General features: G+C 45.3%; 1 protein-coding gene across 1 annotated transcript; it reads left to right on the top strand.

The window, feature by feature from the left end:
• Window positions 1-70,567: 70,567 nt before the first annotated feature.
• LOC142074781 (polycomb group RING finger protein 3-like) lies at window positions 70,568-128,954 on the top strand. The gene is made up of 8 exons (XM_075135652.1): window positions 70,568-70,679; window positions 91,008-91,104; window positions 93,762-93,817; window positions 94,835-94,945; window positions 95,719-95,807; window positions 104,370-104,507; window positions 109,138-109,218; window positions 128,667-128,954. The coding sequence occupies exons 1-8, from the start codon at window positions 70,571-70,573 to the stop codon at window positions 128,712-128,714; spliced, it is 729 nt and encodes a 242-aa protein (XP_074991753.1). The 5' UTR covers window positions 70,568-70,570; the 3' UTR covers window positions 128,715-128,954.
• The last annotated feature ends 15,225 nt before the right edge of the window (window positions 128,955-144,179 follow it).

Below are 144,179 nucleotides of genomic sequence, written 5' to 3'. Positions count from 1 at the left end.
GTCCTTGGACTAGGAGGGCACTTAGCAACACCTGAAAACATCAGCGTGTTATCAACATTCTCCTCATACTAAATCCAAAACACAGCACTAGGAAGAAATTTAACCCTCTCCCAGCCGAAACCAGGACACCAGCCAACATTATTCCACTTTACAAGAAGGGCGTGAGGGAAGACCCAGGGAACTACAGACCTGTTAGTCTAACCTCGGTTCCTGGAACAGTTATGGAGAAGACCATACTGGGTGCTATTGAAAGGCATTTAAAGAACAATGCAATCATCAGGCACAGTCAACATGGGTTCACAAAGGGAAAGTCCTGTTTAACTAATTTAATATCCTTCTATAATAAGGTCACCCACCTAGTGGATGAAGGGAAGGCGGTGGATGTAGTTTTTCTGGATTTTAGTAAGGCTATCTCGAACCCTTCGAGCCCCACGTTGGGCGCCAAAAAGGACTTTCGTGGTTTAACCCCAGCCGGCAACTAAGCACCACACAGCTGCTCGCTCACTCCCCCTCCAGTAGGATGGGGGAGAGAATCGGAAGAGTAAAAATGAGAAAACTGGTGGGTTGAGATGAAGACAGTTCAATAGGTAAAGCAAAATCCGCGTGCGCAAGCAAAGCAAAATAAGGAATTCATTCGCTACTTGCCATTGGCAGGCAGGTGTTCAGCCGTCTCCAGGAAAGCAGGGCTCCATCATGCGTAACGGTTACTTAGGAAGACAAACGCCATCACTCTGAATATCCCCCCCTTCCTTCTTCTTCCCCCAGCCTTATATGCTGAGCATGATGTCATATGGTATGGAATATCCCTTTGGCCAGTTTGGGTCAGCTGTCCTGGATGAGCTCACTCACAGCTGCTTGTGCGCCTGGCAGAGCATGGGAAGCTGAACAGTCCTTGACTAGAGTAAGCACTGCTCAGCAACAACTAAACCATCAGTGTGTTATCAACATTATTCTCATCCTAAATCCAAAACACAGCACTATACCAGCTACTAGGAAGAAAATTAACTCTATCCCAGCTGAAACCGGGACAGTATCCACCCCTTATTCTATACCATCTACATCAGGCCCAGGTCCTACACTTTCCAATACATTCCAATTAATCACCACCATTTATCCTGTCTTTTGATATAATACACAGATATCATTCCCTTAGTCTATGGACTATCCCTCTAAGATGTCCATTGAGTTCATTTAGTCCATGACTTTGGGCTCCATCTGTCATAACAGTCCTTCAGGGCAGGAGAGATGGTGTGTGGTATTGCATTATTGCATGCTGAAGCCAGTATTGGTTCCATCACCGCTGTGGTTTGCTCGGTTTCATCAAAGTTCATTCTTCATTAATCTGGGTGATTCTTACTGTAGTACCGTTGATATTGAATATGGCAACCATAGAAGTGATGACATACAGTATTACATAGCAATTAACATCATAAAATTCAGTTCATTGGCTATTTTCACCCAAAATCAAATCCCCTTGAGGTACACACCGGACTTGCCCATCCTTTCGCATCACCCACCAAGTGCACCCAGGTCCTTGAGCAAAAGCAATCCCACGGATGGGTTTTCCCTTGCCAGAGGCAGGAGTAACCCAGACTGTCTTCCCCAGCATATTTCTTATGTGCACGACAGGAACTTTATCCCCCTCTACAGTACGTAAGGGTTTGGATTGGGCAGGGCCAGCTCGAGTGACAGATCCCCTAGTGTTGACTAACCAGGTGGCCTTTGCTAAATGTGTGTCCCAATGCTTGAATGTCCCACCACTCATTGCTCTCAGCGTAGTCTTTAGCAGTACATTGTATCGTTCGATTTTCCCAGAGGCTGGTGCATGGTAGGGGATGTGATAGACCCACTCAATGCCATGCTCTTTGGCCCAGGTGTCTATGAGGGTGTTTCGGAAATGAGTCCTGTTGTCTGACTCAATTCTTTCTGGGGTGCCATGTCGCCATAGGACTTGCGTTTCAAGGCCCAGGATAGTGTTCCGGGCGGTGGCATGGGGCACGGGATATGTTTCCAGCCATCCGGTGGTTGCTTCCACCATGGTGAGCACATAGCGCTTGCCTTGGTGGGTTTGTGGCAGTGTGATATAATCAATCTGCCAGGCCTCCCCATATTTATATTTCAACCATCGTCCTCCATACCAAAGAGGCCTTACTCGCTTGGCTGGCTTGATGGCAGCGCATGTTTCACATTCATGGATAACCTGTGCAATAACGTCCATGGTCAAGTCCACCCCTCGATCACAAGCCCATCTATATGTTGCATCTCTTCCTTGATGGCCTGAGGCATCATGGGCCCACCAAGCTATAAAAAATTCACCCTTACGTTGCCAATCCAGATCCACCTGAGCCACGTCGATCTTCGCATCCTGATCCACCTGCTGGTTGTTTTGGTGTTCCTCAGTGGACCGACTCTTGGGTACGTGAGCACCTACATGATGTATTTTTAAAACCAGGTTCTCTACCCGGGCAGCGATATCTTGCCACAATGCGGCAGCCCAGATGGGTTTGACTCTGCGCTGCCAGTTGTTCTGCTTCCACTGCTGCAACCACCCCCACAGGGCATTTGCCACCATCCATGAGTCAGTATAGAGATAAAGTACTGGCCATTTTTCTCGTTCAGCAATGTCCAAGGCCAGCTGGACGGCTTTCACCTCTGCAAACTGGCTCGATTCACCTTCTCCTTCAGCAGTTTCTGCGTCTTGTCATATAGGACTCCATACAGCAGCTTTCCACCTCTGATGCTTTTCCACAAGGCGACAGGACCCATCAGTGAACAGGGCATATTGCTTCTCATTTTCTGGTAGTTTCTTATACAGTGGGGCCTCTTCAGCACGTGTCACCTCCTCCTCTGGGGATATTCCAAAATCTTTGCCTTCTGGCCAGTTCGTGATCACTTCCAAGATTCCTGGGCGACTGGGGTTTCCTATTCGGGCCCGTTGTGTGATCAGTGTGACCCACTTACTCCACGTAGCATCGGTTGCATGATGTGTAGAGGGGACCCTCCCTTTGAACATCCAGCCCAGCACCGGCAGTCGGGGTGCCAGGAGGAGCTGTGCTTCAGTACCAACCACTTCCAAAGCAGCTGGAACCCCTTCATATGCTGCCAATATCTCCTTCTCATTTGGAGTATAGCGGGCCTCGGATCCTCTGTATCCCCAACTCCAGAACCCTAAGGGTCGACCTCGAGTCTCCCCTGGTGCTTTCTGCCAGAGGCTCCAGGTAGGGCCATTCTCCCCGGCTGCGGTGTAGAGCACATTCCTTACATCTTGTCCTGCCCGGACTGGCCCAAGGGCTACTGCCTGAACTATCTCCTGTTTAATTTGTTCAAAGGCTTGTTGTTGCTCAGGGCCCCATTTGAAGTCGTTCTTCTTCCGAGTCACCTGATAGAGAGGGCTTACAACCAGGCTGTAATTTGGTATATGCATTCTCCAAAAACCCACCACGCCTAAGAAAGCTTGTGTTTCCCTTTTGCTAGTTGGTGGGGACATGGCTGTTATTTTGTTGATCACATCCATTGGGATCTGACGACGTCCATCTTGCCATTTTATTCCTAAAAACTGGATCTCCTGTGCAGGACCCTTGACCTTACTTTGTTTTATGGCAAAGCTGGCCTTCAGAAGGATTTGGACTATTCTCTCCCCTTTCTCAAAAGCTTCTTCTGCTGTGCTGCCCCATACAATGATGTCATCAATGTATTGCAGGTGTTCTGGAGCCTCACCCTGTTCCAGTGCGGTGTGGATCAGTCAATGGCAAATGGTAGGGCTGTGTTTCCACCCCTGGGGCAGTCGGTTCCAGGTGTACTGGACGCCCCTCCAAGTGAAAGGAAACTGTGGCCTGCACTCTGCTGCCAAAGGGATTGAGAAGAACGGATTAGCAATGTCAATTGTGGCATACCACTTGGCTGCCTTTGACTCCAGTTCGTATTGGAGTTCTAGCATGTCCGGCACGGCAGCACTCAGTGGCGGCGTGACTTCGTTCAGGCCACGGTAGTCTACTGTTAGTCTCCACTCTCCCTTGGACTTTTGCACTGGCCATATGGGACTGTTAAAGGGTGAGCGAGTCTTGCTGATCACTCCTTGGCTCTCCAGTCGACGAATCAGCTTATGGATGGGAATCAGGGAATCTCGATTGGTGCGATATTGCCTCTGGTGCACTGTTGTGGTAGCGATTGGTACCTGTTGTTCTTCAACCCTCATCAGCCCCACAACAGAAGGGTCCTCCAAGAGACCAGGCAAGGTGGACAGCTGTTTAATTTCCTTCTTCTCCAAGGCAGCAATACCAAAAGCCCACCGGTACCCTTTTGGGTCCTTGAAATACCCTCTCCTGAGGTAGTCTATGCCAAGGATGCACGGAGCCTCTGGGCCAGTCACAATGGGGTGCTTCTGCCACTCATTCCCGGTCAGGCTCACTTCGGCCTCCAATACAGTTAACTCTTGGGATCCCCCTGTCACTCCAGAAATGCAGATGTGTTCTGCCCCTTTATAGCTTGATGGCATCAGGGTACACTGTGCACCGGTGTCTACGAGAGCCTTATACTCCTGTGGGTCTGATGTGCCAGGCCATCGAATCCACACAGTCCAGTAAACCCGGTTGTCCCTTTCCTCCACCTGGCCGGAGGCAGGGCCCCTCTAGTCCTGATCTTAGTACTCGTTACTCACTTCTTGTGGATGCGAATCAGAAGTCCCTTCATTAAGGTCGGAAGTAAAGTCAGCCCTTCTACTCTCTGTGGGGAACTGCTCACTGGAGACTGGTGCATCAGTTTTCCTGGCAGAACCCCCTTGTGTGATGGTTTTTCCTTGCAACTCATGTACCTGTGCCTCTAGGGTCAAGGTAGGTTTTCCATCCCACTGCCTCATGTCCTCTCCGTGGTCACGCAGGTAAAACCATAGGGTGCCCCGTGGTGCGTATCCACTATATCTCCTCTCTTGAGAAGAGGAACGCTTGCTCCTGATGGCTGAGATACTGGTCTGTACAGGTGGGGAGTAGGATATATCGTCTTTGAATGGCTGGAACTCCCGGGACAGTTTCTCGGCTAGCATGTCCGGCAGTTTCTCCACAGCTGAGACGCAGGCCCATAGGGAGGAAGAGAGACTTGCTTCGTATTGCCGGAGTTGGCTCGCCAATTCATCCACCGTTTGTCCCTCTCCTTCTTTCCAGGTCATTACTGCCAAGGAGTTGGCATACGATGATTGTGCACTCTGTACGAACTTCCGCCACATGGGTTGGGTGCACTTGACTTCATCTGGGTCTTTGGATAACTGCTCGTTGTTCAGGTCATCATAAATCACCTCCAGCACTGCTAATTCCGTCAGGTACTGGATACCTCTCACCATGGTGGTCCACTTGCCTGGGTGACATATAACATCTTCCTTGAAGGGATACCTTTCCTTCACGCCTGACAGCAGTCGCCTCCAGAGGCTGAGGACTTGTGCCCCTTGTCCAATCGCTTTGTCAGTGCTCCCTTCCCTAGAAAGGGATCCCAGCCGCTTGGCTTCCCTACCCTCTAATCCAGGCTACTGGCCCCGTTATCCCAACATCGGAGCAGCGTGGTCGACGACTGAAATCTTTTCGCATATCTCGCAGCTCACTCAGGGATAGGGATCGGGTGGTTACCATCTCATTTATGGGTTCTGCCTCTTCCTCCTCCTGTTGTCGTGATGGCCCTGGTTCGTCTTCATCCTTTACTAAACGTGCTGATTTTCTTGTGTATTTCTTCTTGTGTATAGGGGCGACTGATACCGGCACGGGTTGGTTCTCTGTTGTGGGGGTTGGAGTAGCCGCAGTGCCTGTCGTGAGGGTTGCAGTAGCTGCAATGCCTGTCTCCAGGGTTGGAGTAACCGCAGTGCCTGTCGCAGGGGCTGGAGTAACCGCAGTGCCTGTCATTTTGTCATCAGATCCAGAGACCTTCTCTTCCCCTTGCATGTTCTGAATAGTGTTGAACAGGGCTCGGTAGGCATAGGCCAGGCCCCAGCACATTGCAGTGATTTGTGTCTCTCTCGAGTTGCCAGGGTGACAGAATACTTTTTCCGAATACTTTTTCCAAATACTTTACTTGTTTTTCTGGATTCTGCACTTGTTCAGGGGTGAAGCTCCAAAACACTGGAGGTTCTCACTGTCCTAGGTACTTGCCCATACTATCCTACATACCTTGCCACTCATAACTATCCAGCCTTGGGGCAGATTTCTGGATGATATTCTTAAATTGCTTATTAACCTTAGACAATTCTGAAACAATATTCCCAAGAAATAACAACAGAAGTATCTTAACTACCCAAGGATGTTCAAGATGATACTGAAAAGTTATTGTAATGAAGGAGGAAACATCATAGAAGAAGGTAGCGAAGGTGCCATTCTGTATTTCCTCCAAAAAAAACCTCTCAGAGGAAGAGGTATAATTGCTAATTGTCTCCATGAGGTGGTACCCGAAGTAAAGTAACGGCTTCAGTACAAAACTTAAATACCAGATTACGCTCAAGGCCAGTGTTTTAATAAACAAATTTTATTTTATTTAATAAACAAATAAAATAAGCTATGACTTAGTTGCCATCATGGAAACATGGTGGGATGAGTCTCACGATTGGAGTGCTGCAATGGATGGCTATAAGCTCTTCAGAAGGGACAGGCGAGGAAGGAGAGGCGGTGGGGTGGCTCTGTATGTTAGGGAGTGCTTTGACTGTCTAGGGCTTAATGGTAGTGATGGTGAGGTCGAGTGCTTGTGGGTAAGGATGAGGGGGAAGGCCAACAAGGCAGATATCCTGCTGGGAGTCTGTTATAGACCACCTAGCCAGGATGAGGAGGCAGACGAAGTATTCTACCAGAGGCTGGCAGAAGTCTCACAGTCGCTAGCCCTTGTTCTTGTGGGGGACTTCAACTTTCTGGATGTCTGCTGGAAATACCACACGGCAGAGAGGAAACAGTCGAGGAGGTTCCTGGAGTGTGTGGAAGAGAACTTCCTGGCACAGCTGGTAAGCGAGCCTACCAGGGGAGGTGCCTCGCTTGACCTGCTGTTCACGAATAGAGAAGGACTGGTGGGAGATGTGGTGGTCGGAGGCCGGCTTGGGCTTAGCGACCATGAAATGGTAGAATTCTCGATGCTTGGTGAAGTAAGGAGGGGGGCCAGCAAAACCGCTACCATGGACTTCCGGAGGGCGGACTTTGGCCTGCTCAGGACACTGGTCGAGGGGGTCCCTTGGGAGACAGTCCTGAAGGGCAAAGGGGTCCAGGAAGGTTGGACGTTCTTCAAGAGGGAAGTCTTAAAGGCGCAGGAGCGGGCTGTCCCTATGTGCCCTACGAAGCATGGGCGGGGAAGACGACCGGCCTGGCTGAACGGGGAGCTCTGGCTGGGACTCAGGGAAAAAAGGAGAGTTTACCACCTTTGGAAGAAGGGGCAGGCAACTCAAGAAGAGTACAGGGATCTCGTTAGGTCGTGCAGAGTGGAAATTAGAAAGGCAAAAGCCCAGCTAGAACTCAACCTGGCCACTGTCATAAGAGACAACAAAAAATGTTTTTACAAGTATATTAATGACAAAAGGAGAGCCAAGGAGAATCTCCATCCTTTATTGGATGCAGGGGGGGAATGTTGCCACCAAGGACGAGGATAAGGCTGAGGTACTTAATGCCTTCTTTGCCTCAGTCTTTAGTAGTCAGAGCGGTTATCCTCAGGGTACTCAGCCCCCTGAGCTGGAAGACAAGGACGACGAGCAGGATAAACCCCCCATAATTCAAGAGGAAGAAGTTAATGACCTGCTACGCCACCTGGACGTTCACAAGTCTATGGGGCCGGATGGGATCCACCCGAGGGTACTGAGGGAGCTGGCGGAGGAGCTTGCCAAGCCACTCTCCATCATTTACCAGCAGTCCTGGTTAACGGGGGAGGTCCCGGACGACTGGAGGCTTGCCAATGTGACGCCCATCTACAAGAAGGGCCGGAGGGAGGATCCAGGGAACTACAGGCCGGTCAGCCTGACCTCGGTTCTGGGGAAGATTATGGAGTAGATCACCTTGAGTGCCATCATAAGCCATGTGCGGGACAACCAGGGGATCAGGCCCAGCCAGCACGGGTTCATGGAAGGCAGGTCCTGCTTGACCAACCTGTTCTCCTTCTATGACCAGCTGACCCGCCTAGTGGATGAGGGAAAGGCTGTGGATGTGGTCTACCTGGACTTCAGTAAAGCCTTTGATACGGTCTCCCACAGCATTCTCCTAGAGCTGGCGGCTCACGGCTTAGACAGGTGCACTCTTCGCTGGGTGAAAAACTGGCTGGACGGCCGAGCCCAGAGAGTTGTAGTGATCGGAGTTAAATCCAGTTGGTGGCCGGTCACGAGCGGTGTTCCCCAGGGCTCAGTTTTGGGGCCAGTCCTGTTCAATATCTTTATCAATGATCTGGATGAGGGGATCGAGTGCTCCCTCAGTAAGTTTGCAGATGACACCAAGTTGGGCTGGAGTATTGATCTGCTTGAGCGTAGGAAGGCTCTGCAGAGGGACCTGGTCAGGCTGGATCGATGGGCCGAGGCCAACTGTATGAGGTTCAACAAGGCCAAGTGCCGGGTCCTGCACTTTGGCCACCACAACCCCAATGCAACGTTACAGGCTTGGGGAAGAGTGCCTGGAAAGCTGCCTGGAGGAAAAGGACCTGGGGGTGCTGATTGACAGCCGGCTGAACATGAGCTGGCAGTGTGCCCAGGTGGCCAAGAAGGCCAATGGCATCCTGGCCTGTATCAGGAATAGTGTGGCCAGCAGGAGTAAGGAGGTGATCGTGCCCCTGTACTCGGCACCGGTGAGGCCGCACCTCGAATCCTGTGTTCCGTTTTGGGCCCCTCACTACAAGAAGGACATTGAGGTGCTGGAGTGTGTCCAGAGGAGGGCAACGAAGCTGGTGAAGGGCCTGGAGCACAAGTCTTATGAGGAGTGGCTGAGGGAACTGGGACTGTTTAGCCTGGAGAAGAGGAGGCTGAGGGGAGACCTCATTGCGCTCTACAACTACCTGAAAGGAGGTTGTAGTGAGGTGGGTGTTGGTCTCTTCTCCCAAGTAACTAGCGATAGGACGAGAGAAAATGGCCTCAAGTTGCGCCAGGGGAGGTTTAGATTGGACATTAGGAGAAATTTCTTCACTGAAAGAGTGGTCAGGCCTTGGAACAGGCTGCCCAGGGAAGTGGTTGAGTCACCATCCCTGGAAGTATTTAAAAGACGTGTAGATGAAGCGCTTAGGGACATGGTTTAGTGGGCATGGTAGTATTGGGTTGACGGTTGGACTTGATGATCTTAGAGGTCTTTTCCAACCTTAATGATTCTATGATTCTATGATTCTATATGGTATAGAATACCTCTTTGGCCAGTTTGGGTCAGCTGTCCTGTCTATACTCCCTCCCAGCTTCCTGTGCGCCTGGCAGAGCATGGGAAGCCGAAAAATCCTTGGCTTAGTGTAAACACTACTTAGCAACAACTGAAAACATCAGTGTGTTATAAACTCATCCTAACTCATCAGTGTGTTATAAACTTATCCTAAATCCAAAACGCAGCACTATACCAGCTACTAGGAAGAAAATTATCTCTATCCCAGCTGAAACCAGGACACCCAGCTGTATCCCCTCCCAACTCCTTGTGCACCCCCAGCCTACTCGCTGGTGGAGTGGTGTGAGAAGCAGAAAAGGCCTTGATGCTCTGTAAGCACTGCTTAGCAAAAACGAAAACATCCCTGTGTTATCAACACTGTTTTCATCAGAAATCGAAAACATAGCCCCATACTAGCTACTATGAAGAAAATTAAATCTATCCCAGCCAAACCCAGCATATTCTCCACCCCTTATTCCATACCATTTACGTCATGCTCAGGTCCCATGCTATCCAGTACAACCTCATTAACCACCACCTCCCTTCCCATCCTTTGATATAATACACAGATATTGTTCCCTTAGTCTATGGACCACCCCTGTAAAATGTCCATAAAATGTCCACAAAATGTCCATTGAGTTCATTTAGTCCATGACTTTGGGCTCCACCTGTTATGGTGGTCACTCAGGACAGGAGAGGTGGTGTGTTGCGTGGAGTTATTGGGCACCAAAGCCAGCTCAGGTCGGGTCGCTGCTGCACTTGCACTGCTTCTTGTAAGGCTTGTCCTCCATTGGTTCAGGTGGTTCCTGCTCTAGTAATTCCCATGACATGCAACTCAAATCATGGATTACAACAACTCAAAGGTATTTCCATTACAATCTCCACCCCTGGTCCCTTTGGACCAGACCATCAGGTTTAACATTGCAATGAACTCCTCCCCTTGCCCCTGCTCCGGCTTGGGCTTATCTACAGACTGCACTCCCTTAGGGTTGTACCTGCTCCAAGTGGAGCCTTATCTATGAGCCACAGTCTCTCCTGGGGTATACCCAATACAGGTGGTCTGTAGCAGACACCCACCATCATGTTATCTGTGTTGAGAGCTTCTGAGTAAGGATTGGCAAACAGGCCAACTGGCTCATCACCTGCTCCAAGGCAAAGCTCCATGAATTCAAGCCATGTGTTTGCGTAGAGCGCAACCCCTATTCTTCACCTTTTTGGCCTTACCTTCCTAAAGAACCTTTATCCATCCGTTGCAACACTCCGGTCCCTATGCAATCCCTGAACACTTCCATCAAGAAATTGTCTTCAGCACTGTCCAGAAGTCTCCTGGCTTGTTTGTGCCCAGACATATTTCCATTCCAGCAGATATCAGGGTTGTTGAAGTCTCCTATGAGTACTAAGGCCTGTGATCGAGAGGCTTGTTTCAGCTATTTAAAGAGCTGTCTTCCTCTTCTTGGTTAGGGAGTCTCTAGTAGATGCCTTCCACAACATCAGCCATGTTGGTCTATCCTCTGATTATTAACCATAAGATCTTCAGTCAAGGACGATCCAGGGAACTATAAACAGGTCAGCCTCGCTTTGGTTCTTGGGAAAATCATGGAGCAAGTATTCTTGGAATACAATTCTGGATTTACTAAAGATATCCAAGTTACAATGTTATGGTCAGGATGGATGAACAACTTGATGGATAAAAATCTGGTTGGATGGTCAGATTCAAAGGGTAGCGGTACTCTATCTGGAGGCTGGTAACAAGTGGAATACCACAGGGGTCTATCCTGGGACCTGCCCTGGTTAACATCGTTATCAATGATCTAGAAGAAGTGACAGAGTGTACTCTCATCAAGTTTGGAGATGACATGAAATTGAGGGGCGTGGGGGTAGTTGATATGCTTGAGGGCAGGGCTGCCATTCAGAGGATCTAAGCAGGCTGGAGGAATGGGCCAACAGGAACCTGATGAAATCAACAAGGACAAATGCCAAGTCCTGCATCTGGTGCATTATAGATCTGTTCATAGCACATTCCACCCTTCCAGCCTTTACATTCGTGATGCTTTTCTACAATCGGTTTGTTCTTTAATAGCCAGGGCCTTGTGCTTCTCTAAACATTCCCCGGACCTGCACAGCAGTCTGCATCTAAGGCACCTTTTTCTCATACCCATGCTAAATGCACAGTCGTGCAACTAGCAGAGCCGGCAATAATATTTACAGCTATGGATGTGATTATACAGCATATGACAAAGCTCACAAAAGTTTCTCACCCACTCCGGATACCTTCCTGATGTCCCTAACACCATAATAATGTTCATCACATAAAAGAAGGAAAGAGGTCTTGGGATATTCAAGCCCATCATTTGACTTTAAAAATCCCCCAGCCTTTTTTACACTCAGATAGGAGGGATGACATGTATATTAACATGTAGCAAGTTGTCAAACAAGGTGATCTCACTCAGCATAACCTTCCTGTGCAGAGACCACCCCAGTTTGTCATGTAGCTCTTTTTTTCTGCATCTGCCAGATCCCTCGCTGCTGTAAGCACTGTGAACTCCCAGAAAAACGGAGATTATTGTCATCGTTATTTAGATAGATAATTAAATAGGGCCGCTTTTTGTCTATAATTTTGGAATGGGGGATAGACTGCAGGGTTCTGCGTACCCCAACCCCCAACGGCTTTTACAATAATGATAGCCAGGTGGAAAGTCTGATCAAAACACAGCTCGCTCTTACTTTGCAGGAGAGTACTGACCCAGTCTAAAAATTTCACAGCATTCATATTGCTTAAATTGACAGTAGGAAAGTATAGAGAGTCATGCATGCGGACAGCTTCAAGACAGAGCTGAGCATAATCACCAGGTTCAAACAGGTGTCCTAAGTGGTCAAAATTTTGCTCTACCTCCCAAACAAATGTTTCATAAGCTTCATGAAATCATACCTGGTCTAAATTAACAAATTTGCATTCTTCTACGCATCGCCTAGCCCTGAACCTCTGGATCACGCTTGATGGTGTCATAAGCCCTTGCCAACAAGACGCTTGTAGTAACGCAAAAGTCATTTAGCTTTTCTAATTAGCAGTCTTTGTTGTAACAGTTTTTTCTGTTTTGCTAGCCTGTGAGCCAATACCCCAGAATTAACAGCACCACCAGCCCCTTTATGCCTTCCTTCTTGGCTGCTACTCCTCTGTACCTGATAATAATCATAGTCTTTCAGCTTTGCAACACCCCCATTGCTCTTTCTGCTCCCCTTGCTCTTTTTGCAGTAGCTTTGGTCCGTAGGTTTGCCAGACTGTGTACTCAAAGCCTGAGTCTTGTTGCTTCCAAAGTATTCATGGTCTAAAACCACAGGAACTTGAACAGTTCCTGGCACGTCTCTGTCTTCTCCCTCCTCAGTCAGTCAGCTGGAGCTGTTTAAAATGTTCTATAAGGTCTTCATTGACTGAAGAATAAGAAAATACATGTAGCACAAGCCTGCACCCCATAATAGTCTTACAGGTATCTGTAAGCTCTCTCACAGCTGTGGGCAAAGGGAGCTCCCACCACCACCTGCCCTCTCTGTGTGACACTTACCTCAAAACATAGTTTCCCATTCATGGGCCCATCGGCTAGTTCTTCTGGTTCACATGGTCTTTTGGGGGGAATCCCTTGGGGGCTTTTCCTTATTGTCCCCATGCACACATTCTTCTGAAGTTGGTGTTTTGTCCTGGTTTTCCACTTTAGCAGACAGTGTTGCCTGCGTCTTGAAGCACAGTGCAAAGCCCAAAGGCTGCCCCAATAATACTGCATGGTCATCCTGTTGGGCTGGGGCCGGATGCGGGGGGGCCTCTCAGTCCGGCTCACAGGATCGATCTCTTCTTTGCATGGGGTGGGGGTTGCACAGGGGCCCCTTGGTGGGCCTCCTAGGAGGGGTCTGTAGTCCTCAGGCATGTTCCAACTTGTTTGTGCCCCCCACCCCAAACATGTTAGGGCTTGTTAAGCACACTTGTAATGTGGGCGGGGGGGATGATGACCCCATCTTTTTACTTTTATTTAATTACTCTCTATTCACATTTATAAATATCTATCTATAAATGAGCAGCACATATATTTATACATCGTTTACACTCCTTTATATATCTATCTATATAGGGTTTTTTATACATGGTCCAAAGGAAATGGGCAGCCTATCAGAGGGTGTTCTGAGATCACATGGGTATGATGGTGTCAAAAAATGGCAACCAGCCAATCACAGAGCACAAAAATGGTGGCCTCACAAAAATGGTGGCTTCCGTGTATGTAGTGGGAGGGAGCTTCCTGTTCTGATGTACTTCTAGGTAAACTGGAAGGGGCATCTTTTCTTGCCAGCCAATCACAGGGCAGTATGAAAACACATGGGGCATGTTGTTGTCAAAAATGGCAGCTACCTGCTGTAAAATGGCAGCTGAAAGAACATGGCAGCCCCTGTGTATTTAGTGGGAAGGGACTTCCTGCTGTTGTGCAATTTGGTATACTACTTATATAGAACTTGTTTAGCATAACTTGCTTAGCATTAGTAGAGAAATTTGCTGAAGCCTTAGGCCGCAAGCTGTGAACTTTCACCTAGATATGTTGAACTTTTACCTAGTCAAGTAAAAGAAGGCCCCAGAGCCGGTTCAAGCCAGAAGATAAGGAAGCTACATTCATTAACAGAAGCTGCAACCTTAGAGATAAGAAAAGAAACGGCCCTCCTAGAGACAATGAAGGGACCCAATGAAGAACGGGAAGACCCCAGACCCTAATATTACTACTGGTCCGAACTGTCGCATGAGGGGTGGGGAATTGTAAGGGTATATCTGCCCAGGGATTTCTTTGTTTGAGGTCCCTCTTTGGAGGCATCCAGCTTGAGCTGTAGTGCTATTAATAAAAAGGACTTTATAGAAGAATCTCTTTTCGGCTTATTGATTCAGCGGAAACCTAGAGTTGAACCCTGTCATGGTGGCTGGCATGCGTAATTTCCATAACAGTTTGGCGACCCAGATGGGACTCTAGGCAACCACCGTTGGACCCTCTCGTCTCCAAACGTCCAACTGCCAGCATCGGGTGAGTTCATCTGGGAACTTTGGGGACAGGAGGCACCGACCGGTGAGTGTTAAAATTCTGCTACTAAATTCTAGGTATTCTGGGTTCGAGTGGGTTTGAGTCCCACCTTGGAAGTCCGAGTGGGTTTGAGTCCCACCTCGGAAGGACGCTCTAAGTATTTTGGGTCCGAATGGGTTCGAGTCCATCTCGGAAGCGCGCTAGAAGTGTGTGCGGCCTGATCAGCGTGAGGCGCACGAATTTGGCATACAGATATGGGGAACGCACCCGGCATAGAGAAGGGGACGCCCTCAGCCAAGGTACTAGAAAATTGGAGGAAAACAGATGTCACTGCAGGTCTATCGAAAAAACGAGCAATAGCATTGTGTAAGGAAGACTGGCCAGCACTTAGAGGAGCGGGGGTATGGCCCCGCAAAGGTTCCTTCGAATTTAAAAAAGTGGCTACGCTCCAGAAAATTTTGGAAGATGAAAAACCTCAGCAAATGGGTTATTGGTATGTATGGGATAATTGGGCATATGACCACCATAAAGAGGATGGTCGAAAATGGGTATAAAAACCTCGAGGAAGAACTTTAGCTGCAGCAATTGTGAGTAATTTAACTGAGGCACCTGCAGAGCCGGTCTCCGCACCACCCTATACTCCTCCCTCTGTATCGCTTGTTAATTCCTCCCCAATCGCCTCTGCTGTCCCCACTGCTTCTGCTGGGCTTTGCCCTGTGGTTTCTAATGTTATCCCTAATCCTCTTACAACGCAGCCAGTGGTGGTGGGGTGTGTGTATGTGTGTGTGAAATGTTCCTCCCCCACCTCCAGTGTTACATGTATACACCCATCACCCCTGGAACCCCGGGGATTTGGTTATGTGGGGAAATCAAATGCCTAGGTTAAGGGAAGATGCAGGTCGATGTGCATCATTATTTTCCATTATTTGTTTGGGATATGATCCATCCTGGGCCAATGTTGACCTGTTGTTGAGGGAGTTGTTCTGTCTGGATGAGCAGGATAAGATAGTTGAAAAGAATGTGGAATTGACCCTACAGTCAGGGGGAAGTTGGACTGCCTGGCCTCAGGTTGATCCTGGTTGGGATTGTAATAATCAAACAGAGAGAGATAATTGCCCAACAGTGGTTGGAGATCTGATAAATGTGATTAGAGCTTGCAAGGAGATAAGAGTAAATTGAACTAAAGTACAGGAATGTAGACAGAGGCCAGAAGAACACCCCAGCAACTACTAGGGAAGATTGCAACAGGCTTTGTTGACGTACAGGGGAATGACTCTCCAGAATTTTAATAATGAATTGGCAGCAAGTGTGTTTGTGGACCAAGCCGCCTCTGACATCTGCAACTATTTTAAGGATCACATGCCGGGGTGGCAAGGAGAAAATTTGAGAAATATTATATTACCTGGAGGTTCTAGACTTGTACAATATGTAAATGATTTGTTACTTGCCAACAAGACATATGAAGATTGCTTGAAAGATACTATTTGTCTTTGTACTGCTTTAGCAGAAAAAAGGTCACTGTGCATCTCTTTCTAAGCTTCAGCTGTGTTGCCAGGAAGTAAAATATTTAAGATTTATATTAACAGAAGGACAAAGATTAGTAGACCCAGAACGGGTCCAGGCTATGGTAGAAATACGTCGACCAGTAACAAAGAAACAACTGCGAGGATTTTTAGGCGCAGTAGGATACTGCAGACCCTGCATACCAGGGCTAGGGGAGTTAAGTAAACCATTGACAGAAGCTACCAAGGCAGAGGAAGTGGAGCCTATAGGTTGGGGTCCAGAGAAAGAAAAGACTTTCCAAGCTATAAAAGGAGCTTTAGCTTCTGCTCCGGCACTGGGATTGCCAGATTACTCCAAGACCTTTGAACTATTTGTGCATGAGAACAAAGGAGTAGCCAGCGGAGTCCTTACTCAAAAGCTAAGTCCACATCGCTGCCCTGTGGCTTATTACTCAACTCAACTGGATCCTGTAGCGGCAGGGAATAATTCCTGTGTTAAAGCGATAGCAGCAACAGTAACTATCATAAAAAGGAGCAGACCATTGGTTCTGGGTCACCCAACAACCGTGTGTGTCCCGCATGAAGTAGAACTGATTCTTAAACAACATGCTACACAAGCATTGTCCCCACAAAGAGCACATCGTTATGAATTAACGATTTTAAATGTGGATAATATTACTTTAAAAAGATGTAATGTTTTGAATCCAGCAACTTTACTGCCTGTTCCCTCTGACGGTGAGCCGCATCATGATTGTGCTAAGGTGGTGTTTCACTCCAGCCGACTATGGGAAGATCTGCGAGATCAACCTCTAGAGAACTCCGATCTAACCCTTTTCACCAATGGATCTTCATACTATGTGAATGGAAAATGACACACGGGCTATGCAGTGGTGAGAAACTTAGAGGTACTTGAAACAGAACCTCTACAACCCTCAGTGAGTGCCCAAGGGGCTGAATTAACTGAATTAGCAAGAGCAGCCTGGTGGGGATGTAATCAGCGAGTAACTATTTATAGTGATTCTAAATACGCTTTTGGAGTGTGTCATGCAATGGCTATGCTATGGAAAGAACGAGAGTTCCTTACCTCGATGGAAAAGAATATTTCTAATGGAACTGAAATCCGGATGCTGTTGGAAGCTATTAAGCTTCCAAGGGAAATCGCTGTAGTACACTGTCCAGCTCATACCAAAGGCTCCAACGAAATTGAAAGAAATAATAAAATTACTCAAACGTGTAGTCAGACAGATTTAAAATGGCCTGAAGTTTTAGGAATAGTACTATGGGATATTGGGATATTGGAAATACCCCTCACCAACCTCTAGGGTTGTCATCAACAGGAATAGTGTTTGGCAGACACTTTCTTATTATACCCGGGACCTTTGTCCCCACTAGGACCAGCCTCTTAGATGGAGATGAACGGGTTACCAAATTTATATTGGGAATACAAAAACATCTACAAGAAAATAGGGCACAAGCCCAATGGTTTCAACCAGTACCAGCAGGAATGCAAGTACATGATATCCAGTCTGGGGATACAGTAATGATAAAAGTCCACTCTCGCAAAACGAAGTTGGACCATAAATGGGAGAGTCCATATACTGTGCTATTAACTTCCTATTTTGTTGTAAAAGTTACAGGGAAAGAGAATTGGATTCATCACGCACATGTTAAATGAATTTCTAAGGAATTTCAGTTAAATGAATAACTGCCACCCATGCAGAACCCCACCAATCCTGCAGCACAGTTGGCTTCGGTTATCCTGTAACAATTGTGGTCCATGTCATCCTAGAAGGTGTACTAATAATTGTTTTAAAGGTCATTGGGAATATTGTCGATAGAGTTGGAGTCAGGGAAGTATAACTAGGGAAGGTGCCTCTGGACACATAAACTGGTGCTGTGTGTGCAGACTACACCAGCCACTAAAAGTTAGAAGAGCTTTGCAACAATACAGGGTATTGATAATTTGGGAATAACATCCAGATGAATTACACACATCCGTAGTGCTCAGCCTGTTTAGCTCTAATCGTATAGCCTTTATATTGATTATATGTGGGAACTTGGGATATTGATACTCTTGATGCTCCTTGGATCCATTTTAGTAATACTTTGTATATCCAGAATGGGTGGCGACCCTAATAGACCAACCCCAGGAACCGTATACTCCCTGGGCTTCTTCCATTGTTTAACACTTTTTATTAATAGTACAGCAGCTAACTTCAGTCTGGCTATTGCCTGCATACAAACAATAGCAGACCAACTAAAATGGTGTTTCAAAACCGAATGGCATTAGATTTATTGTTAGCCAGTCAAGGGGGTGTTTGTGCAGCTATTAATCAATCTTGCTGTTTCTATGTCAATAACACGGGCAAAGAGATAACAAATGCTAACTCTATTCAATCGTTAGTTTCCTGTGGAGGGATTTTTATTACATAACGGTCATCCTATGAACATTCCAAGCACTGAGGATTTGTTAGTAATAGTATAAGGCTGCTAAAGAGCAATTGTAGTTTTAGAGTCTCTGAAGTGATAGTAGAGTAGGAAAAACAGGCTGAGGAATGTAAACATCAGTAGATTATGTAACGGAATGCAGGCGCAGGAAGCGTTCGCGTGGACACCTGCTTTTGACCAATCTGTGTATGTTAAGATTCGTGTGCTTGCTGACTGTAAACCAATAGAGGATTCGGAGGTGCGCGTGTTACTGTGGCTAGCTTATAAAAGTAGCACAATATCTTGAAATAAAGGAGAATGACCATACCCACATTGGGACTCCTCATTACTCCGGGAACGCGCTCCTATTCCGACCCATGGTCACTCCAACATCTGGTAGCAGAGGATGCGGAAACATGCTGGGCTCATAACCCAGAGGTCTGGTAGCAGAGACTACAATTCTTCGAGACTGCGGTAAGCGCAGCGAGAGAAGGGGAGTGGGAAACCAGCGACTGGGAGTTGTACTATTCTATTGCTCAAACAGATAGAATAGATATCGGTGCAGAGTGGCCAACTGCCTCCCAGAGTGTGCGCTGCTATTATGGAGAATGAGGCAGCAGCTGCGTTGCTCGTAGGACTACTCTCTAAGAGAGGGATCGAGACAACGGTGAAACAGCTTATCAAGCTAATTAAGTTAGGACAACGTTTGGGACATTTTAAAGACACTCACACGTCGTTTTCTGTGCTTGAATGGCGGGAGCTGGGAGAACTAATGTGGCAGAAGCTTACTGAAGGTGATAAAAAATTGGAGAAGGAGCTTGAGTCTGTGTCAGACTTGTGGGGAGACGTACTAGACACTTTAAAAGCTATGAAAGCTGAACGGGAGGTGGCGTGTGCGGCTGCTCAGATGCTGGCTCCGGACCCCATGCCGGAACAGTCTAAGAGCATGGAATCCAAGGCGGGACCTTTCGCGCGATTTTTTGGGCTGCCTGCTGTGAAGGGTATGACGGGGTCCACCTGTAAGACTGTTGCCGAATTGCGCGATAAAGTTGAGCAGGACTTAAAAACGCCCGACAGTCTATGTTCGCCATCTTGCCCGACAATATCATCTGCGCCACAGCAGCCGGAAGTTGCCGGGGCTAAAGCGGAGCAGCAGTGTGAGGCGAAAGCGGAAGAGCAACCGCTGGGCATGAAGGGGGAGGAGTGGCCAGCTCCACCCACCCCCCCGATTCCAGGCGGGGAAACGTGCCGCCCTCCTCCCACCGCCCCTCCTCTCTACCCCCCCTTGCCACTCTCCGATGATTCCTCCGGTGCTGCCACACCGCCATCTAGCGGAAAAGAGAAAAATTCAACAGACAGTATTAATCAGCTGTTAAGAGGTTGTGCAACAACTAAAGGACTTGACTACACAGACTCAGCAAAAAGGAGAACCTTGGTCAACCGCCGGTTTGAGAGACAACTTGCCACCTTGTTTCTCCGAACCTACCGCGGCTACCCATCCTGGCCGATGGAGTGCAGTTGTTCGGGATGCTATTTTGGATGGACAGTGGGGAGTTGTATCCAACATTGGCCCCATGGCTTTTCCGGTGGTACAGCAAAACGGTCAAGGAAAATGGGAACCGCATGATTGGAAGATTCTACAACAAGCCAAAAATACTATATCGCAGTATGGTGTTAAATCGGAAGCCTCGCGACAAATTGTTATTTGGATTTTTTTCTGCTGATTTGATGTGTCCTCATGATTGTCAAAGTCTGATGAGACTTCTGTTGACACCTACGCAGTTTTTGTTATGGGGATCGTCATGGTCTCAGAGGGCAGTGAATGCTGCTGCTCAACATCAGCAGCCAGGGGATCCATTATATGGGATTACAGCAGAAATGCTCATTGGTGGGGGACGTTATGCGGATATAAATGTCCAACTGACTTTTCCTGTCAATATGTTACAGTTATCTTCTAAGCTTGCTTTAGATGCGTTTCTTTCCTTACCAGGATCGGAAGGCCCTTCTTTCAGCTCGGTGACGCAAGGTGCAACTGAGAAGTATAGCAACTTTATTGATAGGCTTTGGGATGCAGTAATGAACCACCCAGATTTGGGAGAGAACAATAAACAACAAATGTTTAGAATTTTGGCCTTTGATAACGCCAATAACACTACCAAGGCCATTCTAGCCAGTCTGCCCAAAGGGGCAGGAGTGGAAGAAATGCTTTCTCGGGTGGAAAGAGCAGGAGTTCAACAACAAAATGAGTCGATGGCAGCTGTGCTGCAAAGTGCTGTCAAAGAAGTAGTACAACCATTGGCAGCTGTTGTTAGGCGAAAACACTCTCCAGGAATAGTTCAGCCCTTTAAAGGCATCTGCTATCGTTGCGGGGAACAGGGGCATAGCAAGCGAAATTGTCGTGCTCCCGTATGGTGTGATCGGTGTCAAAAAAATACCCATGCTACTAAGGCCTGTTCAGGAAACTTCAAATTGAGCGCGAGGAGAGGCCGCGTGCAGAAACAAATGCCCCCTCAGAACAACAGCAGCAATCAGGGTTTTTACTAAAACACTCGGCTGCCACCAAAGGAAGTTTGGGAGTCGACCTGGAAACAACAATAGATTTCACTTTAACCAATACAGAAGTGTGCAAAATCCCTAGCAATGCAGTAGGGCCTTTAGTAGCTGATAGTAATAGGATAGGTGGAATCCTTTTAGGTCGATCTTCTGCAGGAATAAAAGGATTGATCGTAATTCCTGGAGTCATTGATGCAGACTATACTGGTCAAATTCATATTATGGCCTATACAATTAGTCCTCCTCTCTTCATCCCAAAGGGCAGTCGGATAGCCCAGATATTAGCTTTTAAAAATCCTTTAAATCGATCAAACCAAGATTGGGAAGAACGTGGGTGTAAAGGGTTTGGTTCTACTGGACCTGCTGTATGTTTCACTACAAAATTAGACCATCGCCCACTCGAAACTGTGACTTTGACTCAGGATAACCTTTCAATAAGAATCAATGCAATGTTAGACACTGGTGCCGACATAACTATTATAAATCGAGCAAATTGGCCGTTGCAGTGGGAAATAGAAACCCCAAAGGCATTAATTGCAGGAGTGGGAGGGAACTCAGCCTCATATATAAGTAGTAAACCGGTTCAAGTGAGTTTCCCAGAAGGCCAGAGGGCAACACTGAAGGTCCATGTTTTGTCACTCCCTGGAAATTTGGAAGCATTAATCGGACGTGATGTTCTCAGTCAGATCGGGGCAATGCTGACTACAAAGCATTTTTAGTCATGGGCACTGGGGAGCAATCGCCCAACCCACCGTTAACATGGATCTCCAATGACCCTGTTTGGGTTGACCAGTGGCCCATGACTAAAGAGCGATTGCAAATAACTAAACAACTGGTATCCGAACAACTTATAGAGGGACATATCAAACCATCTGTCAGTCCATGGAATACTCCTATTTTTGTCATCCCTAAGAAAAGTGGGAAGTGGCGTTTACTACATGATTTGAGGAAAATAAATGACCAAATGTTGCCTATGGGAGCCTTACAACCTGGAATGCCATCACCTAATATGTTACCTGAAAATTGGCACATACTTATAGTTGATTTAAAGGACTGCTTTTTCACAATCCCACTGCACCCTCAGGACACTCAGAGATTTGCCTTTTCCATACCCTCGATAAATAAAGCAGCACCAGCAGAACGGTATGAGTGGGTGGTACTTCCACAAGGGATGAAAAATTCTCCTACATTGTGCCAATTATATGTCGCCTGGGCACTGCAACCGATAAGAGAAAAATGGCCTGAAACTATCATCTATCATTATATGGATGATATTTTGTGTTGTCAACAAGTTCCTTTTGAAGTGCATCATATACAACAATTAACAACCATGCTAGCAGACAAGGGACTTGTAATTGCACCAGAAAAGATCCAGAGGTCTCCACCTTGGAAATACCTAGGGTGGACCATTGAACAGGCAAAAATTCGTCCTCAAAAAATAGCACTAAAAAGTCCTCTTAAAACATTGGCTGATGTGCAAACGGTCTTAGGCGACATCCAATGGGTTCGCAATTGCGCTGGCATTACCAATGCAGACATTAAACCACTAACTGAATTACTGCGTGGCACTCAGCCTGCAGCTGAAATTCATATGACGGACAAACATCATGTAGCCTTACAGCACATTATAAACAAACTTACTATAGCCTGGACCGCAAGAAGAATCCTTGAACTGCCACTCTCTTTGCTTATCTGTAACACCGAAGAATCACCTTTTGCCGTTATATGTCAATGGCAAAACAAGAAGGGGGAGATGAAGGGACAACAGGGAATGAACTCCGTGATTGCCATTGACAACAAGAGTAATGATAACTCGCCAAATTCCTCCCTTTTTCAAATTTTGGAATGGGTTTTCTTACGGGTACAACCACGTTGCAGTATACAAACTCGTCCTGAAGCCGTAGGGGAATTAATCCGAAAAGGGAGAACGCGAATTATAGAGCTGACAGGACAGGAACCAGCAGACATCAGTATTCCTGTTAACGCTGTAGATTTAGAATGGTGGATACGTCACATGCTGGCCATTCAAGAATCTCTGTTAGGATTTAGCGGAAAGGTGCATTCTCAGCAACCTCAAGGGAAATTGTGGCAGATTCTAAAACGAAATCAGTGGCTAGAAAAACCTAAAGTGATTGTTAGCCCGATACTCGAGGGGTTGACGGTATATACAGATGCGGGAAAACGTTCTAGACAAGCTGCATGCGTATGGTGGGAAAGAGATCAATGGTGCAAAAAGATTTTGCAAGGGCAAGCTGGAGATACCTTACAGACTTTAGAATTAATGGCGGTGGTATGGGCATTAGGGAACTGGCTTGATCATCCTTTGAATGTGGTGACTGATTCTCTATACGTAGCTGGGCTTATACCAAGAATTCAAGATGCGCTGATTAGGGAAACAAATAATCCTCAGCTAGGGAAATTATTTATTCAATTAAGATCGACCATCTCCCAGCGAGTGGCTCCGTGTTGTGTTATTCATATCCGTAGCCATCAATGGGAGTTGGGTTTAGGACAAGGCAATCAGATAGCGGACAATCTTGTCAGTCCAGCGTGTCATGTACCACCTGTAGATAAATTTTTACAAGCTAGGCAGGGTCATGAAATATTTCATCAAAACTCAAAGGGTTTAAGAAGGCAATATGGGTTATCAGAAAACGAAGCTCGCTCTATCATACAGGCCTGTCCCAAGTGTGGAAATCATGGACCTGGAATAGGGCTGGGCGTTAATCCAAAAGGTCTCAAGGCTTTAGAGCTCTGGCAGACTGACGTCACTCACATTGCTGAATTTGGGCAGCTCAAATATGTGCATGTCACCATAGATACCTTTTCTAAAGTAATATGGGCCACGGCTTTATCGGGTGAGAAGGCTCATCATGTGTGTAAGCACCTCCTTGCTTGCTTCGCGGTGTTGGGTGTGCCAGAACAACTGAAAACAGACAATGGCCCTGCTTACACCAGTCAGAAGTTGAGAACCTTTCTGATGAGATGGGGGGTCAAGCATATTACTGGCATCCCACGCTCACCGACGGGGCAGAGCCTTGTAGAACGCACGCATCAGGTATTGAAGGACTATCTAGCAAAGCAAAAGGAGGAAGAAAAGGACCCGCAAATGAGACTGCATAAAGTCCTATTTACTCTAAATTATTTGTGTCTGATGGGAGACAGAGAAGAGCCATCGATTATAATACATCACCAAAACCTTAAGTTTAACTCTCATACAACGCTTCCGAAACTAAAAGTAATGTATCAAGACCCAATCACTGGCATGTGGCTGGGCCCAGTTTCAGTAATATTTAATGGGAGGGGATACATGTGTGTTTCCACAGATAAGGGACCAATATGGGTGCCTAGCCGAGCGGTGAAGCCTGCACTCTCACAAGAAGAGGTTACCTGGGCAAACAAAACAGATCAATCTGCGTTTTGTTTTGTCTCTTGCTACGGCAACTGAGCCTTTCAGAACCTGTTTGGTGTGCCTGGTTTCTGGGTAGAAGAGTTTATGTGTTGCATGAACCTATCCGATCATGGTGAGTCTACACATAAACAATTACAATGGTTAAAAAACCATGTAAGCATGATACCACAAAATCATGGCATTTTAGATGAATGGCTCATGAATATTTTTAGAGAGTTGCTGCAATGGCTGATAGCTCTGATAAAAGAAGGTTTGCATATATTGATTATCATCTTAATATTGTGTGTATGCTTTTGTATTGCTTTTAGTTGTATAAAAAAGGCTGTATCGAAAGTAGTAAATCAGGCTTGGATTGTTCAAAAACAAAAAGGGGGAATTTGTGGAGGGATTTTTATTAAATAACGGTCATCCTATGAACATTCCAAGCACTGAGGATTTGTTAGCAATAGTATAAGGCTGCTAAAGAGCAATTGTAGTTTTAGAGTCTCTGAAGTGATAGTAGAGTAGGAAAAACAGGCTGAGGAATGTAAACATCAGTAGATTATGTAACGGAATGCAGGCGCAGGAAGCGTTCGCGTGGACACCTGCTTTTGACCAATCTGTGTATGTTAAGATTCGTGTGCTTGCTGACTGTAAACCAATAGAGGATTCGGAGGTGCGCGTGTTAGTGTGGCTAGCTTATAAAAGTAGCACAATATCTTGAAATAAAGGAGAATGACCATACCCACATTGGGACTCCTCATTACTCCGGGAACGCGCTCCTATTCCGACCCATGGTCACAGTTTCCCATCTACACCCAGGCACCTCAAAAGATTGATGGGAAACACTGTTCAGCCATTGGGGACTTAATTCTTGGTTATCAAGCCTATTAGCCACTCTTATTAAGATTTTATTTCCTGTAGTTGTTATGCTCTTACTGTTCTGTTGCTTTTTTCAATGTGTTCAGAGTTGTTTAAGAAACAATACTTAGGAGCATGCAAGGGTATAGACGTACCCTTCTTGATGACCCTTTATAAGGCAGGTATGCCTATAAAAACAAAAGGGGGGTACTGTTGTGTGATTTGGTATACTACTTATATAGAACTTGTTTAGCATAGCTTGCTTAGCATTAGTAGAGAAATTTGCTGAAGCCTTAGGCCGCAAGCTGTGAACTTTCACCTAGATACGTATCAGATCATGCTTAAAGATGAACTCCACCAGAGTGGAGGAAATTCTCTTCCAAAAATTTTTAAACACGTCGTGCGAATGTGTGTATGCACAACCTTGATAATAGCCATCACTTTGTGTGCTAATTAGCAAAGCTGTGATAATTCAGGAAGTTCTGTAATTTTTAAAATAATATATGTTCTCTTATATAAAATGTAGAAGAAATTTAATGTAATATCTACAAGCTAAACTTTATTGAACTTGCTCTCTTCTAAATTTTCTGTTTTATTACTTGTTATTGTGGGACTATATACATAGTCTGCTTCTGTCATTGTGAAATAGTTATACAATACTTGCAAATGTAATGCATTGCAGTATTCCTGTTTGTGCTTTTGTGTATGCTTTAGTCACAACTACATAACAACAATGTAGCAATTACTTGTTTACTTCCATATTACTTTTCCACGTAGTTTCTTACCAAAAATTGGTCTCATGATTCACTTCTCTACTGATTTCATTTCTGCCACTGTCGCGAATGAGTGGTTTAGAGGCCGCTTAAAGAATCACCATCAAAGGTATTAGCCGAAAGTGATTTTAATAGAGATTTATAAAGGTGCGACCTAACAGAATTCGATGGCAAGGTTCACTCTATTACTTATTACACGGATGAAACATATAAAGGAGAATCATCTAAGGGTTTATATTTCAGGGACTATATGTGTTTGGCAGCAGTCTAGGTTTCATTCACAATTTAGCAACACTTAATTATCAACTAATCATTTACAAACTTTAGTAACGCTTAATCATTAACTAATTCAATATTTGCAAAGTGAGTTACTAAGTCTACTACAATCACAACTTAATTACAGATTATGCTTACTATCAATTCACACACACAGAGAAACATATATATATATATAAAAAAAAAAAATATACAGAAGGTATACCTGTTAAAAATTCCCCTTGATTTCAGTGAAGAAATATTCACGTCAAATGTCTAGGCATTCCCTCTCAACGGGCGAAAGGGTTGAGCTTCGAAAGGGACTCACCCAGGACCCAGCGGTCCTCCGAATATCGCAGGCCTGAAAGATCGCAAGCTCTGAGAGGCGTCCCACTCAGAGGGAGATGCTGGGTGCAGGCCGCTGCGGTCCAGGAGAGCTCAAAGGGCCTCGCTTAGGACCACCGTTTATAGGTTCGCAAGATGGTTGGCTTTAGTCATCCGTAAATTTCCATCCTGGCCACAGTCCCAGATGGTAATTACTAAAAAATTCTCAAGGTTTCGGTGGTGTTCTACTGGACACCTGGGCCAGGCAGTAGGAGTATGTTCCCAGCCTCAGCTATGCAGAGTTTCTGATACAGTCAAGGAGCGCTCAACCGCCAGACTTCAATACACCAAGGCCGAGGTTTCATGGAAATTTCTGAGATCAACAAGCGGCCCAGACCAACAAGTGGCCCAGGGAAGAAAGGGGGGGTATGAATGCACCACCACAGCCACCCCAATATATTATTTTGTCTCAGTTCACTGTTAATGCGGTGTTAGCTCTCTTTGTGTACTTTCAAGGTAGAAACCTCTAGCTGTTTTCTCCATCAACTTTTTCCTCCGTCTTATCTAGCACTATTTCCCTTGTGCATAAAACTTGACATCCATGCCTTATTTTAAGGGATTTTGGGGAGTTTTGTAGAATAATTTAAATACAGAACATAGTTTCACAAATTGATTGAAAATAAACTATTCAGAGGCTGGAGAGTACAATTGCTATCATTGGTTAAGGAAGAATGGCTTGACTGATCTATTTTGTAAGGTCATATATTTTTTTCTATTCAGAGATTTCTACTAAGTCAAATTTTTGACATGTGGTGAAATGATTATATGTAGAGCTGAGATGGGAAACTTCACAGGGTAATTGTCCTGGTTCCGTCTGAGACAGAGTTAACTTTCTTCCCAGTAGCTTGGGGGGTGTGCTGTGTTTTGGGTTTGGTATGAGAGGAGTGTTGATGGCCCATTGATGCTTTGGTTGTTGCTGGGTGGTGCTTGCACCGGGGACTACCCCCCCCCCCCCCCCAGCCTCCCATGCTCTGCCAAGTGCAGGGGAAGCTGGTGGGGGTGGGGGGAGCATAGCAGGGGTGGTTGACCCAGCTGGCCAATGGGGTATTCTATACCATGTGACGTCATGCTCAGTATAAAAACCGGGGGGGGTGGGCTCTCCCCGTTCGCGACACGCGGTCAGCGGTCGGTGAGCAGTTGCATTGTGTATTGCCTGCTTTGTATATTCTTCATTTTATTTCAATTATTAGACTGTTTTTATCTCAACCCGTGAGTTTTCCTACTTGTGCCCTCCCGATTCTCTCTCCCATCCCACCGGAGGTGGGGGGTGAGCGAGCAGTTGTGTGGGGTTTAGCTGCTGGCTGGGGTTAAACCACGACAGTAATAAATTCCCATGCTAGGTAGAATAAGGAAAGCTGGTGGTTAATGCTGCAGCTGGTGCTGATTAATGGTAATTGATAATTGCTTATTTTCTCCAAGGTTGAATTAAGTGGTTAGTAATAGGCAATTTAAAAAACATTTTTCACTACTGTTCATTTAAGTGCAAATGCTGTTGAGCATTAAGCAGTAAGGGAAAATACAGATAATATTTTTTTGAGACCTTTAAGGTCAAATATGTAACTGAAATATCTGGAGTAGGAGAACAAAACTGAGAATTCTGGCTGACAGGCAAGTTGGTGAATCTAGTTCTCACTCCACCTGCACGTTTTCTGAAGAATTTCCTCTTGCCCTTTTTGCCATCTTCAGGCTATATTAGAAAAACCTGCCTTCATCAATGGTTTGTGCTAATATGACATACTGTTGAGCATCTGAAGTGCAAATATATTTTTTTGCTTCAAGGTGGCCATGTCTAGCAAGGGGTGGACAGTTGCAGGCAATAATTTCTTAAACCACAGGAATGAGTCTGTCAGCTCTTACATAAATGAAACACTCCTGTGATGATCACTGAGATTTTTCTGTGGCTGTGATAATCTAGACCTTTCAGTTTTTGTTCAAGATAAGCTTCGTGGAGAAGCAGTCTTTCTCCGTGTTTTGACAAAACCACCCAGGACACTGTTGTCATTTTCCACTGAGCTCTTCTCTCTGAGACCATGTCCCTTAGACCAGTGTAATGTTGTAGTGTTACTGTTGTGATGATACTGCTTTCATTTCTATAGTTGAGGTTTCATTCTATCTTAAGATTTTGTCTGTCATAGTTTGGGAAATGTATCTGGTGCTAATGGCCTTGACTTAGAATACAGACAAAAGACTGCACTGGAACAATCAAAGTATGTTCCGTATGTTCCGTATGTTCCATATGTTCCTTAAGGTATGTTTGAACACTGATTCATTATTAGATTATGTAATGAAGAAATGCCTTAATTGTTGACTTTTTTTACCTCATTTTTTTCCTGTAAGTTATTGAGTGAAACATTTAAATGTTGAGAATATAGTGGCCCTTTCTGAACCCACACTGTGAAAGTTGGAGAATTCTTCACAGTTGATGTTATGGCTTGGAAAAGGATGAATGTTCCATTTCTTATAAATAAATAAAATAAATAAATAAACCCTGTTCAGTTATCCAGCTATTACAGAATATTGGAATTTTCACTTTGTGAAGGAGTATACCAACAAAGTGTAGTATTCATTTTACATGAGGCACATGCAACAACTGAAAGAGATTTCAAAAGGGTATGTTCCTGTAATGACTTCATTAAGCCTCGCAAAAGTGAGAGATGGAATCTTTCCTTTAGCCAGTGTGACTGATCCCGAATATAGATTTCATAAGATGGGTTCAGAACATATGACCTGCAAGAAGCATGGCTAATGAAATGTAATGGGGAAAAAAAACCCCCAACTTTCTTACCTTTGTGCTGTTTGATAAATGTAGTTGATAGAGTTTATTGCACTGAAATAGTGAGAAGTTCATGCTAAGGTAGCTGGATTTAGAATATCAATAATTCAAGGCTCTTCTTTTTGCATATTTGGTTTAACATAGTTATTTTGGGTTTGGTCAACATGTCAAAATAAGCCACCAGCTGAAAAAGCTACAATTATCCTAGCTAGGGCATTATTAGTTACTGTACTGGAGGATTTGATTTTCAGCCTAGAAAAGAGAAGGCTTGGGGGGGATCTAATCACAGTCTTCCAATACCTAAAAAGTTGTTAGAGAAGGTGGAGATACTCTTTTCACAAGAAAACATGGTGACGGGACAAGAGGCAACAGGCACAAGTTGGTTCAGAGGAAATTCTGTCCAGATATAATAGAAAAATTCTTCACTGTGAGAACAATTAAACACTGGAATAAGTTGCCCAGAGAAGTAGTGGACTCTCCCTCGCTGGAAGTATTCAAGACTTAGTTTGATGGGGCTCTGAATAACCTAGTCTAAGGCCTTGCTTTCAACATAAGGTTGGACCAGATGATCTCCAGATGTCACTTCCAACCTAGACTTTTCTGTGATTCTAAAACAGAGAGCAGGGTACATCTTAAAACTACTCTAGGATTTCAAGAACAAAAGAGGAAAGGAGTTTTTACAAGGCTCATTTTTTGTGTTGTATAACTTGTCAAACAGCTGATTTTATAAAAGTTATGAGGGTACATCGGACTCCAGAAAGAATACATGGTAGCTGTTATGCATTTACAAGGTTTAGGGGCAATTCTAGTAATTTCATTCACTTATCTTCTGTTGGAGCAGCTGGGGCAGGACTGTCAGAAAAATTAAATTGAAACTGTTGTTGGTTGCTGAAATCTTAACTAGAGGCATAAATATACATTTTTTCAGACTCTTTCAATTAAGGCTTCAAGTTTGGCTAGAGTTGGCTGGCTGTAATCTGGTCTTTGTTAAATTTTACTGGAATGTTTAAAAAAATTGCAGATGTCCAATCAGTTAAATTTTAGCACCTTCCTAACTTTTTGGCAGCTGGTGGCTCCTGGCTTCTCATGACAGACTTGCTTTTTAGCAGTCTGCTTTACTCATCTATCATTGTGCCTGTTCTAATAGGTGGAGTCAGATGGCTGAGCGTGTGAGTTTTTGAAGGCTTCCTAGTAAATATCCAGCAGTATTGTCTTTGATTGCTATTTAGAGATTATTCTTCTTCATCCCGTTATTAGAAATACAACAATATCTGTATGAGAATGGGAACCAATTCTCTTTCCTGATTAATAGAGGTCAGTAACTGCTTCATAAGTAGGTACAAAAATCCCTATACTCTACTACATAATATTACAACATTATTCACTAGAGAGACAATATTTCCTAGTCTCTGTGAATAAGTGGTTGGCTTCTGTAGATACAGACATACGTATAACATCCTACGTAACTGGATTTTTTCATTGTATGTAGAAGTGATATATTTATTTTGTGAAGGAAGTTGACTGATACATGTGTATGATGGGAGGGAGGAAGGGGAAGATCTTATTTAGATTGGACATTAGGAAAAATTTCTTTACTGAAAGAGTGGTCAAGCATTGGAACAGGCTGCCCAGGGAAGTGGTTGAGTCACCATCCCTGGAAGTATTTAAAAGACGTGTAGATGAGGCGCTTAGGGACATGGTGTAGTGGGCATGGTGGTGTTGAGTTGACGGTTGGACTCGATGATCTTAGAGGTCTTTTCCAACCTTAATGATCCTATGATTCTATGATCTCTTCAAACATAACAACTAAAATTTAAGTTCTGTAGGAGTTGATGACAGCCTCACTTAGCTTCTGGCTTCTTTGGGGTGGTCTTTTTGAGCCTTGATTATCTTGCATAAAGTCATAGAAAGCCATTAATACAAATGTGCACCCTTATTTAGCTGACAGCTTTTAAAGCCAGAAGTCAGTTGGTATCTAGAGTCCCTCATCTGTACTACAAAAGGATGTTTTAATGAAGATTAAGATAAGACTTGGGTGAAGGTTGTCCTGTGTCTGTTACTTTAGTAGCTCAGCTACTTTGTAGCAGAATCTCACTGCAGACTTGATTTTGAAGGGACTTTGTTCTTCATGAGACTGAGGGCTCTCTTTAGCCAACCTTTAATTACTGGAAGACAAAGGTCTTTCCATCTCTTCATGATACATGTGATTTGAATTGAAACAAAGTGCCTTTGTAATGACTTTTAATTTCTGACTCTAAATTCTGAACAAAGAATGCATTGTAACATTCTCCTCCTAGTATATTACAAATTCTTTCTGTAATATTTTGTCAAGACTGCATTTTGGAATAGTGCACAAAAATGAATATTTTTTTCCTTCAAAAGCCTGCTGCCTCTATAAATAATTTTGTTTAGTGATAATGAACTAGATTTTATTTAGAGAAAATTAAAGTGGTATTAATGAAAAAGGTTACCCTTGAGGCCATGCTGTATTTATATAATATTTCTAAAGATTTAGAAAGCTGACACTTCAAGGCCCCTTCAGATTTTTTAGCAGATGTATTACATCTTGATGCAGATATGAACTTGTTTTCTCAGCTCTAAATAGAGGAAATAATAGAAGGGTTTAGATAAGCTAGTGATTGTTTGTCAAAAATGGAAAACTGGTTTAGTAGGGCCAAATCTGGTTGGTCAGAGATTGTTTTTCTCCAACTATAATCTTGTAGAAAAGTTTTCCCCTTCTCTTGTGTGGTAGGGTTTATTCAGCACCCAAAAGAGTGTTAGGCTGTTCTTCAGACATGAGCCAAGACCCTATCCCAAGTAATTAATGGTTTGAACGGTCTAATACATTTTAATTGAAAAGAGGCAGCTGGAATGCACCTTGCTTAACTGTGTTGGAGACTGGCTTCACAAACAGTGGAGCGAAGCTAATGTCTTGCTGCTGCCAAAGGGAATTTACAACTCTTCTGGCTGTGCAGTCCAGCCTCTTGCCTTGAGCCTTGAGTCATTCCTAAAGTGTCCCTAAGCTTTAAAGCAAACCTACTTGTGTGGTAGGTGCTGCTTGAGTAAGACTCCATGTGAAATAAGAGCTTCTTTGAACAATACAATGATCAGATTACACAGCTTTGATAATCAAGGCAACTAGATATAAGGTTAAAATGGTAGCGTTTTCTGTCAGGTTTTGTTGTGAGAAAACCTAGTGAAGACTGGATTTGGGAGTTGAAAGGTGTTAAGGTTTTCCAAACAAAAGTTCTGATTAAACTTTACTAGTATAATAAAGCATAACGTGGTTACAATATGCATAAAAGTACTTTGTGCATGTACAGCTACTGTAAAGTAAACCCCATAACTACAGTAATATCAGTTTTAAACCTCAAAACAAGTGCAATTATTTTTATAGTGCTTATGAGACCATTAAACCATCTTTCCCAATGTGGATCTGTCACAAATGGGAGAATTTATTTGGCCAAATTGCTCCTTTGATAAAAAACTATTTCAGAAGGGCATTTTAGTTTCATTTGAAATTATTAGATGACCAAACTCCTGTCTCATTTGTCTGCTCTAAACTTGCAGCTACTGGTTCTTGTCTATGCCCTTCAGTACCAGGATTTTCTCATTTAAGTAGCATGAAGTTGCTTTTGCAGTGTAATCACGTTCCTGTTGTCTTTTTGGAGAAAGTTGTTTTTTTTTTTCTTTCTTGTAAATAGAATAGATTTGTAGCTTTCTACCTTCTCAAATTTTTAACATTTCTTGGAAAAACCTTGGTAACAAAACCGTATTAAGTGTTTGATATAGATTTTGTCATTATCCTGTGTAGAAGTAAAATCCTCGACCAGTGGACACCCAGTACTTTCTCTACTCTCAGTACTTTCTTGCTGCAATGTTGCAATGCAGACTCATGTTTTCTTTCATCTATGTTTGTAATGAGTGGAAAACCAGAAAGGTGCACCTCTGTGCTGTGGAGAAAGTATTTTAGAAACACTGAAGGGCAGAGAGGCATCCAGTTCTAAGACTGCTTTTAATTGCTCAACAAAGAAAGCTTGTTTAACTGTCATGCAGGATTCCAGTGTGATGATCAGAAATAAAGTTTCATAAACGGACATTTTCTAGTGAGCAGTTTCTTTCATGAATAAGAAAAAATCATTATGCTTATTCTGTATTTTGTATTGCGTGGGCCTGACCCAAAGAAATTCTCCTGGTTACTGTGAATTTTGTGCTTTATGAGTGGAAATGTCTCCTTTGCTTGAAGATACTTCAAAGATTATCTTCATATTGGGGGTGAAACTTTTTGCTGGATATCTACTAATAAGAAGAATAAAACTACTGATTAGATACTGCTGTTATAAATGCTTGTTTTGTAAATGATGGCTTAAAAAGGTTGTCTAGCTGGGAAATTCATTATGAAAGGACAGAAAAATAAGAGCCTTTGATTCTCATTGCACATCTCTTGTGAAAGAAAGATTTTCTTCACAGATTAACTACTTGAGTACAATTTCTTAGCTATACTTGGTTGGAATTTGGTCCTATTTAATAGCTATTTAGTAGCTTGTGCAAAACTTGATGCTATTTGATTGATCCCTAGTGGCTAATGTGGGAAAAGTTGATTATTTCTGTCTTAACTGACAGGAATTCACACTATTAAAACATCACGGTATTTGTTAGTAGTTTCTTCCCTCTCTTCTTAAGTACTCCCCAAAAATCCAACTAAGTTTTCAAGATTTCTTCTTCATAACTTTCACAGGCTGGCTGTAACTGAGTGTCGTGGTTTAACCCGGCAGGCAGCCAAACACCACACAGCCATTCGCTCACTCCCCCCACAGTAGGATGGGGGAGAGAATTGGAAAAAAAGGTAAAACTCATGGGTTGAGGTAAAGACAGTTTAATAGGACAGAAAAGGAAGGGAAAATAATAATAATGATAAAAGAATATACAAAACAAGTGATGCACAATGCAATTGCTCACCACCTGCTGACCGATGACCAGCCAGTTCCCGAGCAGCAGCCCTGCCCCACCAGCCAACCTCCCCAGTTTTTTGTTCATCATGATGTCATATGGCATGGAACATCTGTTTGGCTAGTTTGGGTCAGCTGTCCTGGCTGTGTCCCCTCCCAGCTTCCTGTGCACCTCCAGCCTCCTCGCTGGCAGCGCAGTATGAGAAGCTGAAAAGTCCTTGACTTAGTGTAAGCACTGCTCAGCAAAAACTAAAACATTAGTGCGTTATCAACATTATTCTCATCCTAAATTCAAAACACAGCACTATACCAGCTACTAGGAAGAAAAATAACTCTATCCCAGCCGAAACCAGGACAATATACACCCCTTATTCTATACCATTTACATCATGCCCAGGTCCCACGCTTTCCAATACATCCCAATTAATCACCACCACCTGCTATATAGACACAGATATCATTCCCTAAGTCTATGGGCCATCCCTCTAAAATGTCCATTGAGTTAATTTAGTCCATGACTTTGGGCTCCATCTGTCATAACAGTCCTTCAGGGCAGGAGAGATGGTGTGTGGTGTTGGACTGTTGCATCCTGAAGCCAGTTCTGATTCCATTATCACTGCACTTGTCCGGTTCTATCACTGCTGCACTTTGCTCGGTTTCATAGGAATTACTTCTTCATTAATCTGGGTGATTCTTACTGCAATACCATTGATATGACATATAGCAACCATAGAAGGGATGACATACAGTATTATATAGCAAGTAACATCATCCAATTCAGTTCATTGGCTATTTTCACCCAAAATCAAATCCCCTTGAGGTACACACCGGACTTCCCCATCCTTTCGCATCACCCACCAAGTGCACCCAGGTCCTTGAGCAAAAGCAATCCCACGGATGGGTTTTCCCTTGCCAGAGGCAGGAGTAACCCAGACTGTCTTCCCCAGCATATTTTTCATGTGCACTACAGGGACTTTATCTGCCTCTACAGTACGTAAAAGTACCCCTAGTGTTGACTAACCAGGTGGCTTTTGCTAAATGTGTGTCCCAATGCTTGAATGTCCCACCACCCATTGCTCTCAGTGGAGTCTTTAGCAGTCCATTGTATCATTCGATTTTCCCAGAGGCTGGTGCATGGTAGGGGATGTGATAGACCCACTCAATGCCATGCTCTTTGGCCCAGGTGACAATAAGGGTGTTTCAGAAATGAGTCCGAAATGAATTCTTTCTGGGGTGCCATGTCGCCATAGGACTTGCTTTTCAAGGCCCAGGATGGTGTTCCGGGCAGTGGCATGGGGCACGGGATATGTTTCCAGCCATCCGGTGGTTGCTTCCACCATGGTGAGCACATAGCGCTTGCCGTGGCGGGTTTGTGGGAGTGTGATATAATCAATCTGCCAGGCCTCCCCATATTTGTATTTCAACCATTGTCCTCCATACCAGAGAGGCTTTACTCGCTTGGTTTGCTTGATTGCAGCGCATGTTTCACATTCATAGATAACCTGTGCAATAGCGTCCATGGTCAAGTCCTCCCCTCGACCACGAGCCCATCTATATGTTGCATCTCTTCCTTGATGGCCTAAGGCATCATGGGCCCACAGAGCTATAAATAATTCACCCTTATGTTGCCAGTCCAGATCCACCTGAGCCACTTCAATCTTAGCAGCCTGGTCCACCTGCTGGTTGTTTTGATGTTCTTCAGTGGCCAGACTCTTGGGTACGTGAGCATCTACGTGACGTACTTTTACAACCAGGTTCTCTACCTGGGCACCGATATTCTGCTACAATGCGGCAGCCCAGATGGGTTTCCCTCTGCGCTGCCAGTTGTTCTGCTTCCATTGCTGCAACCACCCCCACAGGGCATTTGCCACCATCCATGAGTCAGTATAGAGATAAAGTACTGGCCATTTTTCTCGTTCAGCAATGTCCAAGGCCAGCTGGATGGCTTTCACCTCTGCAAACTGGCTCGATTCACCTTCTCCTTCAGCAGTTTCTGCAACTTGGCGTATAGGACTCCATACAGCAGCTTTCCACCTCCGATGCTTCCCCACAAGGCGACAGGACCCATCAGTGAACAGGGCATATTGCTTCTCATTTTCTGGTAGTTTCTTATACAGTGGGGCCTCTTCAGCACGCGTCACCTCCTCCTCTGTGGATATTCCAAAATCTTTGCCTTCTGGCCAGTCCATGATGACTTCCAAGATTCCTGGGCGACTGGGGTTTCTTGTTCGAGCCCCTTGTGTGATCAGTGCGACCCACTTACTCCACGTAGCATCGGTTGCATGATGTGTAGAGGGGACCCTCCCTTTGAACATCCAGCCCAGCACCAGTAGTCGGGGTGCCAGGAGGAGCTGTGTTTCAGTACCAACCAAGTGAAAGCAAACTGTGGCCTGCACTCTGCCACCAAAGGGATTGAGAAGAACGCATTAGCGATATCAGTTGTGGCGTACCACTTGGCTGCCTTTGACTCCAGTTCGTATTGAAGTTTTAGCATGTCCGGCACGGCAGCACTCAGCAGCGGTGTGACTTCATTCAGGCCGCGATAGTCTACTGTTAGTCTCCACTCTCCATTAGACTTTCTCACTGGCCGTATGGGACTGTTAAAGGGTGAGCGAGTCTTGCTGATCACTCCTTGGCTCTCCAGTCGACGAATCAGCTCATGGATGGGAATCAGGGAGTCTCGGTTGGTGCGATATTGCCGCCGGTGCACCGTTGTGGTAGCGATTGGTACCTGCTGTTCTTCAACCCTCAGCAACCCCGCAACAGAAGGGTTCTCTGAGAGACCAGGCAAGGTGGACAGCTGTTTAATTTCCTCCGTCTCCAGGGCAGCTATGCCAAAAGCCCACCGGTACCCTTTTGGGTCCTTGAAATACCCTCTCCTGAGGTAGTCTATGCCAAGGATGCACGGAGCCTCTGGGCCAGTCACAATGGGGTGCTTCTGCCACTCATTGCCTGTTAGGCTCACTTCGGCCTCCAATACAGTTAACTCTTGGGATCCCCCTGTCACTCCAGAAATACAGATGGGTTCTGCCCCTTTATAGCTTGATGGCATCAGGGTACACTGTGCACTGGTGTCTACGAGAGCCTTATACTCCTGTGGGTCTGATGTGCCAGGCCATCGAATCCACACAGTCCAGTAAACCCGGTTGTCCCTTTCCTCCACCTGGCCGGAGGCAGGGCCCCTCTAGTCCTGATCTTAGTACTCGTTACTCACTTCTTGTGGATGCGAATCAGAAGTCCCTTCATTAAGGTCGGAAGTAAAGTCAGCCCTTCTACTCTCTGTGGGGAACTGCTCACTGGAGACTGGTGCATCAGTTTTCCTGGCAGAACCCCCTTGTGTGATGGTTTTTCCTTGCAACTCACGTACACATGCCTCTAGGGTCAAGGTAGGTTTTCCATCCCACTGCCTCATGTCCTCTCCGTGGTCACGCAGGTAAAACCATAGGGTGGCCCGTGGTGTGTATCCTCTATATCCTCTTTCTTGAGCAGAGGAACGCTTGCTCCTAATGGCTGAGATACTGGTCTGTACAGGTGAGGAGTAGGACATATCCTCTTTGAGTTGCTGGACCTCCCGAGACAGTTTCTCCACAGCCGAGATGCAGGCCCATAGGGAGGAAGAGAGACTTTCTTCGTATTTCTGGAGTTGGCCAGCCAATTCATCCACCGTTTGTCCCTCTCCTTCTTTCCAGGTCATTACTGCCAAGGAGTTGGCATACGATGCTGGTTCACTTTGTACCATCTTCCGCCACATGGGTCGCATGCACTTGACTTCATCTGGATCTTTGGGTAACTGCTCGTTGTTCAGGTCATCATAAACCACCTCCAGCACACCTAGTTCCCTCAGGTACTGGATACCTTTCTCCATGGTGGTCCACTTGCCTAGGCGATATATAACATCTTCCTTGAAGGGATACCTTTCCTTCACGCCTGACAGCAGTTGCCTCCAGAGGCTGAGGACTTGTGCCCCTTTTACAATTGCTTTGTCAATGCTCCCTTCCCTAGAAAGGGATCCCAGCTGCTTGGCTTCCCTACCCTCTAATTCCAGGCTACTGGCCCCATTATCCCAGCATCGGAGCAGCCAGGTGACAATGTGCTCGCCTGGACGACGACTGAAGTCTTTCCGCATATCTCGCAGCTCACTCAGGGATAGGGATCGGGTGGTTACCATCTCATTTACGGGTTCTGCCTCTTCCTCCTCCTGTTCTTGTGATGGCCCTGGTTCATCTTCATCCCTTACTAAACGAGCTGATTTTCTTGTGTATTTCTTCTTGTGTATAGGGGTGACCGATACCGGCACAGGTTGGTTCTCTGGTTCAGCCGCAGTGCCTGTCGCTGGGGTTGGAATAGCTGCAGTGTCTGTTGCCGGGGTTGGAGTAGCCACAGTACCTGTCATTTTGGCATCAGATGCAGAGACCTTCTCTTCCCCTTGCATGTTCTGTATAGTGTTTAATAGGTCTCAGTAGGCATGGGCCAGGCCCCAGCACATTGCTGTGATTTGTGTCTCTCTGGAGTTGCCAGGGTGACAGCATGCTTTCTCCAAATATTTTACTTGTTTTTCAGGATTCTGCACTTGTTCAGGTGTGAAGTTCCAAAACAGTGGAGGTGACCACTCTCCTAGGCACTTGCCCATTCTATCCCACTCACCCTGCCACTCATAACTATCCAGCCTCGGGGCAGATCTCTGGGTGGTATTCTTAAATAGTTGTTTAACCTTAAACAAGGTCTGAAACACATTCAGGAGACATAGCAATAGGAACATGCTGGTTTGAGCATCCCAAGCATATTCAAAATCCTCAAGAGCTACTGTAACTAGCCTTGAGGGGAAGGGGCAGGTGAAGGAGCAGGGGAAAGTGTACCCCTTTGTCTCCTCCATAGATTGGCTCTCCGAGGAGAAAAGGTAAAGAGTGTAATTATTAATAGTTTCCGAGACATGGTTCCAGAAGTACGGAGATGATGGCAATGCTGAGTACAAATACCAGATTAGTCTCACGACCAGTAATTTTATCAAATCATATATGATAAAATATATGGCCAACTCCCCCAGTTTATATATTGAGCATGACGTCATAAGGTATGGAATATCCCTTTGGCCAGTTTGGGTCAGCTGTCTTGGCTGTGCCCCCTCCCAGCTTCTCCCTGCAGGGCATGAGAAGCTGAAAAGTCCTTGGCTTAGTGTAAGCACTACTTAGCAACAACTAAATCATCAGTGTGTTATCAACATTATTCTCATCCTAAATCTAAAACATAGTACTATACCAGCTACTAGGAAGAAAATTAACTCTATCCCAGCCGAAACCAGGACATTGAGGAACCTGTGTCAAGGAATCAGAATAATTTAGATCGGAAGAGACCTCTGGAGGTCATCTGGTCCCACCCCCTGTTAAAAGCAGGGCTGATTTCAAGGTTAGGGCAAGTTATTCAAGGCTGTGACCAGTTGAGTTCTGAGTATATGACCTCTCTGTACAACCTGTTCCAATGTTTATCTACTGTCTTAGCAGCTCTGTGTTGACTCACTTTAGTGTGTCAACATCATCTTGTAATGGGGAACCCAAAATTGGACACAGTACTCCAGATGCAGTCTCACAAGTGCCAGATGAATGGCAAGAATCATTTCCGTGAACTGGCCAGCTACACTCTTGCTAATACAGTCCAGTATATGGTTGGCCGCCTTCCTCATGAGGGTACACTGCTCCGTTCTGGTCTACCTGTCATCCACCAGGACCGCCCCCTCCACTCCCCCTTCCTTTTCTGCCTAGCTGCTTCCTAGCCAGTCGATGCCCAGCCTGTCCTGTTGCATGGGGTTATTCTGTTCCAGGTGCAGGACTTTGCATTTGCTTTTGTTAAGCTTCATGGCAGATCATTTCTCCAGCCTATCAATTCCCTCTGAATAGCAGCCCTACCCTCCAGCCATATTGACTACTCTCCCCAATTTGGTGTCATCTGTGAACTTGCTGAGAGTGCACTCTGTCCCATCATCCAGGTCACTAATAAAGATGTTGAACAGTATTGGCCTTGATATTGATCCCTGAGGGACATCGCTAGTAACAGGCCGTCAATTGGACTTTCTACCACTGATCACAACCCTTTGAGCTTGGTGGTCCAGCCAATTTTCTTCCTACTTTCTAGTCCACTTACCCAGTCCATACCTCACCAATTTGGCTACAAGGATACTATGAGAGATCATTTCAAAGGCCTTGCTAAAGTCAAGGTAAGCAATAGTCACTGCTCTCCCCTTGTCCACACAACCCGTCATGTCTTTGTAGAAAGCTATCAGGTTGGTCAAGCCCAATTTGCCTTTGGTAAATCCATGCTGGCTGTTCCCAATCACCTTCTTGTCCTTAATGTACCTGGGCATGGCTTCCAGGAGGATTTGCTACATAACCTTCTCAGGGACTGAGGTGAGGCTAACCGACCTGTAGTTCCCTGGATCCTCCTTATTGTCCTTCTTGAAGATGGGTGTGACCTTTGCCTTTTTCCAGTCATCAGGAACCGATCCAATTGCCATGACCTTTCAAAGATGGTAGAGTGTGGCCTTGAAACATGGGACAGCTCCCTCAGTGCCCTTCAATACATCCCAGCTATTTCTATGGGCTTGTGCATGTGTGTGTGTGTCCAATTTAAGTGTTCCCTAATTCTTTCTTCCCCTACTGTGGGTAATGCTTCACTCCCCCAGATTCTGCCACTAGGCTAAGGAACCTGGGAGGCCTGAGGGCAGACCTTACCTGTGAAAACTGATTAAAAAAAAAGACACTGAGTCCCTGTATTGGGAGCCTCGCAGAAGACATTGTATTCAAGAGTTAGTGATCTTGAGCAGGCCATGTTTGCTCTATTGGGCCTTGTACTTAAGGCTTGAAAGCCCATAGGTTAGCATGAGTAGCTGCTGTAAGGGAATCTGCTGGAATGCCCCGTGCTGGCCTGTGCTGTGTGCTGGTGGATGTTATCACAGAGATAACATTTCAACTTGTCAGGAGAAAATATACAATTCTGTTTGTTACACAAAATAAAAGGCACCATGGCATGTGAGGGAGCAGGAACCACTCTATGGATAGGATCTGCACAGCATGCTGTGGGAAAATCCATCTGGGGTTTCTCCAATGCTGCATGAAAGCAGGGTTCTCAGCATCTGAAGGGACATAAGATTTACTCACTATCAATATTCCTCTTTTTATTCTATCATCTTATTAAAACAGCTATTTTATTATGCCCTTTGTTGTGAGGCCTTTCTTATTGAGATCGGATTGTAGGTATTTCCTTCCACTTGATGAAAATTAATTCATTAACCTGTTTACCTGCTCTATGAAGTTTGTGGCGCCCCTGCTGATAGCTTCCCGCATATGGGAAAAATGATTTAAGAGTACCGCTCAGATATGAGTATTTGAGAAATGGCTGTAATAATGAAAAATCTAATGCCTTCACAAATAGCTTAACTCTCTCATAGAGAGGCTATGCATGCTGCTAATCATAACTTCACTTATTAAAGCAAATGTAAATATTGAACTATTTCTTTCTATTCAGCAATAAAGGTGTTTCTAGCTAGTTTATTTTATTAAACATAGCAGGAAGAATTTTGTCAAAGCTTTGAATATTTTAAAACTTTATTTTGAATTAAAAAATCCTTTTAATTTTGAGGCATTTTATTAATTCCAGCAAAACTTCCTTGCTCCAAGTAAGTTTGAACTTATTGTTCTCCTTTTAGGTGGCTGGAGTGAGTGAGGGTCTCAACATCAGTAGTTGGAGGGGCCATGGATCTAAGGAGCATGTGTCTGGAGTGCCAGCTATTGGGGGGATGGGTATGAGTGAATATGGGGCCAGCAGTTCGAGTCAGACCCGGGGTGTACTCGCCCCTGGGCCTGTGGTGCCAGCAACTAGAGCGAGCGAGAGTCTCAGTGCCAGCAACTGGAGTGGGTGAGGGTCTTGGTATCAGCCATTGGGCTGGGACTGTGGGTCATAGGGCCCGTTTGTGTCCTGGGTGCCAGCTACTGGGGAGACCAGGGTGAGTGAAGTGAGTGAGGATCACAGCATCAGCAGCTGAAGTAGGGACGGCAGGTCACAGGGCTCATGTGTCTAGGTGCCAGCTACTAGGGGGGTTGGAATGTTTGTATTTTACCCTATCCTGTTGTGCATGTGTGTGTGCATGTGTCTCTGTAATTTGCTAGCAAACTTCAAGCTGGACTAGCCATTAAGTAGGAGGCCCAGGATCTTGGCAGGGGTATCAGACTGGCAAAGGGCCAGTGCTGATATTGGAGGGATCTGAGAGTGTGGGGGTGCCTGTGAGATGAGTGTGAGTGCATGCACCTGTTTGCTAGCGAGTATCAAACTAGACTAGCTGGCAAGTAGGAGACCCGTATAGTGGGTAAGAGGGCTCAGGATCTGGGCATGGATATTAGATGGACAGAGGGGTCGTGCTGATATTTGAGGGATCTCTGAATGTATGTGTGCTTGTGAATCTAGAGAGTGAGGGTACATGTGTTTTCACTAGTGAACTTCAATCCTGATCAGCCAGAGAGGAGGAGGGAAACTTGGCTAGCTGTACTTATGTTTTATGTGAGTTCTGGTAGTGTTATACGTGGATGTTGTTAAAGGCAGTACCCTTTCTGTGGCAGTTTGTATAGCTGGCCATGTTAGTGTCCTCTGCGAGAGTATGTGTGCGTGTGTGTGTGCACGCGCGCACATCTCTGGGATACACACTCAGCCTTGTTACTGGTTGAACCCGCAAACAGGAAAGCAGCAGCCACATCCATTGGCTTGGGACAGAGAGACCCCTGGGCTTGTCTCCAGCAGCCAGGCAGGAGGAATCCTGGAGTCTGCCAGAGGTAGCAGCCTTATAACATCCCTTAACAGTGTTCACCCCTGTTCTGGACTCTCATGAGAGAAGGCTAACTTCTTGTATTGCATAAAAAAACCCCATTTGGTACAGATAAGAACTACAGTTTGCCAATCTACCAAGTTACTAAGAGCAGTCCTAGCAGTTTGGGTACTCCTGTAAATAAAATAAAATACATGTTAAAATGCTAGTACTCACTTGGCCCTGAACTCATTTGTATTAAGGGTTAGTAAGTATCCTTGCCCAGTCACCAATAGTTGGTCTAGATAAAAAAATGAAGCGTACTTCATTCTTAGCTTTCATAATGCATCGTCTTGCATTCAGAGCATGTAGCATATGGTGATATAGGACCAGTTTGACTTTTTTATTTTCCCCTCTCAAGAAGATAAGCGCCACTCTTTCCTTCCATCTGAATTACGACATTGCTGTGTTCTCTCCAAGTAAGGGGAGATATTTGATAATCCCTTTTAGAAAACATCTTCATTGATCATAAGCTTGTGTTGTGATGTGTTTTCAGAATGCTCTGGTGATAAACCTGTAATTCAGTTTCTTCAACCACAATATAAATGAAGACATTTTTTGCTGAAGGAATGGATTCTGTTGCAGCAGATGCGTCCTCAAGTCCATTTTCCTCTACAGCCAAGGGATTTTCTATTCTCTGTGTGAAGTTTTTTGTTGTTGGTACCAACACAAAGGCATTTAATGCCACTCTACTTTGCTTTCAGTGTGGCAATGTTTAACATTTCTTTGAATTTTCTCTGAATGCGGTAAAAAAAAAGTACCCAAAGGAGGTGCTGAGAGATTGTTCAGTTGCATTGCATTCTGGTTTTCGCCTATTGCTGTCATGAAGTTTCATTCTACCATAGTGTTTATCATTTCCTTAAGCAATATAAAAACAAAATTAATAATTTCAGGCTATGTCTTTGATTTTGATGGAGGAAGATAAAGAAGCAGTATTCACTGTTTGTCTTTATAACATATGGATATTTCCTGTGTGAATTAACTTTAAAAAAATTGCCTTCTTTTGTCAAGCTAAAATGTTCATGTGATTATCCTCTGTTTGGAAAGTGATGGAAAAATATTTTTTCCTTTTATGTTGGAAAATATATGAGGATTTTGGAGATATGACAGATTTCCATCTGAAAATTTTTTGAAAATTCAGTGAAATGGAGAGCAGATACTTTTAAATAGATTTTGAGAATAATACTGCTTGCTGTGGATCTTCAAACCCAAATCTTCTTTTTAACAGACCAATGATTTTCTTCTGTCATTCTCATTTGTGCAGCTGTGGTGGGTTGACCCAAGCTAGCAGCTAAGCACCACACAGCTGCTTGCTCACTTCCCCCCACCAGCGGGACAGGGGAGAGAATAGAAGAGCAAAAGCAAGAAAACTCATGCGATGAGATAACGATAATATAATAAGCTAAGGAAAGAAGAAGAAAGAAAAAACAACAAAAAAAGACAATGCAAAGGCAATCACTCACCACCTCCTACAAGTAGACCGATGCCCAGACAGTCCCTGAGCAATGGCTACTTACCCAAAACCCCCCTCCCCTCCGATTTTATTGCTGCTGCGTGACATTATATGGCATGGAATATCCCTTTGGTCAGTTCAGGTCAGCTGTTCTGATTGTGTCCCCTCCCAACTTCTTGCACACCCCAACCTATGCGCTGTGGGGCAGAGTGAGAAACGGAGAAGGCCTTGACACTGTGTAAGCACTGTTCAGCAATAGCTAAAACATTGGTGTGTTATCAACACTGTTTTGGTTACAAATCCAAAACGTAGCACTGCGCTGCCACAACTCTCTTCCTCCTGAATAAGCTCTGCTATCCATGATGGGCTCCAAGCTGTCTGTGGATGACATTGTGCGTGTTGTGATTGTCAGAGGCGGCTTTGGAGGGATTGCAGGTGCCAGCCAGCTGAAGTCCTGGGCAATCCCCTTTGTGCTGGTGGTTAGCACCATACAGGCTGCTATGAAGAAAATGAACTCCATCCCAGCCAGACCCAGTACAGCAGATAATTGATTTTTTTGGTCTTTTTGCCAGCACATGGTATCAGGACTGCTTGAATTTTGGGCTGTTTTTACTTTTCTGTGATAAGCTTGTCCTTTCATAGAGCATGTTACATGGGTGTTTCCTGAAGTTCCTTTTTCTACTAATTCTGGCAGGCTTTCCCTTTTTTTCTTTATCAAAAATGAATGTTTCTTTTTCCTTTGAGTTGTTTTGAATTAATACATGTAGGTAGTATTAGGTCAGCTTAGTAGGTTAAGATTTCCATGTGGTGGCTGGATTTTAAGGAGTTTTGGATGCTAACTTTCAGATTATTTTTCTGTCTTTTCAGGTCTCTGGATGGCAGACTGAAAAGAAATGCAGTTTTAAGAGGTATGCCTCATGTAGCCCAAAATATTCCTGACTAGCATATATGCTAATGATAAAGCCACTCCTTTGAGGAGGGGTCTCTTTGCTTGTCCTCTGTTTCTGTGAGTCTACTCTAATAAGTTTTCTTTGCTGGAATCTCTGAAAGCTGCTTCTTCAAACCTGTTTTGTTAGTGGCATAACTTTACTGAAGAGGTCTGTAATATACTGCTTACCCTTCTGGTTGATAATTTTAACAAGACATTACCTTAGTAGAGAAAGTATAGCGTGAATGAGAATACTTGACTGACACGTCTACCCCCTTCCACCCTCTCCTGTTGTGTATTTTCTTTAAATTGGGAGTGTACTCCAAATACTTTTGTAGTTTCCTCTACTCCATCCCTTGGTTGAATACTTGGGCTATCAGGCACCGATACTGTTCCTAGCCTTAGTGTGGTATAACATAACATTATTTAGAAACAAAAAGAAGAAATACTAGTCCCTGTTCAAGCAATCATTTTGGCATATTCGCTGGATATTTGGATCTGATTGTTTTTTGTTTTGGTTTTCATGTTCCATCTATTCAGATGTCTGCATCTTTTACTCCTCTCCAGTGTTGGTATGTTGTGTCTGAATAATTCAGTGCTTTACAGCTGCTAGCAAAAGCACTCTCCTAGAAATTAAATTTGCTAGTTCTTCTCCTATCAATTTCAGGATTCATTCAAGAAATTGTAGGGAATCTGTTCCCTCTCTTACAATTTGGAACAGATTTTAGAAAAATAGCCTTTTTCTCATTCTCACAGAAAGCTAGGTCTCATTCAATCTTTTTAGTACTCTCGTTTTTCTAATTTTTCAAAAGAAAACTTTTCCTTCTCTTCAGGATTGAGTCAGGTCTCTGAAACTTTAGAAGGTCTCCTATTTTCTTTAAGGTAGTCACAATGTAGATTTTTTGGTTCTGTCTAAAGAATGGTTCCTATTGAAAAGTACTTCTTTTTTGGGTTAAAAACAGCTCTTCGGCTCATCACAGAACTGCTTGTTTCACTGGCTTCTAAGCTCTGTTTGCAAGGGTCCTAAAGAGTGATCTAACCTGCAAAGGGCCGATTTCTCACATTTCATGTTTCCTGCTTTCTTTTTCAGTAACTGGGACACAAATTAATTTTAAAGAGGTATCCTCTATCTGAGAAGAGTTTTATCATTTAAAAACTGTGAAATTAGAGTGGAGAGTAGCTTCCTCTCTTCCAATAATGGATTTGAGGGTAGGGGATCATGTTATGACGCTGGTTCTCACTTACTGGCTGGATTAAGAGTAAGATGTTTCTGATCAAATGCCATTATGCAGTAGATAAAGAATTTCAGACAGTTATTTACAGTACTTCTTAGTTTGTTTATGGCTTTCTGCTGTAGCATATTGTTTAAACAAGTAACTGAGTAGCAGAGCTAATGAAGCTTTGTATCCTACAGATTTGTCTTGATTGGCTGTGACTGACTTTTTAAACAAGTTATGCTAAGATTTTTCTGTAACTCTCCACTAATCGCTACTGTCGTGGTTTAACCCCAGCCAGCAACTAAACCCCACGCAGCCGCTCGCTTACCCCCCACCTCCAGTAGGATGGGGGAGAGAATCGGGAGGGCACAAGTAGGAAAACTCGCGGGTTGAGATAAAAACAGTCTAATAATGGAAATAAAACGAAGTAGAACAGTAATAATAACAATGATAATAACAACAATAGCAGAATATACAAAGCAGGCGATGCACAATGCAACTACTCACCACACGCTGACTGCGTGTCGCGAACGGGGAGAGCCCCCCCTATTTTTTATACTGAGCATGATGTCACATGGTATAGAATACCCCATTGGCCAGCTGGGTCAACCGCCCCGGCTATGCTCCCCCCCCACCAGCTTCCCCTGCACTTGGCAGAGCATGGGAGGCCGAAAAGTCCCCAGTGCAAGCACCACCCAGCAACAACCAAAGCATCAATGGGCCATCAACGTTCCTCTCATACCAAACCTAAAACACAGCACACACACCCCCCAAGCTACTGGGAAGAAAGTTAACTCTGTCCCAGCACCAGGACAGCTACAAAACAATATTTTGGATAGAGGTTTGGTGGCAGCTGAAGGTTTGCTGTGTTCAGTTGTGGAAAACAGACATTCAAAAGCTGAGGGTAAAATTGCAAATGTTCAAGTCCTGGTCCCTCCTCCTTGGATGTTTGCTTTTATTTAAGAACATAAATATCTATGAGATTTCTGCCTGTGAACTTGATTGCAATCATATGAAAGATTCAGACGTTCTTGGGCATGCATCTTGTATGCACTGACTAGTCACATAAGCATTGTTACTGAAGGAAGCCAAGCTAAAAACATTTTTAGTTACTATATAGGTGTGTATTTCCCATATTAACTCCAGTGCACTCTAGTGAGTTTATAAATCAGTCTCTAATCCAGAAGGCTGAATTTGGAGATGTGATTTTTTTTTTTTAAATTAAGAATAAGAATTTGATGCAAGAAGACTTTAGTCTAGGTGATGCTTTGCAAAGGTAAACTTATACTCTCTTCTTATAACTTAAAGCTACAGCTACTTTCGCCTCTAATCTTTTTCTGCTAGTTGTAAAAGCAACAAGGTTTAAATGCTGTGATCATGCTATCTTAATTAAGTAGAGTTGATTTCTATGTAATTATGGCCGGATATTGTTTTCCTCAAGTACTCAGTGCAGCTTGAAAACAGTCCAAAGGATAAGAAATTTGTCTTTCATATCACTTGAATAGACCAATGCATGAGGTATTAATATTTGATTCCCTGCTTAATAGGGGTGAACAATGTGATTTAATTTGTTTTGCAATTTTAAATAGACTGAGCTTTACATGGGCATTTCCTATTTATTTGGAACAAAATGCATTTAAACTTGAATGCAGATAAGAATCTGGGCACTAGGTTAGTGGATTATAGAGTCAGGAGGGATGGGATAATTTGTTCCAAATCCATCTCTTGTTTAACAATGGCCATAGGACTTCCCTCAGTTACAATTATTGTTTGAACTATTGGAAGGCATAATAAGTTGTGTTTAAATGTTACAAGCCACCTTACAACTTATGCATATTGGAAATATGTATTTACTATTCAGAGGTATTTCTTTTTCCTTTTTAAATTCAAAATTAGGTTGGATTGCTTGCTCTGGAAAAGTTTTCAAATTCACTTTTGGCTTCCTTTTGGACAAGGTGCTTGCTGATTAAGAGGTAGGAAGATAGGATTTTTACAGAGCCTGTTGCCTGCATTCCAAAATGGGGGTGGGGAGTGTATTACCTTCTATCTATCTCATACCTTTTTTTGAAAGATAATATTGTAGAAGGAATTAAGAGGAAAGCTTGCATTTGCCTAGAGAATAGGGTTAGTTAAAGCAAGATGGCTAATCTCATTCTTCCTAATCTAAGCTTTTTTTGGACCTTGTATTAGCTTGCTATATAGTGTTGGTCCTTATCTGCCACATATCAGGTTAATTACCTGTGCAGAAAATGTCAGTAGTCTGAGCAGAAGAATGTTACTTCAAGTGGAATTGTCCAGAGAAATTTAGCTGCTGGTAAACATGCTTTTCACAGTATCATTTAGGTTGGAAGGGACCTCGTGAAATCATAGAATCATAGAATCATTAAGGTTGGAAAAGACCTCTAAGATCATCGAGTCCAACCGTCAACCCAACACCACCATGCCTACTACACCATGTCCCTAAGGGCCTCATCTACACATCTTTTAAATACTTCCAGGGATGGTGACTCCACCACTTCCCTGGGCAGCCTGTTCCAAGGCCTGACCACTCTTTCAGTAAAGAAATTTCTCCTTATGTCCAATCTAAACCTCCCTTGGCGCAACTTGAGGCCATTTCCTCTCGTCCTATCGCTAGTTACTTGGGAGAAGAGACCAACACCCACCTCACTACAACCTCCTTTCAGGTAGTTGTAGAGCGCGATGAGGTCTCCCCTCAGCCTCCTCTTCTCCAGACTAAACAACCCCAGTTCCCTCAGCCGCTCCTCATGGACTTGTGCTCCAGGCCCTTCACCAGCTTCATTGCCCTTCTCTGGACACCCTCCAGCACCTCAATGTCCTTCTTGTAGTGAGGGGCCCAAAACTGAACACAGTATTCAAGGTGTGGCCTCACCGGTGCCGAGTACAGGGGCACGATCACCTCCCTGCTCCTGCTGGCCACACTATTTCTGATACAGGCCAGGATGCCATTGGCCTTCTCGGCCACCTGGGCACACTGCCGGCTCATGTTCAGCTGGCTGTCGACCAGCACCCCCAGGTCCTTTTCCTCTGGGCAGCTTTCCAGCCACTCTTCCCCAAGCCTGTAGCGTTGCCTGGGGTTGTTGTGGCCGAAGTGCAGGACCCGGCACTTCATCTAGTCCTCAAGCAGGGTCAACTAGAGAAGGTTGCCCAGGACTGTGTCCAGTCGGGTTTTGAATATCTCCAAGGATGGAGACTCCACAACCTCTCTGGGCAACCTGTGCCAGTGTTTGACTACCCTCACAGTAAAAAAAAAACTCTATTCTTCTGTTCAGTCAGAATTTCACATGTTTAAATTTGTGCCAATTGCTTCTTCTCTTGTCACTGGGTACTACTGAGAAGTGTCTGTCTCCCTCATCTTCATTCTCTCCCATAAGGTATTAACACACATTGATAAGATCCCCTTTGAGCCTTCTCTTCTCCAGGCTGAAGAGTCCCTGCTCTCTTGGCCTGTACTCATATGAAAGATGCTCCAGTTCCTTAATCATCTTAGTAGCCCTGCACTGGACTTGCTCCAGTAAGTCCATATCTTTCTCATACTGAGGAGCCCAGAACTGGACACAGTACTCCAGATGTGACCTCACCAGTGCTGAATAGAGAGGAAGGATCACCTCCCTCAACGTGCTGGCAACACTCCTCCTTATGCAGCCCAGTATACTGTTGGCTTTCTTTCCCACAAGAGCGCATTGTTGGCTCATGGTCAACTTGTCCACCAGAACCCCAGGGACCTTCTCTGCAGAGCTACTTTCTAGCCAGTTGGCCCCCAGCGTGTACTGGTGCCTGGGGTTATTCTTCCCCAGGGGCAGGACTTGACATTTCCCCTTGCTGAACTTCACGAGGTTCCTCTCTGCCCAATTCTCCAGCCTGTCAAGGTCCCTCTGAATGGCAGCACAACTCTCTGGCATATCAGCCACTCCTCCCAGTTTTGTATTGTCTGTGAACTTACTGAGGGTGTCCCAGCATCTAGGTCATTAATGAAGATGTTAAATAGTATTTACTCCAGTATTGACCCCTGGCATACACCACTTCTGACTTGCCTCCAACTGAACTTTGTGCCACTGCTCACAACCCTCACCATTCACAACCCTGGCCATTCAGCCAGTCTTCAGTCCACCTCACTGTCCACTTATCTAATCTGTACTTTGTCAGCTTGTCTATGATGATATTATATGAGACAGTGTCAGAAGCCTTACTAAAGTCAAGGTAAACAACATCCACTGCTCTCCCCTCATCCACCAAGCTAGTCACCTCATTGTAGAAGGCTATCAGGTTGGTTAAGCATGATTTCTCCTTTGTAAATCCATGCTGACTACTCCTGATCACCTTCTTGGCCTTCATGTGTCTGGAAACAGTTTCCAGGTGGATTTTCTCCATCACCTTCACAGGGACTGAGGTGAGGCTGACTGACTTGTAGTTCCCCAGATGTTCCTTCTTGCCCTTTTTGAAGATAGGAGTGACATTTACTTTCTTTCAGTGTTTAGGAACCTCTCCCAATCACCATGACCATTCAAAGATAATCAAGAGTGGCCTCACCATGACATCAGTCAGCTCCCTCAGCACTTGTGGGTGCAACCCATCAAGCCCCATGGATTTATGTATGTCCAGTTTATTTAAGTGCTCCCTAAACTGGTCCTCCTCCACCGAGGGTAAATCTTCCTTACTCCACACTTTCCCTCTGGTCTCAGGGGCTTGGGATTCCTGAAGGCCAGTCTTGTCAGTAAAGACTGAGGCAAAGAACGCATTGAGTACCTTGGCCTTTTCCATGTCCCTTGTCACCAGTTCCCCGCTCCATTCAACAGCTGGCCCACTTTTTCCCTAGTCTTCCTTTTGCTGTTTATGTACTTGTAGAATCCTTTCTTGTTGCCCTTCACACCCCTTGCCAGATTGAGCTCCAAGTTGGCCTTGGCTTTTCTAACCCCATCCCTGCAAGATCAGACAGCATCTCTGTTATGAGCAAAAAGCAAGTGCGGATCCCTCAGGGACAAGGCACAACACTCAGCAAGTGAAAGCTGTGGCTTTAATGAAAGCGTAGCATTACCACGGTGGGAGCCCCGGGACACTGACACTAATCAAATGGGGACCCGACGCAGTGGAACCCTGCTTGGGAGTGAAGCTCAAGGGAAAGCGCCACAGGGGTGGATAATAAAACTTGCACTGATTAACATATCATACATATGCAATGTCCTGTTTTGCTCATTAGTGAACTCGCTGATGTAATGCAGGTGCTGTTGTCCAAATTCCGACATCCACAGCTGGCCTTCACATTGGCACCCGTGCAAGGGTATGTGCAAATGAGGGGGAAGCAAACTATCCCAGGTTACCGTGACAACGAGATAAGATGTGCTTGGGACTCTACATACTTGGATGGGGGAGGCAAACTACCTGGGTTACCATAACAAAGTCTTTTTGCGCCCTACAATCTCTATACTCGTCCTGAGTACCCTGCCCCTGCTTCTACCTCTTGTACACTTCCTTTTTATGTCCGAGTTCAGTCAGGAGCTCCTTGCTCATCCATGCAGGCCTCCTTCCACCTTTCCTTGCTTTCCTACTTGTTAGAATGGACCTTTCTTGAGTTTGGAGAATGTGATCCTTGAATATAAACCAGCTCTCCTGGACCCCTCTTCTCTCCAGGGCCGTATCCCATGGGATCCTTCCAAGCAGATCTCCGAAGTGCTTGAAGTCTGCTTTTATTCCACTTTGTGATAGATGTGAATGCTGGGTTAATTTAGGCCTTTGAGACTGTTAGCTAGGCACTAAAGACAGATGCTGAAACTTTTGAAAGACTATTGAAACTGTCTGAACATAAATCTGTCTTGATGCTTTTATAGGAACCCATGAGTAGAAGGATTAACTATTTTGTTTAGTTGACTGATAATCACAAAACTAATAATATTTCACATGGAATTTGTAAGCTATTTAGACAAATGTAAAATCTTAGACTTCAATAAATGTTGAATTCACTATTGGTAACACAGAAATAACTTTCAGCAAACATCAACACAAGTCTGGGAGTGTAGTCATAACTGTGTAAGTGAAATTAAGATTGCTTGAGTTTTGGGGGTTATTTTTGGTATGCCTTTATGATGATGTGTCAAAATAGTTCCAACATTAATAGCTTTGTAATCCTTGTATTTGCTCTGTTTGCTTCTAATCTTTTAATTAGACATAATTCAAAAGCTTTTCCCCTACAACAGTGTACTTTTGAGTGTGTGTATGGTTACAGGAAAAATACATTTGTGGTGATTTTATAAAATCTGGTTTATTTTATATGATGTAAATGACTTGAACATTTGTTGGGTGGTAGGTCATAGAGTGCTGGTACTTTCTCACCAGAACAGACCTGTGGTTCAACTAACCCAGTACCCCATCTGAGGTGATAGATGTTAACAGATGCCAGACAGGAATGTGCAAGAAATCCTGTGTTAAACATCTACTCACATGGGGAGTTTCTTCCTAAGTATTGTAGCTTTGTATCTTGAATCATCAGTGTTCAACTTTCATAAATACATTAGTGTGGTGGGTTGACCCTGGTCAACACCCACCCAGCCTCTTGCTCACTCCCCTCTCCCACAGGACAGGGAGAAAATAGAGGGATCAAGATAATGACAGTTTAATAAGGAAAGCCAAAGCTGTGTGCGCAAGCAAAGCAAAAAGAGGAATTAATTCCCTACTTCCCATCATCAGGCAGATGTTTAGCCACTTCCTGGGAAGCAGGGCCTCAGCACACATAACGGTTGCTTGGGAAGACAAATGTCATAACCATGAATGTCCTCCCTTCCTCCTCCTTTCCTTGAGATTTTATTGCTGAGCATGACGTCATATGGTATGGAATATCCCTTTGGTCAGTTTGGGTCAGCTGTCTTGGCTGTGTCCCCTCCTAACCTCTTGCCCACCCCCAGCCTACTCCCTGTGTATGTGTGTGTGAGGGGGGGGAGAGAGAAAGTCTTGATGCTGTGCAAGCACCATTTAGCAATAGCCAAAACACTGGTGTGTTATCAACACTGTTTTAGCTACAAATACAAAACACAGCACCATGCAGGCTGTTATGAAGAAAGTTAACTCCATCTCAGTACAATTAGTTAGGATTAAAAATTAGTTAATGGGAGATGATCTAATTCAGTTTGTAATATGCACTTTCCTCTTATGTGATACAGAACAGATCTGAGAAATTCCTAAATACATTTTTCCTAAGGATTTATTAATTGTTTGCTCTTCTTAATTTTAATTTCTCATTTAAGGTGGTAATTTCATTCCTCTCATTTCTTCTTTATGTATCTCAGGAGTTGTACTGGGTTTACGTGGCAAGGTTTTGGTAGCAGGGGGGCTACAGAGGTGGCCTCTGTGAGAAGAGATCAGGAACTGCCCCCATGTCAGACAGAGGCATTTTCAGACAGCTCCAAAACAGACCCACCACTGGCCAAAGCTGAGCCAGTCAGTGAAGCTGGTGGCACCTCTGTGATAAAATATTTAAGAAAGGGTAAAAAATGCTGCACAGCAGCTGTGAGGGAGAGGAGTGAGAAAAATGTGAGAGAAATAACCCTGCAGACACCAAGGTCAGTGAAGAAGGAAGGGGAGGACTTGCTCCAGGCGCCGGAGCAGAGATTCCCCTGCAGCCTGTGGAGAAGACCATGGTGAGGCAGGCTGTCCCCCTGCAGCCCATGGAGGACCACGTTGGAGCAGATATCCACCCTGCAGCCTGTGGGGGACCCACGCTGGAGCAGAGGAAGAGCGTGAGTAGGAAGGAGCGGCAGAGATGAAGCATTATGAACTGACCGCAACCCCCATTCTCCATCCCCCTGCGCTGCTTAGAACAGTGGGGAGGAGGTAGACCTGGGAAAAAGGGGGGATGGGAGAAAGGTGGTTTTAGTTTTGTTCTTATTTCTCACTATCCTACTCTGTTATTAATTGGCAATAAATTAAATTAATTTCCCCGAGTCGAGTCTGTTTTGCCCGTGATGGTAATTGCTGAGTGATCTCCCTGTCCTTATCTCGACCCACGAGCTTTTTCATTGTATTTTCTCCCCCTGTCCTGTTGAGGAGGGGGAGCGAGAGAGCGGCTTCATGGGCACCTGGCAGCTAGCCAAGGTTAACCCACCACAGTAGTTTGTGGGTTTTTTTAATAATTGTTTTCTCTTTTCCTCTCTAAACAAAACATCTCAACTCAAATGGGAATCACCTCATGGTTGGCTCAGAACTTCCTATTTCAGATGTTACTTTAAAGAGAAAGGATAATGATAACTTAAGAGTATTTTGAATGATAAATCAATGTTCAATTTGCAGATTAAAAAAAGCATGTTGGGAAGCACATCGGTTTGTCTCCAAGGTCTAGGTCAGTCAGTATCTCTAGTCTAATCAAACTGACATCTTCATAATGTACCATTTTGCTGCTAGCTTCTTCTTGTCTTTCTAAATAGTTACAAGTATATCTGGCATTGATTCTTCTAATATAGCATTTTAAGGCATTTCACTGTTATGGCTTAGCTGTCTTTAAAAATGCTGATGTATCCCAATTCTTTGACCCTTCTGTGAGTGAAGGACAAAATGTAGCTTGAGTTGTGTATGGCTCAAGCCCACAAGATGCAGGCTAAACTGAAATCTGATGCTGAGAACTTATGAACCTTCAAAATTTCATTGCCTGTCAGAGATTCATCTTGTGCTGGAACTTGTATGTCAGGACCTCTGCATGTGTAGTGAATCTGTTCTCTTGTTTTAACAGCTGCATGTTGGTAGTATGGGTCAGGCCTTCTGGAGAAACCTCTTATTGTGGCTTGCATCTTATTTTGAAGTTGAAGTGACTAATGCCCTGGAAAAAGTTGCCTCTGTACCTCTACTTCCTGCTAATAGATTCCAGTGTCTGTTCTTTAAACAACTACTGAGTTTTCTGGTGTGCTTCTTGCAAGTTCTATAAAACTGTCACCAGATTTATTTGCTGCTTAGGTGTAATCAGGGAATTCTATAGATATATATTTTTCCTTTACCAAAAAATATCTGATTTTTATTTCCCATTCATTAAATGGATGTTTGTCTAGATGTGTGTATTATCTTTGCTATCCTCTGTTTCTTTGACAAAAATGGCTTTAATTAGGCTACCTATTTTGTAGCTATTTTTTTTCTTTATTCTATAGTTATTTCGCATCTTATTTTGTCCTACCTGATCTCTTACTGGTTGATGCCTCATTTGGCATTGCTTGACTACACTATAGTGGGGGAAAAAATATCCAGTGTTCTCCAGAGGAGAAATTATTTCTTTATTTCAGTTTTTACCATAATACCTTTAGCTTCTCATCCTGGTTAATGCTTGGATTCACTCCTTGGTAATCCATGCACACCCATAGTTTTGGCTGAATTCCTGCCTAGTCAAATAACTAGAGTTATATTTAATTTTTGTGCCTGGGTGTTTGCCATTTGAGGTATACTTTTAGCCTTCCTAACTATTTTTACCTATTAAAAATTATGCTTTCCATTGCGTTCAGAAGGGTTCACTTCCTATTTGGCTAGTGGTTCAAACAACAGTTTAAGCCATCTCCCAAATATTTCTGAAGAATGGCCATAAATAGCTGTTCTCCTGTGCTATAGAAATGTGTGTAGTTCATACAGTTTTTTAAATTGGAGATCTCATTTGCTGTATTGAAACTGCTAAATATGTGGCTGCTCTTCAGTTGCATGGAAACCTAGCTATAAAATAAGGTTTAGAAAAGAAGTAATCAAGTTCCCTGGAGTAGGTTCTGATCTATCTGATATACTGTGCAAAAAAATCATGTTTTCATTCTTCTTTGACAGCTAGTTACTAGGTTAATGAAATCTCAAACACCATAAAAAAATTTGGGTTCTGTATCTTTTACTACTTAGCCCTAAGACCTAGAAGTCTTCAGTTACTCTTATATATCACACAGTGTAGATTTTACAGTGCTTGAGAGAAAACGCACTTCGGTAGTTTATAATGGAATGTAATTACCTTTTTCAATGCTGATACCTTTCACATTAGTTTGAAAGTTTAGCTTCTGATAGTTATTTATGCTTAGTTTACCACTTAGTCTATTTACCTTAATCCTTTTCTATGTTTAACAAACTTAGGGTTCAGGCTACCATCTTGTCATATTCCTGTCTGAAGCTTTGCATACTGTGAAAAATGTTTCACTATTCAAATTCTGAAATGTATTCCAAAACAAACTCAGTTAAAACAAGTATTTGTGAGCCATGCCTACTCAGTCAGTTTACTAGAGAGCAAGGTTATCTGGTAAAAGAGTGTAATCTGCACTGTGGGAACCAAATGTAACAGATTGTAAACCAGTTTAATCTCCTGTTTTAATTAAATCTAATGCTGTCATCTTATGCTACCAGTGCAATTTTTATTTCGATACATATGTATAAGCAGGCGGTTTCTTTATCATATTTAAAACTGCCCACATAAAGGTTTTTTTGGGGATCAGAATGTATCTGCTTCCTGAGTAACTTATCCTCTCTTGTATTTTAAACAAAAGGAATGAAAAATGTTGCATATATTCTGAGGATAAACAGGACATAAATCTAAGTATTTGTCGTGGTTTAACCTGACAGGCAGCCAATACCACGCAGCCGCTCACTCACTCCCCCGCAGTGGGATGGGGAGAGAATCGGAAGGGTAAGAGTGAGAAAAACTCGTGGGTTGAGATAAAGACAGTTTAATAGAACAGAAAAGGGAAAATAATAATAATAATAATGATGATGATAATGATGATGATGATGATGATAAACATAGACTATACAAAAATGAGTGATGCACAATGCAATTGCTCACCACCCGCGCTGACCGATAACCAAGTAGCGATCGGTACTTCCTGGATCACGCCTACCGTTCATATACTGAGCATGACGTCACATGGTATGGAATACCCCATTAGCCAGCTGGGCTGGCTGTCCTGATTCTGTTCCCTCCCATCTTGTGTACCTAGCTCAGTCAGTAGGCACGGGAGCTGTCCTTGGACTAGGAGGGCACTTAGCAACACCTGAAAACATCAGTGTGTTATCAACATTCTCCTCATACTAAATCCAAAACACAGCACTAGGAAGAAATTTAACCCTATCCCAGCCGAAACTAGGACAGTATCCACCCCTTATTCCATACCATTTACGTCGTGCTTAGGTCTCACATTTTTTTTTTTTAATACATTTCAATTAACCACCACTATCTTTCTTTTTATATATACACATATATATATATATGCACACACAGATATCATTCCCTTAGTCTATGGACTATCCCTCTAAAATGTCCACTGAGTTCATTTAGTCCATGACTTTGAGCTCCATCTGTCATAACACTCTTTCAGGGCAGGAGAGATGGTGTGTGGTGTTGGGCTGTTGCATCCCGAAGCCAGTTCTCATTTCAGTATTGCTGCGCTCCTTCAGTTCTATCATCGTTGCACTTTGCTCGGTTTCATCGGAGTTGGTTCATTCTTCATTAATCTGGGTGATTTTCACTACTATACCATTGATAGCAACCATAGAAATAATGATATACAATATCATATAACTGACATCATAAAATTCAGTTCATTGGCTATTCTCACCCAAAATCAAATCCCCTTGAGGTACACACCGGACTTCCCCATCCTTTCGCATTACCCACCAAGTGAACCCAGGTCCTTGAGCAAAAGCAATCCCACGGATGGGTTTTCCCTTGCCAGAGGCAGGAGTAACCCAGACTGTCTTCCCCAGCATATTTCTTATGTGCACGACAGGGACTTTATCTCCATCTACAGTACGTAAGAGTTTTGATTGGGCAGGGCCAGCTCGATTGGCAGATCCCGTGGTATTGACGAACCGGGTGGCCTTTGCTAAATGTGTGTCCCAATGCTTGAATGTCCCACCACCCATTGCCCTCAGCGTAGTCTTTAGTAGTCCATTGTATCGTCCGATTTTCCCAGAGGCTGGTGCATGGTAGGGGATGTGATAGACCCACTCAATGCCATGCTCTTTGGCCCAGGTGTCTATGAGGGTGTTTCGGAAATGAGTCCCGTTGTCTGACTCAATTCTTTCTGGGGTGCCATGTCGCCATAGGACTTGCTTTTCAAGGCCCAGGATGGTGTTCCGGGCAGTGGCATGGGGCACAGGGTATGTATCCAGCCATCCAGTGGTTGCTTCCACCATGGTGAGCACATAGCACTTGCCGTGGCGGGTTTGTGGGAGTGTGATATAATCAATCTGCCAGGCCTCCCCATATTTGTATTTCAACCATTGTCCTCCATACCAAAGAGGCTTTACTCGCTTGGCTTGCTTCATGGCAGCGCATGATTCACCTGCATGGATAACCTGTGCAATAGTGTCCATGGTCAAGTCCACCCCTCGATCACGAGCCCATCTATATTTTGCATCTCTTCCTTGATGGCCTGAGGCGTCATGGGCCCACCAGGCTATATATAATTCACCCTTATGTTGCCAGTCCAGATCCACCTGAGCCACTTCAATCTTAGCAGCCTGGTCCACCTGCTGGTTGTTTTGGTGTTCCTCAGTGGCCCGACTCTTGGGTACGTGAGCATCTACGTGACGTACTTTTACAGTCAGGTTCTCTACCCGGGCAGCAATATCTTGCCACAATGCGGCAGCCCAGATGGGTTTACCTCTGCGCTGCCAGTTGTTCTGCTTCCACTGCTGCAACCACCCCCACAGGGCGTTTGCCACCATCCATGAGTCAGTATAGAGATAAAGTACTGGCCATTTTCCTCATTCAGCAATGTCCAAGGCCAGCTGGATGGCTTTCACCTCTGCAAATTGGCTCGACTCACCTTCTCCTTCAGCAGTCTCTGCGACCTGGCATATAGGACTGGCGACAGGACCCATCAGTGAACAGGGCATATTGCTTCTCGTTTTCTGGTAGTTTATTATACAGTGGGGCCTCTTCAGCATGCGTCACCTCCTCCTCTGGGGATATTCCAAAATCTTTGCCTTCTGGCCAGTTCGTGATCACTTCCAAGATTCCTGGGCGACTGGGGTTTCCTATTCGGGCCCGTTGTGTGATCAGTGCGACCCACTTACTCCACGTAGCATCGGTTGCATGATGTGTAGAAGGGACCCTCCCTTTGAACATCCAGCCCAGCACCGGCAGTCGGGGTGCCAGGAGGAGCTGTGCTTCAGTGCCAACCACTTCCGAAGCAGCTCGAATCCCTTCATATGCTGCCAATATCTCCTTCTCAGTTGGAGTATAGTGGGCCTCGGATCCTCTGTATCCCCGACTGCAGAACCCCAGGGGTCGACCTCGAGTCTCCCCTGGTGCTTTCTGCCAGAGGCTCCAGGTAGGGCCATTCTCCCCGGCTGCGGTGTAGAGCACATTCTTCACATCTTGTCCTGCCCGGACTGGCCCAAGGGCTACTGCCTGAACTATCTCCTGTTTAATTTGTTCAAAGGCTTGTTGTTGCTCAGGGCCCCATTTGAAGTCGTTCTTCTTCCTGGTCACGTGATAGAGAGGGCTTACAATCAGGCTGTAATTTGGAATATGCATTCTCCAAAAGCCCACAATGCCTAAGAAAGCTTGTGTTTCCTTTTTGCTAGTTGGTGGGGACATGGCTGTTATTTTGTTGATCACATCCATTGGGATCTGACGACGTCCATCTTGCCATTTTATTCCTAAAAACTGGATCTCCTGTGCAGGTCCCTTGACCTTACTTTGTTTTATGGCAAAACCGGCCTCCAGAAGGATTTGAATTATTTTCTTCCCTTTCTCAAAAACTTCTTCTGCTGTGTTGCCCCACGTGATGATGTCATCAATGTATTGCAGGTGTTCTGGAGCCTCACCCTGTTCCAGTGCGGTGTGGATCAGTCCATGGCAAATGGTAGGGCTGTGTTTCCACCCCTGGGGCAGTCGGTTCCAGGTGTACTGGACGCCCCTCCAAGTGAAAGGAAACTGTGGCCTGCACTCTGCCGCCAAAGGGATGGAGAAGAATGCATTAGCGATATCATTTGTGGCGTACCACTTGGCTGCCTTTGACTCCAGTTCGTATTGGAGTTCTAGCATGTCCGGCACGGCAGCACTCAGTGGCGGCGTGACTTCGTTCAGGCCACGATAGTCTACTGTTAGTCTCCACTCTCCCTTGGACTTTTGCACTGGCCATATGGGACTGTTAAAGGGTGAGCGAGTCTTGCTGATCACTCCTTGGCTCTCCAGTCGACGAATCAGCTTATGGATGGGAAGCAGGGAGTCTCGGTTGGTGCGATATTGCCTCCGGTGCACTGTTGTGGTAGCGATTGGTACCTGCTGTTCTTCGACCCTCAGCAACCCCACGAGATAAGGGCCCTTCGAGAGACCGGGCAAGGTGGACAGCTGTTCAGTTTCCTCTTTCTCCAGGGCAGCTATACCAAAAGCCCACCAGTACCCTTTTGGGTCCTTGAAATACCCTCTCCTGAGGTAGTCTATGCCAAGGATGCACGGAGCCTCTAGGCCTGTCACAATGGGGTGCTTCTGCCACTCATTCCTGCTTAGGCTCACTTCGGCCTCCAATACAGTTAACTCTTGGGATCCCCCTGTCACTCCAGAAATACAGATGGGTTCTGCCCCTTTATAGCCTGATGGCATCAGGGTACACTGTGCACCGGTGTCTACGAGAGCCTTATACTCCTGTGGGTCTGATGTGCCAGGCCATCGAATCCACACAGTCCAGTAAACCCGGTTGTCCCTTTCCTCCACCTGGCCAGAGGCAGGGCCCCTCTAGTTATGGTCATAGTATTCGTTTCTCACTTCTTGCAAACGCGAGTCCAGAATTTCTTCATTACAATCCAAAGTAAGCTCAGCCTTTCTACTCTGTCTGGGGAACTGTTCACTGGAAACTTGACCATCGTGAGACAGGTTTTTCCTGAAAACTGGAGCAGCATTTTTCCTGGGAGAACCCCCTCGTGTGATTGTTTTTCCTTGCAACTCACGTACCCGTGCCTCTAGGGTCGAGGTAGGTCTTCCATCCTACTGCCTCATGTCCTCTCCGTGGTCACGCAGGTAAAACCACAGGGTGCCCCGGGGTGTGTACCTTCTATATCCTCTCTCTTGAGCAGAAGAACGCTGACTCCTAATGGCTGAAATACTGGTCCGTACAGGTGGAGAATAGGACATGCCCTCTTCGAGTTGCTGGACCTTCCGGGACAGCTTCTCCACAGCCGAGACAAGGGAGGAGGAGACAGTTTCTTCGAAATCCCGAAGTCTGCCAACCACGACATCCACCGTTGGTGCTTCTTCCTCTTTCCAGCACAGTACTGCCAACGAACTGGCATGCGACGCTGGTGCGCTCCGTGCTAACTTCTGCCATATGGGCTGCATGCACTGGACGTCATCTGGATCTTTGGGCATTTGGTCGTTGTCCAGGTCACTATAAACCACCTCCAGCACGGCTAATTCCCTCAGGTACTGGATACCTCTCTCCATGGTGGTCCATTTGCTTGGGCGATATATAACATCTTCCTTGAAGGGATACCTTTTCTTCACGCCTGACAGCAGTCGCCTCCAGAGGCTGAGGCTTGTGCCCCTTTTCCAATCGCTTTGTCAATGCCCCCTTCCCTAGCAAGGGATCCCAGCTGTCTGGCTTCTTTCCCCTCTAATTCCAGGCTACTGGCCCCATTATCCCAGCATCGGAGCAGCCAGGTAACAATATGCTCGCCTGGACGATGGCTGAAATCTTTCCGCATATCTCACAGCTCACGCAGGGATAGCGATCGGGTGGTTTCCATCTCATTTATGAGTTCTTCCTCTTCCTCCTGCCCTCCTCGTGATGGCCCTGCTTTTCCATCAACCCTTTTCCATCATCCCAGAGCGCGGCGAACAGGGCGGGCAAACAGGGCGTGGCGCGTCAGAAGGGCGTGGCACGGCAGCTTGCGCAGCTGTTCGTGCCGGCAGGGCGTGCGAGCAGGGCGCAGCCCCCCCTCCAGGCTCTAGAGGCTAGCTCAACCCGTGCTCATCGCCCTCCTGGAAGAGGACCTAGCCATGGTTTCCACTTGGCCGAAAGCCATCGCCAGAAGGAACGTGGCGACCCAGACGGAGCCCCCACACAAACATACAGCTGTCCAGGTCTCCGGCTGCAGGGAGTGCCTGAGCCTGTCACTTGTACCGGAGGGCAGCAGAGACGACGCCTGTGTGCGCTGTGACCAGGTGGATGATTTGCTCAGCCTGGTGGCAGAGCTGAAGGAGGAAGTGGAGAGGTTAAGGAGTATCAGGGAGTGTGAGAGGGAGATAGACTGGTGGAGCCCCACCCTACCATCCCTGAGGCAACGGCATCAGATGGAGGCTCCGCAAGAAGCGGAGGATCCCCTGCCCTCTTGCCACCAGGCAGAAGGAGGGGACCCAGGAGATGGGGGGGAATGGGCACAGGTCCCTGCTCGGGGCGCGAGGCGAACCCCCGCCCGGCCTCCCTCACCTCAACCTTCCCAGTTGCCCTTACACAACAGATATGGGGCCCTGGAACTTGAGGGCCAGACAAACGAGGATGCAGATGAAGGCCCATCCAGGGGGTTGCCCAAGGCAAGGCAGTCAGCCCCATGCATTACGACTGCCTCTGCCAAGAAAAAAAGGAGGGTAATTCTCATAGGTGATTCCCTTCTGAGGGGGACGGAGGGCCCAATTTGCCGGCCAGACCCATCCCACAGGGAAGTCTGCTGCCTCCCTGGGGCCCGGGTTAAGGACATTACTAGGAAGCTCCCTAGTCTCGTGTAGGCCTCCGATTGCTACCCACTATTGGTCATACAGGCTGGCAGTGAGGAGGTTGCAGAGAGAAGTCCCGAAGGGATCAAAAGGGACTTCAGGGCACTGGGGCGACTGGTAGAAGGATCGGGAGCACAGGTAGTGTTTTCCTCGATCCCTTCAGTGGCAGGGAAGAATACTGAAGGGAACAGGAAAACTCATCGGATCAACACGTGGCTCAGGGGCTGGAGCCATCGGCGGAATTTTGGCTTCTTTGACCAGGGGGAGGTTTACACGGCACCGGGCCTGCTGGCGACAGATGGAGTTCAGCTGTCCCACAGGGGGAAAAGGATTCTCGCATATGAGTTGGCGGGGCTTATTGAGAGGGCTTCAAACTAGGTTCGAAGGGGGAAGGGGATAAAACCAGGCTCACTAGAGAAGAGCCTAGGGGCGGCACGCCAGTGTCGGGGGAGAAATCGGTAGCCCAGCTCAAGTGCATCTACACCAATGCACGCAGCATGGGCGGCAAACAGAAGGAGCTGGAAGCCATTGTGCAGCAGGATAGCTATGACTTAGTCGCCATCACGGAAACATGGTGGGATGAGTCGCACGATTGGAGTGCTGCAATGGATGGCTATAAGCTCATCAGAAGGGACAGGCGAGGAAGGAGAGGCGGTGGGGTAGCCCTGTATGTTAGGGAGTGCTTCGACTGTCTAGGGCTCAATGGTAGTGATGACGAGGTTGAGTGCTTGTGGGTAAGGATGAGGGGGAAGGCCAACAAGGCAGATATCCTGCTGGGAGTCTGTTATAGACCACCCAACTGGGATGAAGCGGCATACAAAATATTCTACCAGAGGCTGGCAGAAGTCTCACAGTCGCTAGCCCTTGTTCTCGTGGGGGACTTCAACTTTCCGGACGTCTGCTGGAAATACCACACGGCAGAGAGGAAACAGTCGAGGAGGTTCCTGGAGTGTGTGGAAGAGAACTTCCTGGCACAGCTGGTAAGCGAGCCTACCAGGGGAGGTGCCTTGCTTGACCTGCTGTTCACAAATAGAGAAGGACTGGTGGGAGATGTGGTGGTCGGAGGTCAGCTTGGGCTTAGCAACCATGAAATGATAGAACACTCAATACTTAGTGAAGTAAGGAGGGGGGCCAGCAAAACCGCTACCATGGACTTCCGGAGGGCAGACTTTGGCCTGCTCAGGACACTGGTCGAGGGGGTCCCTTGGGAGACAGTCCTGAAGGGCAAAGGGGTCCAGGAAGGCTGGACGTTCTTCAAGAAGGAAGTCTTAAAGGCTCAGGAGCGGGCTGTCCCCATGTGCCGCAAGAATAACGGGCAGGGAAGACGACCGGCCTGGCTGAACGGGGAGCTCTGGCTGGGACTCAGGGAAAAAAGGAGAGTTTATCACTTGTGGAAGAAGGGGCAGGCAACTCAAGAAGAGTACAGGGATCTCGTTAGGTCGTGCAGAGTGGAAATTAGAAAGGCAAAAGCCCAGCTAGAACTCAACCTGGCCACTGTCGTGAGAGACAACAAAAAATGCTTTTAAAAGTATATTAATGACAAAAAGAGAGCCAAGGAGAATCTCCATCCTTTATTGGATGTGGGGGGGAACGTTGCCACCAAGGATGAGGATAAGGCTGAGGTACTCAACGCCTTCTTTGCCTCAGTCTTTAATAGTCAGAGCAGTTATCCTCAGGGTACTCAGCCCCCTGAGCTGGAAGACAGGGACGGCGACCAGGATAAACCCCCCATAATCCAAGAGGAAGCAGTTAACGACTTGCTACGCCACCTGGATGCTCAGAAGTCTATGGGGCCGGATGGGATCCACCCGAGGGTACTGAGGGAGCTGGCGGAGGAGCTTGCCGAGCCACTCTCCATCATTTACCAGCAGTCCTGGTTAACAGGGGAGGTCCCGGACGACTGGAGGCTTGCCAATGTGACGCCCATCTATAAGAAGGGCCGGAAGGAGGATCCAGGGAACTACAGGCTGGTCAGCCTGACCTCGGTGCCGGGGAAGATCATGGAGCGGTTTGTTTTGGGGGCGCTCGTGAGCCATGTCCGGGACAACCAGGGAATCAGGCCCAGCCAGCATGGGTTCATGGAAGGCAGGTCCTGCTTGACCAACCTGATCTCCTTCTGTGACCAGGTGACCCGCCTAGTGGATGAGGGAAAGGCTATGGATATGGTCTACCTGGACTTCAGTAAAGCCTTTGACACTGTCTCCCACGGCATTCTCCTAGAGAAGCTGGCAGCTCACGGCTTAGACAGGTACACTCTTCGCTGGGTGAAAAACTGGCTGGACGGCCGAGCCCAGAGAGTTGTGGTGAATGGAGTTAAATCCAGTTGGCGGCCGGTCACGAGCGGTGTTCCCCAGGACTCAGTACTGGGGCCGGTCCTGTTCAATATCTTTATCAATGATCTGGACGAGGGGATCGAGTGCTCCCTCAGTAAGTTTGCAGACGACACCAAGTTGGGCAGGAGTGTTGATCTGCTGGAGGGTAGGAAGGCTCTGCAGAGGGACCTGGTCAGGCTGGATCGATGGGCCGAGGCCAACTGTATGAGGTTCAACAAGGCCAAGTGCCGGGTCCTGCACTTGGTCACAACAACCCCAGGCAACGCTACAGGCCTGGGGAATAGTACCTGGAAAGCTGCCCAGAGGAAAAGGACCTGGGGGTGCTGATTGACAGCTGGCTGAACATGAGCTGGCAGTGTGCCCAGGTGGCCAAGAAGGCCAATGGCATCCTGGCCTGTATCAGAAATAGTGTGGCCAGCAGGAGTAAGGAGGTGATCGTGCCCCTGTACTCGGCACTGGTGAGGCCGCACCTTGAATACTGTGTTCAGGTTTGGGCCCCTCACTACAAGAAGGACATGGAGGTGCTGGAGCGTGTCCAGGGAAGGGCAACGAAGCTGGTGAAGGGCCTGGAGCACAGGTCTGATGAGGAGTGGCTGAGGGAACTGGGACTGTTTAGCCTGGAGAAGAGGAGGCTGAGGGGAGACCTCATCACGCTCTACAACTACCTGAAAGGAGGTTGTAGCGAGGTGGGTGTTGGTCTCTTCTGCCAAGTAACTAGCGATAGGACGAGAGGAAATGGCCTCAAGTTGTGCCAGGGGAGGTTTAGATTGGACATTAGGAGAAATTTCTTTACTGAAAGAGTGGTCAGGCCTTGGAACAGGCTGCCCAGGGAAGTGGTGGAGTCACCATCCCTGGAAGTATTTAAAAGATGTGTAGATGAGGCCCTTAGGGACATGGTTTATTGGGTATGGTGGTGTTGGGTTGACGGTTGGACTTGATGATCTTAGAGGTCTTTTCCAACCTTAATGATTCTATGATTCTGTGATTCTATGATTCTATGATTCTTTCTAAACGACTTGACTTCCGCTTACAAGATTTCTTCTTCTGTACAGGGGCGACAGATACCAGCAAGGGTTGGTCCTCTGGTTCAGCCGCAGTGCCCGTTGCAGGGGTTGGAGTAGCCGCAGTGCCCGTCGCGGGGGTTGGAGTAGCCGCAGTGCCCGTCATTTTGTCATCAGATCCGGAGACCTTCTGTCCCCCTTGAGGGTTCTGAATAGTGTTGAACAGGGCTCGGTAGGCATGGGCCAGGCCCCAGCACGTTGCCGTAATCTGGGTCTCTCTGGAATTGCCAGGATGACAGCATACTTTCTCCAAATATTTTACTAATTTTTCAGGATTCTGCACTTGTTCAGGGGTGAAATTCCAAAACAGTGGAGGTGACCACTGTCCTAGGCACTTGCCCATGCTATCCCACACACCCTGCCCCTCATAACTATCCAGCCTCGGGACAGATCTCTGGGTGGTATTCTTAAATAGTTGTTTAACCTTACACAAAGCCTGAAACACATTCAGGAGACAGCAATAGGAACATGCTGGTTTGAACATCCCAAGGATATTCAAAATCCTCAAGAGCTATTGTAATCAGCTTGGAGGAGAAGGGGAAGGTAAAGGAAGCTGTCTCCCCCGTAAATTGGCTCTCTGAGGAGAAGGGGTAAAAAGTGTAATTATTAATAGTTTCCAAAAGATAGCTTCCAAAAAACAGGAATGATGGCAGTGCTGAGTACAGTCTCCTGATCAATAATTTTATCATAACATAAACCAGTGTCACACAGTATAGCAAAGCGATGACCTTAATCCATTTCCCAGAGATGATAAACCCCACATAAATACTGATAATCAGCAGTATAGACAGCCAGTAGGGTGCTACATACCAAAACTCCAAAAACAGATCCAACAACTCTGAGAGCAAATAAACCAACATTGTGACCAGCGAGTACTAAACTGATATAATGAATGCTTATAACAAATTTGTTTTAACCCATCGGGTCAGATGTGTTTTTATCTCAACCCTTCGAGCCCCACGTTGGGCGCCAAAAAGGACTGTTGTGGTTTAACCTGGCAGGCAGCCAATACCATGCAGCCGCTCACTCACTCCCCCGCAGTGGGATGGGGAGAGAATCGGAAGGGTAAAAGTGAGAAAAACTTGTGGGTTGAGATAAAGACAGTTTAATAGAACAGAAAAAGGGAAAATAATAATAATAATAATAATGATAATGATAGAATATACAAAATGAGTGATGCACAGTGCAATTGCTCACCACCCGCGGTGACCGATAACCAAGTAGCGATCGGTACTTCCTGGATCACGCCTACCGTTCATATACTGAGCATGACGTCACATGGTATGGAATACCCCGTTGGCCAGCTGGGCTGGCTGTCCTGATTATGTTCCCTCCCACCTTGTGTACCTAGTTCAGTCAGTAGGCGCGGGAGCTGTCCTTGGACTAGGAGGGCACTTAGCAACAACTGAAAACATCAGTGTGTTATCAACATTCTCCTCATACTAAATCCAAAACACAGCACTAGGAAGAAATTTAACCCTATCCCAGCCAAAACCAGGACAGTATTCAATTGCAATTAGGGGGAGGGAAAGTTTAGGAAGCTTGAATCTTAATCCTTGGCTGTATATTTATGAGAATTATATGTCTGAGAGTTAAAGGTTACTTAGTTTCCTAGCACTGTTTGAAGTGACTTTTTAATTTTGTAAAAATTTTTGTTACTCTTCTTTTTTAGATTCCATAGGCAGAAAGATAATATATATTTAAAAGGTAGCAGTATATTCATCATTTAAACATGCATTTTGTAGTCTGTTTCTGTTTACTCTACCAGTGATGGGCAATGTTGCAAAAAAAAAAAAAGATATTTAATTTTTAAATTCTGAATGCCTTCCTTTTAATGGTGGTTGTAGCATCCTTTAATTTGGTAAGTGGGGGGAAAGCTCTGTATTTCACATTTCTTAGTACAACAGGGTGTAGCTTTACTGATGGGACAAGAAGTTTAGTTTGTCATGTTTTCTTTATTTAATTTCATTTTTAATGTTTAAGAAACCTGGTTTATTTTACTTTTCAGCTCCCTTTTTCAGATACGGATTCAAAATCATACTCTAACCATAAGGAGATGTGAGGCTGACACTTAGTGTGGTTAACCCAAATTTGTCAAATCAGACCTATTCCTTTTGATTTTGCACTTTGCCAATTACAGGAGGATCATCTCTCTTCACTTTCAGATGTCTTAGTTACTAGCTTGACTGAAATTACTTAGATGAGTAAAATAGGATTTGGTCTTAAATCTGCATCCCTTGCTGTATTGGATGTAAGTGGCAAGGGGGGTGGGCTGCAGGGGTGTGGCCTCTATGGGAGGAGGTCAGGGACTGCCCTGTGCTGGACATAGCTGGCTTGGCAATGTACCCACCACAGGCCAAAGCTGAGCCCATCAGCAAAGTTTGCGGCACCTCTGTGAAAACATATTTAAGAAATATGTTTCTCTCAATGTCCAGATGGAGATCGGTGACGAGTGGTGTCCCTCAGGGGTCCGTATTGGGACCGGTACTGTTTAATATCTTCATCAATGACATAGACACTGGGGTCGAGTGCACCCTCAGCAAGTTTGCAGACGACATCAAGCTGAGTAGTGCGGTCGACACGCCTGAGGGATGGGATGCCATCCAGAGGGACCTGGACAAGCTCGAGAAGTGGGCCCGTGTGAACCTCATGAGGTTCAACAAGGCCAAGTGCAGGGTCCTGCACCTGGGTCGGGGCAACCCCTGGTATCAATACAGGCTGGGGAATGAAGGGATTGAGAGCAGCCCTGCCGAGAAGGACTTGGGGGTACTGGAGGATGAAAAGCTGGACATGAGCCAGCAATGTGCGCTCGCAGCCCAGAAGGCCAACCGTATCCTGGGCTGCATGAAAAGAAGCGTGGCCAGCAGGTCGAGGGAGGTGATTCTGCCCCTCTACTCTGCTCTGGTGAGACCCCACCTGGAGTACTGCATCCAGCTCTGGAGCCCCCAGCACAAGAAAGACATAGACCTGTTGGAGTGGGTCCAGAGGAGGGCCATGAAAATGATCAGGGGGATGGAACACCTCTCCTCTGAAGAAAGGCTGAGAGAGTTGGGGTTGTTCAGCCTGGAGAAGAGAAGGCTATGGGGAGACCTTATTGCAGCCTTTCAGTACTTAAAGGGGGCTTATAAGAAAGATTGGGACAATCTTTTTAGCGGGGCCTGTTGTGACAGGACAAGGGGGAATGGTTTTAAACTGAAAGAGGGTAGATTCAGACTACATATAAGGAAGAAATTTTTCACGATGAGTGTGGTGAAACACTGGAACAGGTTGCCCAGAGAGGTGGTAGATGCCCCATCCCTGGAAACATTCAAGGTGAGGTTGGATGGGGCTCTGAGCAACCTGATCTAGTTGAAGATGTCCCTGCCCACGGCAGGGGGGTTGGACTAGATGACCTTTAAAGGTCCCTTCCAACCCAAACTATTCTATGATTCTGTGATTCTATGAAAGGGCAGAAAACACTGGACAGAGAGAGGAGGAGGGAACAAAAAGAGTGAGAAACAACAGAGGCAACACCAAGGTCAGAGAAAGGAGGAGGTGCTCCATGGTGCTGGAGCAGATATTCCCTGCAGCCACTCTGAAACCTTGGCATGTAAAATAGTGTAGATTTCAATTATTTCACCATTCATTTTTATCATCTTTTAAAAGTTTAGTACTCATTCAAAATATATGCATAATTATACAAGAGCCCGAAGCTATCTACATAAGCATATCTTTAAGGTGAATTATAGTTACTCATTTATTCCAAAACTACTTTTACCTCATCAGTACATCTGAGTTGCTATGTAATGTGTGGGTGATATTTTTTTTTTACAGATACCAAAGATGATGACTAGAAAGATTAAGCTTTGGGACATTAATGCCCATATAACCTGTCATTTATGCAACGGATACCTGATTGATGCCACCACTGTAACAGAATGCTTACATACTTGTAAGTAGGAATATAATGCTGTGAGTAAGCTAAAATTGTTTTTTTACTTGATGTGCTAGATGTTTTAACAGTTTTAGTTGAAGTTTAAAGTATTACTGTGTATCAGCCAAAATAATGCAAGCTTTGCTATGCACTTATAATTTTTCAGCAAAAATATATTGTTTTGTGAGACAAATAAGGAGAACAAACTTGAAACCATATATAGTAAATGGTAATGTATATGTTTAGGAACATAGTTTTTCTGCTGAATATTAGAAGAAACGTGGCATGCTTTACAGAGATTATATGATGTTTCAGATTTGCCAGAGATAATTTTTTCATTTTTACATTTGATTTCTAGATGCTGTTCATCAGCTTTAATGTATTTGCTTTTCTTGTTTTTCTTCCCATTCCTTTTTTTAGCTGTCGTGGTTTAACCTGGCAGCAGCCAAATACCACGCAGCCGCTCACTCACTCCCCCCACCCCCAGTGGGACAGGGAGAGAATCGGAAGGGTAAGAGTGAGAAAAACTCGTGGGCTGAGATAAAGACAGTTTAATAGGGAAAGCAAAAGCTGCGCACGCAAGCAAAGCAAAACAAGGAATTCATTCACCACTTCCCATCGGCAGGCAGGTGTTCAGCCATCTCCAGGAAAGCAGGGCTCCATCACACGTAACGGTTACTTGGGAAGACACACGCCATCACTCCGAACGCCCCCCCTCCTTCTTCTTCACCCAGCCTTATATGCTGAGCATGACGTCATATGGTATGGAATAGCCTATTGGCCAGCTGGGCCAGCCGCCCTGGCCACACTCCCTCCCAGCCCCCTGCACATCTGGCAGGGCATGGGAAGATGAAAAGTCCTTGACTAGCGTAAACAATACCTAGCAACAACCAAAACATCAGCGTGTCATCAACATTATTCTCACACTACATCCAAAACACAGCACTATACCAGTTAATAGGAAGAAAATCAACTCCATCCCAGCCAAAACCAGGACATTAGCTCATTCTTGAGTCCCTTCTCCATGTGCTCCAAATCTCAAGTTCCTTGGTGTTATGTTTGGAGTAAAGGATTTAGAACCCTAATCTAGGCTTTTGCTTTGTTTTGTCCCAAATTCTGTAATGCTGCCATTAACTATTAAAATTGGTCTTGCTAGAGGGTCACTTTTTCATTGTTCTAAAATGCATTTATTTATTTATTTATTTGCAAATGTAATGACTTTTTGGGCTTTAACTGGTGTTTATTCAAACATACCATCATGTCTGAGAGGTAGAATGCACTACAGCTACAGTTCCCTTGCCTTATACCATAAGGGCTGTTGTAAGGCTGCCTAAGATTAAAGGAATCACTGTTTAAGGAAAAGATGTTTAACCTTTTTTCAATAATAAAAAATATATATATAAATTAGGTAATGAGTTTTTTTAATTTCTGAAGTTTGAACTGGAGTTCGTTTAGAACTTCAGGTCAGAAAAACACTTAATACTGTAATGTATTATTATTAGTGAAAAAACAGTAGTACTGGTTAAAATGAGGGAATTGTTTTTCTTTGAATCAAATATATGGTTGTGTATAGACTTGGAAACAGTTCCAAAAGCATGCTGCTCTGTAGTGTCCATTTTAACAGTTTTTACCTGTATACTAAAGACCTTTCCTCATTTAATTTTCTGATTGAAGTCTAATTGCAGTGTATTTTGTGAAAGTGAAAAGTTAAATTGAATTTGCATAAAATGATTCAAAGCATCTGACTTGAGGAAAAAGAAATTACTCTTTTGACAAAGGTTTATTATCATAACACATTTTTCTCCTACGTGCATCGATGATAAACAGCAAATTGGCTAGGTATCTTAATGGCATGCAGTGTCCGTAACATCCTTTGTGAACGCTGAAAAGTACAAGAAAATATGCTACTGACCTATTTGAAATGCTGTTCTAGTAACTTTGGGAATGGGACTGTGTTCCAAATCTAAGCATGCTTTGTTAGGAAGACTCCAACTAGATATAATTTCCTTACCATAGCTACAATGCATCACTTCTCTGAATTGAGAACAGTCATGAAAAATGTTCATTAAAAATGTTCTCTTCTCTCAGACTTTCTTCAGAGGAGAGGTGTTCCAGCCCTCTGATCATTTTCATTGCCCTCCTCTGGACCTACTCTAACAGGTCCATGTCTTTCTTGTGCTGGGGACTCCAGAGCTGGATGCAGTTCTCCAGGTGGGGTCTCACGAGAGCGGAGTAGAGGGGCAGAATCACCTCCCTCGACCTGCTGGCCACGCTTCTTTTCATGCAGCCCAGGATATGATTAGCTTTCTGGGCTGCAAGCACACATTGCTGGCTCATGTCCAATTTTTCGTCCACCAGCATCCCCAAGTCCTTCTTGGCAGGGCTGCTCTCAATCCCTTCATCCCCCAGCCTGTATTGATATTGGGGATTGCCCCAACCCAGGTGCAGGACCCTGCACTTGGCCTTGTTGAACCTCATGAGGTTCGCAGGGGCCCACTCCTCAAGCCTCTCAAGGTCCCTCTGGATGGCATCCCATCCCTCAGGCATGTCAACCGCACCACTCAGCTTGGTGTCATCTGCAAACTTGCTGAGGGTGCACTCGATCCCATTGTCTATGTCATTGATGAAGATATTAAATAGTACTGGTCCCAGTACGGACCCTCGAGGGACACCACTCGTTACTGGTTTCCACTTGGACATTGAGCTGTTGACTGTAACTCTTTGGATGCGGCCATCCATCCAGTTCCTCATCCACCTAACAGTCCATCCATCAAACCCATCTCTCTCCAGTTTCGAGGCAAGAATGTTGTGGGGGACTGTATCAAAGGCCTCACAGAAGTCCAGGTAGATGATGTCCATAGCTCTTCCCTTGTCCACCGATGCAGTCCCTCCATCATAGAAGGCCACTAGATTAGTCAGGCATGATTTGCCCTTGGTGAAGCCATGTTGGCTGTCTCTAATCACCTCCCTGTCTCCCATATGGTTTGACATATCTTCCAGGAGGATCTGTTCCATGATGTTACTGGGCGCGGAGGTGAGGCTGCCTGGTTGGTAGTTCCCAGGGTCCTCCTTTTTACCCTTTTTAAAACTGGGCATGATGTTTCCCTTTTTCCAGTCACTGGGGACTTCACCTGACTGCCATGACTTTTCAAATATGATGGAGAGTGGCTTGACAACTACATCTGCCAGTTCCCTCAGGACTCTGGGATGCATCTCATCAGGTCCCATGGACTTGTGTATGTTCAGTTTCTGCAGGTGGTCTCGAACCTGATCTTCTCCTACAAAGGGAGGGACTTCATTCCCCCAGTCCCTGCCTTGAGGTTCAGAGGCTTGAGAGATGTGGGAAGAGAGATTACCATTGAAAACTGAGGCAAAAAACATTGTTGTGTACCTCAGCCTTCTCCATGTCACTTGTCACTAGTTCCCATGTCTTATTTATCAGGGATGGGTACATTTTCTTTAATCTTCCTTTTCTGGCCAGTGTACCTGTAGAAGCCCTTCTTATTATTCTTCACATCCCTTGCCAAATTCAGCTCCAGCTGCACCTTAGCTTTCCTGGTCCCATGCCTACACATCCGGGCAGCATCCCTATGTTCTTCCCAGGATACATGTCCCTGGTTCCACTGCTTATGGATTTCCTTCTTACACTATTTTGACCAGAAGGTCCTTACTCAGCCATGCTGGTCTCCTGCCTTCCTTGCCCGATTTCTTGCACATGGGAATCAAGAGTTCTTGCGCTCTAAGAAAAATGTCCTTAAAGAGCTGCCAGCTCTGTTCAGCTTCTTTGTCCCTGAGGGCGGTTTCCCAGGAGGTCCCATCCACTAGTTCCTTAAACAACTGAAAGTTTGCTCTCCTAAGACTCTACTCTTCACTTGGCCCATATCCTTCAAGACTCTGAATCCCACCAGGGCATGACCACTGCAGCCCAGGCTGCCACCAATCTTGACCTCTCTAATCAGTTCATCTGTGTTGGTGAGCAAGAGGTCCAGTAACCCTTCTCCTCTGGTCGGGCTGTCTCTCACCCGGATTAAGAACTTATCCTCGACGCACACCAAGAGTCTCCTGGACCGCTTACAGCTTGCTGTGCTGCTTTTCCAGCAGATGTCAGGGTGACTGAAGTCCCCCAGCAGGATCAGGGCCTGCGATTGTGATGCTTCCCATAGTTGAAGTAAGAACGCTTCGTCCACAGGCTCCCCTTGGTTGGGCGGTCTGTAGTAAACACCAGCCACGAGGTTTCCTTTGTTGGCTTGGCCCCTAATTTTTACCCATAAGCTCTCAACCTGTTCATCTCTGTTTTTCAAAGACAGCTCTGTGCAGTCAGTCCATTCTTTTACATAGAAGTCAAACCCCCTGCTCCTCCTTCCTTGCCTGTCCCTTCTGAACAGCTTATAGCCATCGATTGCAGCACTCCAGTCGTGCGATTCGTCCCACCACGTTTCAGCAATAGCGATTAGATCATAGCTTTCTAGCTGCACAGTGGCTTCCAGCTCCTCCTCTTTGTTACCCATGCTGCGTGCATTGGTATAGAGGCACTTCAGTTGGGCTATCGACCCTGTCACCTTTTAGAGGAACATGCCCTAATTCCTTTGAGGCACTTCACAGGTGTTTCCCTGTTGGTTCCTAATACCTCAGCAGCCCCTGGCTCTTGTCTGCTGCTCAGAACTCCATCCCCTTCCCCTGCTAAGTCTAGTTTAAAGCCCTCCTTATAAGTCTGGCCAGCTTGTTGGTGAAGACCTTCTTGCCCCACTTGGTCAGGTGAATCCTATGAGCTCCCAATACACGCAGTGTCCTGGTTTCAGCTGGGATAGAGTTAAATTTCTTCCTAGTGCTGTGTTTTGGATTTAGTATGAGAAGAATGCTGATAACACACTGATGTTTTCAGTTGTTGCTAAGTGCCCTCCTAGTCAAGGACATTCAGCTTACATGCTCTACCAAGCGCTGGGAGGGAGCATAGCTGGGACAGCTGGCCCAGCTGGCCAACGGGGTATTCCATACCATGTGACGTCATGCTCAGTATATGAATGGTAGGCGTGTTCCAGGAAATAGCGATCGCTACTTGGTTATCGGTCAGCGCGGGTGGTGAGCAATTGCATTGTGCATCACTCACTTTGTATATTCTATCATTATCATTATCATTATCATTATCATTATTATTATTATTATTATTATTATTCTTTTCCCTTCCTTTTCTGTTACATTAAACTGTCTTTATCTCAACCCACAAGTTTTTCTCACTCTTACCCTTCTGATTCTCTCCCCGTCCCACTGGGGTGGGGGGGAGTGAGCAAGTGGCTGCGTGGTGTTTGGCTGCCTGCCAGGTTAAACCACGACAGTCCTTTTTGGCACCCAACATGGGGCTCGAAGGGTTGAGATAATGATAGATCTGACCCGAACGAGTTAAAACAAATTTGTTATAAGCATTCATTATATCAGTTTAGTAGTCGCTGGTCACAATGTTGGTTTATTTGCTCTCAGAGTTGTTGGATCTGTTCTTGGAGTTTTGGTATGTAGCACACTACTGGCTGTATATACTGCTGTTTGTCGGTATTTATGTGGGGTTGGTCATCTCTGGGAAATGGATTAAGGTCATCGGTTTGCTATACTGTGTGACACTGGTTTATTTTATGATAAAATTATGGGTCACGAGCCTGTACTCAGCACTGCCATCATTCCTGTTCTTCGGGAGCTATCTCTTGGAAACTATTAATAATTACACTTTTTACCTCTTCTCCTCGGAGAGCCAATTTACGGGGGAGACAGCTTCCTTCACCTTCCCCTTCTCCTCCAAGCTGATTACAATAGCTCTTGAGGATTTTGAATACCCTTGGGATGTTCAAACCAGCGTGTTCCTATTGCTATGTCTCCTGAATGTGTTTCAGGCCTTGTTTAAGGTTAAACAACTATTTAAGAATACCACGCAGAGATCTGCCCCGAGGCTGGATAGTTATGAGTGGCAGGGTGTGTGGGATAGGATGGGCAACTGCCTAGGACAGTGGTCACCTCCACTGTTTTGGAGCTTCACCCCTGAACAAGTGCACAATCCTGAAAAAATAGAATATTTGGAAAACGTATGCTGTCACCCTGGCAATTCCAGAGAGACCCAGATTACAGCAATGTGCTGGGGCGTGGCCCATGCCTACCGAGCCCTGTTCAACACTATTCAGAACCCTCAAGGGGGACAGAAGGTCTCCAGATCTGATGACAAAATGATGGGCACTGCAGCTACTCCAACCCCCGTGATGGGCACTGCAGCTACTCCAACCCCCACAACAGCCACTGCGGCTACTCCAACCCCCGCGACAGGCACTACATCTGAACCAGAGGACCAACCCTTGCTGGTATCCGTCGCCGCTGTACAGAAGAGGAAATCTTGCAAGCGGAAGTCAGGTCGTTTAGAAAGGGATGATGGAAAAGCAGGGCCATCACGAGGAGGGCAGGAGGAAGAGGAACAATTCATAAATGAGACAGAAACAACCCGATCGCTATCCCTGAGTGAGTTGCGAGATATGCGGAAAGATTTCAGCCGTCGTCCAGGCGAGCGTAATGTTACCTGGCTGCTCCGATGCTGGGATAATGGGGCCAGTAGCCTGGAATTAGAGGGGAAGGAAGCCAAACAGCTGGGATCCCTTTCCAGGGAAGGGGGCATTGACAAAGCAATTGGACAAGGCGCACAAGCCCTCAGCCTCTGGAGGCGACTCCTGTCAGGCGTGAAGGAAAGGTATCCCTTCAAGGAAGATGTTATATGTCATCCAGGTAAGTGGATCACCATGGTGAGAGGTATCCAGTACCTGACGGAATTAGCAGTGCTGGAGGTGGTTTACAGTGACTTGGACAACGAGCAAGTACCCAAAGATCCAGATGAAGTCCAGTGCACGCGACCCATGTGGCGGAAGTTGGTACGGAGTGCACCAGCGTCGTATGCCAGTTCGTTGGCAGTACTGTCCTGGAAAGAGGAAGAAGCACCAACGGTGGATGATGTGGTTGGCAGACTCCGGGAATATAAAGAAACTGTCTCCTCCTCCCTTGTCTCAGCTGTGGAGAAACTGTCCCGGGAGGTCCAGCAATTCAAAGAGGATATGTCCTATTCTCCACCTGTACGGACCAATATCTCAGCCATTAGGAGTCAGCGTTTTTCTGCTCAAGAGAGAGGATATAGAAAGTACACACCACGGGGCACCCTGTGGTTTTACCTGCGTGACCACGGAGAGGACATGAGGCAGTGGGATGGTGTTGTGGTTTAACCCCAGCCAGCAAATAAACCCCACGCAGCCACTCGCTCATCCCCCACCTCTGGTAGGATGGGGGAGAGAATTGGGAGGGCACAAGTAGGAAGACTGGCGGGTTGATATAAAAACAGTTTATTAACGGAAATAAAACAAAGTAGAACAGTAATAATAACAATAACAACAACAATAGCAGAATATACGAAGAAGGCAATGCACAATGCAACTGCTCACCGACCACGTGTCACAAATGGGGGGCGAGCCCCCCACCCCTGCCCTGGATTTATACTGAGCATGATGTTACATGGCATAGAATACCCCATTGGCCAGCTGGGTCAACCACCCCGGCTAGGCTCACCCCCACAGCTTCCTCTGCATGTGGCAGGGCATGGGAGGCGGAAAAGAGAAACAAAAAGTCCACAGTGCAAGCACCACCCAGCAACAACCAAAGCATCAATGGGCCATCAACATTCCTCTCATACCAAACCCAAAACACATCACACCCCCCAAGCTACTAGGAAGAAAGTTAACTCTGTCCCAGCCGGAACCAGGACAGATGGAAAACCTACCTTGACCCTAGAGGCACGTGTACGTGAGTTGCAAGGAAAAACAATCACACGAGGGGGTTCTCCCAGGAAAAATGCTGCTCCAGTTTTCAGGAAAAACCTGTCTCACGACGGTCCATTTTCCAGTGAACAGTTCCCCAGACAGAGTAGAAGGGCTGATCTTACTTTGGATTGTAATGAAGAAATTCTTGACTCGCGTTTGAAAGAAGTGAGAAATGGATACTATGACCAGAACTAGAGGGGCCCTGCCTCCAGCCAGGTGGAGGAAATGGACAACCGGGTTTACTGGACTGTGTGGATTTGATGGTGTCGTGGTTTAACCCCAGCCAGCAAAAATAAACGCCACGCAGCCGCTCGATCACCCCCCCACAGTGGGATGGGGGAGAGAATTGGGAGGGCACAAGTAGGAAAGCTCCCGGGTTGAGATAAAAACAGTTTAATAATTGAAATAAAAGTAAGTAGAACAGTAATAATAACAATGAGAACAACAACAATAACAGAATACACAAAGCAGGCAATGCACAACACAACCGCTCACCGACCGCCGACCGCGTGTCACGAACGGGGGGCGAGCCCCCCCACACACCTGGTTTTTATACTGAGCATGATGTCACATGGTATAGAATACCCCATTGGCCAGCTGGGTCCACCACCCCGGCTGTGCTCCCCTCTCCCGGTGCAAGCATCACCCAGCAACAGCCAAAGCATCAATGGGCCATCAACGCTCCTTTCACACCGAACCCAAAACACAGCACACCCCCCCAAGCTACTGGAAAGAAAGTTAACCCTGTCCCAGCTGGAACCAGGACAATATCCACCCCTTATTCTATACCATCTACATCATGCCCAGGTCTCACATTTTCCCATACATTCCAATTAGTCACCGCTACTTTTCCCTGCCTTTTCATATGTATACACACAGAGATATCATTCCCTTAGACCATGGGCCATCCCTCTAAAACGTCCGTTGAGTTCATTTAGTCCATGACTTCGGGTTCCACCTGTCATAACAGTCTTGCAGGGCAGGAGAGATGGTGTGTGGTGTTGGACTCTTGCATGCGGAGACCAGTTCTGGGCGCTCGTCCGGTTCTATCATCGTTGCATCTTGCTCAGTTTCATCGGCGTTCATCCTACATTAATCTGGGTGATTCTTACTGTAATACTGTTACTATGGCATATGGTAACTATAAAAGTGATGACATACAGTACTATGTAATAACTAACATCGTACAATTCAGTTCATTGGCTATTTTCACCCAAAATTAAATCCCCCTGAGGTACACACCGGACTTCCCCATCCTTTCTCATCACCCACAAAGTGCACCCAGGTCCCTGAGCAAAAGCAATCCCACGGATGGGTTTTCCCTTGCCAGAGGCAGGAGTAACCCAGACTGTCTTCCCCAGCATATTTCTCATATGCACGACAGGGACTTTATCCCCCTCTACAGTACGTAAGGGTTTGGATTGGGCAGGGCCAGCTCGAGTGACAGATCCCCTAGTGTTGACTAACCAGGTGGCCTTTGCTAAATGTGTGTCCCAATGCTTGAATGTCCCACCGCCCATTGCCCTCAGTGTTGTCTTTAACAGCCCGTTGTATCGTTCGATTTTTCCGGAGGCTGGTGCATGGTAGGGGATGTGATAGACCCACTCAATGCCGTGCTCTTTGGCCCAGGTGTCTATGAGGGTGTTTCGGAAGTGAGTCCCGTTGTCTGACTCAATTCTTTCTGGGGTGCCATGTCGCCATAGGACTTGCTTTTCAAGGCCAAGGATGGTGTTCCGGGCAGTGGCATGGGGCACAGGATATGTTTCCAGCCATCCTGTGGTTGCTTCCACCATGGTGAGCACATAGCGCTTGCCCTGTCGGGTTTGTGGGAGTGTGATATAATCAATCTGCCAAGCCTCCCCATATTTATACTTCAACCATCGTCCTCCATACCAAAGAGGCTTTACTCGCTTGGCTTGCTTGATTGCAGCGCATGTTTCACATTCGTGGATAAACTGTGCAATAGTGTCCATGGTTAAGTCCACCCCTCGATCACGAGCCCATCTATATGTTGCATCTCTCCCTTGGTGGCCTGAAGTGTCATGGGCCCACCGAGCTATAAATAATTCACCTTTATGTTGCCAGTCCAGATCTACCTGAGCTACTTCGATCTTGGCAGCCTGGTCCACCTGCTGATTGTTTTGGTGCTCTTCACTGGCCCGACTCTTGGGTACGTGAGCATCTACGTGATGTACTTTTACAGTCAGGTTCTCTACCCAGGCAGCAATATCTTGCCACAATGCGGCAGCCCAGATGGGTTTACCTCTGCGCTGCCAGTTGTTCTGCTTCCACTGCTGCAACCATCCCCACAGGGCATTTGCCACCATCCATGAGTCAGTATAAAGTACTGGCCATTTTTCTCGTTCGGCAATGCCCAAGGCCAGCTGGATGGCTTTCACCTCTGCAAACTGACTCGATTCACCTTCTCCTTCAGCAGTTTCTGCAACTTGGCGTATAGGACTCCATACCGCAGCCTTCCATCTCCGATGTTTTCCCACAAGGCGACAGGACCCATCAGGGAACAGGGCATATTGCTTCTCGTTTTCTGGTAGTTTGTTATATGGTGGGGCCTCTTCAGCACGCGTCACCTCCTCCTCTGGGGATATTCCAAAATCTTTGCCTTCTGGCCAGTTCGTGATCACCTCCAAGATTCCTGGGCGACTGGGGTTTCCTATTTGGGCCCGTTGTGTGATCAGTGCGACCCACTTACTCCACGTAGCATCGGTTGCATGATGTGTAGAGGGGACCCTCCCTTTGAACATCCAGCCCAGCACTGGCAGTCGGGGTGCCAGGAGGAGCTGTGCTTCAGTACCAACCACTTCCGAAGCAGCTCGAACCCCTTCATATGCTGCCAATATCTCCTTCTCAGTTGGAGTGTAGCGGGCCTCGGATCCTCTGTATCCCCGACTCCAGAACCCCAGGGGTCGACCTCGAGTCTCCCCTGGTGCTTTCTGCCAGAGGCTCCAGGTAGGGCCATTCTCCCCGGCTGCGGTGTAGAGCACATTCTTTACATCTTGTCCTGCCTGGACTGGCCCAAGGGCTACTGCATGAACTATCTCCTGTTTAATTTGCTCAAATGCTTGTCGTTGCTCAGGGCCCCATCTGAAGTCGTTCTTCTTCCTGGTCACGTGATAGAGAGGGCTTACGATCTGACTGTAATTTGGAATATGCATTCTCCAAAAGCCCACAACGCCTAAGAAAGCTTGCGTTTCCTGTTTGTTAGTTGGTGGAGACATGGCTGTTATTTTATTGATCACATCTGTTGGGATCTGACGACGTCCATCTTGCCATTTTATTCCTAAAAACTGGATCTCCTGTGCAGGTCCCTTGACCTTACTTCGTTTTATTGCAAAGCCGGCCTTCAGAAGGATTTGGACTATTCTCTCCCCTTTCTTGAAAACTTCCTCTGCTGTGTTGCCCCACACGATGATGTCATCAATGTATTGCAGGTGTTCTGGAGCCTCACCCTGTTCCAGTGCGGTGTGGATCAGTCCATGGCAAATGGTAGGGCTGTGTTTCCACCCCTGGGGCAGTCGGTTCCAGGTGTACTGGACGCCCCTCCAAGTGAAAGCAAACTGTGGCCTGCACTCTGCCGCCAAAGGGATGGAGAAGAATGCATTAGCGATATCAATGGTGGCGTACCACTTGGCTGACTTTGACTCCAGTTCTTATTGGAGTTCTAGCATGTCCTGCATGGCAGCACTCAGTGGCGGCGTGACTTCGTTCAGGCCACGGTAGTCTACTGTTAGCCTCCACTCTCCCTTGGACTTTCGCACTGGCCATATGGGACTGTTAAAGGGTGAGCGAGTCTTGCTGATCACTCCTTGGCTCTCCAGTCGACGAATCAGCTCATGGATGGCGATCAGGGAGTCTCGGTTGGTGCGGTATTGTCGCCGATGCACTGTTGTGGTAGCGATCGGCACCTGTTGTTCTTGGACCTTTAACAACCCCACAACAGAAGGGTCCTCTGAGAGACCGGGCAAGGTGGACAGCTGTTTAATTTCCTCCGTCTCCAGGGCAGCTATACCAAAAGCCCACCGGTACCCTTTTGGGTCCTTGAAATACCCTCTCCTGAGGTAGTCTATGCCAAGGATGCACGGAGCCTCTGGGCCAGTCACAATGGGGTGCTTCTGCCACTCGTTCCCGGTTAGGCTCACTTCGGCCTCCAACACAGTTAACTCTTGGGATCCCCCTGTCACTCCAGAAATACAAATGGGTTCTGCCCCTTTATAGCCTGATGGCATCAGGGTACACTGTGCACCGGTGTCTACGAGAGCCTTATATTCTTGTGGATCTGATGTGCCAGGCCATCGAATCCACACAGTCCAGTAAACCCGGTTGTCCCTTTCCTCCACCTGGCTAGAGGCAGGGCCCCTCTAGTCCTGGTCATCATATTCGCTATCTACTTCTTCTAAGTATGAGTCAGAAGTCCCTTTGTTAAGGTCGGAAGTGGAATCAGCCCTTCTACTCTGTCTGGGGAACTCACTGGAGACTGGAGCAGCAGTTTTCCTGGAAGAACCCCCTTTTGTGGTTGTTTTCCCTTGCAACTCACGTACCCGTGCCTGTAGGACTGAGGTAGGTTTTCCATCCCACTTCCTCATGTCCTCTCCGTGGTCACGCAGGTAAAACCACAGGGTGCCCCGGGGTGTGTACCCACGATGTCTCCTCTCTTGAGCAGAGGGACGTTTGCTCCTAATGGCTGAGACGCTGGCCCGTGCAGGGGGGGAGCAGGACATATCCTCTTTGAGTTGCTGGACCTCCTGAGACAGTTTCTCCACAGCAGAGACACAGGCTCGTAGGGAGGAAGAGAGACTTTCTTCATATTGCCGGAGTTGGCCAGCCAGTTCATCCACTGTTTGTTCCTCTCCATCTCTCCAGGTCATTATTGCCAATGAGTTTGCATGTGACGCTGGTGCGCTCCGTACAAACTTCCGCCACATGGGTCGGGTGCATTTGACCTCATCCTGGTCTTTGGATAACTGCTCGTTGTTCAGGTCATCATAAATCACTTCCAGCACGGCTAATTCCCTCAGGTACTGGATACCTCTCTCCATGGTGCTCCACTTGCCTGGGTGGGATATAACATCTTCCTTGAAGGGATACCTTTCCTTCACACCTGACAGGAGTCGCCTCCAGAGGCTGAGGACTTGTGCCCCTTGGCCAATTGCTTTGTCAATGCCCCCTTCCCTAGAAAGGGATCCCAGCTGCTTGGCTTCCCTACCCTCTAATTCCAGGCTACTGGCCCCATTATCCCAGCATGGGAGCAGCCAGGTGACAATGTGCTCGCCTGGACAACAGCTGAAGTCTTTTCGCATATCTCGCAGCTCACTCAGGGATAGGGATCGGGTGGTTACCATCTCATTTACGGGTTCTGCCTCCTCCTCCTCCTGTTCTCGTGATGGCCCTGGTTCATCTTCATCCCTTACTAGACGAGCTGATTTTCTTGTGCATTTTCTTTTTTGTATAGGGGTGACTGATACCGGCATGGGTTGGTTTATCGCAGGGGGCGGAGTAGCTGCCGTGCCTGCCCTGGGGGGTGAGGGAGCCGCTGTGCTTGCCTTGAGGGGTGGGGTAGCCGCAGGGCCTGTTGCTTTGTCATCAGCTGCAGAGACGTTTCCTTCCCCTTGGGGGTTCTGAGTGGTGTTTAATAGGGCTCGGTAGGCGTGGGCCAGGCCCCAGCACATTGCAGTGATTTGTGTCTCCCTAGAATGGCCAGGGTGACAGCATACTTCTTCCAAATATTCTACTAATTTTTCAGGGTTCTTCACTTGTTCAGGGGTAAAGTTCCAGAACACTGGGGGTGCCCATCGCCCTAGGCATTTGCCCATGCTATCCCACTCGCCCTGCCACTCATAACTATCCAACCTTGGGGCAGATCTCTGGATGACATTCTTAAATTGCTTACTAACCTTGGATAAAACCGCAACAATATTCCCAAGGAGTACCAAGAGATGTATCTTAACTACCCAGGGATGTTCAAGGTACTGGCAAGTTATTTTAACAAAGGAGATGAAGGTAGTGAGGGTGCCATTCTCTATTTCCTCCATAAAAAATCTCTCGGAGGAAAAGGTATAATTGCTAATGGTCTCCATGAGGTGGTACCCGAAACGCAGAAACGGCTTCATTACGAATCCCAAATACCAAATAACCCCCAATGCCAGCGTTTTAGTAACAAATCTCCCAGGCAAAACATCATTAATCACTGCAGAGCACAACAGACTACAAAACCCAACTCCAATTTTTAACATGTACAGTAAAAACAAGAGCATGGTGCAGAACAAACGAATATGTTACCAGATATAAATTCCTTAATATGCTCTAAATAATCTGTCGTTATCTCAACCCTTCGTGCCCCACGTTGGGCGCCAAAAAGGACTGTCGTGGTTTAACCCCAGCCAGCAAAAATAAACGCCACGCAGCCGCTCGATCACCCCCCCCGCGGTGGGATGGGGGAGAGAATTGGGAGGGCACAAGTAGGAAAGCTCCCGGGTTGAGATAAAAACAGTTTAATAATTGAAATAAAACTAAGTAGAACAGTAATAATAACAATGAGAACAACAACAATAACAGAATACACAAAGCAGGCAATGCACAACACAACCGCTCACCAACCGCCGACCGTGTGTCACGAACGGGGGGCGAGCCCCCCCACACACCTGGTTTTTATACTGAGCATGATGTCACATGGTATAGAATACCCCATTGGCCAGCTGGGTCCACCACCCCGGCTGTGCTCCCCTCTCCCGGTGCAAGCATCACCCAGCAACAGCCAAAGCATCAATGGGCCATCAACGCTCCTTTCACACCGAACCCAAAACACAGCACACCCCCCCAAGCTACTGGAAAGAAAGTTAACCCTGTCCCGGCTGGAACCAGGACAGATGGCCTGGCACATCAGAGCCACAGGAGTATAAGGCTCTCGTAGACACCAGTGCACAGTGTACCCTGATGCCATCAAGCTATAAAGGGGCAGAACCCATCTGTATTTCTGGAGTGACAGGGGGATCCCAAGAGTTAACTGTATTGGAGGCCGAAGTGAGCCTAACCGGGAATGAGTGGCAGAAGCACCCCATTGTGACTGGCCCAGAGGCTCCGTGCATCCTTGGCATAGACTACCTCAGGAGAGGGTATTTCAAGGACCCAAAAGGGTACCAGTGGGCTTTTGGTATAGCTGCCCTGGAGACGGAGGAAATTAAACAGCTGTCCACCTTGCCCGGTCTCTCAGAAGACCCTTCTGTTGTGGGGTTGCTGAGGGTTGAAGAACAGCAGGTACCAATCGCTACCACAACAGTGCACCGGAGGCAATCTCGCACCAACCGAGACTCCCTGCTTCCCATCCATGAGCTGATTCGTCGACTGGAGAGCCAAGGAGTGATCAGCAAGACTCGCTCACCCTTTAACAGTCCCATATGGCCAGTGCGAAAGTCCAATGGAGAGTGGAGACTAACAGCAGACTATCGTGACCTGAACGAAGTCACGCCGCCACTGAGTGCTGCCGTGCCGGACATGCTAGAACTTCAATACAAACTGGAGTCAAAGGCAGCCAAGTGGTACGCCACCATTGACATCGCTAATGCGTTCTTCTCCATCCCTTTGGCGGCAGAGTGCAGGCCACAGTTTGCTTTCACTTGGTGGGGCGTCCAGTACACCTGGAACCGACTGCCCCAGGGGTGGAAACACAGCCCTACCATTTGCCATGGACTGATCCACACCGCACTGGAACAGGGTGAGGCTCCAGAACACCTGCAGTACACTGATGACATCATCGTATGGGGCAGCACAGCAGAAGAAGCTTTTGAGAAAGGGGAGAGAATAGTCCAAACCCTTCTGGAGGCCGGTTTTGCCATAAAACAAAGTATGGTCAAGGGACCTGCACAGGAGATCCAGTTTTTAGGAATAAAATGGCAAGATGGACGTCGTCAGATCCCAACAGATGTGATCAACAAAATAACAGCCATGTCCCCACCAACTAGCAAAAAGGAAACACAAGCTTTCTTAGGCGTGGTGGGTTTTTGGAGAATGCATATTCCAGATTACAGTCAAATCGTAAGACCTCTCTATCAAGTGACTCGGAAGAAGAACAATTTCAAATGGGGCCCTGAGCAACAACAAGCCTTTGAACAAATTAAACGGGAGATAGTTCATGCAGTAGCCCTTGGGCCAGTCCGGGCAGGACAAGATGTGAAGAATGTGCTCTACACCGCAGCCGGGGAGAATGGCCCTACCTGGAGCCTCTGGCAGAAAGCACCAGGGGAGACTCGAGGTCGACCCTGGGGTTCTGCAGTTGCGGATACAGAGGATCCGAGGCCCGCTACACTCCAACTGAGAAGGAGATATTGGCAGCATATGAAGGGGTTCGAGCTGCTTCGGAAGTGGTTGGTACTGAAGCACAGCTCCTCCTGGCACCCCGACTGCCAGTTCTGGGCTGGATGTTCAAAGGGAGCGTCCCCTCTACACATCATGCAACCGATGCTACGTGGAGTAAGTGGGTCGCACTGATCACACAACGGGCCCGAATAGGAAACCCCAGTCGCCCAGGAATCTTGGAAGTGATCACGAACTGGCCAGAAGGCAAAGATTTTGGAATATCCCCAGAGGAGGAGGTGACACGTGCTGAAGAAGCCCCACTGTATAATAAACTACCAGAAAACGAGAAGCAATATGCCCTGTTCACTGATGGGTCCTGTCGCCTTGTGGGGAAGCATCGGAGGTGGAAAGCTGCTGTATGGAGTCCTATATGACAAGACGCAGAAACTGCTGAAGGAGAAGGTGAGTCGAGCCAGTTTGCAGAGGTGAAAGCCATCCAGCTGGTCTTGGATATTGCTGAACGAGAAAAATGGCCAGTACTTTATCTCTATACTGACTCATGGATGGTGGCAAATGCCCTGTGGGGGTGGTTGCAGCAGTGGAAGCAGAACAACTGGCAGCGCAGAGGTAAACCCATCTGGGCTGCCGCATTGTGGCAAGATATTGCTGCCCGGGTAGAGAACCTGACTGTAAAAGTACGTCACGTAGATGCTCACGTACCCAATAGTTGGGCCACTGAAGAACATCAAAACAACCAGCAGGTGGACCAGGCTGCTAAGATTGAAGTGGCTCAGGTGGATCTGGACTGGCAACATAAGGGTGAATTATTTATAGCTCGGTAGGCCCATGATGCCTCAGCCCATCAAGGAAGAGATGCAACATATAGATGGGCTCGTGATCGAGGGGTGGACTTGACCATGGACGCTATTGCACAGGTTATTCATGCATGTGAAACATGCGCTGCCATCAAGCCAGCCAAGCGAGTAAGGCCTCTCTGGTATGGAGGACGATGGTTGAAATATAAATATGGGGAGACCTGGCAGATCGATTTTATCACACTTCCGCAGACCCGCCATGGCAAGCGCTATGTGCTCACCATGGTGGAAGCAACCACCGGATGGCTAGAAACGCATCCCGTGCCCCATGCCACTGCCTGGAACACTATCCTGGGCCTTGAAAAACAAGTCCTGTGGCGACATGGCACCCCAGAAAGAATTGAGTCAGACAACGGGACTCATTTCCGAAACACCCTCATAGGCACCTGGGCCAAAGAGCATGGCATTGAGTGGGTCTATCACATCCCCTATCGTGCACCAGCCTCTGGGAAAATCGAATGATACAACGGGCTGCTAAAGACTACGCTGAGAGCAATGGGTGGTGGGACATTCAAGCATTGGGACATACATTTAGCAAAAGCCACCTTTTTAGTCATCACCAGGGGATCTGTCAATCAAGCTGGCCCTGCCCAATCAAAATCCTTACATACTGTAGATGGGGATAAATTCCCTGTCGTGCACATAAGAAATATGCTGGGGAAGACAGTCTGGGTTACTCCTGCCTCTGGCAAGGGAAAACCCATCCGTGGGATTGCTTTTGCTGAAGGACCTGGGTGCACTTGGTGGGTGATGCGAAAGGATGGGGAAGTCCGGTGTGTACCTCAAGGGGATTTGATTTTGGGTGAAAATAGCCAATGAACTGAATTTTATGATGTTAATTGTTATATGATATTGTTTATCATTATTTCTATGGTTGCTATCAATGGTATAGCAGTGAAAATCACCCAGATTAATGAAGAATGAACTCCGATGAAACCGAGCAAAGTGCAACGATGATAGAACCAGATGAGCGCAGTGATAATGGAATCAGAACTGGCTTCAGGATGCAACAGTCCAACACCACACACCATCTCTCCTGCCCTGAAGGACTGTTATGACAGATGGAGCCCAAAGTCACGGACTAAGTGAACTCAGTTGACATTTTAGAGGAATGGCCCATGGACTAAGGGAATGATATCTCTGTGTGTGTATATATATATATGTATATATATATATAAAAAAAAAGACATAAAGGTGGTGGTGATTAATTGGAATGTATTGGAAAATGTGAGACCTAGGCATGACGTAAATGGTATAGAATAAGGGGTGGATACTGTCCTGGTTTTGGCTGGGATAGAGTTAAATTTCTTCCTAGTGCTGTGTTTTGGGTTTAGCATGAGAAGCATGTTGATAACACACTGATGTTTTCAGTTGTTGCTGAGTACCCTGCTAGTCAAGGTCATTCAGCTTACATGCTCTACCAAGCGCTGGGAGGGAGCGTAGCTGGGACAGCTGGCCCAGCTGGCCAACGGGGTATTCCATACCATGTGACGTCATGCTCAGTATATGAATGGTAGGCGTGTTCCAGGAAATAGAGATCGCTACTTGGTTATCGGTCAGCGCGGGTGGTGAGCAATTGCATTGTGCATCACTCATTTTGTATATTCTATCATTATTTTTTTTTCCTCTTCCTTTTCTGTTCCATTAAACTGTCTTTATCTCAGCCCACAAGTTTTTCTCACTCTTACCCTTCCGATTCTTTCCCTGTCCTACTGGGGGTGGGGGGGAGTGAGTGAGCGACTGTGTGGTGTTTGGCTGCCTGCCAGGTTAAACTACGACACATAGCTTCTCAAAGGTAGATCCATGGTCATAGAAGCCAAAACCTTGAGTATGGCACCAGCCACACATCCAGGCATTCACCTGTTCAATTCATTTCCTCCTTCCTGAACCCCTTCCTCTGACTGGGAGGATAGAGGAGAACACCCCTTGTGCTCCAGATCCTTTTAACATTGCTCCGAGGGACATATAGTCTCTTTTGATGTTTCTAAGTTGCCTCGTCGCAGTATCATTGGACCCTACATGGAGTAGTAGGCGTGGATGGTAATCTGTAGGGTCCACCAGGCTCGGCAGCCTCTCAGTGACATCGTGAATGCGAGCTCCTGGTAGGCAGCAAACTTCTCTAGAGAAATTGTCTGGACGGCAAATGGGTGCTTCGGTGCTTCTCAGTAAGAAGTCTCCATTTACTAATACTTTCCGTGCTTTTCTGGTGGCACTGGTTCTAATGCGGGTGGATGGGTGGATCAACTTTGCATGGTCGGCTTTTCCTGGATCCTATTCGTTACGCATGTGCTCTTTGTTCTCCAACCCCAGAGTGTCATCTCTGTTAGGTAGGGGCACTTTAGGGGAAGGGGGAAGGTTCTTCCTTCTGCCCCGAGCAGAGACAAGGGTCCAATCTCCTTTATCTTGTGAGTTTCTTGTGTCAGTCACCTTGAAGTTGAATTCAGGCTTACCTTCCCCTTGCACAGCCTTAAGGCCGGGCTGTCGCTCAGCCTGGGAGAGCGCACAATACCATGTATCGATCTCCTGCTCACATTCCCGGATACTGCGCTGTCTGTCGAGATCCTCTTGTAACATAGCTACTTGTTTGAGGAGTTCTTCTAGCTGGGCACACTTGCAGCTATGACATCCACCGCTGCCTTCAGGTATTAGGGGGACTTCCAGGCGCTGCAGCTCCATGCAACCTGAGATCTGGACAGCTATTTCAGTCCTTGGGAGGTCTGTTTGGGTGGAGACGTTAGCATAGGTAGGCTGCAGTGCTTTTGTTTGGGTTTCAGCCTCAGCCTTGCAGTTGCAGTGGGTGGACACCATTTTCTTTTGGCAGGTCACAGTCTCCTTATAGTTCTCAGAAGAAAAATGTCCCTCTTACCTATAGAATGGTAATTCTTTTGAAAGATGTCATCCTTCTAATTCTAATTCCCTGGAGACCTCAAGTTTCTGGGTAGGCTTGCACAGCCACCAGTTAGTTGGGGTGACTGTCAGGGCTGCAGCCTAAGCCTGCAGAGCAGGCAGAAGCCCAACAACAGGCAGAGTGCGCTGCCCTTTTCATGCAAACTGCTGACACCACTCCCAACCAACGCCACACTCTTGGTCGTTAGAGCTCCCTAGGGGCCGGTTATATGCAGCTTCCCGGGGTTTGAACTGGCCATGGGGACCACCAGCACCGCCCAACTCTTGCCCGCCCTTCTCGAAAGACGTGTCACCTGCCAGCCGGTCCCTCTACAGGCACAGCCCAAGGGTGTCGGAAACCCACTCATACCCCCAGCTACCTCACAAGTTTCTTCAAACTACGTCTTGTTTTATTTCTTTTTAATTATTAATGCTCTTGTTATTAGTCTGTAGAAGCTGCTTGGTGAAGTATTTGGAGGAAAACAACACCTGTCCAACATGTCGGATTGTTATACACCAGAGCCATCCATTACAGTATATCGGGTAAGTGTGCAGTATGAAAGGAAAAGCACAACTAGTTACTCTCTGGGCTGTACAAACCTCTCAAATACAGCACAATTTCTCTCTACTTTTTTTTATTTGCTTATCAGTATTTTAAATATATATAAAGAAGCTTGATTAGAAGATAGAAGATTTATATAAAAGAGGTAAAGTATTGAATTCTGCTGTGAATTTGCAATTCTTTTGAGGCAAATCCTTTTCTCTTGAATCGGACAAACACAATAGACTTTATTGTTTAATTCCTGAGTGAAGTTTAATGATATTTAGTCACTTCCTGTTTTATATGCCTGGATCATAGAGGTTGCACATATGGAACATCTACATGATTTACACTTGTATTAAATCTTCAGAACAATGACTGGCAGTTGGACAGTGGTTTTCAGTGACAGAGAGTATGTTCAAAGACTTTGCAAATACACAGCATTATTGTTGATTTAGCCTTTCAAAGAACTGTTTAGTTCATAGGTGCAGATGAGAAAGTTGGTAGCAGAAAAGTTAGAGTAGTGGCTTCAACATCTTGAATGGAACAGCCTCTGAAAGATTTGTGCCTACTTCTTTCCATTCCCATATAGGGCTCCTTTAGTGTTTGACTTAAAATGAATGGGGTGTTGTACCTTAATTTTCTTCTTTTTCAGTGTATTTTCTGTTTATTTGTATATTACCTTTCTTTTTCTTCAACAGTTTCCTCTCATTTTAAAAATTTCAAAGGTATCAGTCAAATGTTTATACCACCTGACTTGGCCGGATCTGCCCTAGAGATTTGTACCATAGCAACTTTCATTGATAGAAATGTATTGAGACAGTGTGTTCACAATAGCTGCTGTATGTTGTGTAGACTCTTGTCTACCTCCATGAAAAGTTTCTTTTCATTTGTGGCACTGCTTCAAATGTGCATGTCTCAGTTCTAGTGCAGCTTTTGAAGAAGTGGCTATAGAAAATGAATTTGATTCTTTCTCCACTTTCACTGAGAATTGTGCATATCCTATAAAAATTTTCTGAATTGCTCAAAACTGAGTCCCCTTCAGGAGTCAGAAATAAGATAGGTTTTTCTTATACCTTCCAAGAATAATGTAGAGGCTGTACTAGAGTGTATTTTGAAATATGACAAAACAGTAATGTCAAATCCATGCCAGTAGGCAAGAAGAAACAAACGGCACTTAAGACAACATGGTTGTCCTCTGTAAAGCTACAGGAATACATCCATGTATTGGTTCAGAAGCCTGTTTTCAATGCTAAGAGAGGTCTGGGAGCATAGCCTCAAATTGAGTAGTTAGAAGTGGATTTGACAGTTTTTTGTGGACACTGAATGCACAGTATTATGTCTTTTTAAAAACTGATCCCCTTCTTCAGTCTAGGTTCTTTGCTCTACTGCTTTGAAAAATGAAGATGCCCTCCTAGAGAAGTATTTTCCTGAGCTAGTTACAAAATACTGCCCCTTAAAGATCAAAACAGATAGCCTTTGTCCAACCTGCTTTTGGAAGTCTGTGGTTTCTTCAATAGAGAATTAATAGGGAGGAACTTTGTATTATGCCTTAGTTACAAGAATCTGTGATCTAATTCATCCCCATCCATCTGGGGAATAGGTAAAACAAACACATCTCATGTTTCATCATTAAGAATGCTGTTAAATTCTCACCTCTACTCTCACGCTGGTGGCTAAAATCATTCATTTAGATTGAAATGTTTTTGGAGATGTTCCTGCAATCTGTAAATGACATTTAAAAATCCTAACCTGAGAGTCAAAGCTGGTGTTTGGTATTGTAAACTCTTGTGGGGTTAATGCCCCGGTAGCAGCTGAGGCTGACATTTTAGCTTGTATTGGATTTTATTTATAGTTTGGAAGTCAGGGTAATGTTCTGGTCCTTTCAGGCAATGACTTGTTTTAGAGTAATCCAGGAAACGGCAGCTTGTAGTTAAACTTTGGTTGAAAACATCAGTGTTTAGAATCTTAACCAGTCCTGCTTCCCCACCATTTCCTTCCTTATGTGCTGGATCAGTCTGTCTTTTTTTGTTCCACCCTTTTTAGCTAGATGGGATTCTGAGCTACATGATGTTGCTCTTGGGTAAAATGCTGGATTATAAGAGCAAACGCAAATTTTCTTTCCTTTGCTCTCTTCTTTGTTCTCTTCTTTTTTCCCCTATAGGCTTTTTTCCTCATGTTTTTTAAAAAGCCCAGTAAGGATAACTAAACAACCTAGCAACACGAGAGATTAATTAAAAGAGATAAGAAACAGTCTAGTGTCTAGAAACAGAAAATAAAAAAAATGCTTTTGTCAAAACTGTCAAGGAATTTTGAGAGTTATGTTACTGATACACATGCAGGTATATGGCATCTCTCACAGGATGCCATCCTTTGCATCATAAAGACCATCCTTCCTAGCATCCTTCCTAGCATTTCTGTTAAACTTTTGTCAGTTTAACTTCTGTCAGTTCTTGTCTTAGCCTGAACCTTATCTGCATTCCTTTCTTGTTACTGTTATCTCATGTTTGATATTTCAGTTATCCAAGATAAATATTTTTATTTCTTACAAGATTTTAGAGGTTTGTAGAGTTGTTTTAATACTGAATCTCTTTAAAAGAAATGTTTTGAATCAAGATGGCTAATTTAAACCTTCAATTTTTCTTTTTTTTCCTGCTAGTCATGATAGAACAATGCAAGATATTGTTTACAAACTTGTGCCAGGCCTCCAAGAAGGTAAGTTTTCTGGTATGACCTATTTTTACTGAATGTTAGATTTACACATAGTTCCTTTACATTAACGAAAGGAGGAAGTGAGGAAAATGTTCATGGGGGGATGAAAAATACTATCTTCACTTGTTCCGGTTCTAGCACTACTTTTCCTCTATACTTCAGTGCTTTTTTTAATTTTAGACTTGTACTAGCAGTGTTACTGAAAAAACTTCAGAAATGAAAATGCTGGTGTTATTTCAGGGAAAAGTAACATTATGTAAACCTAAATACCACTACAACTTTTTCATGTTGGCATTCTATAATTTGCATACATTCTTCTTTAATAAACTGTGTACATATTCATGTCTTTTTTGACAGTTTTGCAGAGTTCTCAGAGGTAGAATACTGATGTAGCATAACTTTTAGTTTCAGTGAATTTTTCTTCTCCTAAGATGTACTTAAATCCTTTGCTAGCAGGTACCTTTGCATTTGTGTTCTTATAATCTACTTTGATAATGAATCTGTTGAACTAAAGGAATGCTTTATAGTAATTATTCAGTATTATTTTTCAGTGGTGTGTTGCTACTTTTATTTAAGTAGAATATTTCAATCCAATTAAGCTGTCAAGTGAGGACATTATCGGACATTTATAAGCAAGTTTAGGTAAAGAGATTATTTTAAAATTGTTTCTAGGATATTGAAAATCAGAAATACGGATAAAAATTCAAAACCAATATTTTGACAGAAATATTGAAGGGGGAAAAACACAAAGTATGGTATAGTATTTAAAATTTATTTTATATGTAATAACAGAATGGTGTAGTAATAGCTCTGCAAATGACTTGGTAGTATTCTGCCTCTCGAGAATAAGATCTGGGGGTAACTCGATTATGGCAGCAAGAGTAGAGAAGTAGCAAAAAGTGCTAATATCACTTCCTGCCTGACAAGCTTCTTTTACAGAACAGAAGAGGGGTTTGGAATACCTTGATAAATATTGTGCTAGAACATTATTACATAACTAATATTTACAATTTTAAACAGCGGAAATGAATAAGCAGAGGGAATTCTATCACAAACTGGGTATGGAAGTACCAGGGGACATCAAAGGGGAGACATGCTCTGCAAAGCAACATCTAGATTCACATCGCAATGGTAAATGGTCTTATGTTTATTCTGTCTTGGGGTGGGGGCGCAGGCTGCCATTAAGCTGCTGAAAGGATTTCTCAGAGGTAGGTGTCTAGCTAATATTTATTAGCACTCATAATTGTTGTATAATATTGTACAAGGCTTGCTTGTGCTTATATATTGGAGTATATACAAGAACTCACCACTTTGAACTCACCATCTAAGTGCATTATTGTTTTGCGTCGCACTTGTTTACAGAATGTGTTCTTTTAGTTGGCTGGAATGTGTTCCTGGTGAAGATCTTCAGTAGTATCTGTGTGGGAACTCTATGATAAGAAAAGGTTACTTTTTATCCCAGTCCTGAATTGCATTAACTTCAGAAACTGCTGATGTTAAGTGTAATTTTGTAATAGAAATGGTGTGGTGGTTATACATAAAATGTATGTGTATGTGTGTATTTATCCAAGGGAATTCTCAAATTTGTGACTGTCAGGAGAGCATATCAGTTTTACAGAATAGTGAATGAGCCCTGGCAAATTTGTAGCAAGGTGTCTTGAACTGCTTTTTGGGAACCTTTGGATTAGTGTCCACATCTCTGCTACCAAGAATAAATCTGCTTTCCAACTTTTTTCCTGGTTAGAAGAGAAGCTGATCATGCTCTGACAAGCCTAATTACTTAAAAAAACAAACCCAAACAAAAAAAACCACAGTTGCTCTTATAGTCTTGACTTTGTTTCAGGATTACTTGTCATCTGATATGTCTAATCTAATTATTGTAATGCTCTGCTTTCTTCTGAAAGGTGAAACTAAACCAGATGAAAATTCAAACAAAGAAACTTCTGAAGAAAAACAGGACGAAGATAATGACTATCATCGAAGTGATGAACAGGTGGGCTTACTTCTGATATAGGGCATTTCTTAGTTTTATTTTGTATTTCCACTTTATCTTTAAATGATTATTTTTCTTTGATAAACTTTTTTCCCTCTGACAGAGACAAGATACAGTGTTCTCCCATGCTTTTGTGTAAACTTGAGCTTCATCTTTTTTATTTAGGAAGCTGTGGAGAAATTTGGTTTTGAGAATTTCATTAAGGTTTGATAGTTATAACTATTTCTGAGTTTCCTGAGTATTGGCTAAACTCTGTGTTGGCTTTCATCTCAACTAGATTTCAAGTCATTTGGGCCCTTTATCTGAGAGTCTACTCCCATGCCACTCCGGTGCAAACTGAATATGTTTCAATAATTAGAATGAAAAGGTTTTTTTTACTTAGTATTTAGTGTCAAGTTTTAAACACAAAACCTGTTTGAGTATGAAACTTGCTATTGGAATACACAAGTCACTGCCTTCATGTTTCCCTGCTAACTGTGTCCAAAGTAAATTAAATTTGGATTAATTTTCCATTCAATGATAGTGCAATGGTAGTATTCAGATGGTTGTGCTTTGTACCAGATCATTTAAGTGCACAGTATAAAACTTATCCTAAAGAGCTTAGACTAAAAAAAGAAAATAGATGATTGAGAAAAGAAAAGGGAATTGAAGCACAGAGATCAAAAGGCTGTTTTTTCCCATATAATCTTTTGAACTTCAAAAATTTGTTACATCATCTGCATCAGTAAATTTTAAAGTTCAAAATATTACTTTAAAACATGCCTTAAATATTAAACTATGTTACTGGATTCAGAGGCTAGATTAGAAACAGTCATTAAAGAGATATAATGGTTTTGTCAGGGAGCAGCAAGGGCAGGCTGCTACTCCATAGGGGCAGGCAAGCCAGGAGCCAAGAGTGACAGCAAGGCAGGCAGGGCACTGACCTCACCAACAAAGGGTGCAGTCCCACAATACCTGAATAAGGAGAGCATAGCAGCTCTGGTGACAGTAACCAGATTCAGCCACAGTCCAGTGATCACCAGTGTCCTAGTTTCGGCAGGGATAGGGTTAAATTTCTTCCTAGTGCTGTGTTTTGGATTCAGTATGAGGAGAATGTTGATAACACACTGATGTTTTCAGTTGTTGCTAAGTGCCCTCCTAGTCCAAGGACAGCTCCCGTGCCTACTGACTGAGCTAGGTACACAAGATGGGAGGGAACATAATCAGGACAGCCAGCCCAGCTGGCCAATGGGGTATTCCATACCATGTGACGTCATGCTCAGTATATGAACGGTAGGCGTGATCCAGGAAGTGCCGATCGCTACTTGGTTATTGGTCAGCACGGGTGGTGAGCAATTGCATTGTGCATCACTCATTTTGTATATTCTATCATTATTTATTCTCATTATTCTCCCTTTTTTGTTCTATTAAACTGTCTTTATCTCAACCCACGAGTTTTTCTCACTCTTACCCTTCCGATTCTCTCCCCGTCCCACTGGGGGGGTGGGGGGAGTGAGTGAGCGGCTGCGTGGTATTTGGCTGCCTGCCAGGTTAAACCACGACAGTCCTTTTTGGCGCCCAACGTGGGGCTCGAAGGGTTGAGATAACGATAGATCTGACCAAAGAGTGTTAAGGCAAAATTGTTATAAGCATCCATTATATTGATTGGTCACAATGTTGATGTATTGGCTGTCAAAGTTGTGGGGCTGGCTCTCAATGTTGGGTCATGTAATACCTTGCTTGCAGTATATGTTCCCGGTTGTGCTGTTTATCATTATTCGGAACTGGGACAAGATTATCATTTTGTTGCTGTTTTATGAGGTGATAAAATCATTGGTCGTAAGTCTAATCTGGTATCTGTACTCGGCACTGCCGTCATTTCTGTACCTCGGGAACCACCTCTTAGAAATTATTGGTAATTGCACTTGTTTCTCCTCGGAGAATGAATTTAAGGGGGAGACGGGATGGGACACTCTCTCCCACTTGTTCATCTTCCCTTCCATATCGTCAGAAACTCCTTTTTCTTCTATCCTCTTCACAAAGATGTCCACAATATTCCCTGAGAATTTTGAATATCCTTGGGATGCTCAAACAAGCATGTTCATATTGCTATGTCTCCTGAATGTGGTTCAGGCCTTGTTTAGGGTTAAACAACTATTCAGGAATACTGTCCAGAGATCAACCCTCAGGAACAAGAAAAGAGGGAGGGCAAGCAGCGGTGCCTCATCGGGGCGGGCGGAGCGGCGAGTCTCGGGGGCAGCTACAGACACGGTGGCTACTCAAAACCCCACGACAGGCACTGCGGCTACTCCAACCCCCATGACAACCCCTGTGGCTACTCAAACCCCGGCAACAGTCACCGTAGCTTCTCCAACCCCTGCGACAAGCACTGCAGCAACTCAAGCTCCGGCAACAGGCACTACAATTACTCCAACCCCCATGACAAGCACTGCAGCTACCCAAACCCCAGCAGCAGGCACTACAGCTGAACCAGAGGACCAACCCTTGCTGGTATCCGTTGCCCCTGTACAGAAGAGGAAATCTTGGAAGCGGAGATCAGGTCGTTTAGAAAGGGATGATGAAAGAGCAGGGACATCACGAGGAGAGGAGGAGGAAGAGGAAGAACTCATAAACGAGACGGAAACCACCCGATCCCTATCCCTGAGTGAGCTGCGAGATATGCGGAAAGATTTCAGCCGTTGTCCAGGCGAGCATATTGTTACCTGGCTGCTCCGATGCTGGGATAATGGGGCCAGTAGCCTGGAATTAGAGGGGAAGGAGGCCAAACAGCTGGGATCCCTTGCTAGGGAAGCGGGTATTGACAAAGCAATCGGAAAAGGGACACAGGTCCTCAGCCTCTGGAGGCGACTGTTGTCACGTGTGAAGGAAAGGTATCCCTTCAAGGAAGATGTTATATATCGCCTAGGCAAATGGACCACTATGGAGAGAGGTATCCAGTACCTGAGAGAACTAGGCGTGCTGGAGGTGGTTTATAGTGACCTGGATGACGCCCGAACACCCAAAGATCCAGATGACGTCCAGTGCACCCGACCCATGTGGCGGAAGTTGGTACGGAGAGCACCAGCATCGTATGCCAGTTCATTGGCAGTACTGTGCTGGAAAGAGGAAGAAGCACCAACGGTGGATGAGGTGGTTAACAGACTTCGGGATTTCGAATAAACTATCTCCTCCTCCCTTGTCTCGGCTGTGGAGAAACTATCCCAAGAGGTCCAGCAACTCAAAGACGATAGGTGCTATTCTCCACCTGTACGGACCAGTATCTCAGCCATTAGGAGTCAGCGTTTTTCTCCTCAAGAGAGAGGATATCGAAAGTACACACCACGGGGCACCCTGTGGTTTTACCTGCGTGACCATGGAGAGGACATGAGGCAGTGGGATGGAAAACCTACCTTCATCCTAGAGGCACGTGTACGTGAGTTGCAAGGAAAAACAATCACACAAGGGGGTTCTCTCAGGAAAAATGCTGCTCCAGTTTTCAGGAAAACCCTGTCTCACGACGGTCCAGTTTCCAGTGAACAGTTCCCCAGACAGAGTAGAAGGGCTGATCTTACTTTGGACTGTAATGAAGGAATTCTTGACTCACGTTTGCAAGAAGTGAGAAGCGGATACTATGACCAGAACTAGAGGGGCCCTGCCTCCGGCCAGGTGGAGGAAAGGGACAACCGGGTTTACTGGACTGTGTGGATTCAATGGCCTGGCACATCAGACCCACAGGAGTATAAGGCTCTCGTAGACACCAGTGCACAGTGTACCCTGATGCCATCAAGCTATAAAGGGGCAGAACCCATTTGTATTTCTGGAGTGACAGGGGGATCCCAAGAGTTAACTGTATTGGAGGCCGAAGTGAGCCTAACCGGGAATGAGTGGCAGAAGCACCCCATTGTAACTGGCCCAGAGGCTCCGTGCATCCTTGGCATAGACTACCTCAGGAGAGGGTATTTTAAGGACCCAAAAGGGTATCGGTGGGCTTTTGGTATAGCTGCCCTGGAGACGGAGGAAATTAAACAGCTGTCCACCTTGCCCGGTCTCTCAGAGGACCCTTCTGTTGTGGGGTTGTTGAGCGTTGAAGAACAACAGGTACCAATCGCTACCACAACAGTGCATCGGCGACAATACCGCACCAACCGAGATTCCCTGATCCCTATCCATGAGCTGATTCGTCGATTGGAGTGCCAAGGAGTGATCAGCAAGACTCGCTCACCCTTCAACAGTCCCATATGGCCAGTGCGAAAGTCTAATGGAGAGTGGAGACTAACAGTAGACTACCGTGGCCTGAACGAAGTCACGCCGCCACTGAGTGCTGCCGTGCCGGACATGCTACAACTTCAATACGAACTGGAGTCAAAGGCAGCCAAGTGGTACGCCACAAATGACATTGCTAATGCCTTCTTCTCCATCCCTTTGGCAGCAGAGTGCAGGCCACAGTTTGCTTTCACTTGGTGGGGCGTCCAGTACACCTGGAACCGACTGCCCCAGGGGTGGAAACACAGCCCTACCATTTGCCATGGACTGATCCACACCGCACTGGAACAGGGTGAGGCTCCAGAACACCTGCAATACATTGATGACATCATCGTGTGGGGCAACACAGCAGAAGAAGTTTTTGAGAAAGGGGAGAGAATAATTCAAATCCTTCTGGAGGCCGGTTTTGCCATAAAACAAAGTAAGGTCAAGGGACCTGCACAGGAGATCCAGTTTTTAGAAATAAAATGGCAAGACGGACGTCGTCAGATCCCAATGGATGTGATCAACAAAATAACAGCCATGTCCCCACCAACTAGCAAAAGGGAAACACAAGCTTTCTTAGGCGTGGTGGGCTTTTGGAGAATGCATATTCCAGATTACAGCCTGATTGTAAGCCCTCTCTATCAAGTGACCAGGAAGAAGAACGACTTCAAATGGGGCCCTGAGCAACAACAAGCCTTTGAACAAATTAAACAGGAGATAGTTCAGGCAGTAGCCCTTGGGCCAGTCCGGGCAAGACAAGATGTAAAGAATGTGCTCTACACCGCAGCCGGGGAGAATGGCCCTACCTGGAGCCTCTGGCAGAAAGCACCAGGGGAGACTCGAGGTCGACCCCTGGGGTTCTGGAGTCAGGGATATAGAGGATCGGAGGCCCCCTACACTCCAACTGAGAAGGAGATATTGGCAGCATATGAAGGGGTTTGAGCTGCTTCGGAAGTGGTTGGTACTGAAGCACAGCTCCTCCTGGCACCCCGACGGCCGGTGCTGGGCTGGATGTTCAAAGGGAGGGTCCCCTCTACACATCATGCAACTGATGCTACGTGGAGTAAGTGGGTCACACTGATCACACAACGGGCCCGAATAGGAAACCCCAGTCGCCCAGGAATCTTGGAAGTGATCACGAACTGGCCAGAAGGCAAAGATTTTGGAATATCCCTAGAGGAGGAGGTGACACGTGCTGAAGAAGCCCCACTGTATAATAAACTACCAGAAAACGAGAAGCAATATGCCCTGTTCACTGATGGGTCCTGTCGCCTTGTGGGAAAGCATCGGAGGTGGAAAGCTGCTGTATGGAGTCCTATACGCCAAGTCGCAGAAACTGCTGAAGGAGAAGGTGAGTCGAGCCAGTTTGCAGAGGTGAAAGCCGTCCAGCTGGCCTTGGACATTGCTGAATGAGAAAAATGGCCAGTACTCTATCTCTATACTGACTCATGGATGGTGGCAAATGCCCTGTGGGGGTGGTTGCAGCAGTGGAAGCAGAACAACTGGCAGCGCAGAGGTAAACCCATCTGGGCTGCCGCATTGTGGCAAGATATTGCTGCCCGAGTAGAGAACCTGGTTGTAAAAGTACGTCACGTAGATGCTCACGTACCCAAGAGTCGGGCCACTGAAGAACATCAAAACAACCAGCAAGTGGACCAGGCTGCTAAGATTGAAGTGGCTCAGGTGGATTTGGACTGGCAACATAAGGGTGAATTATTTATAGCTCGGTGGGCCCATGATGCCTCAGGCCATCAAGGAAGAGATGCAACATATAGATGGGCTCGTGATCGAGGGGTGGACATGACCATGGACGCTATTGCACAGGTTATCCATGAATGTGAAACGTGCGCTGCAATCAAACAAGCCAAGCGAGTAAAGCCTCTTTGGTATGGGGGACGATGGTTGAAATACAAATATGGGGAGGCCTGGCATATTGATTATATCACACTCCCACAAACCCGGCACGGCAAGCGCTATGTGCTCACCATGGTGGAAGCAACCACCGGCTGGCTAGAAACATACCCTGTGCCTCATGCCACTGCCCGGAACACCATCCTGGGCCTTGAAAAGCAAGTCCTGTGGCGACATGGCACCCCAGAAAGAATTGAGTCAGACAACGGGACTCATTTCCGAAACACCCTCATAGACACCTGGGCCAAAGAGCATGGCATTGAGTGGGTCTATCACATCCCCTACCACGCACCAGCCTCTGGGAAAATCGAACGATACAACGGACTGCTAAAGACAACACTGAGGGCAATGGGTGGTGGGACATTCAAGCATTGGGATACACATTTAGCAAAAGCCACCTGGTTAGTCAACACTAGGGGGTCTGTTAATCGAGCTGGCCCTGCCCAATCAAGACTTTTACGTACTGTAGATGGAGATAAAGTCCCTGTCGTGCACATAAGAAATATGCTGGGGAAGACAGTCTGGGTTACTCCTGCCTCTGGCAAGGGAAAACCCATCCGTGGGATTGCTTTTGCTCAAGGACCTGGGTGCACTTGGTGGGTGATGCGAAAGGATGGGCAAGTCCGGTGTGTACCTCAAGGGGATTTGATTTTGGGTGAAAATAGCCAATGAACTGAATTTTATGATGTCAATTGTTATATGATATTGTATATCATTATTTCTATGGTTGCTATCAATGGTATAGCAGTGAAAATCACCCAGATTAATGAAGAATGAACTAACTCCGATGAAACCGAGCAAAGTGCAACGATGATAGAACTGAACGAGTGCAGCAGTACCGAAATGAGAACTGGCTTCAGGATGCAACAGCCCAACACCACACACCATCTTTCTGGCCCTGAAAGACTGTTATGACAGATGGAGCCCAAAGTTGTGGACTAAAAGAACTCAATGGACATTTATATATATTTATGTATATATATGTATGTATATGTATTATATGTATATATGTATGTATATGTATTATATATGTATATATATAAAAAAGATAGTGGTGATTAATTGAAAGGTATCGAAAAATGTGAGACCTAAGCATAACGTAAATGGTATGGAATAAGGGGTGGATACTGTCCTAGTTTCGGCAGGGATAGGGTTAAATTTCTTCCTAGTGCTGTGTTTTGGATTTAGTATGAGGAGAATGTTGATAACACACTGATGTTTTCAGTTGTTGCTAAGTGCCCTCCTAGTCCAAGGACAGCTCCCGTGCCTACTGACTGAGCTAGGTACACAAGATGGGAGGGAACATAATCAGGACAGCCAGCCCAGCTGGCCAATGGGGTATTCCATACCATGTGACGTCATGCTCAGTATGTGAACGGTAGGCGTGATCCAGGAAGTGCCGATCGCTACTTGGTTATCGGTCAGCGCGGGTGGTGAGCAATTGCATTGTGCATCACTCATTTTGTATATTCTATCATTATTTATTCTCATTATTTTCCCTTTTCTGTTCTATTAAACTGTCTTTATCTCAACCCACGAGTTTTTCTCACTCTTACCCTTCCGATTCTCTCCCCGTCCCACTGGGGGGGTGGGGGGAGTGAGTGAGCGGCTGCGTGGTATTTGGCTTCCTGCCAGGTTAAACCACGACAGCCAGGTAAATCTTTAGTGATGAGGCAGGTCCAAGGTTAAGACAGAAAGTGAAATCGGCAAGTTGAAGTCAGGTCCAGAGACGATACTAACCGAGGTCATACACAGTCCAGTGATCACCAAGCCAAGTCCATAGTGATGAGACAGGTCCAAGGTCAAGCCAGGAAGTCTAATCTGTGGGTCAGGGTCTAGGCCAGGCACGGGCATGGCTGCAACATAGCTCATGCAGGGGGACCAACCAAGGGAGGGAGCTTCAGCTTAAATGATGCTGCTAAGTGGAACAGAGTGAGCTCACACTGAAAATTCTTCAACTTTTTTCTCAAACAGCTCTTTCTTCACAACAGTTTCATGGTCATACAGCTGCTTATCAAAATTGGCCCTGAGCTCAGGCAACCAATCCCCCAGGGGGGAGGGGAATGAGCTCAGGGTCCTGACAGGTTTTCATATTAGATATCTCGCTTTGGCCTTGACCTAGGCTTCTTCTGAACTAGTTGTAACCTCTGCAGTTAGAATAAAGCTCTGGAACAAGGCAGCCCTAAAGTTCTGCCTTGAACTTTTGTCCAGATCCCTTTTGAGTTGAATGGTGCTTAACAGTAAGCTGACAAAATACTAGACAACCTTTTTTTAATGACACTGCATGCATTTCGCTTTAAAGAATACTGGTATTCTACATTTTCACCTTTTTGTTGGACTAATAAATGCTGCATGTGAAATGCATAATGGGGAATGCAGAAAATTCTGTCAACTAGCCCTGACTGTGTTTGCTTTTTCCTGAAGGTAAGCATCTGCTTGGAATGCAATAGCAGCAAATTACGTGGATTGAAACGAAAATGGATCCGCTGCTCAGCACAAGCAACAGTCTTGCATCTAAAGAAGTTCATTGCTAAAAAACTTAACCTTTCTTCTTTTAATGAGGTAATGTTTTAATGTTTAAAAATTATTTTGCAAATGAAAGTCTTATGGATTATTTTCAAAACAGTGTTTTTCCTTCCAAACAGATTTTTAAAAAAACTGAAGCTCACACTATTTCCTAATATAAAGGAACAGAAAATGGCTATTTAAGTTGAGGAGCTGAATGCAGATAAATAGGTTTTTCTCCAAATTTACCTCCCCCCCTTTTAATTTAAGGATGCCAGTCATCTTCCCTTTTTTTCTCCCCCTCCAATACAATGGAGATGTAGTTCTTACTGGTTCTTGGCTTTATACAGAGTTGGCAGTGCATCTCAGTGTGTAGTTCCATGACCAGTTTTAAAACATACCAAAAGGCTTGGTTATGTGTTTTCCACCTGTGTTAAAACTGACTCCTGCAAGATGCTTTGTTTGGTGGCCTTAAATGAAGGGATACGCTGCCCTAGCAGAGATTTTTCACTCAATGCAGAGAATGGATTATAACACTTGGACACTACTGAAAGACTGATTTAATGGAAAGCAGCACATATACTTTCTTCTGTTTCTCCACTCTGAGTGAAACTCAGCCTTGTGTAGTATCAGCTGGTGCCACCTTCCCTGCAGGGAGTGCATAATTGGACTGTTCGTGAGAAGAAATCATGGTGGAGGGTAAGGGAAAAAAGAGGCTTTTCTATCCTCTGCAAGTTCTGTCATTTCGGATTCTAAAACTAGAACACATAATGGCAGGCATGTGAAAACACAGCCTCTGTTCCCTCTTTGTTGGTATTAGTCATGGTACCCCTCCATCCAGTCTGACTCTCAAACTGCCATCTCTCAATCTTGAAAACTTCCAAGGATGGTGATGCCATGACCTCTTTGGGCAACTTGTTCTGGTGCTTAATTATCCTTGTAGAGATTTTTTTCTCCTTATATCCAGTCAGAACTTCCTCTGTTTCCATTGATGACCACTGTCTCTCATTCTCCCACCATGCACCTCAGTAAAGAGCCTAGCTCTATCTTCTCTATAGGCTTCTCTTAGGTATTGGAAGGCTGTAACTAGGTCCCCTTTAAGCCTTCTCTTCTCCAAGATAAATAGGCCCAGTTCCCTCAACTTCTCTTTATAGGGCCTGTATTCAAGCACCCTGACCATCTTGGTGACCCTCCGCTGAACTTGCTCAAGTTTATCAACATTTTTCTTGTACTGGAGGGGCCAAAACTGGATGCAGCATTCTAGATGTGGTCTAATGAGTGCTGAGTAAAGGTTAATAATCACTTAGAATCATAGAATCATAAAATGGAAGGTTGGAAGGGACCTTTAAAGATCATCTAGTCCAACCCCCCTTTCCATGAGCAGGGACATCTTTCACTAGATCAGGTTGCTCAAACCCCCTTCCAACCTGACCTTGAACACTTCCAGGGATGGGGCATCCACAGCTTCTCTGGGCAACCTGTCCCAGTGTCTCACCACCCTCATCGTAAAAAATTTCTTCCTTATATCCAATCGAAATCTACCCTCTTTCAGTTTAAAACCCTTGCCCCTTGTCCTGTTACTACAGGCCCTGGCAAAAAGTCTTTCTCCATCTTTCTTATAAGCCCTCTTTATATATTGAACGACCGCAATAAGGTCTCCCCAAAGCCTTCTCTTCTCCAGGCTGAACAACCCCAACTCTCTCAGCCTTTCTTCATAGGAGAGGCGTTCCATCCCCCTGATCATTTTCGTGGCCCTCCTCTGGACCCACTCCAACAGGTCCATGTCTTTCTTATACAGGGGGCCCCAGAGCTGGATGCAGTTCTCCAGGTGGGGTCTCATGAGAGCGCAGTAGAGGGGCAGAATCACCTCCCTCGACCTGCTGGCCACGCTTCTTTTCATGCAGCCCAGGATATGATTAGCTTTCTGGGCTGCAAGCACACACTCCCAGCTCTAGCAAATCAACTGCACCACTCTGTTTGGTGTTGTCTGCAAACTTGCTGAGGGTGCACTCAATCCCACTGTCTATGTCGTTGATGAAAATATTAAACAGTATTGGTCCCAGTACGGACCCTTGAGGGACACCACTCCTTACTGGTTTCCACTTGGACATTGAGCCGTTGACTTCCTTCAGTTTACTGGCTGTGCTTCTGTTGATACACTCCAGTATCCTGTTAGGCTTCATCACTGCCAGAGCACACTGATGACTCATGTTCAACTTGCTTTCAATAAGGACCCCCAGGTCCTTTTCAACAGAGCTGCTACCCAGCTTGTAATGTCTTGTGACTTTGCCGTTGTTCTTGTTGAATTTCATGAGATTCTTGTCAACTCATCCTTCTAGCCTGTCTAGGTCCCTCTGAATGGCAGCCCCGTCCTCAAGTGCGTCAGCTGTACTCCCCCAGTTTGGTGTCATCCACAAACTTGATGAGGTGGATTCTGTCTCCTTCTCCAGGTCACTGATAAAGACATTCAACAGCACAGGTCCCAGGATAGACCCCTGCAATACTCCGCATGTCACTGGCCTCTGTGTAGAGTACAACCCATTAAACACTACCCTCTGAGCCTGACAATCCACCTGGGTCTTCACCCATCAGGTAGTCCACCCATCCAGATCATAATGTCCCAATTTGGACACAAGGATGCTGTGCAAGATGGTGCTGAAAGCCTTGCTTAAGTCAGGGTTGACAACATCCACTGTTCTCTCCTCATCCATGGATCTAGTCATTTCATTAAAGAAGGCAATCAGGTTGGTCAAGCGTGATTTTTTCCCTTGGTGATTGGGATAGCCAGCATGGATTTACCTTTGCCTTTATGTGCCCAGAAATACCTTCCAAGAGGACTCACTTCATGACTTTCCCAGGGATCACCAAAGTGAGGCTGACTGGCCTCTAGTTCCCTAGATAGTCCTTCTTGCCCTTTTTGAAGATGGGTACAACATTTCTCCAGTCATTGGGTACCTTCCCTGATCTCTGTGACCTTTCAGTGATGATAGTGTGGCCTCGCAATGACATCAGCAAACTTGTGGCACCCTTGGATGCATCCCATCTGGTCCCATGGACTAGTATGGGTTGAGATTTCTCAATAGATCCCTGACTCAATCCTCCTCTGCTACTGGCTGTTTGTCTCCTCCTTGAACCCTGTCTCTAGGCACAAGAAGGCCTGGGAGACCTTGTTGGTGAAAACCAAGGCAAAGAAGGCACTGAGTACCTCAACCTTATCTGCAGACACTGTCACTAAATTGTCCACCCCATGCAGCAGTGGGCTCACATTTTCCTTGTTTATTCTTTTATTGATAATGTAGCAGTAGAAGTTCTTCTTGTTGCCCTTGATGTCCCTTGCCAGTTTCAGCTCCAGCTGAGCTTTGGCTTTCCCCAAACCATCCCTGTATACCCGGGCAATGTTTCTATATTCCTCCTTTGTAGTCTGTCCTCACTTCCACCTTCTGTATATGTCTTTTTTTTCATGAGCTCCCTGTTTAGCCAAGCTGGTCTCCTGATACATCTACTCATTTTTCTGAGTATTGGGATGGACTGTTCTTGTGCTTAGAGGACGTTGTCCTTAAAGACTTGTCACCTCTTGAGCTCCTTTGCCCTTCAGAGCTGCCTTTCATGGGATCCCACTTACCAGCTTCCTGAAAAAGCAAATTTCTGCTCTACTGAAGCCCAGGATCTGTACTCTGCTGCTTGATTTCCTTGCTCCCTTCAGGATCTTGAACTTCACTATTTCATGGTTGCTACAACCAAGGCTGCCATTGATTATCATGTCCCCAGAAAGTTCTTCCTTTTTGGTGAGTAGTAGATCCAGCTGTATGTCACCTATGGTTGGCCCATCTAGCATCTGTGTTAAAATTCCTAACACCTTTCAGAAACCTGGATTGCTTTCTTACTAATTACACCTTTTGCTTTTGTGTTTAAACTCACTATTCCACTGCAGGAATCTCTGGTTTTACAACCTACTTGGCTCTTATTGAAATGTAAGAATGTTCATTCAACAGTACTTGTGTTTCAGGAGTCCTCCCTCCCCCTTTAAGGGCACATGACATTTTTGTGGAAACAGTGTATTGGTATGTCCAGTGAAAAATATGTTTTGAGGAGGAAGGCCCTAAGGATGTGAACACTTGGTTGAATGCTATAGACAAATCCTGGTTTGAGTTATTGTCTGTCAGCTAAGTCATGTTAGTGGACTGCATGCACATTCTTAGCTTTCTCAGGTTGTGGTAAAGTACCATTAGCATATGTCACTTTCATGGTGACTTACCTTTTCAGTACATGTCACCTTGCAGTCAAATAGGCTAAGATCATGTGCATGATCATCTATTGCAATTCAGCTAATGGCTGGTCACATGATCTCACATTTGCTTATGAGTCCATACCCTTGCTGTTTCCAATATCGAGATCTTTCAAAGCTGACATAGAAAAGTAAAAACAACTATAAAGTGTCTACAAAAAAAGCCCTAAACACTGATGTATAAGTGGGGGATAGCCTTTTAAAAATGTATTTTCAAAGTAGAAAGTTACTTGCTGGCTACTGTGTAAACAATTTTCATAGCATGTCAAAGGACAAAGCTGTCTTTACATGAGAATTGAGTTCTGTTTCTTTGATCTTTTTATTGGGCTTTATCTGAAGTGTATTGTTTCAAAGCCATGTTCTGTGTCTCATTTAATTAATTATTTCTTCTTTTTATATCAGCTGGATATATTATGCAATGAAGAGATTCTTGGCAAGGACCACACACTCAAGTTTGTAGTTGTTACTAGATGGAGATTTAAGGTATGACACAACTGCTTTTCATCAAAATTTTCATGTTCCATGTAAATCATTAGCTGACTAAAGAACAAAGTTCATAAAGCATACATCATGCAGGTCTATACTGCAATAACTTCAAAATGGTTAAAATATATATTTTAAAATGTCTAATAAACTATCTTTAAAAATAGATATTTTTCTTAATTAAAAAGAGAAAAATGGGGGAAAATGTAAATTGTGCCACTAAGGAAAAGGGGAAGTTGATGGCAGATGTCAAGTTGATAGTAATTAAAAATGTATAAGGTAAAGGAGGCTGAAGCCATTGAGAGGGACATTTTTCTCAGCCATGTCAGTCAATATTACTCTGTGTAGATTGCGAAACTGGTTACAATGCAGAAGAGACAAATATTCAATACATTTGTATTCTGTAGTTTGGAAGAGAGAGGCTGAATATACTCATTAAAGGAGGCGGATGAATTAACTTTGCTCCCCACTTCAGTTCAAGAGACTTGTAGCAATATTTAGCAGGCATAAACAAGGCTGGGGAAAGCAGTTGAGTGGGTCTCTGGGTTACTGATGTTAGTTTCTTTAAACAAAACAAAGTCAAAACCCCACACAACAAAACTTAGAGCTGAATAGTAAATGATGGGGGATTCATATTGAGCATAAATTATCACTGGTGATTTATGGTCACCCAAATAAAATAGCTGTAAGTATCATGAAATGTCAAGTTGAACATCTAGGATACAAGTCACATCCAGAGAATCAGGGTGTGTGCAGTTTGGGAGTGATAACTTTGAAGAGGGGTTAGTGTTCATAATGGACATGCAACAAAACACAAGCTCCAGGATAATACTGTGGTATAAAGATGTAATACTTTTGGATGCATAAATAGAAGGGATGAATGAGAATAGGTAGGCAACTTTTATCTGTCTATGAAGAAATAATTTCAGATTGGGAAATAGAAGGTAGGAGATTATGGTCAGTTATGACATATTCATGAATGACCTGGAAAAGAGGTTAAATAGTGAGGTGACACTGGCACCAATAAAGTTATTCAAGACAGCAAAGATAAATGTTGGTGATGAAAGGTTGTAGGAGGCCTTTACAGTACTGGATGACCAGGTGATAAAATGGCACCTAAAGTTCAATATGGGTAAATGTAGAGATGCATGCTTGGGAAAACATGCACATGAACTTTATATATAAAAATGGTGGGCTCTGAGTTGACTGCCATCAAACAGAAATCAGGTTTTGGGGTTAGACATAAAAATATCGGCTCAGTAATGGTCCAAGAAAAAAACAAATTAAATGCTAGAAATTATTAGGAAAAGAATAGAGAGCTAAACAAGAGCACTGCTGTGCCTCTGTATAAATCCACTATTTACCTGTATCATGAAGATTTGTAGAGTCATGAGTGGCATGGAAAAGGCAGCAACTGTAAACTGTCTTGTTCGGTGAAAGAGATGAACTCGTAGGTATGAGGTTTAGAATGTTGTAAATTCCATTTACCCTGATAGGGGATTGAGTTGGGGGAGACACAGATCACAACCAATATTCATTAATAACAGCTTTTATAAAGCTCTTATTAATAGAACCAAGCTATTATTAACAGCAGATAACTTTATACAGTATATTCATTTATTCCCTCACACACTCAGTCATAGTTACCCAGTTGGAGAAACAGCAGGGAGACCAACCCCAGCTGTGTACTCAGAAGCAGAGTGTCATACTGACATGCCAGTGGCTTCTAGGTAGGTGTTCAAACAGTCCTTTATGACACTTCTCTCCCTGTTGATACCTAAGTTAAACTTGTGGTATTGTCAATTTTCATTCAGTTTACATAATCACAGAATGTTTCATTAGCTGTATAATCATTATAAGCATAAACATTTTGATTCTATACTTTTTTATGATTATCACAATTAATAAAACTATCCATTCAAATGCGATTAACCATACAACAGGGTGTCTTAAGAGATATACTAATATTTCCTTAAGCCTTATGCCTTAAAACATTTTACCTAATATCTCCCCATAACATGTGACAATGATGAAATGTTTCTCATTCCTCATATAATTGTTTAGTTAACCAATATGTTCTCTTTTATCATGAGTAAGATTACATTTACAGTAGATCTTTCCCAATTCTATTAAACATGTACATTTTACAATATCTTGTTAGGTATCCTAATATAATTGTCACCTAATGTAGCCCCAGTACATGAATAGTGATATTCCTGGTCACTACTGAAAAAGTTAGCACATGATTATAACGATCAAACCAGTTTCATCTAGCTTTCACTGTTGATATTAGTGGCTTGATCTGACCCAAAGTTCTCAGCTAGCCTCGCCCCGCTTTTGCCCTTCTTATCTTCTTGCAGGTTCTCTCATGACTTAGTGATTTTCTCAGATATGTGTCCCAAGGTTATGCAGCTGTGTAGCATCAGAGCTGGGCTTTGGATCCTTGGAACACAGGCAACTAAACAGTTGGGGGAGGGGAGAAGGAGAAATAGCAGAGGAGAAATTACACAGTTGTTCACATTATCAGTCGTCACATTCATGTATAGACTTCTACCATTCTCTTTCTTTTTTTGCTCTTACAGAAATGCTGGGTTTAGTGATTAAGTTCTGATTATTAGATATAAGTATCTCACTTCAGTGTTACTTCTATTCTGGTTCAACCATAATATTTCACTATTCATTATATATTATCCTCTTTCAGACCTTGATATATACACGTGTAACCCACAATTCTCTCAACCTTTAAGTACTGTTAGTATTCCATTTCCCCTCTGTTTCAAACCTTTCTTTCTCTTTCCTTTCTTCTTTGATATCTCTCCCAAATTCCTTTTATATTTACACATTTGCTTAAAAGAACATTACTGAAATCAACAATTCTGTCACTAGGTCTGGCTGCTTCTATTCAAATTGTTTCTTTGAGTATTATCCTGTAAACAAATAAAACTACCAAGGTTGTAAGATTATTATAACTTTAGAGCATTTTTCCAAAGCTTTAACTGTGATCCCCCAGACTGGGTGGACCCAAATCCTGAGTTGTAACACTTAAATCTGTTAGAGCTCTAAAGGGAGTCTTAATTCAAGTGTCTTAAACTGTTGTTATTACATTAAATAGTTAGACCAAGCTAAGCAAGACAAAGACGGGTTAGGTCACAGATTAGCTATCCAGCCATGCAAAACTTTCTTGTAAGAATTGCTGGCTAATTCAGTTAAACAGACAAAAATAAAGCTCCAAACAAGCAAAATATGACAAGTGAGGCCTATATCGAATTTGTGGCCTTGTTAGCAACAGCAATGCCATGTTTCCTGGGCTACAAGGTCACTTCTATCCCTCTCCTTTGGTAGTCCATGAATCACAGGTTATTGCTCAATGAGTCTAACAAGGATGCTGAAAACCCTCCTATGGCTCAAGGCTCCCAATCAGGACTGAGCATAGACTTCTTGGAGGCATTCACTTTCTCCTATCAGGTCTTGCCTCATGATAAACCATAAAGGTCTGACAGTTCTTCATGGCAGTGTATAGTCAATACCTGATTTGCTAAATGTCTATGATTAACACAATTTATAAAAACAAGCAAACTATTACTATAGGGTGTAGAGCCAAGTTAAGAATTCCTGCAATTTCAGGAAACCTCTCTGAGTCTGATAGGCACTGGTGTGTACCACTCACTATAGCTCAAGTCTACTAACCGCTACTGAATTAGGTTCTTCTGGCAGGCTGCATATCTTACTCCTTGGTCTTGCCTCAGAGTTTACCTTGTTACATTATAACTTTGTCATCCCTCGCTTGTAGATGGAGTTGTAGTTAAGTCTGTTGACCTGCAAAAATCAAAGCATAAAACAATAATGTTAGTATAAGTATATAAGTAGATCTAATAAACACAAGGTAAAATAACATGTAAGCCATACCACCTCCCTTACTTTTTATGGATATGATTACATTTGGTCTTGCTGTGAGTAGGAAGGAAGGGGAACTAGACTAGCCTCTGGAGGTAAATCTTTCAGGAAATTTCTGTGTCCCCATTCTTGGCAAATCCATGCAATCAAGGAATAGTTGAGGTTGGAAAAGAACTCTAGAGATCATCTAGTCCAACTCCCCTGCTCAAAGCAGAGTCAACTAGACGAGGTTGCCCAGGACCATGTCCAGTCGAGTTTTGAATATCTTCACAGATGGAGACTCCACAACCTCTCTAGGCAACCTGATTCAGTGCACAGTCACCCTTACAGTAAAAAAGGTTTTTTATGTTTAAATGGAATTTCTTGTATTTCAATTTGTGCCTATTGATCCCTTCATTGGATACCACTGAAAAGAGTCTGGCTCCATCTTCTTTACTGCCCCCCATCAGATATTTGTACACATTGATAAGATCCCCCCTGAGCCTTCTATTCTCCAGGTTAAACAATCCTAGCTCTCTCAGCCTCTTCTCAAATGCCAGACACTCCAATACCTTAATGAACCCTTTACTGGACTCTCTCCAGTGTGTCCATGTCCTTCTTGTGCTGGGGACACAGGACTCCAGATGTGGTCTCTCACCAGTGCTGAGCAGAGGGCAATAACAACCTCCCTTAACCTTCTGGCAACACTTTTCCTAATTCAGCTCAGGATACTGTTTGCCTTGTTTGCTGCAAGGGTGCATTGCTGGCTCATGTTCAACCTGATGTCCAACAGGACTCCCAGGTCCTTTTCTGCAAAGCTGCTTTCCAGTCAGTCAGCCCCCAGCCTGTACTGGTGCCTGGAGTTATTCCTCCCCAGGTGCAGGACTTGGCATTTTCCTTTGCTTAACTTCATGAGGTTCCTGTCAGCCTATTTCTGCAGTCTGTCAAAGACCTTACCTTCTAAGTGACAGTAAAACCATCAAGTATGTCAACCATTCCTTCTGGTTTTGTATCATCTGGAAACTTGCTGAGGGTGCACTCTGCCCCATTGCTCAAGTCATTAAGGAAGATATTAAACAGTATTGGTCCCAGTATAGAATCACAGAATCATAGAATGGTATGGGTTGGAAGAGACCTTCAAAGATCATCTAGTCCAACCCCCCTTTCCATGAGCAGGGACATCTTTCACTAGATCAGGTTGCTCAAACCCCCTTCCAACCTGACCTTGAACACTTCCAGGGATGGGGCATCCACAACTTCTCTGGGCAACCTGTCCCAGTGTCTCACCACCCTCATCGTAAAAAATTTCTTCCTTATATCCAATCGAAATCTACCCTCTTTCAGTTTAAAACCCTTGCCCCTTGTCCTGTTACTACAGGCCCTGGCAAAAAGTCTTTCTCCATCTTTCTTATAAGACCCCTTTATATATTGAAAGGCTGCAATAAGGTCTCCCTGGAGTTGTCTCTTCTCCAGGCTGAACAACCCCAACTCTCTCAGCCTTTCTTCAGAGGAGAGGTGTTCCAGCCCTCTAATCATTTTTGTGGCCCTCATCTGGACCTGCTCCAACAGGTCCATGTCTTTCTTGTACTGGGGACCCCAGAGCTGGATGCAGTACTCCAGGTGGGATCTCACGAGAGCGGAGTAGAGGGGCAGAATCACCTCCCTCGACCTGCTGGCCACGCTTCTTTTCATGCAGCCCAGGATATGATTAGCTTTCTGGGCTGCAAGCACACATTGCTGGCTCATGTCCAATTTTTCGTCCACCAGCATCCCCAAGTCCTTCTTGGCAGGGCTGCTCTCAATCCCTTCATCACCCAGCCTGTATTGATATTGGGGATTGCCCCAACCCAGGTGCAGGACCCTGCACTTGGCCTTGTTGAACCTCATGAGGTTCGCAGGGGCCCACTCCTCAAGCCTCTCAAGGTCCCTCTGGATGGCATCCCATCCCTCAGGCATGTCAACCGCACCACTCAGCTTGGTGTCATCTGCAAACTTGCTGAGGGTGCACTCGATCCCATTGTCTATGTCATTGATGAAGATATTAAATAGTACTGGTCCCAGTACGGACCCTCGAGGGACACCACTCGTTACTGGTTTCCACTTGGACATTGAGCTGTTGACTGTAACTCTTTGGATGTGGCCATCCATCCAGTTCCTCATCCACCTAACAGTCCATCCATCAAACCCATCTCTCTCCAGTTTCGAGGCAAGAATGTTGTGGGGGACTGTATCAAAGGCCTCACAGAAGTCCAGGTAGATGATGTCCATAGCTCTTCCCTTGTCCACCGATGCAGTCCCTCCATCATAGAAGGCCACTAGATTAGTCAGGCCCTTTTTCCAGTCACTTTTTCCAGTCACTGGGGACTTTGCCTGACTGCCATGAGTTTTCAAATATGATGGAGAGTGGCTTGGCAACTACATCAGCCAGTTCCCTCAGCACCCTGGGGTGCATCTCGTTGGGTCCCATGGACTTGTGTATGTTCAGGTTCCTCAGGTGATCTCGAACCTGAACTTCTCCTACGAACGGAGGGACTTCATTTCTCCAGTCCCTGCCTTGAGGTTCAGGGGCTTGAGAGATGTGGGAAGAGAGATTGCCATTGAAAACTGAGGCAAAAAACATTTGTCGAGTACCTCAGTCTTCTCCATGTTGTTTGTCACCAGTTCTCCTGTCTTATTTATTGGCAGGGGTACATTTTCTTTAATCTTCTTTTTCTGGCCAACTTACCTATAAAAGCCCTTCTTCTTATTCTTCGCATCCCTTGCCAAACTGCGCCTTAGCTTTCCTGGTCCCATATCTACACATCCGGGGAGCGTCCCTATATTCTTCCCAGGATACATGTCCCTAGTTCCACTGCCTATGCATTTCCTTCTTACACTTTATCTGACAGTAGCCTACCATCATTCTCCAGGATTTTTATCAGCCTTTTTAACAGGCCATAATGGAGAATTATATTATCAGGCCCCTGAGGGCACTAATAGGTCTTAATGGCCCTGACCAGCCTTACTTGTGGCCTCCACATCCTCTGCCCAGGAGCCCCAGTTCAGCTCAGACCTGGGCCTTCAGTCCCTGCCTGAGCTATGTCATAGGAGTACTGGACTCCAGCTCAGCCACAGCTGTGCTTGGCCATAGACCCCACTGATCTTGACCCTGACCTGCAGACTGTTTTCCTAGTCTGACCTTGGCCTTACCTCATCATTATGGACCTACTCGGTGATCACTGTCTGACCCTGGTTACTCTCATCAGATCTGATCCTGACACTAACCTGCAGGTTGACTTCCTGGCTTGATCTTGGATTTGCCTCATCTCCATGAACTTGCCTGATGATCTGGACTCTTAGTTGAACCTGTTTACCATCCCTGGGTCTACCCTGCTCGCCTTGCTCAGGTACTGTGAGGGCTCTGGCCAGCAAGGTCCCTGCCCTGCTGGCCTTGTTGGCTCCTCATCCCTTAGGGAGCAGATGGCCCTCACTGCATCCTGACATATGTGGGTTTATAATTTGCCACAAAACACCTTGTTCTAAATACTCCTTAATGATTTCTCCCAGAGCAGTCCTAGCTTTTTTAGGATATGGATATTGTATAAGGGGGATGAACTGAGGGTCCCACTCTTTCAACTTGGTCATTTCTTTTTTCCACACTGTAGGATTTTTTTTCGCCATACTCCTGGGACCTGTTGTTTCCAGAATTCTTTATCTATTTCAGTTAAAGTTTGTACTTGTTCTCTTGAATCTTTATACCAGCCTTTCCCTGCTTCCTGTATTCCTTTATGTTTCTACAAAATATCACTATAAAAATTAAGATTCCATGTTCCATTATCCAGTCAATTCCTAAAATAAGAGGTTCTTTGCTATTATTTACAATCTCATACTTGATATCCAACAGCTCACTGCCCTATTATTAGATTCATAATATAATATTTAGGGCCTTTTCCTTCCTTCCTGTTGAAAGAGGCTGCCTTCATATTTTCTTGTTGAATTGATTCTTTAAGAAAAGTTTTAGACAAACTGATTCATGCTCCTGTGTCCAGGAAAACACCGTATTTTTTTTCTCTACTTCATACAAAACTTTGGGGTTCCCCCCTGCCAGGATCCCAATGTATTCAAAACACAGGCACCCATTCGTATGGGTAATCCTGGGCCCAAAGCAGACTTCCCTATTGTTGGTTTTCATCAACTGGAGGTAGGGCAGCGGAGCTTGAGCACTGAGGTATACTGCTGGTACTGATCTTCTTTTCAGCTGTTGTATTACTCTTTTTAACTTATCCCATGTTTTCTTCCTGTCCTGGTTTCGGCTGGGATAGGGTTAAATTTCTTCCTAGTGCTGTGTTTTGGATTTAGTATGAGGAGAATGTTGATAACACACTGATGTTTTCAGTTGTTGCTAAGTGCCCTCCTAGTCCAAGGACAGCTCCCGTGCCTACTGACTGAGCTAGGTACACAAGATGGGAGGGAACATAATCAGGACAGCCAGCCCAGCTGGCTAATGGGGTATTCCGTACCATGTGACGTCATGCTCAGTATATGAATGGTAGGCATGATTCAGGAAGTACCGATCGCTACTTGGTTATCGGTCAGCGCGGGTGGTGAGCAATTGCGTTGTGCATCACTCATTTTGTATATTTTATCATTATCATTATTATTTTCCCTTTTTCTGTTCTATTAAACTGTCTTTATCTCAACCCACGAGTTTTTCTCACTCTTACCCTTCCAATTCTCTCCCCGTCCCACTGGGGCGGTGGGGGGAGTGAGTGAGCGGCTGCGTGGTATTTGGCTGCCTGCCAGGTTAAACCACGACAGTCCTTTTTGGCGCCCAACGTGGGGCTCGAAGGGTTGAGATAACGACACATCTGACCCGAACGGGTTAAAACAAATTTGTTATAAGCATTCATTATATCAGTTTAGTACTCGATGTTCACAATGTTGATTTATTTGCTCTCAGAGTTGTTGGATCTGTTTTTGGAGTTGTGGTATGTAGCACCTTACTGGCTGTCTATACTGCTGATTATCAGTATTTATGTGGGGTTGGTCATCTCTGGGAAATGGATTAAGGTCATTGCTTTGCTATACTGTGTGACCTGGCTTTATGTTATGATAAAATTATTGGTCACGAGCCTGTACTCAGCATTGCCATCATTCCTCTTCTTCGGAAGCTACCTTTTGGAAACTATTAATAATTACACTTTTTACGTCTTCACCTCAGAGGATGAATTTAGGGGGGAGACAGGATGGGACACTTTTTCCCACTTGTTCACCTTCCCTTCCATATCGTCAGAAACTCCTTTTTCTTCTATCCTCTTCATGAGGACATCCACAATATTCCCTGAGAATTTTGAATATCCTTGGGATGTTCAAACAAGCATGTTCCTATTGCTACTATGTCTCCTGAATGTGGTTCAGGCCTTGTTTAGAGTTAAACAACTATTCAGGAATACTGTCCAGAGATCAACCCCAGCAACAGACACGGTGACTACTCAAACCCCCACGACAGGCACTGTAGCTACTTCAACCCGCACGACAACCACTGTGGCTACTCAGACCCCTGCGACAGGCACTGTGGCTACTTCAACCCCCACAACAACCACTATGGCTACTCAGACCCCGGCAACAGTCACTACAGTTACTCCAACCCCCGCAACAGGCACTGCAGCTACTCAAACTCCGCCAACAGTCACTGCAGTTACTCCAACCAGTGCGACAAGCACTGCAGCCACTCAAACCCCGGCAACAGTCACTACAAGTACTCCAACCCCCGCGACAGGCACTGCAGCTACCCAAACCCCAGCAACAGGCACTACAGCTGAACCAGAGGACCAACCCTTGCTGGTATCCGTTGCCCCTGTACAGAAGAAGAAATCTTTGAAGCGGAAGTCAGGTCATTTAGAAAAAGATGATGGAAAAGCAGGGTCATCACGAGGAGGGCAGGAGGAAGAGGAAGAACTCATAAACGAGACGGAAACCACCCGATCCCTATCCCTGAGTGAGCTGCGAGATATGCGGAAAGATTTCAGCCGTCGTCCAGGCGAGCATATTGTTACCTGGCTGCTCCGATGCTGGGATAATGGGGCCAGTAGCCTGGAATTAGAGGGGAAGGAAGCCAAACAGCTGGGATCCCTTGCTAGGGAAGCGGGTATTGACAAAGCAATTGGAAAAGGGGCACAAGCCCTCAGCCTCTGGAGGTGACTGCTGTCAGGCGTGAAGGAAAGGTATCCCTTCAAGGAAGATGTTATATATCGCCCAGGCAAGTGGACCACTATGGAGAGAGGTATCCAGTACCTGAGGGAATTAGGAGTGCTGGAGGTGGTTTATAGTGACCTGGACAACAACCAAACGCCCAAAGATCCAGATGAAGTCCAGTGCACGCGACCCACGTGGCGGAAGTTGGTACAGAGTGCACCAGCATCGTATGCCAGTTCATTGGCAGTACTGTCCTGGGCAGAGGAAGAAGCACCAACGGTGGATGTCTTAGCAGACTTCGGGATTTCGAAGAAACTATCTCCTCCTCCCTTGTCTCGGCTGTGGAGAAACTGTCCCGGAAGGTCCAGCAACTCGAAGAGGGCATGTCCTATTCTCCACCTGTACGGACCAGTATCTCAGCCATTAGGAGTCAGCGTTCTTCTGCTCAAGAGAGAGGATATCGAAAGTACACACCACGGGGCACCCTGTGGTTTTACCTGCGTGACCACGGAGAGGACATGAGGCAGAGGTCTGGAAAACCTACCTCCATCCTAGAGGCACGTGTACGTGAGTTGCAAGGAAAAACAATGACAGAAGGGGGTTCTCCCAGGAAAAATGCTGCTCCAGTTGTCAGGAAAAACCTGTCTCACGACGGTCCAGTTTCCAGTGAACAGTTCCTCAGACAGAGTAGAAGGACTGATCTTACTTTGGATTGTAATTGCGATGAAGAAATTCTTGACTCACGTTTGCAAGAAGTGAGAGACGGATACTATGACCAGAACTAGAGGGGCCCTGCCTCCGGCCAGGTGGAGGAAAGGGACAACCGGGTTTACTGGACTGTGTGGATTCGATGGCCTGGCACATCAGACCCACAGGAGTATAAGGCTCTCGTAGACACCGGTGCACAGTGCACCCTGATGCCATCAAGCTATAAAGGGGCAGAACCCATTTGTATTTCTGGAGTGACAGGGGGATCCCAAGAGTTAACTGTATTGGAGGCCAAAGTGAGCCTAACCGGGAATGAGTGGCAGAAGCACCCCATTGTGACTGGACCAGAGGCTCCGTGCATCCTTGGCATAGACTACCTCAGGAGAGGGTATTTCAAGGACCCAAAAGGGTACCGGTGGGCTTTTGGTATAGCTGCCCTGGAGACTTACTCCACGTAGCATCGGTTGCATGATGTGTAGAGGGGACCCTCCCTTTGAACATCCAGCCCAGCACCGGCAGTCGGGGTGCCAGGAGGAGCTGTGCTTCAGTACCAACCACTTCCGAAGCAGCTCGAACCCCTTCATATGCTGCCAATATCTCCTTCTCAGTTGGAGTGTAGCGGGCCTCGGATCCTCTGTATCCGCGACTGCAGAACCCCAGGGGTCGACCTCGAGTCTCCCCTGGTGCTTTCTGCCAGAGGCTCCAGGTAGGGCCATTCTCCCCGGCTGCGGTGTAGAGCACATTCTTCACATCTTGTCCTGCCCGGACTGGCCCAAGGGCTACTGCCTGAACTATCTCCTGTTTAATTTGTTCAAAGGCTTGTTGTTGCTCAGGGCCCCATTTGAAGTCGTTCTTCTTCCTGGTCACTTGATAGAGAGGTCTTACGATCTGACTGTAATCAGGAATATGCATTCTCCAAAAGCCCACAACGCCTAAGAAAGCTTGTGTTTCCCTTTTGCTAGTTGGTGGGGACATGGCTGTTATTTTGTTGATCACATCCATTGGGATCTGACGGCGTCCATCTTGCCATTTTATTCCTAAAAACTGGATCTCCTGGGCAGGTCCCTTGACCTTACTTTGTTTTATGGCAAAACCGGCCTTCAGAAGGATTTGAATTATTCTCTCCCCTTTCTCAAAAACTTCTTCTGCTGTGTTGCCCCACACAATGATGTCATCAATGTGTTGCAGGTGTTCCGGAGCCTCACCCTGTTCCAGTGCGGTGTGGATCAATCCATGGCAAATGGTAGGGCTGTGTTTCCACCCCTGGGGCAGTCGGTTCCAGGTGTACTGGACGCCCCTCCAAGTGAAAGGAAACTGTGGCCTGCACTCTGCCGCCAAAGGGATTGAGAAGAACGCATTAGCGATATCCATTGTGGCGTACCACTTGGCTGCCTTTGACTCCAGTTCGTATTGGAGTTCTAGCATGTCCGGCACGGCAGCACTCAGTGGCGGCGTGACTTCGTTCAGGCCACGGTAGTCTACTGTTAGTCTCCACTCTCCCTTGGACTTTTGCACTGGCCATATGGGACTGTGAAAGGGTGAGCGAGTCTTGCTGATCACTCCTTGGCTCTCCAGTCGACGAATCAGCTCATGGATGGGGATGAGGGAATCACGGTTGGTGCGATATTGCCGCTGGTGCACTGTTGTGGTAGCGATTGGTACCTGCTGTTCTTCAACCCTCATCAGCCCCACAACAGAAGGGCCCTTCGAGAGACCAGGCAAGGTGGACAGCTGTTTAATGTCCTCCGTCTCCAGGGCAGCTATACCAAAAGCCCACCGGTACCCTTTTGGGTCCTTGAAATACCCTCTCCTGAGGTAGTCTATGCAAAGGATGCACGGAGCCTCTGGGCCAGTCACAATGGGGTGCTTCTGCCACTCATTCCCGGTTAGGCTCACTTCGGCCTCCAATACAGTTAACTCTTGGGATCCCCCTGTCACTCCAGAAATACAGATGGGTTCTGCCCCTTTATAGCTTGATGGCATCAGGGTACACTGTGCACCGGTGTCTACGAGAGCCTTATACTCCTGTGGGTCTGATGTGCCAGGCCATCGAATCCACACAGTCCAGTAAACCCGGTTGTCCCTTTCCTCCACCTGGCCGGAGGCAGGGCCCCTCTAGTTCTGGTCATAGTATCTGTTTCTCATTTCTTGCAAACATGAGTCAAGAATTCCTTCATCACAATCCAAAGTAAGATCAGCCCTTCTACTCTCTCTGGGGAACTGTTCACTGGAAACTGGACCGTCGTGAGACAGGGTTTTCCTGAAAACTGGAGCAGCATTTTTCCTGGGAGAACCCCCTTCTGTCATTGTCTTTCCTTGCAACTCACGTACACGTGCCTCTAGGATGGAGGTAGGTTTTCCATCCCACTGCCTCATGTCCTCTCCGTGGTCACGCAGGTAAAACCACAGGGTGCCCCGGGGTGTGTACTTTCTATATCCTCTCTCTTGAGCAGAAGAACGCTGACTCTTAATGGTTGAGATACTGGTCCATACAGGTGGAGAATAGGACCTATCGTCTTTGAGTTGCTGGACCTCCCGGGACAGTTTCTCCACAGCCGAGACAAGGGAGGAGGAGACAGTTTCTTCGTATTCCCGGAGATTGCTAACCATGTCATCTACCCTTGGTGCTTCTTCCTCTCTCCAGGACAGTACTGCCAACGAACTGGCATGCGACGCTGGTGCGCTCCGTACTAACTTCCGCCACATGGGTCGGGTGCACTGGACGTCATCTGGATCTTTGGGCGTTTGGTCGTTGTCCAGGTCACTATAAACCACCTCCAGCACGGCTAATTCCCTCAGGTACTGGATACCTCTCTCCATAGTGGTCCATTTGCCTGTGCCATATATAACATCTTCCTTGAAGGGATACCTTTCCTTCACACCTGACAGGAGTCGCCTCCAGAGGCTGAGGGCTTGTGCCCCTTTTCCAATTGCTTTGTCAATACCCCCTTCCCTAGCAAGGGATCCCAGCTGTTTGGCTTCCTTCCCCTCTAATTCCAGGCTACTGGCCCCATTATCCCAGCATCGGAGCAGCCAGGTGACAATATGCTCGCCTGGACGACGGCTGAAATCTTTCCGCATATCTCGCAGCTCACTCAGGGATAGGCATCGGGTAGTTTCCGTCTCGTTTATGAGTTCTTCCTCTTCCTCCTGCCCTCCTCGTGATGGCCCTGCTTTTCCATCATCCCTTTCTAAACGACCTGACCTCCGCTTCCAAGATTCCCTCTTCTGTACAGGGGCGATGGATACCAGCAAGGGTTGGTCCTCTGGTTCAGCTGTAGTACTTGTTGCTGGGGTTTGGGTAGCTGCAGTGCTTGTCATGGGGGTTGGAGTAACTGTAGTGCCTGTTGCCGGAGTTTGAGTGGCTGCAGTGCCTGTTGCAGGGGTTGGAGAAGCTACGGTGACTGTTGCCGGGGTTTGAGTAGCCACAGGGGTTGTCGTGGGTGTTGAAGTAGCCGCAGTGCCTGTCGTGGGGTTTTGAGTAGCCACCGTGTCTGTAGCTGCCCCTGACACTCGCCGCTCCGCCCGCCTCGATGCGGCAACGCCGTTTGCCCTCCCTCTTTTCTTGTTCCTCAGGGTTGATCTCTGGACAGTATTCCTGAATAGTTGTTTAACCCTAAACAAGGCCTGAACCACATTCAGGAGACATAGCAATATGAACATGCTTGTTTGAGCATCCCAAGGATATTCAAAATTCTCAGGGAATATTGTGGACATCTTTGTGAAGCGGATAGAAGAAAAAGGAGTTTCTGACGATATGGAAGGGAAGATGAACAAGTGGGAGAAAGCGTCCCATCCTGTCTCCCCCTTAAATTCATTCTCCGAGGAGAAAAAAGTGCAATTACTAATAATTTCTAAGAGGTGGTTCCCGAGGTACAGAAATGACGGCAGTGCCGAGTACAGATACCAGATTAGACTTACGACCAATGATTTTATCACCTCATAAAACAGCAGCAAAATGATAATCTTGGCCCAGTTCCGAATAATGATAAACAGCACAAAAGGGAACACATACTGCAAGCAAGGTATTACATGACCCAACATTGAGAGCCAGCCCCACAACTTTGACAGCCAATACATCAACATTGTGACCAATCAATATAATGAATGCTTATAACAATTTTGCCTTAACACGCTTTGGTCAGATCTATCGTTATCTCAACCCTTTGAGCCCCACGTTGGGCGCCAAAAAGGACTGTTGTGGTTTAATCTGGCAGGCAGCCAAATACCATGCAGCCGCTCGCTCACTCCCCCCACCCCCCCAGTGGGACGGGGAGAGAATCGGAAGGGTAAGAGTGAGAAAAACTCGTGGGTTGAGATAAAGACAGTTTAATGTAACAGAAAAGGGAAAATAATGATAATAAATAATGATAGAATATGCAAAATGAGTGATGCACAATGCAATTGCTCACCACCCGCGCTGACCGATAACCAAGAAGCGATCGGTACTTCCTGGATCACGCCTACCGTTCGTATACTGAGCATGACGTCACATGGTATGGAATACCCCATTAGCCAGCTGGGCTGGCTGTCCTGATTATGTTCCCTCCCATCTTGTGTACCTAGCTCAGTCAGTAGGCACGGGAGCTGTCCTTGGACTAGGAGGGCACTTAGCAACAACTGAAAACATCAGTGTGTTATCAACATTCTCCTCATACTAAATCCAAAACACAGCACTAGGAAGAAATTTAACTCTATCCCAGCTGAAACTAGGACACCCACATTTGTTCATAAAATATTCTCCATCTTCTCCTGGCTTAGTGCAGCTAACAGAAGCATCCAACAGATGCAGCAGTTTGCACAGTGGTTTCTGGGCTCTGCTTTTAGATCGTCTAGATTTTCTGGGAACGGGAAGAACTTCTGAGATCATCAGGGAACTCCTAGGAACCCCTTGAGGAACAGGCATAACATTTGTTATGGTAGGGTATGCAGGCTAGAAACTCTTCTGAGGGTAGTTTATGTGTGGTCAGCAACAGTAATGTGCTTTGGGGCATGGTCCCCAGCACTAACTAGAGCAACTATCCCTGGAATATCAGAGGTCTTGACTCAGACTGAGCTCCAGAGGAAGATGCATCTCTCCAGGCCTTCGGCTGCAGGGAGTGCCTGGGGCTTCTTGCTAAGGCTGGAGTAGGGGGAGATGGTGCCCTTGTCTGCAGAAGATGTGTGTTGGTGGAGAATCTCTGTTGCAAAGCAAAGGAGCTGCAAGGAGGAGGTCAGCAGACTGCATGGCATCAAAGGTGATGAAAAGGAGATTGATAGGATTTTCTCTAAGACCCTAGAGATACAAGAGCCTGAATCTGCAGCTGCAATGAGGGAGGGGTCAGACAGGGTCTGTGCTGAAAGAAAGGAACAAGGTAAATGGCAGGATCACATCCCTGGACTTCAGGAGAGCAGGCTTTGGTCTGTTCAGGGATCTGCTTGGAAGAATTCTGTGTGTTGTGGTTTAACCCCGGTAGGCAGCTAGGCACCACACAGCCACTTGCTCGCTCCCTCCCAGTGGGATGGGGGTGAGAATTGGAAGGGTAAAAGTAAGAAAAATTGTGGGTTGAGATAAAGACAGTTTAATGGGTAAAGCAAAGCTGTGTGTGCAAGCAGAGCAAAATAAGGAAATCATTCACTGCTTCCTGTAGGCAGGCAGCTGTTTAGCCATTTCCAGGAAAGCAGGGCTTCCTCATGCATAATGGTCCAAATATCCCCCCCTTCGTCCTTCTTTCCCACAGCTTTTATTGAGTCCCCTCCCAACTTCTTGTGTACCCCCAGCCTACTTGCTGATGGGTCAGTGTGAGAAACAGAAGACCTCGATGCTATGCAAGCACTGTTCAGCAATAACTAAAACATGGGTGTGTTATCAACACTGTTTTAGTCACAAATCCAAAACATAGCACCGTAAGAGCTGCTATGAAGAAAACTAACTCCATCCAGTAGATAAGTAATTGTACTGTGTGAATAGTTAACATAAATCACTTGCATGCATGTGCTTGTAATTATTGGATTGGAGCAACAGTAGGGAGGCCAACCCCATCTGTCTACTAAGAAGTAGAGGGTCATACTGACATGCTAGTGGCTTTCAGGCAGGTGTTCAGAAAGTCCCTCAGTGGTCCCTTGTCTATTCAGGTGTATATATAATCCTATAGTTTTCATCTACATATAGCAGCCACCACTTTCTTGGATGTGGTCTGAGTTATGCAACCCATTATTAATGCCAGAGTTTGCTCATGGCCTTGACCTTAAGTAGACCCTTGGTGTTCTGCATTTATCAGGTCTTGTGGGTTCAGCAGGACTGCTAGTTTCAGGAGCTTATTGGTCCTTGGGAGACTTACACACACTGTCTTCATGAAGTTCAAGAAGTTCATGAAGAGCTTCATGAAGTTCAAAAAGGGGAAAGGCAAAGTCCTGCACCTGGGGAGGAACAACCCCATGTACCAATATATGCTTGGGGCCACCCAGCTGGAAAGCAGCTTGGCAGAAAAGCACCTGGGGGGTCCTGGTGGAAACCAGGTTGAACAAGAGCCAGCAATGTGCCCTTGCAGCAAAGGCGGCTAATGGTATCCTGGGATGCATCAGGCAAAGTATTGCCAGCAGGTTGAGAGAGGTGATCCTTCCCCTCTACTCAGCACTGATGAGGCCACAGCTGGAGTCCTGTGTCCAGTTCTGGGCTCCCCAGTACAAGACAGACATGGACATACTGGAGACAGTCCAATGAAGGGCCACGAAGATGATTAAGGGACTAGAGTATCTCTCCTATGAGGAAAGGCTGAGTCACCTGGGACTGTTTAGCCTAGAGAAGAGAAGGCTCAGAGGGGGATCTCATCAATGTATATAAATACCTGAAGGGAGGGTGCAAAGAGGACAGAGCCAGGCTCTTTTCATTGGTGCCCAGTGACAGGACAAGAGGCAATGGGCACAAGCTGAAACACAGGAAATTCTCTCTGAACATCAGGAGATACTTTTTGACTGTGAGGGTGACTGAGCACTGGAAGGGGTTGCCCAGGGATGTTGTGGAGTCTCCCTCCCTGGAAATATTCAAAAGCCATCTGGATACGGTCCTGGGCAACTGGCTGTAGGTGACTGTGCTTGAGCAGGGGGGTTGGACCAGATGACCTTCCAACCTCCATCATTCTGTGATTCTCAGCATGTACTTTTCCTCTCTTTGGCCTGCTCTTTTCAGGTAACTATTGCTCCATCCACGCACATAAGTACCTAAAGAGCCAATTCACACAAGGCTTTTATGACCATTCTTTATGTTGTGTAAACTTGAACTGTAGAACTCTGTACTGCAGGATGTTGTAGATGTTAAAAGTTTACATAGCTTTAAAAAAGCAATGGGTAAATTCACAGAAGAATTATTGGTTGAGGACTATTAATACAAGGCTCTACATCTGGCTTAGGAAATTCCTGAATTGTTTGAGATTGGGGAGCATTCTGGAGACTATTGCTATTTACTTGTGTTGCGAATGAGTGGTTTAGAGGCCGCTTAAAGAATCACCATCAAAGATATTAGCAGAAAGTGATTTTAATAGAGATTTATAAAGGTGCGACCTAACAGAATTCGATGGCAAGGTTCACTCTATTACTTATTACACGGATGAAACATATAAAGGAAAATCATCTAAGGGTTTATATTTCAGGGACTATATGTGTTTAGTAGCAGTCTAGGGTTCATTCACAATTTAGCAACACTTAATTATCAACTAATCATTTACAAACTTTAGTAGCACTTAATTACTAACTAATTCAATATTTGCAAAGTGAGTTAGTAAGTCTACTACAATCACAACTTAATTACAGATTATGCTTACTATCAATTCACACACACAGAGAAACATATATATATATAAAAAAAAAAATATACAGAAGGTATACCTGTTAAAAATTCCCCTCGATTTCAGTGAAGAAATATTCACGTCAAATGTCTAGGCATTCCCTCTCAACGGGCGAAAGGGTTGAGCTTCGAAAGGGACTCACCCAGGACCCAGCAGTCCTCCGAATATCACAGGCCCGAAAGATCGCAAGCTCTGAGAGGCGTCCCACTCAGAGGGAGATTCTGGGTGCAGCCCGCTGCGGTCCAGGAGAGCTCAAAGGGCCTTGCTTAGGACCACCGTTTATAGGTTCGCAAGATGGTTGGCTTTAGTCATCCGTAAATTTCCATCCTGGCCACAGTCCCAGGTGGTAATTACTAAAAAATTCTCAAGGTTTCGGTGTTGTTCTACTGGACACCTGGGCCAGGCAGTAGGAGTATGTTCCCAGCCTCAGCTATGCAGAGTTTCTGATACAGTCAAGGAGCGCTCAACCGCCAGACTTCAACACACCAAGGCCGAGGTTTCATGGAAATTTCTGAGATCAACAGGCGGCCCAGGGAAGAAAAGGGGGGGGTGTGAATGCACCACCACAACTTGCCCTGTTCTTATGCCCTTCCCCAAGGGTCTGCGATTGGCTCCTGCTGGGAACAGGTTGTATTCTAGATGGCCAGTGTTAGTTAGCTACTCTTAGGATGATCAATTACTGCGACAAAAGTAGAAGGATTCTTTTGGGGGGGGCTCCGTAGGTGGGGTATCTTGGTAAAATTTTGGAATATAGCTACTCTGATAGTCTCTCTAAGAGTTTAATTTATGAAACAGATAAATTTTATTTATAAAGTATATGAATTCATTTTGGTTTTGCCCCTTAACCTGTCTGATGATTCTGTCTTGCAGAAAGCACCTCTACTGCTACATTACAGACCCAAAATGGACTTGCTGTAGGAGAACTTTATTGTCCTTCTGGACAGTTTTTTTTTGCAGAGACTATCATCTGGCACCTTAGTGCAGCACTTAACTCTCATGTGACACAAACCAGCAGAATCGTTTTGGAAGACTGTAGTGCTTCTATAGCAGACTGTCCTTCTGAATATTTCTAGGGATGTGTTGCATGGATTTTTGGACAAAAAAAAAAATATTTATTTTTGTACAAATGAAATAAATCACAACTCAACAGGATTCTACCAGCACTGAGTTTACAGGTAGTGAAAACACTTCACAGTTCCATGGAGCTCAGCCTGATTCATCTATTTGTAGTTACACAAAAATAAGTTAAAATGGTGTGCGAGAGATTTAAAATGTTGCTTTTAACACCAAATTACTACATTTACTTATTTTTTGTCTTTAAACTTTACAACTTGTTTCAGTATGTTTTTCTGAGGTGTTCTTGTTTTATGTAGTATGCCCAATTATGTCAGCTTTAATCAAGCCATTCTATAGAGCATTGAACATACCTAATCATACAGTGATTGGTGATATTTATTATGCTGCATTAAAAACTTCCTAAAAGCCTGGAGATCCAATTACTTCATTAGTTTTGCACAATGTTTGTTCTTTATTTTGTATTTCAGTAATGTTTTAATATTCCCCCTTTGCATGTTGATTTGAAATGAGTTCACTTGATTTTTTTTAAATATGCCTTAATATTTTGCCATGGCATAAATTACATCCGATCATAACAAATACTCGTAAGTGCTGAACTTGTGAAATTGTTTTAAAGCAAATATGTCATATAATTGGGGCTTGCAAAAATCAAATTTTACTTTAGGGAGTATTTGCTATTTCATTAGCTGTTAAAACTATGGCTCTTGGGCACCTTTTGTTGATGTTGCACAAGTTTCCATTTCACTAGCTAAAAATTCTTCAGTTAACTGCAAACCAATTCTGTGTTTCTTTTACTGCTTTCTATATGAAACCATAGCTGTTTATAGCTCAATTACTATTTATCTTTGAGGTCAGATTAGATTACAGGGGCACTGTCTGGCCTTAACTGATAATTTTGCTTGCGTCAAGCCCTGAGAGATGCAAACTACCATAGGTGTATGTGTGTCTGTGTACAGACATGTGCGCACCTTAGAGAATCCACCTTCAGTAGTGCTTAGCAGTGTTGACTACACTGATTGAAAGGCTTTTTAAAATAGTCAGCTTCATAAAAATGTGGTAGTAGTTGAAAGTGACTTCTGCAAGCTGTATGCTGCATAGCATTATATATAGCATGGATGTGAGTGTGTCTGACATGGGGTCTTAAGTAACTGAAAAGAAGATAAGCAGTATTATTGGCAGCTGGAGGCTGCCAATAATTTTTAACTCTTTGAGTTTTCCTGTCAGCTGAAAATGGCAGTTATATCAAACACTTTATTCTTTCATAAAATGTCAATGGCTAGGAAAATCAGTATGCCTGTTAGCACTGTCCTGCTTCTTCCAGCTGTGCTCCCCTACTTTGCAAGAAAGCATTGCTTAACATTACTTGATAATAGGAGGTTGATCCCATAAGAGGCTTATTCAAGTATTCGAAATCCTACTGCCTCTTCTTGAGTTTTCCAAGCACCACATTGCTCTGCGCATCTCCCGTGCTTTTCTTAATTGAACTTTTCAGTTCTTCTTTTCCTAGTTCTGCTGTTGCCAGAGGGAAGCTCTAAGTTTACTTGTTTGTCTTTGGAAATGGGGCCCTTGTTTTCATTTATGGCCATAGATGGTGAATGGTGAAGAAATGGAAAGAAATGCAAAGAGAAAGAAAAAGTCTACTGAACTATGAGGATGGTCAAGAGAGCCACAGTAAGGCCAGTGGAGTACTGCCATCTCTGCAAATGATGATGTGAGACCACTACATTTGAACTCCTGGGTTAGGCAGGGCTTCTTTATGTCAAGGCTTAGAGAATGTGCATGTGATGGAATTAGAAGTTTGCTCTGGTTTTGCTGTACTGTTTCTGGACTCACTTACCTACAATTTAGCTTTTATCTGTTTTTAGCATTAATAGAAGTGACAGAAGAGGACAGGTGAGAATTAATTAGTCTCTATTTTTGCTATTTTTTCACAGAATAGTGAATGCAGGTGATATGGATGTATATGTAAGTTAACATAATAGGCCTTTCTGGAGCTCTTCATGTGGCTATCATTGTATACTTCCCAGTGTAAATCAGGGGCTGGTTCCAGTTGGTGAGGCCTCCAGAGAGTGCAAATATGGTTATAAACACCCATCCTCCATGTACCCCTAATGTACCTGACACAGACATGGAGCTCAAGCCCATAGACCATGTAAATGCCTAATTCGTCGTTCAGCTACAGTCTAAGGGTTTAATAAATATATTTGTGATTGGTCTACCTCAGTATATGTACACTGTGGAACCTTATTGCAAGATCAGATGTTGATGCAGTGCTGTTGGAGTTTATTGGGATTTTAGTGTTTCCCTGTGTAGCTCTACAACTGAAAGAGGTTAGCAGTTACAAACATGTAAATTCAGAAAGCTCTCTGCCATTCAGTTCTAAATCTTGCTCTAACAGTCTGTAGTATAGAATATATGTTTGCAAGTTTGTAACTACCTTTGGAATCACTCAAATTTGTTATGGTGCTATATCAATATATTTAAACCTGTTTATATAGGTATGCATCTGTAGCCAGTGTTAACACCTATAGCTGGTGATTGCTCATAATTGTGTGTAACTGCTTTTGTAATGTGTTTAACCTGATAAAACCTCAGCAGTGCTTTTAAAAACAAAACAAACAAAAAAACCCAACCACAACCCTATTGTTCACATCATGTCACAATAGATATCTTCATTACAAAAACTGTTTCCCATGGGGAGGGATAGGATGGTGTCTGCACCATTTGTTTGCTTTCTAGCTTTATAGAAAGACTAGACTACAACTGAATTCAAGTCAGAGGCAAGCCTTGGGGTCAAAGTTCTGTTTTACTTCTTTGAAGCTTAAGAAACAGTTGATTTAATGTCGCTAAAACAATACTGACTTCTCTCTCTCTCTCTCTTTTTTTTTTTTAACTTTTAAATCTGAAAGTTGGGCTCAGTATAGATATTTCTTGAATCCTGAGGAGGTCATGATTAATTTATTTTGATCTTAATGAAGATAGCATTACTGTGAAGTAATTTTTACAGCCACTTACACTGGTAAATAATTGCGGTAAAAAGGTATCTTGTAGTATTATCCTCAGCAGCAATGAGACTAAATTATCCCAGGCTCAGAGTCTCACTAGATATAGTTTTCATTAAAAATAGGTAATTCACAGAAAATATATAATATTGAATTTAAATAAGGTTTGGGAGCTTGGAAAAATTAACTTTATAAAAATTATTTATTATATTAAGCATTCTGTTTTATTTTATCATTAGAGTATTTTTTGTTTCAAAGGTCCAGCTTTATTTGCAGGCATATAAAACTGTAAAAAGTTTTTACAGCTTCTTCCTGTTATATTAGGTTTGAATGGCTTTTATTTGTATGTCTTTGCTATGTATGGCTAAAGAGCTTTGCTTATTCTTTTGTGCAATGGGTCAGAAACATGCATTTATAAGGCATATGTTTAAACTGTAAATGTAGCATCTACTTCTAAATTGAAAAGCAACGTAGATGGGGTTTTTCATATATACATTCAGTGGGTTTTTGCTTGGGATTTTCATTTGTGGTTTGTTGTTTTTTTGTGGTTTTTTAAGAATGAAGTTTGGAATTTTATGGGCTTGTAAAATCTTTAAGTGCAAGAACTACCCATCAGCAATATTTTAAAATGGATGATCTAGTAAGAAACTTCAATATGAATTGTGGAAGTAATATGCAAAAGATGCAGTCTATCCAAAATTGGTTTGTGCCATTGTTATGTCTGGTATCTTTGCATGTCATCTAACCTGAGAATATTTATTTTTATTGGTTGTGCAATAATATACATAACACTGTCACCTCTGGGAATGGGGGACTGCAAAAATGAGACTACATTTATGATGGTACTTTTTTTTTCAATAGACTATGAGCCTTTGAAAGCTTATCTGGCTCTATTGTTGTTATAATGGCATAATTAGTCTTAGGAGATTCACTTTTTTTCCTACTGGATGGTAAATAGAACTATACAGCTAGCCTATTTTTCAATTATAGGAATCTTACCATTGAGTTAAGTATAATCAGAAAGAGACAACTAGTCTGTACAATAATACATTAGTCTTAATAAATGTGTTTTCTCAGCAGTACTTAAGAAATGTATTTAGTACATAAGGCTGAATTTTACAAAAAATCTAGTTTCTGTATTTCCTCAGGTAATTGATTCAGTTTGGACATTTCACCGGAGATATTAATACAATCTATGCTTCAGTCTTTCTGCCTGAAGTTAAAAACAAGAAAAAATGTCATACATACTAGAATCTTTGCATAAGATTCACTTAACTATAATTGAGAGGTATTGACTTCTGTCTCTTTTAAAGGTGCAGAGAGAGCATTAAGGTGCCTAACATCAGCATGGAAAAATACTTTAATGTCTGCTTTCATCAAAATCTGTAATCATGTACAGACACTCTCTAGGTACCTGCCTTTTGTGGGAAGCCAACAGTCATATTTTTACAATGGAGTTTGATATACCTATACACAAATTTAAAATTCTATTCTTGTTGTTTGAGCCACTTTGTGAATCATAGAATCACAGAATCATTAAGGTTGGAAAAGACCTCTAAGATCATCGAGTCCAACCATCAACTCAACACCACCATGCCCACTACACCATGTCCCTAAGCACCTCATCTACACGTCTTTTAAATACTTCCAGGGATGGTGACTCAACCACTTCCCTGGGCAGCCTGTTCCAAGGCTTGACAACCATTTCGGTGAAGACATTTTTCCTAATATCCACTCTAAACCTCCCTTGGTGCAACTTGAGGCCATTTCCTCTCGTCCTATCGCTAGTTACTTGGGAGAAGAGACCAACAACCACCTCGCTACAACCTCCTTTCAGGTAGTTGTAGAGTGCAATAAGGTCTCCCCTCAGCCTCCTCTTCTCCAGACTAAACAGTCCCAGTTCCCTCAGCCGCTCCTCATAAGACTTGTGCTCCAGGCCCTTCACCAGCTTCGTTGCCCTCCTCTGGACACGCTCCAGCACCACAATGTCCTTCTTGTAGTGAGGGGCCCAAAACGGAACACAGTATTCGAGGTGCGGCCTCACCAGTGCCGAGTACAGGGGCATGATCACCTCCCTACTCCTGCTGGCCACACTATTTCTGATACAGGCCAGGATGCCGTTGGCCTTCTTGGCCACCTGAGCACACTGCCGGCTCATGTTCAGCCGGCTGTCAATCAGCACCCCCAGGTCCTTTTCCTCTGGGCAGCTTTCCAGCCACTCTTCCCCAAGCCTGTAGCGTTGCCTGGGGTTGTTGTGGCCGAAGTGCAGGACCCGGCACTTGGCCTTGTTGAACCTCATACAGTTGGCCTCGGCCCATCGATCCAGCCTGTCCAGGTCCCTCTGCAGAGCCTTCCTACCCTCCAGCAGATCAACACTCCCGCCCAACTTGGTGTCGTCTGCAAACTTACTGAGGGAGCACTCGATCCCCTCGTCCAGATCATTGATAAAGATATTGAACAGGACCGGCCCCAGTACTGAGCCCTGGGGAACACCGCTCGTGACCGGCCGCCAACTGGATTTAACTCCATTCACCACAACTCTCTGGGCCTGGCCAGCCAGCCAGTTTTTTACCCAGCGAAGAGTGTACCTGTCTAAGCCGTGAGCCGCCAGCTTCTCTAGGAGAATGCTGTGGGAGACAGTGTCAAAGGCTTTACTGAAGTCCAGGTAGACCACATCCACAGCCTTTCCCTCATCCACTAGGCAGGTTACCTGGTCATAGAAGGAGATCAGGTTGGTCAAGCAGGACCTGCCTTCCATGAACCCGTGCTGGCTGGGCCTGATCCCCTGGTTGTCCCGCACATGGCTTGTGAGCGCCCTCAAAATGAACCGCTCCATGATCTTCCCCGGCACCGAGGTCAGGCTGACCGGCCTGTAGTTCCCCGGATCCTCCTTCCGGCCATTCTTGTAGATGGGCATCACATTGGCAAGCCTCCAGTCGTCCGGGACCTCCCCTGTTAACCAGGACTGCTGGTAAATGATGGAGAGTGGCTCGGCAATCTCCTCCGCCAGCTCCCTCAGTACCCTCGGGTGGATCCCATCCGGCCCCATAAACTTTTGAGCGTCCAGGTCATTAACTGCTTCCTCTTGGATTATGGGGGGTTTATCCTGCTCACCGTCCCTGTCTTCCAGCTCAGGGGGCTGAATACCCTGAGGATAACTGGTCTGGCTATTGAAGACTGAGGCAAAGAAGGCACTGAGTACCTCAGCCTTATCCTTGTCCTCGGTGGCAATGTTCCCCCCCGCATCCAATAAAGGATGGAGATTCTCCTTGGCTCTCTTTTTGTCGTTAATATATTTGTAAAAACATTTTCTGTTTTCTCTCACGACAGTGGCCAGATTGCGTTCTAGCTGGGCTTTTGCCTTTCTAATTTCCTCTCTGCACGACCTAACGAGATCCCTGTACTCTTCCTGAGTTGCCTGCCCCTTCTTCCACAAGTGATAAACTCTCCTTTTTTTCCTGAGTCCCAGCCAGAGCTCCCCATTCAGCCAGACCGGTCGTCTTCCCCACCCGTTCTTCTTGCAGCACATGGGGACAGCCCGCTCCTGCGCCTTTAAGACTTCCTTCTTGAAGAACGTCCAGCCTTCCTGGACCCCTTTGCCCTTCAGGACTGTCTCCCAAGGGACCCTCTCGACCAGTGTCCTGAGCAGGCCAAAGTCCGCCCTCCGGAAGTCCATGGTAGTGGTTTTGCTGGCCCCCCTCCTTACTTCACCAAGTATTGAGAATTCTATCATTTCATCGTCGCTAAGCCCAAGCCGACCTCCGACCACCACATCTCCCACCAGTCCTTCTTTGTTTGTAAACAGCAGGTCAAGCGAGTGGATCATCAAGGCTTCTTGTAAACCTTTCGAAGCCACCATGATCTGCTGAGGTCAGATTGCAAGATAGAGCCTAAAAGGCCAATTCTGCGAACTCTTACAGTGATAACTTTATTACTAACCTAGATGGTTCCACTGAAAGCAGTGGAATCATTCATGTGGACAAAATTCTTTAAATATGTGTCTGCAAGATGGAGTCCTAATTTTTGAAGGATGGACTGATGTTTCTGTATCTTTTAATTTAAAAAGCATTGGTTTAGTAAAGTTCTTTTATCCAAGTAATTTAATTGTACAAAAAGAGTTTGTTCTTTTTCTGCAACAACATTAAATTAAGGTTGAAGGGCAACAAACCAGTATAATCACTAAGCCTTTATCCTCAATATGTGGCATAATAAAGATACTGAAACTATCAGTGTAAGACCATATTTTTGACTTGGTTTCACATGAGAGATTACTTTTTTATACTGTTTTCTGTGTGTTTTTTGTACTATTGGTGGCTAGTTTTGGTCTGAAGAAGCCTTTTGGGATTATTGCTTAATGTTTTGATTTTACGATAGTGATGCTTGTATCCATTGTTTTGCCAAATGATATTATATGCTTGTTAATAAAAGTAAAAAAGCTAACTGAAATCCTGCCAGGCTGGTGGTACTTGTTCCATTCCCCCCCACTACCCCATACTATATTATGCGAGCTAGTCCTTTATGTTCTTAAACAGACACAGTGTGACTGGAACAAGAATGACATACATGGTTCTGTAATCAAATTTTGTTCCCATCTTACTCAGTTGAGATGTTGGCATGGCCCGAAGGAGTACTTTATGACACATGATGCTGAAATGTCTGTGCCAAATGTGTGGCCATGATTGCCTATCAGTTAATTAACATGTCTTCTGTTGGGGGGACAGGTACTAGGTACTTTACCATTTTCATGTATTTGTGAGTATAAATATACTTAGAATAGAATAGAATAGACCATTTCAGTTGGAAGGGACCTACAACAATCATCTAGTCCAACTGCCTGACCAATTCAGGGCTGACCAAGTTAAAGCATGTTATTAAGGGCATTGTCCGAATACCTGACAGGCTTGGAGCATCGACCACCTCTCTAGGAAGCCTGTTCCAGTGTTTGACCACCCTCTTGGTAAAGAAATGCTTCCTAATGTCAAGGCTGAACCTCCCCTGGCGCAGCTTTGAGCCATTCCCACGCATCCTGTCACTGGATACCAGGGAGAAGAGATCAGCACCTGCCTCTCCACTTCCCCTCCTCAGGAAGCTGGAGAGAGCAATGAGGTCGCCCCTCAGCCTCCTTTTCTCCAAACTAGACAAACCCAGAGTCCTTAGCCGCTCCTCATAGGACATGCCTTCCAGCCCTTTCACCAGCTTTGGTGCCCTCCTCTGGACGCATTCAAGGACCTTCACATCCTTCTTAAATTGTGGGGCCCAGAACTGCACACAGTACTCAAGGTGAGGCCGCACCAACGCTGAATACAGCAGGATAATCACCTCTTTTGATCAGCTGGTTATACTGTTTGATGCACCCCAGGATGCGGTTTGCCCTCTGGGCTGCCAGGGCACACTGCTGACTCATGTTGAGCCTACTGTCAACCACCATCCCCAGATGCCTTTCTGCAGGGCTGCTCTCCAGCCACTCCTCTCCCAATCTATACTTGTGCCTGGCATTACTCCGTCCTAGGTGCAGAATCTGGCATTTGGACTTGTTAAATTTCATCCCATTAATCATAGCCCAATGCTCCAATCTATCCAGATCCCTCTGCAAGGCCTCTTGTGCCTCGAGAGAGTCAACAGCACCTCCCAGTTTGGCATCATCAGCAAACTTGCTAATGGTGCATTCAACTCCTGCATCCAGATCGTTGATAAATATATTGAACAGAACTGGCCCTAGAATTGAGCCCTGAGGAACACTGCTAGTGACTGGCCACCAGCCAGATGTGTCCCCATTCCCTACAACCCTTTGAGCCCTGCCCTTCAGCCAGTTCTTCACCCAGCGCACTGTGAACCTGCTCATCCCACAGTTGGACAACTTGTCCAGAAGGATGCTGCGAGGGACAGTATCAAAAGCCTTACTGAAATCTAGAAAAACTACTTGCCCTACCTATACATGTTACTTTAAGTTTTGCTCTTATCTCATGATGCTGATGCAGAGGGGTAGACTGAACCGTGACACTCTTTTGGACATATGTCAAATTGAAAAGCATACCAACCCAAATTCCAACTTTTCTCTTTTTTCAATAGGGAGGAAGAGGGCATAGCTGTCCCTGATGGGCTTGGGAGAAGGTTTCTTGCAGCATCTTCCTACAGTAGTGTGAATTTACAGACTATTCTATTGCTCTTTCTATTGAGGAATGCAGAAGGGTTCTTTTCCTGCTAATAAGTTAGGAATTGTCAAGAGTTTTGGATTGGTTCAAAGTCAGAGGTTTGTTCTTGCACACAATTCTCACACCAATAGTAGCCATGTATAATCATCCCAAGGAGATGCCACAGATTGCCACTGATTGGTTCATTGAAATACTGACATGAGAGATCTAATAGAGGAAGGTCACTTTATTTATAAATAGTCATTTAAAAGTGGATAAGCGTTAGCACTAATTCTACTCCCAGAGCAAACACTGCAAATTGTAAATCCTACATGTTCTCATTATTAGTGGTTCTGACACTTCCCCTGTCCTTTCTACTGCTGTTCTGTGAACTAGTTGGTGACATGTCTGGTTCAGCTTGCTTTTTCCCACTGTGCTGTTTTTAGTGAATTTCAGGAATCCAGAAAAAAATAGTGCTAGAAATGTTCTATTTCATAGTAGTATAATTATAGATTTTATTTTTTCCAACTCCTGTACCATGCTGGAATAGTGAGACTAAAACAACTGCTATCTGTGACCCAACATGTTTGGACAGAAGTATATAATGATATACAGTGTGTAAGCTATCGATTCTTAATTGGCATATGCTTCACAGAATGGTTGAGGTTGGAAGAGACAGCTGGAGATCATCTATTCCAATTCCACTCTTCTCAAAGCACAGTCACCTAGAGGAGGTTGCTCAGAGCCATGTCTAGTCAGGTTTTGAATATCTCTGAGGATGGAGACTCCACAACCTCCCTGGGCAACCTGTTCCAGTGTTCAATCACCCTCATGGTAAAAAAGGGTTTTTTATGTTTAGGTGGAATTTCTTGTGTTTAAATTTGTGCCCATTGCCTCTTGTCCTGTCACTGAGCACTACTAGAAGAGTCTGGCTCCATCATCTTTACTGCCTCCCATCAAGTATTAACACACATCAATAAGATCCCCCCCTGAGCCTTGTCTTCTCCAGGCTGAACAGTCCCAGTTCTCTCAGCCTCTCCTCATATGTCAGATGTTCCAATTTCCTTAATCAATTTTGTGGTCCTTTGCTGGACTTGCTCCAGTATGCCCATGTCCTTGTACTGGGGAGCTTCAGAATTGGACACAGCACAACAGATGTGGCCTCACCAGTGCTGAGCAGAGGATAAGGATCGCATGTACTGGTGCATGGGATTGTTCCTCCCCAAGTGCAGGGCTTGGTATTTCCCTTTGTTGAACTTCATGAGGTTCCTGTTGGCTCATTTCTGCAGCTTGTCCAAGTCCCTCTGAATGGCAGCACAACCATCTGGTCTATCAACCACTCTTTCTGGTTTTGTATCATCTGCAAACTAGCTGAGGGTGAACTCAGTCCCATTGTCCAGGTCATTAATGAAGAGGTTAAACAGAATTGGCCCCAATAATGACCCCTGGGGTACACCACTGGCTTCCAGATGGACTTCATGCCACTGGTTGCAACCCTTTGAGTCTGTCAGTTGAGACAGTTTTCAGTCCACCTCACTGTCTACTTATCTAGCCTGTACTTCATCAGCTTCTCTATGAGGATGTTGTGGGAGACAATGTTGGAAGCCTTGCTAAAGTCAAGGTAAACAAACATCTACTGCTCACTCCTCATCCACCTTAGCCAATCATCTTGCTGTAGAAATCTGTCAGGTTGGTTAAGCATGATTTTCCCTTCCTAAACCCATGTTGACTACTCCCAGTAACCTTCTTGTCCTTAATGTTTGGAAGTGGTTTCCAGGTTTAGTTGTTCCATTGGCTTCCCAGGGATTGAGGTGAGGCTGACCAGCCTGTAGTTCCCCAGATCCTGTCTTTCCCTTCTTGAAGATAGGAGTGACATTTGTTTTCTTCCAGTGTTCAGGAACCTTCTCTGATTGCCAAGACCTTTCAAAGATAATAGAGAATAGCCTTGCAATGACATTGGCTGGCTCCCTCAGCACTTGTGGATGCATCCCATCAGGTCCCACGGACTTGGGTATGTCCAGTCTGTTTCAATGTTCCCTAACTTGATCCTCCTCCACCAAAGGTAAGTCTTCCTTGATCCAGACTTTCCCACTGGTCTCAGGGGCCTGGGATTCCTGAGGGCAAATCTTACTAGTAAAGACCAAGGTGAAGAAGGTATTCAGTACCTCGGCCTTTTCCATATCCTCTGTCACGTCCAGAGGAAGCTCTTTAGGTTTGCAGTAGGAATGGCTTGCATGTATATGTCGTTTCAGGAATGGTTAAAGACAGCACTATCAATGTTTATTATGAATGTGACCTTTGCAAAATATCTTGTTGTAAAAATTGTTTTTCAATTTAATGTTTTGTTTCATTCTGTGTACATTATACTTGTAGCAGTTCAGATTTTCTCTTTTTTGCATAGAAATATAATTTCTTTGACCTTTTATTTTTTATTTCCATTACCTTTGTGGTAGCTTAAAATGATTCCTCTAAACTAGACTCAATTGTACATCATGGAAAATCTAAACAGAACTGTGGGGTGGAACAGAGCAAACCCCCTCTTGTTGCCGAAGCACGGTACTTAAACCATCACATATACAGGAGTAGAAGCAATTGTAGCTTGCCCATGGAATTCTTAAAGTCTCACACAAGCAGCTTTGGCAATAATCATGTAAGTGAGCCCTGAAAGCATAAACCTGTCTCTGCAGTTAATGAGCAACAAGCTATATTTTTCTCTAGAGGTCATTCAACATGTTAAAAATTCCAACTGCTAGCACTTCATCTATTTATAATCTTTTTGACTTGAGTATTTAAGCTATTCTGCAATAAGAAAGAGTAATTACAAGCTAAATGTCTCCTTTTGTACAATAGCTCTGAGCTTTTTGAGACAGGGGCATTCAGAAAAAAAATTCCATATTATATCTCAATATAAGTTGATTAAAGTGAATTTGAAGTGTCCCTGTGTGGACAACTACTCAGGATTAAATTGACCCTTATTCACTTAAGCTTAAATCACTTCTGAATTAAGTGTCTGAGTAGGGGTATAATGGATATAATGGTATAATACAATCCATGTTACAAGTTCACTTGGATTAACTCTTTATGTACCTGGATATTAAAAAAACCCTCTGTTTTTACCTTGTAAAATGGGTATTACTTAGCTCTTTCTTTCTTTTTGCTATAAGACATTCTTGTTGATTTACTTTTATCTTAGAGAAACTCAAGTGGTGAGTTGGACTTAGTGGGAGAAAAATTTACAAGAGTATTTTTTGGTAGATATATCTCACAAGATTTAAGTCATGCTCCACCTTCTGAAAATTCACTCCAAGGCATCTTTCACATGATAATTTTCTTCGGTGTGCTCTGATCATGTCTGTAGAGGTTTTGTATTGCTGGGCATGAATTAGAGCATGACTGGTACTTGGTGTGTTCTGTGTAATGACTATATTTTTGCATGTATAAACATATACTTCTGTTGCATAGTACTGTAACCTGTGTAATGCTATGGTCCTGCCATTTGCGATTCTGTAGCCTGATTTCCGCTTGCAGATCTGTACCCTTTCACCCAAGATGCTGTGGCAGTGTTTTCCAGAACCTCCGTGTCAGTATTTCTCCCTTATTTTCATGCTGTTGTTCTCATGCTGTTATTCTTACGGCCTTGCACCTGCACACTCCAATACTGTTATGGCAGGTTCTCACGGGAAGCGAAGGCCACTGGTGTGAGAATCACCCCTTCCTCTTCCTATTCCTTGTTTTGTAGCTTTTAGTTTACATTAGGGGAAAAGACAATGAATAATGAAGTGTAGATAATAGTCATTTAAATATCTGATAAGTATTGTCCATTACTATGCATGCACAAAGCTTATCAACCAATAAGTATGCAACACTTGTGCCTAATTAAGCAAGCTCCAATCAATGCTAATAGTGGCATAAATGGGAACAACCAATAGGGAGTTTGAGCAGGTCCTGATGAAAAGTGTATAGCAGTAGGGGAAAAGCATGGCAAAAACTTGTCATCGTTATCATCACCTTCATCATCATCGCCACCTGCTGCACTGTAGAGAATACCCCAGGAAGGATGCTTGTTTGGGTATCCTGACACTTCTCTTCCTGTCTGACCACTGGGGAGAGGTTTCTCCCTTCTCCCCCTGGAAACTTTGAAGTCAATGTATACCATCAACTACAGACCCCATGAATAAAACTTATTACATGTAAGCCTGTCTCAGCATTCTTTATACAACAGTTCATCTATGAAAATGAATCCAGTTGCTTGGATTAGTCTTACTTCCCATTAAAAATGAATCTATATGAGTGTATGTACGCAAATGTACACAGCCTGGAAACAAGCAGGAAGAACTAGAGCTGTGTGCCACCACAGAACTCCAACATTGTTGGAATAAGTGATATGAGGTGAGACAGATTGCATGACTCGAGTGCTGCAGGGGATGTATACAAGCTCGTTTGGAAAGGCAGGCAGGGAAGATGGGCAGGAGGCATTGCCCTCTGTATGAAGGAGCAGCTCAAATGTACAGAGCTCTTCTATGAGACAGATGACAGTCTGGATACGAGCTTGTGGGTCAGGATCAGTAACGGTGAGACTGTGATGGGAGTCTGTTACAGACGACCTGATCAGGATGAGGAAGTGAACAAAGCCGCCTTTAAACAAATCGAAGTCTGCATCAGAGACCCTGGTTCTTATGGGGAACTTCAGCCTCCCTGATATCTCCTGGAAGGGCAATGCAGCGAGATGCAAACAAGTCAAGATTTCTGGAGAGTGTCAGGAATAACTTCTTGATATAGGTACCAGATGGGCCAACCATGGGTGATGAACAGCTGGATCTGCTATTCACTAACAAGGAGGAACTTTTGGGAGACATGATAATCAATGGTGGCCTTGGCTGTAGTGACCATGAACCATAAGAACCCATAAGAATGGGAAAGCAGACTTCTGCTTATTTAGAGGACTGGTAGGTGGGATCCCATGGGAGGCAGTTCTGAAGGGCAGAGCTCCAGAGAGCTGACAGGTCTTTAAGGACAATGTCCTCCAAGCACAAGAATGGTCCATCTCAATACTCAGGAAAAGAAGTAGATGTATCAGGAGACCAGCTTGCCTAAGCAGGGAATTCATGACAGAGCTCCAATGCACAAAGGCAGCATGCAGGAGGTGGAAGCAGGAACAAGCTACAAAGGAGGAAATTAGAAACATTGTCAGGAAAGTCCAAGCTCAGCTGGGGTTGAGACTTGCAAGGGACATCAAGAACAACACAAAGAGCTTCTACCGCTACATTAGTTATTTTCTATTTTGTGTGTCCATGGTGTTAAGAACGCATTGTAGGTTGACCCTGGCCAACAGCCAAGCACCCACAGCTGTTTGCTCACTCAAGTAGGTTCTCCATGTAGAAGGACTGCCTCTTCTCAAACCAGTACCAAGTTTTCTTGCAGACTCTTGGTATGGCAGTGTGGAGGCATGGCTGAGGGAACGAGGACATGGCCTTGTCCCTGTGAGCAATCCGAGCCTTGTTCCTGTCTCGCCTAGCAGTGAAGTAAACAGTTAATGCAGAACAAAGAAGAGGAGTGAGCATCACAAGATCCGGAAGTAGGCGTGTAAGAACGGCGCGTGGACGGCGCGTGGACAGCTTTGTATTCCAATAAGGTTTAGCTTAGGTGTGCGTGGACAATTACTTGTAACCAATAGAGAAGTTGTAGGCGCGCGTGTTAGTGTGGCTGGCTTATAAAAGTATCGCTGTACCTTGAAATAAAGGAGAATGATCATACCCATATTGGGAACTGCGACGAGCGAGGGAAGGCAGGCAGTCGACTCAATGTGAGTGATAAGGCCAGCTTCAACTTTATTGTAAAACCCTACACATATTTATACACTAAGTTCTACCTTATGCATACTTGTCTCACAATCATTGGCTTAGCTCTAAAAATTACATTATCATATTCCTCCTACTTTCGGTTACTGCTACGTGGTCCGGGTTCCATCCTGTTTTTCTTATACTGTACTTTCTCAAAGTTGCTTATCTGCACAGAGCAAGGTCAGCATGACTTTCTTTTCTCCCTTCTCAGCATGACTCAGAATTTTCCCACCGCGGCCTAGTCTGGCTAACTTTCTCCAACAATTCCCCCTTTTTCCTTTTGGACCACCAATACATTGTGGTTCATTTTTACAACATTATTTAAAATACAGT

This window comes from Calonectris borealis, chromosome W, assembly GCF_964195595.1.
Source record: "Calonectris borealis chromosome W, bCalBor7.hap1.2, whole genome shotgun sequence".
Classification (NCBI taxonomy): Eukaryota; Metazoa; Chordata; class Aves; order Procellariiformes; family Procellariidae; genus Calonectris; species Calonectris borealis.
Note: the sequence above shows the minus strand (reverse complement) of the source record. Positions and strands in the feature narration are given on the sequence as shown.

What these genes read in the sequence shown, in the direction of transcription:
- LOC142074781 (XM_075135652.1), top strand. Translation starts at nt 70,571, where the DNA reads ATGATGACTAGAAAGATTAAGCTTTGGGACATTAATGCCCATATAACC. An exon ending in AACAGAATGCTTACATACTT is followed by an intron (nt 70,680 to 91,007) that starts GTAAGTAGGAAT and finishes TCTTGTTATTAG; the next exon opens with TCTGTAGAAGCTGCTTGGTG. An exon ending in TCTAGATTCACATCGCAATG is followed by an intron (nt 94,946 to 95,718) that starts GTAAATGGTCTT and finishes TTCTTCTGAAAG; the next exon opens with GTGAAACTAAACCAGATGAA.